The 144,179-nt window shown below is 45.9% G+C and overlaps 3 protein-coding genes and 1 non-coding gene across 8 annotated transcripts in view; 2 read left to right on the top strand and 2 right to left on the bottom strand.

The window, feature by feature from the left end:
- The window catches only part of LOC135906740 (QRFP-like peptide receptor), a 351,749-nt gene extending 348,481 nt beyond the window's left edge, over positions 1–3,268 (top strand). For all 3 annotated transcript variants that reach the window (XM_070522107.1, XM_070522110.1, XM_070522115.1), the window contains exon 7: positions 2,859–3,268. In XM_070522107.1, the coding sequence (XP_070378208.1) occupies positions 2,859–3,058 (200 nt within the window). In that variant the 3' untranslated portion in view covers positions 3,059–3,268. The remainder of the gene's footprint in view (positions 1–2,858) is intronic.
- Positions 3,269–14,637: 11,369 nt separating this feature from the next.
- LOC135906749 (transportin-1-like) lies at positions 14,638–19,689 on the bottom strand. Its single transcript, XM_065438328.1, has 2 exons — positions 17,468–19,689; positions 14,638–14,752 (listed from the first exon to the last, which is right to left on the bottom strand). Exons 1-2 carry the CDS (start codon positions 19,687–19,689, stop codon positions 14,638–14,640), a joined length of 2,337 nt encoding a protein of 778 aa, XP_065294400.1.
- Positions 19,690–40,422: 20,733 nt separating this feature from the next.
- Positions 40,423–94,421, top strand: LOC135906725 (erlin-1-like). Of its 3 annotated transcripts, none has more exons than XM_065438312.1 (14): positions 40,423–40,651; positions 40,716–40,807; positions 40,953–40,975; positions 41,050–41,130; positions 41,345–41,391; positions 41,858–41,919; positions 45,649–45,774; positions 48,201–48,333; positions 50,925–51,016; positions 67,419–67,508; positions 80,067–80,146; positions 88,463–88,642; positions 92,347–92,401; positions 94,323–94,421. In XM_065438312.1, the coding sequence occupies exons 2-14, from the start codon at positions 40,723–40,725 to the stop codon at positions 94,343–94,345; spliced, it is 1,077 nt and encodes a 358-aa protein (XP_065294384.1). In that variant the 5' UTR covers positions 40,423–40,651; positions 40,716–40,722; the 3' UTR covers positions 94,346–94,421. The 3 variants fall into 3 exon arrangements, with proteins under 3 accessions (XP_065294384.1, XP_065294383.1, XP_065294385.1); XM_065438311.1 differs by having other exon boundaries at positions 94,252–94,421; XM_065438313.1 differs by lacking the exon at positions 40,716–40,807 and having other exon boundaries at positions 94,252–94,421.
- A 20,697-nt stretch (positions 94,422–115,118) lies between these two features.
- Positions 115,119–115,193, bottom strand: TRNAF-GAA (transfer RNA phenylalanine (anticodon GAA)). Its single transcript has one exon. It is a non-coding gene; the product is annotated as a tRNA-Phe (tRNA).
- Positions 115,194–144,179: the final 28,986 nt, after the last annotated feature.

Genomic DNA, 144,179 nt, shown 5'->3' with positions numbered 1-144,179 from the left:
AGAAACCCATAAAACTTGATTTCGAACACCCTTATGTCCCAGTAAGGCTTCTGCGAAACAATTGTGAGCATTGGATCAATTTCACGTAGGGCTGGAAACTTATATAGTATCTCAATTTCTTCTTGTGATGGTTTAACTAATGCTGTTTATCGAAGGGCATTATAAGTTTTTGGCGCAGAGTTGCCGATTTGTAAACTTTGTGCGTCCAGTGTTTTTTTCTCTCTCTTTTAAGGGGAAAGCTTTAAGCGGCTCATACCCCCGAAACCAAGCAAAGATTACACGATTGAATGTGAATTAAAAAACGAAAGAAGGAATAAACGAAGGCAAGAAAGAGAGAACGAACGAACCTTTATGGTGCTCGCATGTCTTGTTGAGGAGGTCAAGCTACGGAACCGCACCTTTACTTCACACTGCGGCTCGTTATTTCGTGCAAGAAGTCTGACCCCTCCGATCGTATAACTTAAGGCACTACCACGTGTGTAGCAGGGTTTCGCGTTCACGTGTTACAGCGGAAGTGTAACATGCTGCTCAACATTTTTTTATTTACCTAATTCCCAAATTTTCGCTCAAGCTTTCAAATACTACATCAAAGTTCCGCTTCATATAGTCTGCTGCAATTATAAGAGAAACCTAAATTATGAAAAGGTAATTCAAATCGTTTCATTGCTTCTCTAATGAGAGTATGTCCGCGTTTTACATGTATTTCAATGGGGAATTGTAGTCGGCTCCAAGTTAAAGCTTCCTTCTAATATTACACAATTAACGTATACTCTGTGTTCTGTGATTAAATGCTGATTCACTCTCATGCAAAAGTAGACAGAACTTGAATTGTGTGTGCTTGAATGTTTCATTGACGTGGTTACTTTATAATAACCGTTTCTGCATAACCGTAGTGGTGCAGCGTATTACCAACTTTATATTAGTTCACCATTTGACTTTTCTGGCACATAAGCCGGTGAACTGCATGCCACGTTTCACTTGCAGTTGTGAGACAAGTGCAGCGCGAAGTTCAAGTGCCCTGCGAAGGCATAAAAAGCTGCGTCTACATAAAAATATTCGTCCCGTCATGGGCTCCTCTAAATTATCTTGCCTTTCCCAAACCCACAAACAGGACAATGCGCCGCTCTATGCTGACAAAGAAACAGAGCAGAAAGGAAGAAAAAATACTTTTATTCACTCACACACACACTAGCAACGTGGACGCACTCATGTTGATTCTTTTTCGAATCCTGAAGCGCGGAGGCAGCTGTTGACACATAATGGCTCGCAGATTCCTAAGGCAACATCAATCTCTTTTACTCGCTTGAGTAGAAAATGCTCAAGCCACATTAACGTTTGTCGGACTGACGTGGTCGTATTAGCGCAGAGCCCATCTCAGATGCCATAATTGTCTAACAGTCGCACCCTGAGTGCAGGTGGAAGCTGTTCGGAGAAGTGCTGCCATTTCTTGCTCCCAAACATCTTCTTGTAGCGGTGGAGCAGGTCATGGACTGTTTGCTTCAAGTGTTCCTGGGGAATGACCCAGGAAAGGATGACCTTAAGGAAGAAAATGAAGTCACGAAGGGCTGCATCCGGGTTCACACCCACCATTCTGCAGATTCCACGGAACGCGAAGTCCTTCCCTTCACAGTTCTGAACTTTTCCCAGTGCTGAGCAGCACGGACCTGTGAACTGACGTACCTTTGGTGCCATTTCCTCTGGGCAAGCGTAACCAAGACATCCGATAGCAATAGCAGTGTTCTCCAGCAAGGATTTGGACGTCTTCGACAGCTTCATATTAGTCACCAGTTTAGGAAGGACATTGTGCATGTGCAGTTTGACACCCCTTCTTAACCTGATAGTGATCTGGCTGATTGCCCAGGTCGCATTATTGCACACTGGTATAATCTCTGGGTTCGAGCTCTCACCGAGTATAGGAAAGAACAAGCGCGAAGTGGAAATTTTTAAATTGAATTTTTTAGAGATACCTTTGCCTGCTTTTCTGGCAAGAATCTATGGCCAAAATAATAATCATGTCATCATAGCAAAAATGAGAGACAGAGAGAGAGAACGTTCTTTTATAAAATGCATGGAATTCTGCAGGCGTCTATGTCAGCATCTTCACACTACGTGGCATATGGAAGGGAAGAGGGTAAATAACAACGCTATAAGAAGGACGAGGGCCGCAAAAGAAGCGAAGAAGGCAAGAAAGAGGTATCAATTGCAGAAGCGATTGGATGCCACAATGTTGCTCGAATGTGCACTGGAACTTTGCCCTAGATTCGCCACATGTAGCCCGAGTCTGTCGCCCGAAAATCGCAAGCGCTGCACCGCCGTCTTAATTGTCATCGTCAGGCCAGCTTTTGTTCTTTTTGTGGCCGCTACGGCCATAAAGTGGTGTGCAGTTTACAGGGAAGAAAATCCGAACGGGTACCGCTGCCACCACGAAAAATGCCAGTGTATGGGTGGTTGGTCTTGTCTTGAACATGGCCTGGCCTAAATTATGCGCCGCAAACAGGGATCTCTTTAGAATGGCATTTTCGTACAAACCTTGGTTTCCCTGTGCCAAATCTTGCATTAATGATTACTGACATACTGCGCGTTTTTTCTACTGTCTCAGATTATCAAATATAGGAGACAGAATAGAATTATAGAAATATCATATAAGAGCGACGGAAACTAAAAAAAACTGTACGTATTGCACAAATTTCGAGAAATCAGCTTAAATGCAAGCGATTAATATGTTGCCCGTGACTAATGCGTAAGAGTTCACCCGCGGTCGAGTAGTTTCGCGAGCACCTGCCTCGCTTGTCTTTTTTGTGCGGTCCTTTACTCGTTGTGTCTTTTCAACTGACGCCCTGTCATTGTTCCGGTCGCAGGATGGTCGGTGCGGTCCCGGCTGACGCTGACCACAGGGCCGAACGCAGGCAGCGCCGCTCGTCCTCTGCGCTTGTGCGCCAAGGCTTCCTATTCGGGCACTTCTTCCACCACGATGCTGCTCACCGCGCAGAGGGTGACGCCACCCGTGGCGCGGTGTGCCTGCCGCACAGGCAGGGTGTGCGCGGCCACCGACGTGTAGCGGTTGAAGATCGGCGCTCGTTTCCTGGCACACCGACTCGGATCCGGATTGGTTCCGCGGGCCCGGCGCTCTAAGTGAACGGCACGAAAGGACGCGCACAAACTGTGCATCTATTTGCGTGTCAAGCAAAAAGAGAAAAAAAAGTGCAACATGATTGGAGAGGTGTACGGAAGACGAGTTCAGGCTCGAGAGAGAATGAAATAAAACCACTACTGAGGATCTCCTTAGGAGCGCCTGGTGAAGGGGTGGTCCTGTTGGGCTGCGACACATCCTTTCTGTTGCCGATGCTTGTAGTCAACGAAGGCGCCTTGTATTATACGTGGCTGGCGTGGCGAGGGTTGACATGATCACGAGACGCTATACCAAATGAACGTACGCGCATGTGTGTACCAACACTGCAGCTCTGTTTTTTACATTGACCCTTGTAGCAACCCAGAATAGGTTTATGAGAAATGAAAAAAAAAAATGTTTTGTGGTCGCAACTTCCCTACAAAAAAGCACATCAGTGCATCTATACAAAAATTGGGGGGCTCGCAACATTTCCGGGGGCTACTGCGAAAGCACTAAAGTGAACACCTCGGGGGGACTGCATTCGAAAACTATTAAGATTCCTTTTTTTCCTTAAGTAGATTCCCCAAAGCAGCTCTCCATCTATTCCCCCTAATGTGTTCCCTTTAGTGCTTTCGCAGAAGCGCCCAGAAGGGTTGCGGGCTCCCCAATTTTTTAAGGGAAACACAGACATTTAGAACAATTCCAACCACTTCTTTATTTACTCCATTGCCAAACGACGTGACGGTGTCCTATATGGTAGTGGGTATTCAACGTCAATGATCATTATCGTATAGTCCGTAAAGTACGTAGATGTACACTTTGGAAATGTGATTGCATTACAATTGCATTGCACGCCAAGCAGCGTTGCGCTGGACCCATGCTTCTTCTTCCGAGGCGTACTTTCGCGGTTGACCACGTGGCTTCGCAGGCGCCTTTTTATGTACAAGTGGTAAGCCCTCTTCCGTGATGCCACGAACGACAGGGCGCGACGCGCGAACTAGGCGCTTCCTCGTCTCGCCGATGACTAGGGCTCCATGTTTTCGGATAAGACCGAAAAAAATCCGACAAACACAGGCGGGTAAATTTTTTGACAATTCGGATTTATCCCATAAACTCCGAGTTTAACGGCCAATATTCCGTTCTGTTCCGTTTTTTATCGAAAGCCTTTCGATAAAGCGCATGTTCTGAGCGATATTTGATACATCAGCCAGTTTGGCTGATATAAACTTTACCTCACGTAAAAAGTATGTCGTAGAGCGCACCCATCGCACATTTCACAGCGGGCTTATCGTCCCCGGAAGCGCGAGACGACATCTTGATATACGGTCTCCTAGCGGCACTCGAGCGCCAGGGGACCGAATCGAGCGCGGAAAGCCTGCTGGTGGAATTCTGGGCTTAAGCCTGGTAGGCGATGGCTGGTACGATGAATGGATCTTTGGACGCGCGGAAATCGTCCTAGGCTGTATGTGGAGCTGTTCACAGGCGTGCCAAACATTTACCCCGCGCCTCCAACAGTGCCACGATGCCCTAACAGCAGGAACTGGGAAAGCAGGGCAGTACACTTTGGTTAGTTTGTTGTTGGGGTTGTATCAAAACATGGCTCGTATCCCCACGAGGGATTGCCCACACTGGATTGATATAAAAATGCATCTGTCAAAATACCTAAAGGGGGTAACGGTTATCTCAGTTATCGAGGGCGCAACCGGTAATCATCATGATGATCATGATGATTTATTGGCATTCCCTTTGAAATAAGGTATGCTCTATATATATTCCGTTCTAGCATTTGCACACATCTCCTAAATCTCTTTCTTATCTTCCTGAAAACTTCTATATCTACCTTGTACCGCTACCGATGCCGGTACGTGATCCGGTCGTATCATTTTCTTCCCTACTTTTTTTCACACAATACTATTAATATATCTTGCTTACCTCGACAGCTGACCGGTTGATGCTTCCGCCCACTTGAATTCCAAAAGCTTCTTGAAGCTATACGTTGCGTACTGGTCTCGCTGGGTGAATCCCTTCGCATTACATTAGGATGTGCTAAATGGTCTCAGTTTTTTTTTTTTTTTGGAGCATACACATTCCTTACCTAGTTTCGAATATTTGCTGAGGTATGTTTTTGTCCTTAAGCAGCCAGCTCGAGCCTCAAATATATAGCAAAGCACTTCCCTTCGTATGCAAATTTCTTCCCTTGTGCAAATTTTCCTTTTTCATGTTTGTAACTCTCCATGGCCTTTTTCGTTTCTATCATTTGCATCAAATTCGCTTTCTCGCTTTCTCGCACTTTCTGTCTGGTTTATCCTAGTTGTCTCTCTACACTTTCAGTTACCGTGTACTTGGTTGCCAACTTCCTTGACCTCTTCCTCCATTCTGTGTCCACACACTTTAGATACAGATACTTAAGCACTTTAGCCGCCCATTTCTTTTGATCCATGTTCCTGAGTCTTTCTTCAAACCTAATTTTGTTCCGCGCTTCTCTGACTTCAAACAAGGCCCAACACGTCTCCCCTTGCACTGCTTTATTTGTAGTTTTACCGTGGCTTCCCAAAGCCAACCAGCCCACCCATCTTTGGCTAACTTCCAACCGCGACAATATATCCGATTTCAGGGCAAAATTGTATTTGCGAACGTTAGCGAACTATGCGAACTATGGCTCTTTTCCAAATCCCACGCACCATTTCCTGTTTACTGTGGCCCCAAAGTGACCAATGTTTCATTAGGCTGCATTTCGTTTCATTTTTATTTTCAGGTTAACTTGGTGGGTGTTCTCTTATTCGTTTATGTATACGCCAAGGTATTTATATTAGCGTATGGATGGATGGATGGATGGATGGACGGACGGACGGACGGACGGACGGACGGACGGACGGACGGACGGACGGACGGACGGACGGACGGACGGACGGACGGACGGATGGACGGATGCACGGACGCCATGAGCGTCCTCTTTAGAACGGGGTGGTGGGTTGCGCCACCAAGCTCTTGTTATTGTATTTCCTAATGTCCTACCTACGTTAAAACAGAAAAAAACGGAAAGGAAAAAAAAAAACCCGGTGAAATCTCATAACCAAACTTTCTGAACCCCTATTGGGAACTTTGCTTTTGCACGCCTCCGTTGTTTGTCATTTCCCTGATTTTCTTGCACCAATCTTCCAATCACCGTTTACTAATCTCTATTTCGGACATCTTTACCTTCCCCCTGCTCTCGCTGAACACAGATGCTTCAAAGGCCAGAGATGCCTAAATTAACTGCTTTGCAGATATATTCACACTGTAATAAAACATGCTCCATTGTTTCCCTAGCTTTACCGCATTAAGCACATGGTTCTTCTTCCTTGTTATATCTCGCTTTATAAGTGCTTGTTCTAAGGCCTCCTGATCTCGCTTCGAAAAGAACGAGCTTCCCTTTGGCTTATCATAAATTGTTTTTTCCTGATTTCGTTTTTTTCTTCTTAAGTAGTTACTCATACCAGGTTTCTTTTCCATTCCCGGCACCCATGAGATTATCTAAAGCCTCTCTGACTTTCCGCTAGACGTTCTTTATTGCCATGTTGCTCACCATACAGGTCGCATACTTGCTAAGTTTCCTAGTTCTTTTCCTCCACTGTGAATCAATGTTTTACTTGCACAAATAGCTTAAAACTCTCCCAGCCCATTTACTTTCTTCCATATTCCTCACACTTCGTAACCAATTTTAATACGAGCTTCTCTCACTTCAAATCTACTCCAGCCCATATCCTCCTGCACAGCTTCATTTGTGATCTTCCCGTGAGCGCCCGATGCGAGGCGTCCCAGTGACCTTTGGTTGCCATCGAGTACTGAGTGTACTCCACATTTCAAGCAAATAACCACATTATACCTTTCCACATGCCCCGGAGCACCTGCTAGCTATTGTATCGCCATAGCTCTCCGTGTTTAATTATGGCCGCATTTCTCTTCCCCATTGCTGTTATTTTTTCCTCTGTTTCCATATATCTATCACCTTCGTTTATCCGTATACCAAAGTATTCAGATTCTTTTACCCGAGGTATTTCCTGGCACTGAATTAACACTGTATGTTCGCTGTTTTCATTGAATACCAAAATACCAGATATTTTAAACGCTAGATTTCCGACCTAGATGATCGCCTTCCTGTCCACAGATCCACACACGCGCTCAAATTGCACCAGAAAAAGACCTATGTCCCCTCCTACTGCGTAGGGTGCCATCAAGTCTGTCATTCTGCGTCCACTTTCACGTGCCTCTGTGCTAGGTCTTTCAGTATTTTGAGCTTTCAGGAGCTGAATCTCTAGGCGCTTCATTTCGAGTGCGTCGCGTGCAACATGGTCGCGCTCTTCTTTGGCTTCAGCTGCTGGTGCGCTTGCACCCTTTTTCGTCTAAGCGCTTACGCTCTTCCTTTTCTTCTAGACGCTTACGCTCTTCCTCCTTCTCCGCAATGCTCTCTAGGCATTTCTTCAGTTCATCGTCGTCTGCCCCGATTGCTTCGATCGCCTCAATGATCTGCGGCTTTCTCTTTGATTCGGCAATTTCAGGCCCAACTCTCTGGCCAAGCTAAACAATTCCGTCTTCTTTAGTGCCTTCAGCCTCATGGCTGCCGTTAGTGCTGCTAACTCTTCACTCTATAAGAACCTCGACGTACTCAAAACTTCCGTCAATGCTTAGAGAGAAGAAACTTTATTAATGAATGGCCGGCAATTTCGTTGTGGTGGCCTCAGGTGGCGGCTCCAAGTCCTTGGACTCGGGCGGCATCTTTGGCTTGCCGGACGGCCTAGAGTTGGTCTGCCAACTCTGAACTTTTGAGAGCCGCCTCCCAGCGGCGGCGGCGCCGATGGAGAAGGTCTCCGGCGGGACCCGCAGCTGGGGCGGCGTCGGGGAGAAGCGAGCTCGAGGCTTCCCGTACTGTGGTAACGGCCGCGATTACGGTCGCGTCGCGAACGGATGTGGTCCCATTACCGTGGTTGCCGGTACATTCCCATAGCATATGTCGCAGCGTTGCTCGCTGTCCGCAAGCTTTACAGGCATCTGTGGGATATAAACCTGGGTAGAAGTGATGTAGGACCGCGGGGCTAGGGTAGCTGTGCGTCTGGAGCAAGCGTAAAGTTACGGCCTCATTCCTGTTTAACTTGTCGTGTGGTGGCGGGAATGTGCGTCTTTGGAGTCTGTAGTGTTGGGTGAGATCTCTGAACGTGGTCAGGCGATCACCCCACGCCCATTGTGATTCTTGTTGCTGTGTTTCTGTTGCAGTGTCCCGATCCGGCATATCCGATGCCCCGCTCTCGGGGGCGGAGGCGGCCACATAATCAGCGGCGGCTCGGCGTGTGAGTCCTCGAGCCGTGGCGTGGGCCGCCTCGTTGCCCGCGAGCGGGACATCGGTGTGTGCCGGGGTCCAGAGGAGGAAGACTGTAGAATTTTGGGGTTGCGAGGGCGATGACGAGCCGCCGTCGTCGCAAATTTGGAGTATGCGAACCGCTTCCCGCGAGACGCGACCGCGCGCGAAGCCGCGGATTGCCGCCTGCGAGTCGCTGATCACGATCGCAGCGCTAGGCACCGTGGCCAGTGCTAGGGCTATTGCGGCTTCTTCGGCCGCCTCCGTGTGTCCTGTGGTCACTGTAGCGCTCGCGAGGCACTTACCCATGCGGTCTACAACCGCGATCGCGTGTGCGCTTTTCTCTCCTTCATATCGCGCAGCGTCTACGTACACCGCCTCGTTGTTGTTGCCAAACTTCTTCTGAAGGTCTCTGGCTCGTTTGTTGCGCCTCGCGGCGTGGTGCGTCGGGTGCATGTTTTTGGGAAGCGGCGGGATGATCAGGCGGTCGCGGACCGAGGCCTGAACCGCCATCTTTTCTCCATGCTGAGTGTGGTACGCGATGCCGAGTGTCTCGAGGATGCATCGACCTGTCTTTGAATTAGATAATCGTTCGTACTGCGCAATGTCGTGCGCCTCGATTAACTCGTCAAGTGAGTTGTGAAGCCCGAGCTCCAGAAACTTGTCGGTGCTCGCGTTGACTGGAACGCCGACCGCCCTCTTAAAAGCCTTTCGTATCATGCATTCGACCTTGTTTTTTTCGCACCCTATCCACTTAAGGTAGGGGGCAACATACGTTATGCGGCTTATCGCGTACGCCTGCACGAGACGGATCGCGCAGTCTTCACGCATACCATTGCGTCTATTCGTGATGCGACGCAAGAGTCGGATCGTGTCATCTACCGAACGACGAAGTCTTCGCACCGTCTCTCCGTTATGGCCATTTGCCTGCAGGTGTAACCCCAGGATTCTAATTTTGTCTACGTGCGGTACGGGAGTACCATCTACCAATATAATACGTATTTTGGAGTATTCCCGTTCTTCGTCGCGCAGGGTTTTACGACCTCTCCTTGTGGGTTTGTAGATTAACAGTTCGGACTTGGTAGCCGAGCACTCGAGGCCCGTTCCACGCAAGTAATTCTGGACCGCATCTACCCCTGCCTGTAGCGTTCGCTCGACGTGACCGTCACATCCTCCCCCGGGAACCCAGAGGGTGATGTCATCCGCGTATAGACTATGATGCAATCCTTCAACTTCTGTTAATTTCTCGGGTAGACCGAGTAGAACTAAATTAAAGAGTAATGGTGATATGACGGATCCTTGCGGCGTGCCGGACGCACCCGTCTCAAATTCCGGCGATTCCTCGTCGCCAACGACGATGCATGCACGCCTGCACGCGAGGAAATCTCTAACGTAATTATACGTTCTTTGGCCAAGTTCTAACGTTCTAATTGTTTTTAAGATTGCTTCGTGTTTAACGTTATCGAAGGCCTTTTTAATATCCAGGCCGAGGATTGCCTTAGTGGAGCTGGAAGTGTCGTCAATGCTTAAAGAAAAATCTCTGCTCTGTACTTCCCAAAAAAATACGTAAAGCCAAGTGATATCTTAGTGAAGAAAAGATGTGCGCTCACCATATGTAGTCATGAATCCAGGCACCTGCCTTCCGAACGTTGTCACCAGGACGAAGAGGTCACGATCTCGTAGATGTCGTCCAAAATTGGGGACCCCAGAATAGCGTATCCCAATCGCTGCCAACCAGTTGTTGCGTTCTCCAGGGTAGCGTGCCCCCCTGCTGCCGACCAGTTGATACGACGCCTGTTTTTCGAAGTTCTACCGACGTTACTATTGGGTAGCGTGGCGTTGTCAGCGGGCTGCAGGCGTCTGGTAGACCATGGCGACCAGGTAAGGACGAGACAATTTCTAGTGCGAAACTTGCACGGTTTATTCAATGGTTGGTCAAAGATAAGAAGATAATGAAGTGAAAAAGTACATTGCGGGGCCCTTTAAATAGGCCCACTAAAGTCGTAGGCGGGATCTTGCGCACGTCAACGTCACGTAATATGCGCTGAGTTACACGGTGCTTGGCGGCGGCACCTACTGACCGGGCGACCTTTCACGAGCCCGCCACCGCAAGTGGCAACCAGCAGATCCGGGATCGTAGGCGCTTATTCTTTCTTCTAGGCGACGTTGGTTCGCGGTTCTCCTGTAGAGTCTGACAGTTCGTGGAAAGGTTGTCTGGTTGTGGAGAGGCGGCTGATCCATTGTCCCAGCCTACGTCTTCACTAGCATGCCTCCGCTGGCGGCAGCCCGGGGTCATGTCTGGTTCGCGGAAATGGTTTTCACGCACACACACAAAGGGGCCTGTGAACACTGCGGGGCATCCGCGAGACCGGCATCCACACGAGACAACCATAGCGAATTAGGAATCCATTCTTCGTTGACGAACGGGCCTGTAAGCACTGCGGGGCCCTACCAAACCGGTCATCCACTCGAGACAACCATGGCAAATTAGGAATCCATCCTTCGCTTCGATGAGGCATGATGGTAGAGCATCATTTTTGCCCGGGGTGTTACACGCCAACCGTAACAATGGACAATAACAGCTCCCACCTAACACGTAGAGTTGGCATCCTCGAGTCTAAAATGAAAATCATAGAGTCTAGCAATATCAAGAGCATCACCACTGGCACCATTGCAAAAGTCAAGAAAGTACAGCAGGATCCCGATAACATGAGTTCCCTGCAGGCTATGCTCGTTACATCAAAATCAAAATGGTGCGACAAACCGGAAACATAATTATCTGGCAGTGGTATTGCGCCAGATTCTTAAGGCGCAAGGCTGCTCTATTGTAGCTCATCAAAGCACAAGCGTCAATGCCACACGTCCTGCTCTTGCAAGAAACACTTAGTGAGGAGCTAAATTTATCGGGCTACCGTTCGGTTAGCCAAAAAGGAGAAAATGGCAGAGGTATCGCCCCATTCTTCAGGAAAGGCACCTCTTTTAAGGAGCACGAAGTCGAAATTTGTAACTCGGATAAGAAATCCAGTCTTGAGGCACAGTTAATTAAATCATCCCCCACGGAAAAATCCGACGTAACATTTTCATTCTCAACTTGTACAGCTCTCCTTCGGCTTATAAGCATAATCTCCACTCACTACTAAATAGGGTCGCAACCACCGCCAAATCGCAGCCCTTAATAGTCGCAGGAGATTTCAACGCCCCCCACCCGGCTTGGGGTTATGTAACACGAACAAAGAAAGGGGCCAACCTAGTTGCAGCGAGTACAGACCTAAACCGAACGCTGGTCTCGGACCCACGTTTGCTCACGAAGCTGGGAAACTCGGTCGCCAGAGACACGACGCCTGATCTCAGCTTCACTAGAAATGCGATGGCCAAGTGGTCCAACTTAAAGGAGAACTTGGGGAGCGACCACTACATAACAGATCTCAGTATTTAAATAATATCATGCTCCCTCAAAAAAACCTATAAATACACAGACTGGGACCTTTTAGGAAAAGAAGAGGTGAACATGAGGCTGTATACGACACCTTCAGTAAACTGCATGGACAGATCCAGAAGGATGTCGAGAAGGCCACCAAGGAAACAGTTACAGATTTTGAAGCCCCATGGATGAACGCAAGGTTAGCGCACTTCCTGGAAGCCAAACGCTCTCTGCTCGAGATGGAAAACACAAAGACTCAATCGCAGGCTACGGAAAAAGATCTGGGAGCTTAATAAACACATTGACGAGCAATGCTCTGAACTTAATAAACAGCAATGGAGGGATGCCTGCTCGGGAGCGGATGGAAAAATGCGCAAAGGAGGCAAATGGACCCTCTTCAAACATCTCGTAGATGATGGACAATCTAAATGTGATCAGATACTAGTTATAAACCGAATAATTAATAAGGAAAAAATGGAAGGCACCTCAGAAGCCTCCATATTTCGGAAACTAGCCAACAAATACCTTCCACTTGCTCAAAAACCAGAGCTGGACGCCCCCTTCTCGAAAGCTGAGATCATTGAAGTGATGTACAATTTAAACGGAAGGTCTGCGCCAGGCCCCGATGGAGTTACAAACCAACTCTTCAGAAATTTGGACGACAAAGCCGTTCAAGCCTTAGTGAAGAAGATAAATGAGATATGGGAACAGGGCGTTGTACCGGAGAGCTGGAAGAAGGCCACAGTGGTTCTAATCCCCAAGCCAGGTAAATCACCCAGCTTGGAGAACCTTCCTGCTATCTGCTGTACCTAGAACCTCCGTGCTATCTGCTGTCCCTTACTTCTTGCATTAGCAAAGTAGAGGAAAATGCACTGCATAACAGGATATCGAAACATATCGAGCAGAACGCACTATTCCCGTATAATATGGTTGGTTTCAGGCCCTTGCTTTCAACGCAGGATGCCATGCTCCTGCTCAAAACACAGCCAATCGACTCTCAAAGCAAAGGTGTAAAAAGGGTCCTCGAACTCGATCTATCCAAGGCCTTCGATACAATTACACATGACTATATACTTAAGGAGATATCGGCCTTGAACTTAGGAGTTAAATTCTTCTCCTTCGTTGCATCCTTCCTCGAAAGTAGGACGGTGGCCATAAAGTTGAGGCCATGTCTCGGAATCTTTCACACTCGCAAGAAGGGGTATTCCTGAAGGGCCAGTTATCTCACCATTCTGTTTGATATAGCAATGCGCAAGTTGTCGGAAAGCTTTGCAGCAATTCCTTACGTAGGTCATGCATTATATGCTGACGATATTACAATCTGGTGTCCTGGAGGATAGGAGGAAATGGTCGAACAAGCTCTACAGGAGGCTCTGGATGTTACAGAGTCTTTCTTGGAAGGTACGGACTGGCACTCTCGCCTGGAAAGTCGAAACTCCTGCTGTACAGACGGGCTAGACGAGATGCTAGGGGACTCTATCCACTCGATCACGTGCCCATTAGCATTCGTACTAGAGATGGGTTTACCATCCCGAGAGTAGACTCTATCAAAACCCTAGGGCTTTCAATAGACTCAAGGGGCTACAACGCTGAGACTATAGCCCATCTCACCACGAGAATGCAGATCATTCTTAGATTAATTATGAGAATGTCCAACAAGAAAGGCGGCATAGTCGAGGATATACTTCTTAGGGCTCACCATGCTTTCCTCATGAGCCATGTCCTTTACATAGTCACGGCCCTCAATTGTACCAAAACGGAAATAGATAAATTAGACACGCTCATGCGCAAAAGTGTCAAAAGGGTGATCGGCGTGCCAATCACGGCTAGCACAGAGAAACTCATGACGCTGGGAGTACACAACAAAACTTCGGAGTTAATAAAAGCACAAAAATCAGCACAAATTATTAGATTATCAAACTCCAAAGCAGGCAGAAGACTGCTGAATGCGGCAGGCCTCCGTCATAGCTTCAATCAGGGAGATACCGCGCAACTTGAGATTCAAACAAGGAACTCCTTTATTGTAGCCCCTTTTCCAAGAAATGTCCACTCCCGACACAATAAACGTTGAAGGTCTGTGAGGGCTAGAGCTCCCTTAAAGAACATATCCGGAACGGAGAACTTCGTTGACGCGGCGCGACACGCCACTGCCAACAAGTTTTCCGTAGCAATAGTCAATCACAGGGGAGAACTCCTCTCTGCAGCCTCGCTGAAGACCTCCTCGGTCGACGTGGTGGAACAGGCTGCTATAGCTATCGCATTACTTGACACAAAACGCATTACCGTGTAGACGTACTTCCGAGTAGCCATTAGAGCGTTCGCATTGGGATTGATAGCCAAAGAAGCAGCCAGGATTCTGAACGGCAAACACCCCTCTGGCATTGTTCAGCACATAGTCTGGTTCCCAGCTCACATGGGACCAGACGTATTACCGGGTCACCTGAACCCCAATGAGATCGTCCATGACTGTGCGCGAGATTTCATATGCCGCGACGGGATGGTGTCTCGGGTGAGTTCGGGAGAGCTCGTCCACAGTGATCCTCTAATAACTTTTCATGAAATCACATCCCATTGCAGAGGGAATAGGCAGAGTTTTCCCTTCCCCCATCATAGGCTCAACAGACCGCAAGATAGCACGCTCTGCATGCTCCAGACGGGGTCGTATACCTCTCTAGGGACTTTCTTAACATGCTCCACCCGGACATTGATCCACTTTGTCCAGACTGTGGCACTGAATTTTGCTCATTAAGTCACATGCTCTGGCAATGCCCTGTGTTACAGGATTTTGATCGAGAAGAAGACTGGAGGAAGGCCATCACAGACCTGAAACAAGACGTCCAGCTCCTGGCTGTCCAGAGGGCCCGTGAACGAGCGGAGAGGCATGGCTTCTCTGTTCCGACATGAGACCAGCCAATGGCTGAGAAGGGACCTACCTAGCCGGCCCCCTGCCTAGCTCATTAGGACCCCAATAAAGTCGTTTACTACTACTACCACTTGGTTCATTCGCACTAGTTGACCGACTACAATACGCACCTTTCTTTCGTATCCCAGTTTGATCATTGGTGCAGACTTCGCCGTGCGCTCATCAGAAACAAAATCTTCTCAACATACACGCGACGAAGCTGATGGCGTCAGGGGTTTTCCGTTTATGCTGTCAGTCCAAAGCCGACGCTTGTCTGAAACCGCAGCGCCGGAGTCCCCGGAGTCGCTACGGCTGAAGATGCACGTCACATTCGCTTTCTAAAGGTATTTTTGCAACCGAATACAGCACAGTAGTAGTCCGTTGACCTTGAGCCATGACATCTCACAATGACACCACTGCCGTTCCAAGCCGCCACTGGGAGAAACAGCGATCCCCACATATCAGAAGGAGACGGGGAACGGCACAGCGCGCTAGTTCGAGGCTACGTACCTCCTCACCGATAAAATGGTTTATGGAGCAGCGGAAAGATGGATCGCGAATTTTTCGTCATGGCCTACAATTTCCCTATTGACAATATTGTTCTGTCTATAGTACTGGAAACGTAATAATAACCTATTACGCAATTAGGCGAATAAAATAATAGTCTGACTTGCTCCAAGCGACGGCAAACACTACTTTGGTTCTGTCTAGCTATATGGTACTTGCATATTTTTAAATTTTTGCACAGGTAATGTGGGTCACTCTTGAGAGAGAGAGAGAGAGAGAGATGAATATAGGAAGGCAGGGATGTTAACCAGTCAAAGGTCTGGTTGGCCACCCTACGCTGGGGGAAGGGAGAAGGGGAAGAGAGAGAAGAGAGAGAGAAGGTGTAGATACGTGTACGGACAGTACTTGAGTTAAAGCCGCTCTCGCAAACCAGACGTTCTGAGAAAGCACAAAAGTGTCTCCACTGCCTTCTGAGACGATGATCGGTGGGGCTCTTGTGAGCATTGCAACAACTTCACATAAAGCTGTAAACTTATATAGTATCACATTTTCCGCTTGTGCTGCTTTAACTAATGCTGGTTACCGAAGGGCGTTATCTATTTTCAGTGCCGAGTTGTCGATTTGTAAACTATGTGCCTTAATTCTTTGTTTTAAGGTGAAAGCCTTAAATAGCTCATACCCCCATAAGCAAGCAAAGATGCAATGGCTGAATATGAATGAAGAAACGGAAGAACGAACGACAGAAACAACACAAGAAAGAAAGAAAGACTGAAAAAAAGGAGAACTAAAGAAAGAATGACCGAATATTTAGGTGGTGTATTGGGTGCTCGCATGCGTTGATGAGGAGATAAATCTACAGCGGCATACGTTTACTTCACACTGCGGCTCGTTATGTCTCGCAAGAAGTATGACCCATCCCATCGTATAATTTAATGCACTACCACGTGCGTTGCAGGCTTTCGCGTCCACGTGTTACAGGAGAAATATAACAGGCTGCCGAACGTTTTTTTTTTAATTTGCTTAATTCTGAAATGTTTCCTCAAGCTTTCAAGTACTATATCAGAGTTCCACTACATATAGCTTGTGCATTTATGAGGAAAATCTGAATTATACAAAGGTAATTTAAGTGGTTTCATTGCTTCTCTAATGAAAGCATTTCCGCGTTTTACATGTATTTCAATTGGGAATCGGAGTTGTCCCCAAGTTTCCTTCAAATGTTAGACGATTAACGTAAACTCTTCGTTTTGTGAGTAAATGCTGATTCACTCTGATTTAAAGTAGCCATAACTTCAACTGTGTGTGCGTGAATGTTTTATTGACGTGGTTACTTCAGAACAACCATTTTGGATAACCGTAGTGGTGCAGCATCGCATGTCTTCGCTACTTGAGCGGGTAACCTCTGCTGCGTCTAACAAAAGTAAACGTCCCGTCGCTGGCTCCTCTTAATTATCTTGCCTTTCCTAAACCCACAAACAGGGCAATGCCCCGTTCTTTTCCGACAAGGAAACAGAGCAGAAAAAAAAAATACTTTTATTCACTCACACACACACTGGCAGAGTGGACGCACTCATGTTGATTCTTTTTCGATTCCAGAAGCGCGGAGGCAGGTGTTGACACATAATGGCTTGCAGGTTTCTGAGGCAACATTGATCTCCTTAACTTGCTTGAGTAAAAAATACGCAAGCCACATTAATGTTTTGTTGGATTGCCGTGTTCGTATTAGCGCAGAACCTTTCTCAAATGCCATAATTGTACAACATTCGCCTCCTGAGTAAAGGTGGAAGCTGTTCGGAGATGTGCTGCCATTCCTTGCTCCCAAACATCTTCTTGTATCGGTGGAGTAAGTCGTGGACTGTTTGCTTCACTTCTTCCTCGGGAATGGCCCAGCGAAGGATGGCCTCAAGGAAAAAAATGAAATCACGAAGGGCTCCATCCGGGTTCACACTCATCATTCTGCAGATCCCATAAAGCGCGAAGTCCTTCTCTTCACAGTTCCTACTTTTTCCCAGGGCTGAGCAGCACGGACCGATGAACTGACGTAACTTCGGTGCGATTTCCTCTGGGCAAGCGTAACCAAGACATCCGATAGCAATAGCAGTGTTTTCCAGCAAAGAATTGGACGTGTTCGAAAGTTTCATATTAGTTACCAGTTTAGAAACCACATCATGCATGTGCGATTTGACACTGCTTCTGAACCTGATGGCTATCTGGCTGATTGCCCAGGTCGCATTATTGCACACTGGTATGATCTCTGGGTTCAAGTTCTCACCGAGTATAGGAAAGAACGAGCACGAAGTGTACATCGTATGTTGCACGCAGCTTTTGGTGAGCATTCCAAGAAGGGAAAATGTGGCCTGACGCACTTCAGGCACCGAGTCCTTCCCACACTGGAACATGAGCTCAAGGATGTTGCTATCCGTGACAAGAGGCGCAATGTCGTTTCCCAAACCTTCCGCCAGTCCGCTGAGCGTTTCCAGTGCCGCAACAACAAAGGGTTTTTCCGGGCTATACGAGTACCTCAGATCGATTGCTTTGACGAAGAAGCCTTTCCTCCCCAGTTGCACGAGGCGGAGACACCTGTTTGCCACGGGCACGTAGTAAGGCAAGAATTCAGATTTAACTGCGGTAGCCACACTACACAGACACCGTAGCAGATAAAATTGATTGATCTCAGAGTCTGCCATCTCATCCCACTCCTCGGTCAGTGGTTTCATGAAAAATGAAATGAATTCATGCCTGTTGAGTTCTGGTCCTACGCAGTCTGCCAGCGTTCTTATTGCATTGTACAGCATATAAAAATGTTGACGTCTGTACTTGTTCAAGCTACAGTAGATCGTGTCCAAAATGGAGTTGAGGTATGGCACGAGTTTTGTGTTGGCTTTCTTTGCTAGGTTGTTAAGGGCGGTGCACGCAACTTCTTGGACCATTTCGCTGTCGTCCAGGATCCGCTCCAGTACCTGGTTCACCACTGGCTCGAAGTAGCGATGGTGTGGCTGGTTCAACAGCCACTGGGAGTAACGGCTCAGGGTCCAGCAGGCGGTCGACCGCACAGGGGCCTTGACGTCTCTAAGACAGTAAAGAAAGTAGGTGATCAGGTCCTCTAGATACTGGGTCATGCCTTCCATGCAACCATGAGCGATGACCCCAAGGACGAAAATGGCCGATTCCTTAATCACCCAGTCCTTCTGTAACATCTCCTTAAGGGAAGGCACTAGCAGGTGAAAAACTTGCTCGTTGAACAAGATGGCTATCCCGTTCAACGCATCCGCTGAGCAATTCCTTATATTCCACTTGTAGAAGATGTTTTCATCGCCAAGTTTTTCGCTTGTCACAGAACATCCACCGAACTTGCCGTCTGTTGCTTTTTTCATCAGCCCAAGCGTAGGCCGGATACTTCGTACGTCTTCCTTGAGTGTACTGATGTCAGAGTCTGAGTACTTCATTTTTTGGACTAAAATGGGGACAAGGCGTGAGAAATATGGCGCCAGTGCTTCCTTGCAGACTGTCTTCGCCGTTAGAAAGGCTAATGCCCTGCAAGCTGCCAGAGCAATGCTTCCGTCCACATCTTGCATCTTGACCATGAGGTACTCAACGATGCTGCGCATATGAGGGATGAGACAGTCGATGTGATATTCCAGCACTGCTATTAGAGAACGACACATGGTTTTCTGTACTTCGGAGTCTTCATCATGCATTAACTGCAGTAAACTCGTAACAGCAGAGTCTGAGTGGACCATCACTGCCTCTGTGCGGTTGATGAATAATAGGCTGATGACAGTGATGGCGCAAAACCGGATCCGAGGGTTGTTGTGCCGAAAATAGTGCAGAAACCTGGGCACAAGAACAGTGAGCTGATCTTTCAGTGCCCCTTTAACCAGCTCATCAGCACAGTCCCGACAAATCTTGTGCAGCGCACCGAAAGAACCTTCGCAGACTCTGTCGTCCTTCGAGTCTAGGAGCTCGCCGAGCCGCGGAAGCAATTCAGGCCACCTTGCGAGCTCAACCGTTGTGTCAGTAATGATGAAGAAGCCCAAGGCAGCTACGATGACCGTCAAGGGGTCACCCACACTTTCCAAGCTGGTCTTGGTGGAGTCGCTCACATGCCGGCGAACGATGCCAGAGTCGGCAATCACATCTTTATCCAACATTAATCCGCTTTGTTTTGGCAACCGCTCATTCTCGAACTTCAACGTTGTCAGGATGAATACCAGATAGTTCCTGAAGTCGGGAATTTCGCTCACCTTCTTGATCTCCTGCCGGGCCGTTAGCATCGTCGCTTCATCAGGAGACAGCGAATCCCTCAGCAGCTGCAAGATTTGCTGAAGCCGTTCCTCTTGCGGCTCCCACGGTGAAGACAACGGACCGCTCTTCTTCACAAACGGGAATCGCAAGTAACGGCAGCAGCTCGTTAGGTCCATGTTGGTTTTGTGGACAGAATCGAACAGCGAAAGCTCGAGTCGTGCGCCTTCTTTTTCTTCTCCTAATAGCACTTCCCCATACCGCGCGATGATCCAGCCTAGTACGATGCCGGTTTGCCACTACATAGCCACCTAGATGTACAGTTTTGTAGGTTAATGGCACTCACCCACTCTGTAGTATTTGTTGAAACTGAGGATCTCGAAATAAAATAAGGAATAAACATTGCAAGACAACTGAAACAAACCTTGAGATACATCTATAGGTTAAAATTAAAGCAGATTGAATCTGTAAAACAAAAAAAATAAATGAAAAACACAAATATATAGAACAAATGGAACTAAATTTGGCAGAAATAAAAGGAAACAGTAAGGTCAAAAATAAGAGATTGAATTGCACTTACAAAAAATCTCTAGATGACAGCCAAAACCTTCACGTCGCTACGCCCAAGAGCATGAACAACCGAGAACAAACAAATAACAATAGTCATATATATTCCCAGAAGACGAAGTGCATGGCATTTCTAATGGTCTTTTTTTTTTGTAAGATAAAGGATTATCTAAAAGCAATTCAAAATGTTCTATGCCATCATCTTCTCTACAAAAAACCGCAGTTGTGCCCAGAAGGCGAAGCGCTCACAGAGATAGCATAGAGACAGACATAGAGTAGGGTTCTAATTTTTATAGGTGGTACAGAGGGCGGTATACTTTGGCGTACTAATTAAATTAACAAGCGTGGTGCCACGTGCTCACAGTCAAACATGAACAGATCTCACTGGCTAACTGCGATCACTCGTCGTCGCAACGCTGGCGTGATGAAGAGATCCGGTAGTGGGGAGCGAAAGCTTCGTGCTGCCGCTCGCGTGACCGCGCGTTTCCAAAAATTAGATTTCGCCACATCCAGTGCTATAGGTGCTCGGGATGACCGGACGCATGAAGCTACCAGCCAGCTCAGATCTCCCTATCTTTGCACTCGCCGCAGATCAACTCCACGATGCGGCGCGCAGACAGCCATGCGCAGCCGCGGCCGGGATAGGAGAGGAGACGCCTGCTTACCAACTCCCGGCGGGTGCTTGATTGTGTTACCACTCGCTCACCTTCATCCCCATAGTACGCACTTGATCACCCAAACTGAACTCAAACTGAGTGTTGAACTATAACACTGGGCGTTCAGGAGGACGGTGCGCATCATGCCATCATCCATCTCGGTCCTTCTCGCGCGCTTTTCCTCGCACCTGCTGCATACGGCGTGTGGACCGCTTATGGTAATCGCTCTTTGACTTTATAGGGAACATCACAGCGACGGCGGCTACGACGAGAAAAATTCGCCTTGACTGCCCGTATAATGGATATTGCTATAGAAGAGAAAATCGTTAAGGGCGCCAAACCAGCTCCATGTACAAAATTCTAAATTCTAAACACCAAGACACCCAGTCCCGGAGTTTCTCACAGTTTACTTCTCCATGGACTGAGCAGTCACTAAAAATTTTGGTAGCTTCTTTTATATTAGACGGAACAGAACATTGCCGCATCATTTGTCACCGCAATCTGGGGCGCTATAACGTAAATCTATTATTGACTTTTCTATTCCAATTCTGCAACCAGCCCTCCAAGATTCGTCAAAAAATTTTCAAGTCACCACCCACTGCTCCTCTATGTCCCGCGACGTCACGAAAACAGCAAAAAAGTCCCATCAAATATGGTATGTGCACACGGATTACGCATGATTAGACCCAACGAAAGAAAAATAATAATGTTTGATTCGACGCCTTCTTCGCCACTAGCGAAAAAGGCGTCGTTTTTGGGCGACGCCTAATTTACCTGTTTGTCGCGCGACGTCACAAAACCACGAAAACTCACCGCGTCAAAGTGATGTGTACGCGTTAGAAACGTATTAATATGCCGAACAAAACTGAAAGGCTTTCTGAATAGCCGGAGTGGGCCTCGTTCCAATAGGAATAGAAGATGGCCGCCGCTGATCGCAGTGGCACTGGCTACTCGGAGCTGCCGCCGCGATTTTCTACCAGCCACTGCAAGCTAAGTTAGGGGAAGCGTACCAATCGCAGACGCCGGCACCACCCACCTCATTCGGCTATCTACTTTCACTGCGCTGGCTCTGCCCCATCGAAACTCTCTCCATTTGAGCATGCTCCCCGCCTCTTCCCAGCCAAATAGATAAGAAGAACTGCTCAATGTAGGCAATGCTATTAGTTTTGAAAGCAAAAGAAAATGAGATACCATAATCGAGAAGCGCGTTTGATTGGGATCTTCAAACACTGCGGGTTACTGCCCGATGCTTGCGTCGGTGCTTACGTAAATTTGACGTCAGCGGATTGCAATAAAAACAAATTGAAGTAGCTTTGCGTTATAGGGCCCCTACCCGCTATAATGGAAGGTGATGCAGAAAGAACTTGAATAGCCGGACGATCTAGCGACGCCTTCACCAGAGTATCAGCTCTTTTGTTTAGAAATAAGCCTTTATGTACAAGAACAAAAACCAATCGGATATAAGTTAAGTAGTGAGGTATTAATGGTTGAAACACTTAAAGCCTGCGATTCACCAGAAGTAGTGATCGAAGACTGCAAACAATCAGTGACTACGACTTCAAAATCTAATGATGGTCGAATATACAAAGAGTGGGAACTACTGCCATTGATTCTGCAAGATAGGCACAAAGTGAAATGCGAAGAGAAAATGATCAATCGAAAATAGGCAATAATATATCAATGCCGCATCTTGCTCCCACACTCGCTATAACCACATTTGTCCGTATATTCATAATCTTGTAAAACAGACTTTAACGTTCGATACAAGGCAGTAGCTATACATTACGAAAAAGAAAACGTTGTAAAACTGTACTTGGGACTCACCTGACCAATTCTGATGCTCAACAGATCGAGAAATTTTTCAACAAAGTTTAACTCGTCCACTTCTGCTCTTCTTAACCTGTATCATGCCCATATTTTAAAAGGGATTTTTAGAGATATCTTTGCCTGCCTTTCTGGCAAGCATCTATGACCAAAATAATAATCATGTCATCACAGCAACAATAAGAGACAGGGAGAGAGAGAACGTTCTTTTTTATAAAATGCAGGGAGTTCTACAGGCGTCTATGTCAACACCTTCATGCTACTCGGCATATGGAAGGGCCCTTCCATCCCGGGATAGAGTAAATAAAGACAGTATAACAAGGACGAGGTCAGGAAAAAAAACCAAGAACGCAAGAAAGAGGCATCAATCGAAGAAGCGATTTCATGTCATAATATTGCTGGAGTGTGTACTGGAAGTTTGAAGTAGCTTCGCCACGGGTCGCCTGAGTTTGCCGCCCTAAAATCACAAGCGTTCCACCGTCGTCTTAATTGTCATCCTCAGGAAAGCTTTCGTTCTTTTTGTGGCAGTTAGGGCCACAAAGTTTTTACAGCGAAGCGGCTTATGGCTAGCAGGGCCGTAGCCAAGGGGGAGCGGGGGGGGGGGTGCTTATGGGGTTTAAGCACCCCCCCCCCCCACCGAAATTTTTTCGTGCTGCCATGCAGCGCCGACCAAAACAATCCCCGGCGACGGAAATCATTCTGCATTTTGTCTAGAATGTCCTTTTCACGCTCCAAAAGCCATTTCAGCGCGAACATTGAGAAATCGGGCTGGAATTCGTGGCAACGCCCATGCACGAGGGTCACATCAAGGCTAAACCCCATGAGAGCGATTTTGTGCGCGACGGCGATGAGTGAAGACTTCGAACAACAAAACGGGCCGTCGCTTGAACAGATCGCTCGGTCTTGTCGCTCGATCGCTCGGTTCTGCAAATCTAGAATACGTCGCTCGTCGCGCGGAAGTGCTATGAGCGACTATATCAAGTAGCGCGAAGCCGGAACTGGATGTACATCACTCAAACATTATTCATTGTCGCACGGAACGAGCAAACGATTGAATTTTTATACGTGCAAGAATAAGAACCTACTGAAAGACCCTCATAAATATTTTATGCTGCTTTTTACAGTAAAATACGTCAACTTAAATGAATAAAGCACGCGTCACGCTAGTTTCGACGTGTATACAGCTGCCCTCATACCGGTAACACCGGGGAGACGTCGCTCAAAATGGTCGCTCGCATGGGGTACGACTTGTAGGCGACGAGCGAACGCGTCAGCCACCTCCATCGCATCGCTTGTCGCTGTCGCGCGCAACAACGCTTGCATGGGGTTTATACTTAATGCAAGGAGCTCCATCCAAGCCCAAAGTTTCAAAGGCGTTTTGATGGCCAGCGGGCTCGTCGCGATACCTCCCAGAGGCCGCGGAATCTACGGAGCGCATGGGTTTCAATTCTGAAACTTTATGGGTATAAAGTTCTCAACTTCTGATGCGAAAGGTGTATTGACATTTCCAAATTCGTGCTTTAGATCTTCAATTACGGTACTTTGTGGGTTTAATGTTGTTTAAACATCTAACGCCAAAGGTGCATTGACTTTTTTTAATGTCGTACATCGGACGATACAACTGGACAACCCATATGAACACACTATCATACTAAAGAAATTATGGGGTTTACGTGCCAAAACCACTTTCTGATTATGAGGCACGCCGCAGTGGAGTCCTCCGGAAATTTTGACCACCTGGGGTTCTTAAACGCGCACCTAAATCTAAGTACACGGGTGTTGTCGCATTTCGCCCCCATCGAAACGCGGCCGCCGGGGCCGGGATTCGATCCCGCGACCTCGTGCTCAGCAGCCTAACACCATAGCCACTGAGCAACCACGGCGGGTGCTATCGTACAAGTTGATAAAGCAGGCAGCGAGTTACGATAAGACGAAGCGGTGTGGTGGTTCATTTTTGCCGTCATGTCACAGAAAATAATATCAACATTTTTTTTTTCACTTGTGGCAAAGCATCCATGTCAAGACACTAAAGCCGGCAAAGGTAACTACGTTCTTATTTATTTTTCTTCTTTCACTTTTATTCCCGAGGACACATTTAGCCTCTTCTTTTTGTTGTTGTCGTTGTTATCGCTACCCGCGGGCTGCTGGAGCCAGCCAGAGCGCATGCGTTTTTCTCGTGTTGCCCCTAAAACGTTGTCCCCGACTGTCGCGCGGCGCACTTCGATGCGCATTCGTTTTTTCTTTGGCCGAGTGGATTTGCGCCTGGCAGAGTTTTGGACGCTTTCTGGCTAGCAGACCAGAAAAAGAAACAATGCATATGGTCGCTCGCCGCCATCACTGCGGGGACTCGACGGATTGCAACGCGTTCGCTTGAGCGCAACCTCGCCGGAAAATTTTGTCTCGCCGGTGTAGGATACCGAGCAGTATGCGTACGTTTCTCTGTGGACCAAGCGTCTCACGTTAACTTCGATATTCTTCGGTAGCCACGCTAGGTGCCCAAAATACGCATTCGATTGTGACCAACATGCTTTCCTTCGCGCTTTTTCTTTATTTCCGTGTTCCCGCCCCACAAAAGACAAAAGGACATTGTCGCGGCGCAGCAAATTGTCGCATGGTGAAAGTTCGATTCTGTTACTTCTTATTCTTTTGCGGAAAATAATGGGCCATGGTACGCTTCAGTGGCCGGATACTCTCATATTATTGCGATAGCAATTATATGGATACCCCAGGCGCATTCCTGCCGTCGCCGTCGCCCTCGTGTTCTGTATAAAGTCCAAGGGCGATAACATCGTGACCGCGCGCCGCATGCTGTATGTGCGAGTGAAAGCGTGAGAGAGGGGAGGGGGGGTTGAGCCGACGATGATGGCTCAGTCTTGTGCGCGCAAGGGAGAAAAGCGGGAAGGAAGCGTGCCGCCTCCCGTCGCGCGCGATACATCATGGGGAGTGGAGGGATGGAGGTCTGTGATCTGTGAATCTGTGGTTGCGCAACATGTTTATTTGCATTGTTTGACGCATTATATACAGTGATTTTTTCTTAGATACGTAGCTTTATTGGATTGGATTGGAAAAACTTTATTGAAAGTCCTGCAGGACGCACGTCAACGCGCAGTGGGCGTCTCCCACGCAGGGACCGACAGGGAGTACCTGGCGGCCGCTGCGCGAGCCTGCTGGACGGGCCCGTTGCTGGTCTTGTAGGAGCGAGCTTCGTATGGTCTTGTCCCACTTGTCGGAGGTAGAGTCGGGCGGAGCGTTTCTGCACTCCCAGAGCACGTGTGCGAATATCGCCGTGATCCCGCACGAGGGGCACGCATTGTCTGGGTAGACGTCCGGGTAGATGATGTGTAAAGTGGCGGGGTTTGGATAGGTATCTGTCTGTAATAAGCGTAGCGTTAGCGCCTGCGGCCTGTTTAGTTTGGCGTGCGGGGCTGGAAAGAGACGTCGTCCCAAGTAAAAGTGTTTGGTTATTTCATTGTAGGTTACTGGGGCGTCCCTGTTCGCCTCCAACTCATCGAGACGTGGTTGCCCAGGGGTGACGGCGTGGTCGGTAAGCGCAAAAGCGTGAATTTGCAAAAGCTGGAGAGATTATCAATCCTTTCCGATACTGTGAAACACCGGATCGGCTGCGCGTCGCAGTCAACAACAAACAACGTGGAAAATCGAGGAATGGGATCATCTTGCTCCACGAAAATGCCAGACTCCACGTCGCTGGTGGGGTTAACACAAAACTGGCAAATTCAAGTGGGAAGCGCTGCAACATCCGCCATACAGCCCAGACCTGTCGCCTTGCAATTTTAACATTTTGGAGCGTTTGAAAAAACAGCTCAAGGGAACCAGATTTGTGTCGGTCGATGGTGTGAAATAGTCAGTTACAGACTTTTTGAAGCAGCAACCCAAGGAGTTTTATGAGACGGGAATCACGCGACTCGTTAGTCAGTGGAACAAATGGCTAAATGCTCATTGAGACTACTTTTGAATAAAGTACCCCGTTTGTCATATATTCGCATTGGCTCACTTTCATTTGACTCGCCCTCGTATATTTTGCAGAACTCCTGTTTTTTATATGTGCTCTCTGCTGCCCCTACAATTTCGGTGCAATTACTCATAATACACGACCGGTGACAGCTGCTCCTGCGCAATACATTGTAGCAAAGCACAGCGTCATTGAGAGCTTTTCCTGGCCGTTGCATATGTAGAAAAATGTAAACAGTGTTCCTGAAAGATAAAGTTTCATTAAAATATTTGTCCTTAACCTGCTCATTTCATGGCATTTACACTTTTGATATCAGCGGCATGCACTGCTTTGCCGGTTTCAAGCCGATATAATTCTAAAATTCGTGTGATAACTTCTTTAATTACTAAATAGACAGAAAACATGGAAGCATTGATATCAGTTATCTGGCCTACAATTTTTTTGACTTACGAATATATTCTTTTATAAAAAAAATACCTATTTTACTTGTCTTGACAGTACGTTGCGTTCAAGAATTCGTTTGCAGCATCTTTGGCAATGGCAATGCAGTTATTGTTCATGTATTTGATCCCTCGACAAATTAGATGAGGAGGCCGAGCTGCAACGTGAGCCCCCCCCCCCCCCTCCCCCCCTCCGAACGAAATTTCTGGCTACGCCACTGATGGCTAGGCTCTGGAAAAAATTGTGTGCGTCTATCGAGCCGTGTAGATCGAGAATTTCTCCCCATACTTGGGCCGATTCCGAAGATGGTACAGTACCGGGCCGACCCACGGCGGAGGTGAAGCAGGCTTTAAAGGAGTACTGACAAAATTTTGAAGCGGAGATAGCGCGAGATCGATTTATGTTGGCACACACACATGGTCTGCAATATATAAACGGCGAATATAGCTTACCACATATTTAAAATCACTTTTAAAGTATGTGCGCGCAGCCAACTGGAAAACGCAGCACCCCGCGACATCGACATCAAGGAAGGATTGTAAACAACCGTGAAAAGGCTATGTTGCGATGGTTGACGGGTGGAGGCAACGCCCCTCTCGTAGTGAACGAAACAGTCGTTCCAGCCGAAGAACACCGGGTTTATTCACCGGAAATATAAAGAAAAGATAAGGGGAGAGGGAAGGTGTGACAGAAAGAGTGCGCACATGCGCACTGAAGGAAATAGCTTGCTTGTCATGTTCATGGGTTACCGCAGGCCACGTCACGAATTTTCGTTGGTTGCCATGCTGCTTGCATGTGCCCTTCTCAGTTGCTGGTTGTAGTGGAACGCTCTCCGTTTCGCTGCAATTGCAGAAGTAAGCGGCAGTTTTTGTCGTATCCGCAGATTTTTCGCACTATCACCTTGACTGCGCTGCACTGACCACGCACGAATTGCGACTACAGCACAACGCCACGTTCACTTCTGACGAAAACATTCCCGGTTGGTAATAGCGATGCATCGTTTTGCCCATGATAGCCTTCACTGGCAGAAGCGGACCCAGTTCGTGCGCGCCGGTGGACGCTTTTAACTATAGAGTGGACCCCGCTAAAGAATAGCCAGATTTGCTCCCTTCATTTCGAGCCTGCACGCTATTGGGGGCGAGCTCCACCACATGGAAAAGCTGGCGCCACCGTCGGCGTGACGTGACATGAGGGATCACGTGGACACAGCGACCGCGTCGGCTGCTTCGGAAGTTGGGCTGCTGAGCACGAGGTCGCGGGATCGAATCCCGGCCAAGGCGGCCGCATTTCGATGGGGGCGAAATGCGAAAACACCCGTGTACTTAGATTTAGGTGCACGTTAAAGAACCCCAGGTGGTCCAAATTTCCGGAGTCCTCCACTACGGCATGCCTCATAATCAGAAAGTGGTTTCGGCACGTAAAACCCCATAATTTTTTTGCTTCGGAAGCGCCGAAACGAGCTGAAAACGAAAGTTTAAAGTCTCACCTGCGCTGCCGTTCCGATTAAGTGGTGAGGCTTTCCCGCCTTGGGTGTCTGCTTGACAACATTTGAAATCGCTATATAATAGGTAGTGGCTGCCTTTGGAGGCGTGCAGCATGGTAGGCTACTGCTCGGTGCCGCAGTACCGGACGTACGCAACGGAGCCTGCTGTCAGCCTTATTCACACGTAGCCACAGGACAAGGAACTGCGTGAAGCTTATAATAGCTCGCGAAACTTAGAACCGGCAGAAGCCATCGGCTACAACTCGGATATGCAGCAAGCACAGACGCGAGGAAGATTTCTGCTACGGCGCCGGGACTGCGATGTTCGGTGAGTAGCAGAAAACGCGCACTCAGACGTTCGCCCGCGCCCGCTGCTCGGAATTCGCAGTGGGGCCACTATGGAACTTATCACGAGGCTCACTTCCGTGGTCGCAGGCGCATATCAATGCAAAATTTGCTGAACAGTTGAGATATGTTAGCCACTTTAAGTTGCCAGAGCCTTTGCCTAGGCCATATTCAGTAGTTACATACACCAACACGAGTTATGCTAAACACGTCCCAACTACATTAGGCATTAACAAAATTACTTGAGACTAGTTCAGTGGTCATATATATAGACACAAACAGCTGCTGTATGATCATCCATTTATAGAGCAAATGCGCTATGCATCCATAACAAGTTCTGGTAAAGGTCACCAGAGCAAACATCGGCACTTTCGTGTAGTGACGAGACCATTTCAGTTGAGCTAATAATTTGCAGATGCACCTCGGCCAGTAAAATAACTTTAAAAGCCCTCTGCAAGGGTGGGGGGGGGGGGGTGTACAAAGGAAGTTAGTAGGAGGGCCACTGTGGGCTGGCTCACTTCAACGGTCGCAGGCACGTAAATGCAATATTTGCTGGAAAGTTCACAGGTGTCTTAGTCATGAAGGAAGCTACTCCAGACTTGCTGCAGGCCTCCTTCAGTGGTCGCACACAGTAAAAGTACTAAATTTTTTGTAGACACACTGTGCATTAAAATATTCCTAAAGGATCACTTAAGCAGTCGCAAACACAAACATTACTGGAGAGTTCAGAGATACAAAAGCAGTTACAAGACACTTGCTTTAACACAATACCAAACTGATTTCACAGGTAGTAGAAGTTACAAGGCACTTGCTGTACTTGAGTGGTCACAAACACAAATTCACCATGAGTGTTCATAGGCTTGAAGGCCTCTAAGCAAGTAAACAGAAGCTGAATGCGGTATTTCCGTGGCCACAGCCAAATACTGCTGAAGCTGTCACAGGTACCTTGGCGACTACACAATTAACTAAAAGCTTGTATCATGCTCGCTTCAGCAGTCATAGACAGAAAAATGCATTATATGAGTTCACCCGTACCAAAAACTAACAGAGGATTTGTGTGGGCTTGCTTCAGCGGCAACACACAAACACAAGTTTATCTTAAAAATTCACCGGTACAGACAGCCTCGATGGAAGTTACCAGAGGCAGAGCGTGGCTGTTCTTCCTTGCCAGCAGATACAAATACTTCTGAAAAAATCACAGATACTTTGGCGACTAAACATTTTGCTAAGGCTCACTGCAGGCTGGCTGAGCGGTCGAAGACAACTACATTGCAGTTCACGTTTACTAAGAAATTTAGTGGGGCATTTCTGTGGACTTGCTTGAACAGTCACAGAGATAAAAATTAACCCAAAGTTCATAGGTACAGTCGCGCTCATAAATTTGGAGACCATGCGAGCCCGTGGCCGTGTTTATGCCCGCGCCGTCTGGTGGCTCGGTGCCTGCTGTCGAGAGTGTCGCAGCGCGCATGCGCGTCCATCCTATCTCGCTGGCCTGCTCGTTCGCTCGCTGTGCACCCGCGAGCGCGCCGTTCACAGGAATTTGCGGCCGCCGCCGCCGCCGCCAGTAGTGTTGTTCGCGAAACAGCGGCGCGGCATCTTCGAACCACTTGGTCCGATCTCGGCGCGGTTGTCGATGCGCTCGATCTCGGCGCCGTTTTTGACGATCTCGACGCGCTCTGTTCAGTTGCTGCAACGTCACAAAGTGGCAGTATACAACATTTGTGAGAACGGGTGTGAGAGTGCAGCCAATCAGCAGGCGGTTCACTGAACCATTCGTGGAGCCCTACAGCTAGAATAGAACTGGCAGAACTTTCGAAGTTAATCAACAAGCGTAAGACAGCTGACATAAGGAAGTATAATATGGATAGAATTGAACATGCTCTCAGGAACGGAGGAAGCCTAAAAACAGTGAAGAAGAAACTAGGAATTGGCAAGAATAAGATGTATGCGTTAAGAGACAAAGCCGGCAATATCATTACTAATATGGATGAGATAGTTCAAGTGGCTGAGGAGTTCTATAGAGATTTATACAGTACCAGTGGCACCCACGACGATATTGGAAGAGAAAATAGTCTAGAGGAATTCGAAATACCAAAGGTAACGCCGGAAGAAGTAAAGAAAGCCTTGGGAGATATACAAAGGGGGAAGGCAGCTGGGGAGGATCAGGTAACAGTAGATTTGTTGAAGGATGGTGGACAGATTGTTCTAGAGAAACTGGCCACCCTGTATACGCAATGCCTCATGACCTCGAGCGTACCGGAATCTTGGAAGAACGCTAACATAATCCTAATCCATAAAAAAGGGGACGCCAACGACTTGAAAAATTATAGACCGATCAGCTTACTGTCCGTTGCCTACAAACTAATTACTAAGTTAATCGCAAATAGAATCAGGAACACCCTAGACTTCTGTCAAGCAAAGGACCAGGCAGGATTCCGTAAAGGCTACTCAACAATAGATCATATTCACACTATCAATCAGGTGATAGAGAAATGTGCGGAATATAACCAACCCTTATATATAGCTTTCATTGATTACGAGAAAGCGTTTGATTCTGTCAAAACTTCAACAGTCATGGAGGCATTACGGAATCAGGGTGTAGACGAGCCGTATGTAAAAATACTGAAAGATATCTATAGCGGCTCCACAGCCACCGTAGTCCTCCATAAAGCAAGCAACAAAATCCCAATAAAGAAAGGCGTCAGGCAGGGAGATACAATCTCTCCAATGCTATTCACAGCGTGTTTACAGGAGGTATTCAGAGACCTGGATTGGGAAGAATTGGGGATAAAAGTTAACGGAGAATACCTTAGTAACTTGCGATTCGCTGATGATATTGCCTTGCTTAGTAACTCAGGGGACCAATTGCAATGCATGCTCACTGACCTGGAGAGGCAAAACAGAAGAGTGGGTCTAAAAATTCATCTGCAGAAAACTAAAGTAATGTTTAACAGTCTCGGAAGAGAACAGCAATTTACAATAGGCAGTGAGGCACTGAAAGGCGTAAGGGAATACATCTGCTTAGGGCAGGTAGTGACGGCGGATCCGGATCATGAGACGGAAATAATCAGAAGAATAAGAATGGGCTGGGGTGCGTTTGGCAGGTATTCTCAGATCATGAACAGCAGGTTGCCATTATCCCTCAAGAGAAAAGTATATAATAGCTGTGTCTTAACAGTACTCACCTACGGGGCAGAAACGTGGAGGCTTACGAAAAGGGTTCTACTCAAATTGAGGACGACGCAACGAGCTATGGAAAGAAGAATGATGGCTGTAACGTTAAGGGATAAGAAAAGAGCAGATTGGGTGAGGGAACAAACGCGAGGTAATGACATCTTAGTAGAAATCAAGAAAAAGAAATGGGCATGGGCAGGACATGTAATGAGGAGGGAAGATAACCGATGGTCATTAAGGGTTACGGACTAGATCCCAAGGGAAGGGAAGCGTAGCAGGGGGCGGCACAAAGTTAGGTGGGCGGATGAGATTAAGAAGTTTGCAGGGACGGCATGGCCACAATTTGTACATGACCGAGGTTGTTGGAGAAGTATGGGAGAGGCCTTTGCCCTGCGGTGGGCGTAGCCAGGCTGATGATGATGATGATGATGATGATGATGATGATGATGAACCATTCGTGCCATGCGAAGCCGGTCTCGTAGCGAGCGGATTGCCGCTCGAACTTCACATCTCTAGTCGCGTTCTGCTCCTAACAGACGACGTGCTCGTAATCAAAATGATGGACAATAACCTGTCGTCATTTTGACGTCACCAAGAACAACGACAACCTCCCCGGACGTTTGTTGTCCGGGGAGTCCACTGCTTGCCGATCGGCAGCTCTCTCCCTCCATAGTCAGAAATTTTTCATACTGCCACTTTGTGACGTTGCAGCAGCTGGACAGAACGCGAAACGAACAAAGATCTCCGATCGCGCCCCTGGTGGCAACGAACGCAAATTACGATAATCGGCCCTCTCGTCGGTGCGCAGCGAGCGAGCACGCAGGCCAGCGAGATAGGATGGACGGGCATGCGCAATGCGATACTCTCGACAACAGGCACCGAGTCTCCAGATAGCTCGCGCATGCACGCCACCACGGGCTCGCATGGTATCAAATTTATGAACGCGACTGTACATCGGCCCATAAGGAAGTCGCCAGACGCTGTGTGAAGCCTTTCGTCCATAGTTTCAGATGCAGAACAGAAGAGATCACGGGTACGCTACACTATTTACTAGTCATCCTGAAGGATCGGTTCCAGTGGTCGCAGACACGAAAATACACTGTTGAGATCAGAGGTACTAAGAAAGTTAGCAGATTTCCGTGGGCTTGTTTCCGTGCTGATCATCAAAGAAGAATGATGTCGACCCAAAGTGACACCAGGCTGATGACAGGAATACAGCATGGCTGTAAAGTATGCAATAAAAACGTGTTAGAAATCTGTACGAAAATTGCTATCCATCATGTGCATGTTAACAATCTGCACGTTTAACAGCAATCTGCAGGTTCTGACAGCAACTTTGCTTCCTTGTGGCTTATTACAAATTCGTTGAGCTAACAGTTATCAGAAAACAAATTATAATGATTTCAACTATGTACAAAGAAAAGGAATTCTCCTAATCTCTACGTCGGCATAGCTATGTCAAGCGAGTAAACAGTAAATAATGTCGCAGTTTCGTCCGAAAAGCGAAGCAACGATTGGGACAAAAATTACCAGACGGTTATAATTAAGCAGCTGTGCCTGTTATCGCCACTGTAAATTACAGTAAACCTTCGCTTCCTTGTCAAATTAACAAACGGTGTCGTGCGCAAAGCCAAACGTGAACACATCTCACTGACGGTAAACACGCTGCGTGAAAGCTGGTGGATGAAGCGGGGGCAGCAGTGACAAGCGATCGCTTCTTGCTGCTTCCAACCACAATGCGTTTCCAGAGCCAAGTTTACGCGACCTTCGACACTAAGCTGCGCGGGAACAGCGCCCACGGAGCCACTACGCACCGCGGCGCACGTCCGCGTCAGCGGAATTTCGTCAGGAGTGTCCCTACAATTTCTATCGCAACAATAGAAAAAGATTAGGCGAATGTCGACTCCACTAAATATAGAATGACAATGTGGGAATGCAACAGTCTCGTAGTCTTGTCCAGCGCGTCGCGCACGCATGTCAGCACATACGCTGGCCCAAATGATAGAAAATGCGAGAAGAAAACTGAAACAGCACGGTTGGTCAACCTCCCTGTGTGCGAGGTGCTGCCATTTAAATACAAATGCCTACAACATAGTTCCGTTATTCGGAACTTCGTCGATTGTATTGGTCTTGCAAACGCGGTTAAACAAAGAAAACTCAAACGGTAGACGAAGCTTAAGCGACACGGTAAATCACCTGACAGAAGTTTAATTAACAGCCAAAAGAGACAAACACTCACCATTACTAAAAAATAAATTATTGGGTTTTACGTGCAAAAACCACGACATGATTATAAAGCACGCCATAGTGGGGGACTCCGGAATAATTTGGACCACCTGGGGTTCTTAACGTGCACCTAAATCTAAGTACACGGGTGTTTTCGCATTTCGCCCTCATCAAAATGCGGGCGCCGTGGCCGGGACTCCATTATGAAAAATACGACAACGTGCGAATTCGGAGCAGCAGTCTAATAATAAGCGTAAACGTTTCGATCGTTACAGACATCCGAGACGTAAGCTTGCCCTCACCAACATTCTAGAATACACCTGAGAACGTTAAATAAGCAGCAGTTCACAAGACGTCGCCCACAATTTCGTTATTCCCAGAAACGAACGTGTTCGGCATTGTATGACAGAAGCGCGTGGGAAAACTCAGAAGCGCGGCCGGCGAACCATCAAGTGCAAAAAGTGCTGCGATCGCGATACAAATGCCCACAAATGTTTAATTATTTCAACCGCACGCCGTTTTACGATCGCTCTCGCTGACGCGGTTACACAAAGAAAACTCAAACGGCAGACGAAGCTCAATTGGCGACACGGTTAATCAGTGAGGGCGGGCGCGTGACGCAAATTTAACAGTCAACTAAGATCGACAAACGTTCCCCATTACTAATACGAAACAATACCACGTGCGAACGAGCTATATATAGTCTGAGTAGCGTAAATGTATCGATCGTTACAGGAAGCTGAGACCTGAGCTTTGTCTTATTACCATCATAATAGCATGCATCCGACCACATGCAAATATTCAGCACCCTAACAAGTCACCCAAAAGTTTCTTTATTTCGAAAAATGTGCATGTCACTGTTTGGCACGTATGCATATATATAGGCTGAACTTCACCACCCATGACTTTACAACTGGTATACCAGTCGTAAAGACAAGCCTGGTAAAATTCAGCAGTGCGGCCGGCCAATTAGCCATCACGTACATGCAGCAAGTGCTTTGGTCGTGATACAGATACCTACATCTGTATTCCACGTCCCAAATTGACGTACAAACCTGCACGGTTATTCCTTCATTCTAAGGTCAGCGACAAGCTGTCCCGTCATCCTTCAAAACCACGACTTCCACTTATTGTATAGAATCCCACCCCTCTTTGTAACGCCCTGCATGACATTCAGGGTATTGAAATAAGTAAAGAAAATTCAGTTAATCCATCCTTACATTACGCAGTTCTTACGGTTGCTATCGCGATCGTTAAGCAAACAAAACAGGAATAGCAGACGAAGCTTAAGCGACATGGTTACTCACTACGAGCGTATGATGGAGTCAATTCTCACAAACTCTTATAATAAAAAAATTGCGACCACGTGCGAACGAGCTCATCAGCGCGCACATTTCATCGTTACAGAGCTGAGAAGTGAAGTTGACCTTAACACCATACTAGCATGCATCCGTTCACGTGTTAATAAGCAGAAACTTAACAAGTCACCCAGATGTTTCGGTATATGACAACGCGCACGACACTAAAAGCAATAGCTAAAAGTTAGCTAAAAGCAATACCAGCCGTAAATACACGCGGGGTTAAATTCAGCAGCGCGACCGGCCATCACGGGCACCAAATTCTGAGATCGCGATACAAACGCCAACAAAGTTCTATTATTCCGAAGGTACGCAGTTTTACGAACTTTGGCAATCACTGTTACGCAAAAAAAAAAAAAACGCCAGCAGCACACGTACCGAAGTTTAAGCGACACGGTTATCACTACGAGCACGCGAAAGAATAAGTCAACTGAGAAAAAGTTTCGCTGTTACGTACTAAAAAATACCTCCACGTGCGAACGAGCAACCAAGTAGGCGCAAACGTTTCGTTCGTCACAGACAGCCGAGGAGTAAACTAGTCTTGATGTCACCATTATCCGATCACGTGTAAGTAAGCAGAAGTCTAACAAGTCGTCCTAAAGTTTCGTTATTCCAAGAAAAGTGCATGCACTGTTACTCAGAACAATACAGCAGCCCTAAAGACGGGCGTATTAAAATTCAGCAGCGTTGCCGGCCATAACGTGCAGCAAGTGCCCCAACCGTGATATAAAGGCGTACAAAATTTCAGCTATTTCAACCTTACGTAGTTGTATGATTGATTGCTCTCGCAATCACGGTTACGCAAAGAAAACGCAAACGAAGCTCAAGCAAGGCTACTCTGGACAGCGTGTGTTAGGAAGTTGTTATAATTAATATTCATTTTCTTATTATTCGCCACTGTTCAGGAAAGATACAACGATAACTCTCGCGGACCCAACATGTAGACTATCCATGTTGCGTGCCTTCAAAGGCAGCCACTACCTATTGTAGTGCTTTCAAGCGTTGTAAAGGAGACACTCGAAGCGGGAAAATTTCGCCACTAAATGAGGACGGCAGCGTACGAGGGAATTGAAACTCTCGTTTTCTGATCGCTTCGGCGCTCCCGAAGCAGCCGAGGCGGCCGCTATGTCCACGTGATCCCTCCTAGCATGTCTCGCCGATGGTGGCGCCAGCTTTTCCAGTGGTGGAGCTCGAGGCCAATGTCACAACACCTCACCCCAACTGGCACCTGCATCCGCAGCCCACGTCCGCCCACGTTTCTACGCCAGTGGGGAGAGGCCTTGGTCCTGCACTATGGCGGGTGGTACACGGCGGCAGTGATCCACGAGTCCAAAACGGTGAACGGGCTCACCTTCAAAGCCCGAAGCGTTACTCAAGCAGAGGAAGTCGCCATCGCTTTAGCGGCAACACACTCCGATTCCAAGACAATCATAACCGACTCGCGAGGGGCGTGTCGGAACGTCCAACAGGGCTGGGTCCCGTACCTGGCCTACCGGCTACTGCAAAATAGCTCGTACGTAGGAGGTCCATCCCACCGCTTCATAGTCTGGGCTCCGGCCCACTCGGGGCTAGGAGGAAACGAGGCAGCAGATGCAGCCGCCCGCGCGCTCTCTAACCGGGCAACCTCGTCCCCCGCCACCTCTGAAGAAGCAGCGGAAGCCACGCCGACCTACACTTACAAGGAAATAACACAATTATACAAAGATAGACATAAACTGTACCCCTACCCGTGTAAAGGATTAACGAGAGCGGAGGAACGCCTGTTCCTCCGCCTTGTCACGAACACCATGATGTGCCCGGCCTCGCTAAAGCACTTTGACCCTGCCTTCTCCGGGGAGTGCCCGCACTGTGGGGAGAGGTCCTCGGACCTCTACCACATGGTGTGGGCGTGCCCCTCCAACCCTGCTTTTACTCCACACCCAAACCCCACCCGGGAGGACTGGGAGGCGACCCTACTCGCCTGTTGCGACCTGAAAGCCCAAAAGGCGATGGTCGAACGAGCTATGGCGGCAGCGGAAGCCACTGGGGTCCCGTACTAGGGACTCCACCTAGTGTTTGTGAGGGGAAAGGCACTAAGCCTGACTCCAGAGCACCCTCCATGTAACTCCCTCTTTTCAGAGGAAATAAACGTTTTTACCACCACCACCACTATAGTTTACTATAGTAGGATACAACTTAAAAAAAAAAAAACAGCAGTTGGCAACCAAGGCACATGGACCACACGGGGTTGTTACTCCGCCAGCCAATCACAGACAAAGAGAAAATCATCGTGATGCGACCATGTTAGAATGGCGTCGTACTATACCTCCAGGTGGTCTGCTGTTCTTGAAGTCTTTTCAACGGCGGAAGCGATGAAGTGTGCAACAGATATGGACAAAGTGTATGGACTCTGAGCATTTCACTCTTCAAAAGTCCGCGGTACAGTTCATTTCACTGTCGACCCAGTTTTACCCACGAAACTTCACTGCCAACTGAAGTGAAACTTGACAATAGATTGTTGCAGCAAAGCGTAGCGTTTTATTTCAGTTCAATAAACAATTAGGCTTTCACCGTTCCACTATAATGGTCGAATGAAAGCGTACAAAATTACGCGCTTATAACTTTATCTTTGTCGTTACCGCCTTATTTAGGTAACAGGGAAAACTTGAAGTACGTACTATTTGCAGTCTCGCAGAGGAACAGTGGCTGGCGGTTATGAGGGCGTGGGCGGGGCGTCACTGCACAGCAGAAGCTTGATGTGGGCGAGTTGGTTTTGCATACTTCATGAAAAGAGCGCTACGAAGACGCGGACTCAGCGTTCCCCTTTGCTCTCTCCTTTTATTTTTAATCTTTTTATGATGCCGATGGCGCGAGCATTGCGATCTATTCCTGATCTCAAGTTTTCTCTCTACGCCGACAATATCACTCTTTGGACAACTGGCGGCTCCGATGGAGAGATTCAAGACACTCTACAGGCCGCAGCAGACGCCGTTGTGGCTCATGCAGAACTATAAATCTCACATGCTCCCCTCAAAAATCCGAGCTGCTACTTCTGCCATCCCACCGGGGGCCCGAAAAACACATGTCTAGTATACAGGTCATCCTAAACCATATCCCTGTTACTAGAATAGACAGGCTCCGGGTGGTCGGTTTACACATTCAAAGCAACCGGCTCAACACATATACCTTACATACACTCCAAACCACAGTCGATCACACCCTGCGCCTTCTAGGGCGAGTCTCCAATAAACATGGCGGACTAAAGGAGGCCGAACTTCTACGCTTGGTCCAGGCCTTCGTTATCAGTAAGATTGGATTCGCAACACCATATCTACATTTCCTTAAATCAGAATCAGATAAAATCGACACTCTTTTACGCAAAATATATAAATTCGCTCTGGGAGTCCCCATACGTACATGTACTTCCACTGAAAGGCTAATGCTTACTGGCACCTTCAACACACTTACTGAACTCACAGAAGCCCACCTCACATCCCAATATAGCAGACTTTCTAACACCGCAACAGGTCGACACATTCTACAAACTCTTTCTATCACTCCGGCACCCATCATCAAGATTAAATGCACCATTCCATATCACATAAACGAGAACCTCTGCATCCCCCCACTTCCTAAAAACATGCACCCTGTACACCACAAACAGTGCAGGAGGCAGCGAGCAAAGGCTCCCCAAAAACAATTCTCCACCTCAAAAGACGTGCTCTATGTTGATGCCGCCGAATACGGGAACAGAAATCATTATGCAATATCAGTCATTAACTCTCACGGCCAGGTCAATGCGGCCGCCTCAATTCCTGTCTATTCCTTGGAGGAGGCGGAGGAAGCGGCCGTAGCCCTGGCCCTCACAATCCCAAATTCATCAGTTATCGTTAGCGACCCCAAAGCAGCCATACATAACTTCGGAGCGGGCAGGAGCTCTAAGCAAGCCCTTTCCTTCCTCTTGGCCCATCCTTTCCATCATACTGTGGCATTAATCTGGGCTCCCACGCATGCGGGCCTTGCCGGAAACGAGGCGGCTCGTGCCAGTGCCCGAGGATTTACAGTACAGGCTCGGGCATCACATGTGTTGGAACTCGCCACGGAGGAGGCGCCGTTTACAGCGCGGGATCGACTTATTACTTACCACGACATCTGCACACACTACCGATTAGACCACTTAACCTTCCCGCCACTCATGGGCAAATCCCCGCGTAGGTGTGGAGTTCTGTGGCGACAGCTTCAGACTCGCACCTTTCTCTCCTCTTACCTCCTCCACCGCATTCATCCCACCATTTACCTTTCTCCCTCTTGTAAATTATGCGTCTCTCCCATAGCAGACTTAAACCACATCATGTGGGCATCCCACCATTTACCTTTCTCCCTCTTGTAAATTATGCGTCTCTCCCATAGCAGACTTAAACCACATCATGTGGGGGTGCCCTAATCACCCCCTTCCCCCTTTCCTCAAGCAATTAATATCTAGTGAGGAGCAGTGGGAGGCTGCCTTGCGCAGCTCGTGGCCCGACCTTCAGGAGGCCATCCTGGAGTGGGCTGAGAGGCTAGAGGAGGCCTACTTCAAGTAGTTCCTCCCCCCACCCTCTATTCCGTTGCTCCCTTCCACGTGCTCCCTTCCCTTTGAAAAACAATAAATAAAGTTTTTCATCATCATCATCATCCGAGCGTTTTCCGATGATGAAAATGTTCACATTTCTTTTCTTTCTTTAGGTGCGCGCATGGAGGAGGGGCGTGTTTGCTTTCAATTTTGTGCTGCGAGTTTGAATGCAGCGTATGATTGTAAGTTCTTCTGGTTGTTTCATGGTTGTTCCGCTTCCTCAATTCACGAATTGTTTTAGATCCAAAACGACATCCGTTCGTAGCCGAGTCAGTGACCGAGTCGCAGCCGGCCGAAGGGCCAAGTGTTGGTTGTGGCCGTCAACAGAAGTTCGGCGAGTGCGCGCTCCAGAGTGAATGTTACCGTGTTGTTTTCGTTATGTTTTCGCCTTAGTAGTTTTGCGTTCTGTTTATCCTGAAACCTAGTCTTGCTTCATCAACTGTAATGTGCATTTAACCGTGTTTAGTAGGTAATCAAGCGTAGATTTGCGGTGGCATACTTGCCTGGTAAGTAACGTGTGTGCGTTCTCTCTGAAAAGAAATCAGTACATTTCGTGATATCATTTTGCAGGCGTAAAATGCCAAACTCAGGAGTTGCTGCTCTGACATGTGCATTTGCATTGTTCCTTGTCGTCAATTTTTCTCTGCACAAAATCGACGAAGGTAAGGCGTCGACTCCGGCGTAGACTGCAATGGGTTGTTTGATCTCGCATGTCTTGGAGTGTAATGAACTAGAATAGGTACGTTCATTACGCTACACATGGCCTCACTTTTCGCGCTTAACAGTTTCTTTTCTCACGTGTTCCAGGTCATGTTGGGGTTTATTACCGGGTGAGCCAGTTTTCACTTCTTTGGCTAATCTGTTCTGTCACCTTGTCTAAATTTTTCTTGCATTTCTTTCCAAGGGAGGCGCACTGCTTAAGCAAACTAGCAATCCAGGATTTCATATGATGGTCCCATTCATTACAACTTATCGATCAATTCAGGTGAGTTTGGGAGGTTTCGAATGCTAACTTATTTTGCTATACACGGTGATCGTCTCGGTCTCCCCCCTTTCCATGCTCACACATGCACGCACAAAGGATCCCGCTTAAATTATATATAAACTTAAATCCCCATTGCAGTGATCGCAGAATATTTTAGTCTGTGCAACCACATTGCGAACGGAGCATAAGTTGATGTTTGCTTTGCTTTTCGCAGGTAACTCTTCAAACAGATGAAGTAAAAAATGTGCCCTGTGGGACCAGGTACATTAATAAGCTCGTAATATTATATGTAATTAAAGCAGCAGTGCTCAGAGATGCATTTGTTGATAGACCTGCTGCCACTTTTTGTATTGAAGCACCCATTCGGGAAGTTTTCCTTTGTTCATACCAGGTATCCAATTTTGTGTATGCTAAGCTGAGTCCAAAATACAGATGAGTACTACAAGTCTTTGCCAGGAGAATTACAGGATGAAAAGAAAAAATCCTGAGTGGATCCACTTTCCACTTTCACAACTCACTGCATGCCTTGTGAAACAAATTAAATTTTGGTACAACTTGGGCTTTTAGCTCTGTTTTAAAATTTTATAGTGCAGTGTTTACAATTGGTATAGTTACTCTCCACATGGACATGTTAGCCTCCACTTGGATTGGTGGTATCAGTTTGCTGTAACATGCTGCACCTGAGGTGTTCTACTAAGTGCTTTTGTAATTGAATGTTACATTCCAGTGGTGGTGTCATGATCTACTTCGACAGAATTGAAGTTGTGAATATTCTAAGCCCAGACAGTGGTGAGTGTTTCTTTTACTTCATTTTCACTGACATCTTGGTACACCTTTTAGCAGTAATACTGTGAGCATGGCATGTGCCCTTCATCTCCCTCTCCTCAATGTACCCACCCATCACTGGGCAGTGCTGGAATTGCGAGTGGGATACCCATTCCTCACTCAGTTTTGTAGTGTTTGTAAATAGCTGAATAGGGACAAGCTGCTTGAAAAAAAGTACTAATCATACTAACGATTGCTGTGTTCCAAGTGACCATTTACTGCAGCCACTAGCACCTTCAACATGCGCCTCTTGAATCCATTTCACATTGCAGTGAGCCATGTAAGAATTCAAGTTTATTTATAAAAAAAGTATGTCCACTTATCGAAAAGCAGGAAGAACCTTTAATAAAGAAGCACAATGAACCTCCAGTATGTGAGTGCACAAGGAGAATGTGCTTTCTAACTTCTTTTTTAATTGCTAGAAGCTATATTGGAGAGGTTGACAGATGCAGTGAAATGCAGTAAAAAAGAATAAAGAGTCATTTGGTCTCACTGTTGAATATTGTGCAAGTGTTCACATTTGTTCCACAATACAGGATTTCTGGAGCAACCCAACAACAGACTAAAAAGAGATGTTATTGAAGCACACTTTATACGAGCAGTAGATAACTGTCTGAGCACTGTATCATTAGCATTGCTGGATGACAAAGTTTAGTTCTTGCATTGGTGTCTGTGATGTCTCATGTATTCCAGGTGAGATAGATATAAAATAGGGATGGTTGCGATAAATGGCCAGCTGGAAGTCAGCATTCATGCGCTGTTTCTGCTTCTTTGTTACAAAGTGCTCTGCCTTTGTAGTACTGTTACATACAAAGTGTTTCAGAAAATGCATTCTAAATTCCTCAAATATAGAGAAGGTACAATAATTAAAGAAATTTTTTTTTAGAATGCTTTGCCACACAGACATACTTGTTAAAACAGACTTGTAAATATTAAACAAAAAAATGACAATCAGTTACAATTTCTGTATTTATTCCAATGTAAGGCGAGGCTTTTTCCCCAGAATTCTTTGCCCTGAGGTCACTCCCACCTTATATGCAAGGCTGATAAATTCAGTTATTGTTTTAATGTGGCATCAGTGGTGCCACATTTCCCGCCATCCAGGTTTGAAACGTCAGCGCAAATTGCACTAACTACTTTAGCAGGTGAGGCAGTACCATATTTTTGCACATGTAACCTGCGCCAAGGATTTAAAAATATTAACAGTAAAGGCGGAGCGCGGTTTATGTATCAATTTTGCCTTAAGTGTGGCTTCACAGAAGGAAAATTTTCCCCTTATCGTGTGGCCTCACTGCATTGCGACACGTGCTGCTGTGAAACCGCACCTCAAGAGAACGTTCACGCCCATCTAGCTTTATTATCTCACAGGGATACTCGCCTCTGCGTGTTGAAGCTCCCTTCTCACCTATTTTGTGGCCATCATTTTGTATGTCGGCTGTGTTAGTAATTACTATTTAGGGCAATCCTCACCAAGTTTGAGTAATCCGTTAGCTACTCTATATTGCTTGCATTCTTTTTCTTGGGTCCCTCAGCTGGGGGAGGGGGGGGGGCACAGCCACCTTTTAATCATGACTGCCCTATAATCGAATAAATATGGTACTTCATTAAAAAATGTAATTAACTGTAGTTACCAATTGCTGCCCATGAAAGTGTGTAATTACTAAAGTTTAATTGATTACTTATGCATCAATTTCTCCTACCTTTTGTTAGCATTGCACAAATACAGTAACGAGAACGAACTTGGCTAGACCTTTCAGTGGCTCTTTTTTGGCAGCCCTTCGCACACTGTTTATTTTCACTGAAAATTGCTTTGCAAAATTTTTGTTGGTCATCTTCCCTCGTTTTCTTGTAAGGATGTCAACATATATACTGAAAATTAATTTGATGGGCACCCTGGAGAGAAGGGCAGTGTTGCAGTGTATCAACGCCGGACAGGTGAAATTAGTTGAACATATGTTGGGAACTATTCGATAACAACCGAGGCAGCGGAGTCTAAACTCGCTGAAGGTGAGCATTCTGACGTTGAGGCGCTTGTGCTGCCAAGAAATGCGATACCACCACAAGATGCAGTATGTGGTGCTGAAAATGCGGGCTGCATGACCTACCATTGAAATGCGGAATACTGAGGGCCGGGTTTGCCTGTCTGAACATGCACATCTGCAAGGCTGCTGAGTGGCGTGACTGTAGGCATTCTACTTTATTTTCTTCCAAATTCAACTGCTCAAATCTGCGTAGCCTGTTGCAGCTTGTCTCGTCAATAAAGTAATCGGTTACTGAAACAATGCTCACTTTATTTCACACAATAATTTATTCCCGTGCATGCATGTCCTATCGTAGCAAGTTTATCACTTTAATATTTTTTTCCCTATGACAATCAGGCATGTAGCATATAACTTGTATTAAAACACTGCAATTTGGAATTGTTGTTATAGCAGAGTACAGAATGGCAGCTTCAAAGTTTGTTGCCCTGTGGTACAGTTTAGCAGTTTGTTGTATGTGACAGAAATATAGGGTGTTGCACTAACAAGTGCCAAGCCTTAAAAAAGAAACAATGTGCTCTACATGAACACAACCAATGCAGTATTGTTGACTGTCCTCTTGAACAAGTCAGGGTTTCTTTTACTGTAAGTTTAAATGAGCAATTAACAAAACTAAATAAACAACTTTTAAAGTATTGATTTAAATGCAAAATCAATGAAGTTGCAGAGCCTACTCAGAAACATTGAAGTCTTTTGTTGAAGAGAGCTGTTGTCATGCTATCTTTTGGGGTGCTGCAAAGAAAGCATGCAAAATTTGAAGAAGTTACATGGGGACAATAGTGCCAACAAACATGCTTTGAATAAATGAATAACTGGTGCTATACATGAACAGGATTATGAAAAGGCCATAAGCAAATGATATGGTTCAAACACAAATGTCCTGGCTTCCACTATTGCCAAGGTAATTTGTCTGCTGAAGTGATAGTGCAAATGTAGGCGTAGGATATAGTGATAAATAGTGCATATAAATTCTGGAATCTGGCTTTTTGCTGTTGACACACTGAATGGGCGAGGAAGATATGGCAGCAAATGCACTGCATATATCATTTTTGCTTGTGGCTATGGCCTGTGCATTAGGTTCGGTGTGCAAGCAGGATCAATAACTCGTTCAGAGCAAGTTTGAGGTTACTAAATTCACAGTGCGCAAGTGCTTAGTTACACAGTACCTTTTCAAATTTCACATGCTTTTGTTGGAGTCCTGAAAAATGTAAACCGATACAGCTATCTTCATGGCAGGAATTTAGTTGAATACTTCTAAATGCACTCTACAGCTTTTCGTTTGAAGGTTTCGCATTTATATGAACACTTTAAAATTGGTAAATAAATTGTGCTAGTTATTGAGTTGTGCTCATAAAAAATCCTTTGAGTTGCTAAAGACAACACTCAGGAATACTGAGTTGTTTACATGTGGCATTTTTTAAAGCTGGCACAATTTAGCTGAAACACCCTATATAATGGAAGGCAGTATTCATCACAGCTGATCTACTGTTACAGATTTTCACAGGACCTATTTGTCTTTTATGAACTATTCAAAGAAGTAGAATAACATGCAAATTTTATTTGAGTAGAGGTGCTAGAAGGTAGCGAATAATCCAGGTCCTTGTGTTATTTGTGCCTTCTGAAGCAACCTCACATTGCCAAGTTTCTGTTGCAGTTTATGACATGGTGAAGAACTACACTGCCGACTATGATAAGACACTGATCTTTAATAAGGTGCATCATGAACTGAATCAATTCTGCAGTGTTCACAACCTCCAAGAGGTCTACATAAACTTGTTTGGTAAGTTCACATTTTTGTAGAGACATATGTCGCCTTTTTGTGAGAAAATATCTTCAAATATTATATTTATGTGTGCAAGGCCCACTTGCATTTCTTACTTTTTAAATTTTTAACTGGATTCATTCATTACATGAGGTAGGCTTATGGCTACTCATTGAAGCCTTTGACTGTGCTTTGTCTGTTATGCAGAATAATGTAACCACTAGCAGCCAACTATAAACAAGTTGTATTCAGTTGGTCTCGTCACTTCCGGTGCTCACATTGTTTGATAAGCTGGCCATCTTCTGTGCTTCCCATTACTATTTGAGATTCTCACCTCCTTGACGACTGCTTCAAACTAAACTGCATGTTACATGTTCAAAATCCACGCTTGCACTTCTTGCTGTAATGCCGCCTTAATGTGCCTGAAAGCATCAAGCTAAACAATGCACCCCAGCACAGTCAATACATGTACCATTAAAGCATGCTGAATCTGTCTATGCTGTGTGACCAGGAACCAGGATCTGAAGGGATACGGTGACATTTATGATGCCGTCATCTGCAGGGCACTAGCTAGTGCCATTAGTAGCGACTTGTGAAAATTAACAGGCATGCGAGTACGTGCATGATGCTTAGTAAAACATTTATTCAAAGTTCTTGTGCTCTAAAGTAGAGGTGCGGGCCTTACACAAAGGCAGGCCTTGCTCGAGTAAGTGAGGTAATATGCTACAAACTGGGGGAAGGTCTGCTCTTTCAAGGCATGGAGCTGCTCTACAGGATATGTACAAACTAGAAGGTGCACAGTTTTTTAAGGGACGCTAAAGGTAAATGTTCAATCAGTCCAGATTGTTTAATTGCTTTTTTAGAAACCTCTATCACATGACTTTGTTGCAAAGAAAATTGCACTGGAAATCGCCTCTCAGTTCTGTAATCAAATCGTCCATGATGAGCACCATGTATTATGAGGAAATGCCACGCTAAGCCAGGCATCTTGGAGATTGTGATCAGCCAGGCATCACTGCCTACTTTGAGTTGAAACCACACAGAGATGGAACTGCACTCCTGCAGCTAGCTCTAACGGACCTGTATGAAGACAGAGCATCATTGATTTCTTTCATTGGAAAGCCTAATAAAAGCGACCAATGTGCATTTTCTTTGTTGATGAAATACAGCATAATTAAGTTTGTATTACCTGTAGTTGACTCTAATTTGTCCAATTATGAAACCTGCCATGGTAGCTTAATGGCTATGGTGATGTGCTGCTGATCTAGAGCTTGCGGGTTTGATCCTGGCCGTGGCGGCCTCATTTCAGTGGGGGCGAAATGCAAAAATGCTCATGTACTTCGATCTAGGTGCATGCTTAAGAACCTCCGGTAGTCAAAATTCATCAGGAGTCTCCCACTGCAGCGTGCCTCATAATCATATTGTGGTTGTGGCATGTTAAACCTCAGAATTTCATTTTTACCAGTTATGAACAAGACATTTATACGTCATTGTAGTTGAGACCACATTTTCAAAATCTTGCCCTATGTTTGTTATTTTATCACTTATGAAAGCTCTGTTCTCACTGTAAAAGGAATGCTTGGACTTATCATAGCAATTGTGTTTCACATTAGGTTGGGTTCGCCTTAGGGTCCCATCAATCTGAGACATGTCTTTTTGTGAAGCTAGTATCTGTTGATTTTTGTTGTAGCCTATAGATGCAGATTCACAAATTTGGGGGAGATGTTTGAAGTTCATTGCTACGGTTGTGAGAAGAGTACTGTGGTGTCCTTACCATATGAGCCTTCACGTGCCATTATGAAAAGAAGAAAAAATTGAGTTTCTCTTATAACTCTGCACTATTTGTATTGTGTGGTTGATTTGTTCCAAATTCCATTGCAAGGGAACATGAAAGAAAAATAAGTTGTATTTCATTGCCTAGATCCTTGGAGGATATTATACTCCCAGGTGAAGCCATTATTATTTCATCATGAGCAATCTGATTCCAGCATGTAAGCCTAATTCTTGGCTGCATTTAATGAGGCAGGTTCACTAGGTTCTTTTCTCATAGATGCATTAAAAAACAAGGAAAGCTTTCTTAAAGGATTTTTATTGATGATGTATTAATAACTAGATGCAAGCAGACGCTACCAGGATCTATGTCATCATGGGAAGGTACTCTGGATGTTTCAGGGTAGCGTTTCCGTGGCCAGCTTTTGTTCTTGCATTCTTTCAGACTTACTGCACCATGACTCAGGGTAAGACTGACCTATTTGCAAGCCTGGAAGTGTAATCTACCCATCTGCCAAGTGTGAACTATGTAGCTTTTTTTTAGTGTGCACTTTAGCAAACATGCTGTACAGAGAAAGCTCAGTGAGTTGGCAGCTGAGTTTGTATTAAAACAGAATCTGGTTCTGTTGTATGTACACTGTCATAGACACATTATTTTTCTTGCCTGATTTCAGACCAGATTGATGAGAACTTGAAAACTGCCCTGCAAAGAGACTTGAATGTGATGGCACCTGGTCTGTTTGTGCAAGCAGTGCGAGTGACAAAGCCAAAGATCCCTGAAACAATCAGGCGTAACTATGAAATGATGTAAGTTACACGTGGAAGTTGCTGTTGAGAGAGTGTTCAATATGGGTATCCAATGTTAAATAACCTTTTAGTATTAAATATACCACCTATATGAAAGTTCCTTTGTTTCATTGCTGACTGTGGGTTTAAGCTATGCAATCTGTTCTGGATTGCATAATTAAGGAACTTCACTAAAATTAGTCCACATTGCTTTAAAGAAATTATTACAAGTATAGTCCGCTTTCATGATCATAATACAGAGCCTTTTAAGGCGATCCCATGGGTGCCGCCATGTTTGATCGTATGGTGATGCATCCATTGGTTGCCTCAGCTGCCTCCTTGTTTACAATAGATGTGCGTGACATTGGTGGGGCCCTGTACCCTGCGTATACGGTGAGTGTGTGGATAACATGAAGCATTGGCCACAGCTTCAGAGGACATGTAAGCACTTTCTAAGCTCATTATGCCTTGTCCAAATGGTGTGAGCAGCATTTATGGTGCTTGTATACTAGAAGCGCTGCTAGTGTTGTATTCCTAGCTGTCCAAACCTCATGCTCCTGAATTGAATCGGGATCAGTATCCATTGCTCTTCATTATTTTCCAATCAGTTTGAAGCAGCGCCTTGCCATGTTTCTTACTCAGTAACATTTCTCAGTGTAGTCACTATTTAGTTGTTTATTTTCTACATATTTGCTCGCAAATGTGCTCAGTTGTGGTAAACTTGTTCTTGCTGTGCGCAAGGCTTGGAACGTAGGTGTTCTGTACTTTGTAATAGCTTGTAGCAAAGTCATATTATCGCTAGTCACTCACTTACTGTGTGTAGTCACGAAACGTTCAGCGTAGAACATTCGTGTGCTGTCGGCATAGCCATCGCCCATGCTTTGATGCATTGATTCAAGAATGCACCTTTTAACTTATTAATGATACGTGGGCAATAAGGGAGCATAAGTTTGAGTGTGAGTTGGGGATAGATGTGTGTAGATAACGTGTGATAAACTTTCTGTTGCAGGAAGTGTTGCTACTTAATTTGTGGCCGTGTGATGAGCGGTATATACTCACTCTTACCGTCATTCCAGGGTTGACGTTTTCTCTTTGGCGGCTAGCGATACAATGCTGGTGATTGAATTAACTTTTTTATTCTCGAGGAAAGGCATGCATCATGAAGGGCTGGCAACAAAGGCAGTCCTTGTGCAGCAGTGGTCCATGAACTTGGCCATACACAGTCATCCCATTTCTTAAATGCCAGTCACTGTTTCTGCCGCCAACTACTGCACACGTCTTCCCTCTACTGTTCCATATTTTACACCATGAATGAAGCACAGAATGAAGCGAAAGCCATCACCCACTTGCACTTCTGAGAGCTTATCGCGCTGTAGCAGTGTTGAAGTGGTAACGGTTTCGCTTTCACCTGAGGCAACGTGTGGCGCGCTGCCAAAAGGACGCCATCTCATTCTGCTAGAACAAACTACTCTGTGGAAGGGGCCTTTAAAATGAAAGTGAAGCCGATTTATACTTGCAAGATGATAGGTACTGTACAGCATTCAGAAGATTGCTTAAAGAGTTCACAAGCTCTTTGGCCCTGGGAAGTCCTTTAGTCCTTTAATTACTGTTGAGGCACGTTGATGGATCCCCATGTTGTTGTTGCCCAGTGCATGTACCAAAGGGTACATACAAATGAATGTCTTTTCAGGTGAATGCTCATTCTCAATTCACACTTGGTTCAATACAGAAATGAAACTTAAAATGGTGCACAAGTTTGTGTGGGAGGGGCAGTCTCAAATCCTTAAGTGGGGCTGCTTCTTTGTATCTCTGTATCAATTCAGTTATGATATGCGGCGGCACTTGAAGTTATATCCTTCAGAAAGAAGTTCACCCTTCACTTCACAATGCTTAGCCGCAGGAGAGGCTTTTCTGATATACGGCGTACCCTATTCATGAAGTGCTTCTATTCCTCCTGTAGAATGCTTCTATAGTAAACATTTTTAGAGCGCACTTCTTAGGCACCCTCTCCAGTGTTTCACGTTGATGTCGTACCTCAGCGTAACTGAGCGAACGAGCACAGTGAAGAATGAGAGAGCGAATGTGGATTGCAGCGGGGGATGAAAGACTGTGATAGTGAAGAGGAAAATGGAGGAGGAGGGTGCAATGGAACCATGAGGTGGAAAGTGGAAGAGGAGTGTAAGGTGAAAGTCTGAAAAGAAAATTGTAGTGTCTTGCAAGATGGGCATTGGCCCATCTTGCATGGGCATTAATGCAGTGAAGTGAAATACAGCTACTTGAAGTACAAAGAAAAGAATTTAGATCGTGGTTTCTTCTACTTATTAATAAAGAGCGAGCAATTGAACACCCGTCATCTCTGTCACCCCTGTACCAATAAAATGTATTAATCATCATCTTTGTCAGACTGTTCGCTGTTGGTCATTGCTTTCAGCCATTTGTTCTGATGATGATTGAAGTTTATTGGTGCAAGGACATCTAAGGCCAAAGAGCAGCTATTTGTTCTATGGCATCATTGAATTTGAATAGCTTATTCTTGATTGATGTTGGCATCAAAATATGGAGAAGTGTCACAAGAGTATCTTTATTTATGCACATTCCTGACTGCGATACAGGGAAGCTGAAAAGACCAAGTTGCTCATAGCTGAACAGAGACAAAAGGTTGTGGAGAAAGATGCTGAAACTGACAGGAAGAAAGCCATCATTGGTGAGTCGAAAGCCATGGTATATCTGTTTAGTCGCTTCATTCTTTTTTGATTGGAGAACATCATTGTTTTCATGAAGCGATAAGCATTTAGTTGTGTCAAAGAGAGCACAAATCTTGATTTTGGGCTGATGTTATGCTGTCTTGTCTTTCTGGAGGACAATATGGAACACTCATTCAGTGCCATATTTCTCATGCAGCGTGTTGTTACCTTTGCTGTAATGTACAACTGATACTGTTATGTTTTAATGTGCAGCAGTTCCAAACAGTTGATCGATGCTTGGGCTCATTGGTGTAGCATGATTTACAGGCAGATAGAGCATGAATACTGTTACGGTGAGGAAAGACACAGACAAAAGAGGCTATTTACAGTCTATATACACTGGAGACAGCCAGGTTGACCCTAGCTCACACCAAGGGTACAGACCCACTTCGTCGTTCTCGTGGCGGCTCGTCCCTTGAGCATCTCTCAATGATATTGTAATACTACTCCCCCCCCCCCCCCCCCGGCGCCAAAAGCGCCGTCATGGTGCTGTTAAATATCCAAGGCGCGTGGAGAGTTGTAAGGCTTGAGTCGGGCGACGTGGACAATGTCACTGGTTGTCACAGTGGAGGATGTAGTGGGCGTGGCTAGAACTATTTCATAGGTGACATCAGTCACTTGGCGCAGCATGCAATATGGGCCTCTGTAACAGAAAAGCAGTTTTTCACAAAGGCCGACTTTACGTGATTGTGACCTTAGCAACACGAGGGTGCCGTGCAGAAAATGGACAGCACGGTGATGGAGGTCGTAGCATTGCTTCTGTTTGTCTTGAGACACTTGTAGACAAGCGCATGCAAGTTGGCGAGCATGGTCAGCACGGGCGATTGCATCACAGGCATAAGCGCTAGTTGAAGCTGTGGTGGGCGGAAGCATAGTGTCTAGTGCCAGCGTCGGTTCTCGGCCATACAAGAGGTAAAGTGGAGAAAAGCCAGCAGTTTTGAGATGGGAAGAGTTGTATGCAAATGTAATGTAAGGTAGAGCCAGGTCCCAGTCACGGTGGTTGTCTGAAACGTATTTCGATGGCATGTTTGTAAGGATGCGGTTCAAATGCTCAGTGAGGCCGTTCGTTTGAGGGTGGTAGGAGGTGATAAATTTATGCTGTATTGAGCAGGTACGCACGATGTCGTCAATGACTTTGGCCAAAAACGTACGGCCATGGTCTGTTAGTAATTGACGCGGAGCACTATGCATCAAACTAATATCATGTAAGAGGAAAGCTGCAACATCAGTTGCGCAACTGGTCAGAAGAGCGCGGGTTACGGCGTAGCAGGTCGCATAGTCCGCCGTGACTGCAACCCACTTGTTTCCTGATGTAGATTCTGGAAATGGGCCGAGAAGGTCTAAGCCGACACGATGGAAGGGCTCGGCAGGGATGTCGAGCGGCTGCAGGTAGCCAGAGGGGAGCTGGGAAGGCTTGTTGCGTCGTTGGCAAAGTTCACAAGTGGTGACGTAACGTCGTACGGAACGGGCGAGGCCCGGCCAGAAAAAACGGCAACATACAAGGCCATAGGTTCGAGATACGCTGAGGTGTCCTGCCGTTGGTGTGTCGTGAAGCTCTTCTAAAATGGTTGAGCGGAGGTGTTTAGGTATTACAAGTAGGAACTCAGAGCCGCCCGGATGAAGGTTACAACGGTACAGAGTACCGTAGTGGAGGATGAAGAGGCGTAGAGTAGCATTAGCCAGAGAGTGTTCAAAACAGTCGATGAGTGCTCTGATGTAGGCATCACGACGTTGCTCGCCGGCGAAATGAAGCAGCTGTGATACAGAGAATACGCAAGCAGCACTGGCAATATTGGAGGAGTCAAGAGTCGTCAACAGGGTAACGCGACAAGCTGTCAGCGTCTTGGTGCAGGCGGCCAGACTTGTACACCACGGAATATGAAAATTCTGGTAGCCTCAAAACCCATCGACCAAGCTGGCCTGTAGGATCTTTTAGCGATGAGAGCCAGCAGAGAGCATGATGGTCAGTGACTACGGAAAAAGGGCGTCCGTAAAGGTAAGGGCCCGTACATGGTCGCTCCGCCCGTCCGTTCCGCCCTCGACCGGTCGCGAGCGGAAGCCCGAAAGGCGGAAGGTGTCGCAAAATTCGATGCACGCTCAATCCACACGAGCGGAACGCACGCGCACTCCTATTGGGCGACGCGGCCTGTTGACAGCTGGCAACCGTTCGGCGGAGCAAAGGTGTTCAAGGTTGGCAACGACCTTTGACAGCAGACGACACTGGCATATTTTTGCAGATGTGATTTCAATTTTCCGCGTCCCGGCGAAAATGCGACTCTAGGCTGCCACATTCTGTTCTGCAGCTGTATGTGTTGCATTGGCACCGTCATCCTTCTTCGAAACATTGCACAGTCGTCTTATCTGCGCCACCTTTTACAGATGTATTGCAATCGCATCACGTCGCAGCACGCGACGTATTCTCGGATGATTACTTTCAGTGCACGCTGCCTTGGCTGGTTGAACAAAACCTCTCTAATTATCCAACGTGATGCGTTCTGCGACACGCGAAACTGATATTGTCGCCGGAAGCGCGGTGGCGCGGTTTCTATAGTGTTAGTGACAGCTTGCAAGAATACAGAACACACGCACATCTGTCGCGGAATGCATTTGCGTAGGTCGCCAAGACGCACATTTCTACCACTGAGCACGCGTGTGAGGCCCCGAGTACAGCTTGCTGATACGCTTGCTCGTGCTTTTTTTTTCACTCTGCCAATTTTAAGAGGGTACTTAAAGCAGTTGGATGCATGGAATGCCTTTTCCTTAAATGATATGCTCAGCAATGACTGAAGTTCTCACCGTGTGCAGAAAAAGTTGTGCATGAGTGGTTAACTTCATGCAGCAAGGAATTGAAGGTTAAGCAGTGAGTGTACAATTCATTATGACTGGCTTAAAGCAATGTGTATGTATTGCGGTGACCTTATGCAGATATATGCATACTCATGAGATATGTTTCCAAGGGGAGTACTTATTTGAAAGCATATAATTTACATTGCTGATAAGAAAACTTATTTTGAGTGAAATCAAACAATTGCATTCTTTCTTGCCAGCCTGGCTACCCAATATGTTGCCACCTTACTACTTAACATACCTAATTTAACATTTCAAAAATGCACAAACATTACCAAAGCGCACAAAATTAAGCAGTACCTTGACAGGCATGCTTCCTCTCTCACCCATGGCACCAAACAAGGATGTTCGACGTGAGACTGTTTGATACTGTTGGCATCATACATGCGTGTTCTATTTTGATTGCTCTACATATAAAAAATAAGCTCTAATCAGGTTATACGAGTTAGTTGGGCATGAGCTGCATGTTGTTTATGTATTTATGTAGTAACAACCTTGCTAGCTCATGCACAGCCATATTTTAGGAAAATGAAAAATGCATAGCATAACATAAACAGCTGGCCAGTGCCTGTATTTATTTGAAAGCAAACTGACATTATCAAGTGTAGCTTAGCAGTGAGTTCAGTGACCTCTTGTGGTGTGAAAAGCTTGATGTAGTTAGTAGTTTTGTGTTTGTCTTTTTTACTTAGTTGCTGTTTTAACATGCACATGACAATGAAATGAAGGTGCGTAGGGCAGAAGACAGGGCCTCACAAAAAGCGAGGAAACATTCATTGTCATTTTTTATTTCCATAACAAACCAGCGAATAGTTCCTTAGGTTCAGTTTTGTGAATAATGCACAAGGTGTTCTGCGTAAAACTGAAAGATTGTAGTGCTCTATTACCTATTCACTATTTGGGTAGCCAAATGAATGATACTCCGATTAGCACTGTGAGAGCACAGAAATTTGCAGTCAAGAAGCCATAGTGGCTCAGCCTCTGTGGCAAATGTAAAATTGTTCCAAAAGAAAACATGCATACTGGTGAATTGGGTATGCATTCACATCTACTATTCAAATCCACACATCACAAGTAATCTTTCATTCCTTGGCACATTTCTCACCATTGTACAGACTTGGTTTCAGCGCTCTGTGTGCGCAGTAATGTAACTTGGTAAATCAAAGCTGCGGTTATTCAGTACACTGAAAGAAACTTTGCGTGTGGGTTAGATAATATAATGCTCCTACATATGGGTCAGCTTAGTATTATCAGCTGCTTTGTTTACTAGTTCACTGTTACGCCTGAACTGTACGGTGCCACTGGACAATGCTGTATCCCTGCAGGCACGCTAGAACAGCTTGGATATGCACAAACAACCCTTTACATCGCACTTAAATTAAGGTGGTGTAGATTTGCTGTCACAATGTGCTTGTAAGCATAACTGCCGAGCATTCAAGAAAGTGTTTGAAATGTAAGGGTGGATGCTCAGGTTTGCATTTATACGTTTTACGTTAGACGTTTTACATTTACAGTGCAAGGACACACCGATGAACAGGAAGGATACCACACAAATTCTCGTGTTGTGGAAACTGTTTCCACTTGTAAAAATGTTTGAGTATGTTCTAAATGACATGAGCTAATGTTGTAATGCTATTTTAATTTTTAAAATAGCTGTACACGTTTGTGTACATCAAGTACACCATGAAATAACAGTCATTGGGGTATGCTTAAAAGGCACCTTCAGCATCTGCACTTCAAACCGCAGCCATGTCGTAGCCATTGTAGGTGAAACAGAAGTAGTCAACGCGAAATTGACCGCCACTTTAGCAGTTTGCATGCAAACACACATTCATGTGGTGGCATTGTTTATTTTGGTTACCTGGCCCAGGCAAGTTATGTGAATAAGAGAACAATTATCAAACATTATTAGCTTAGTGAGGCCCAAAATACTAATTCGGGAAACTATTAATAGCAGTAGTCGAGGGCACGCTTGAAAGGCACCATTAGCAGTCTGCACGTCAAAGCGCAGTCGTCGCCACTGTTGGTGAAACGGCAGCACTCAATGCGAAAATGACAGCCACTGTTGGCAGCTTGCATGCAAACACACATTCATGGTGGCATTGTTTATTTTGGTTACCTGGCCCAGGCAAGTAATGCGAATAGGAGAACAATTATCAAACATCATTAGCTTAGTTAGGCCCAAAATACTCAGTCGGGTAACTATTAATAGCAGTAGTCGAGGACACGCTTGAAAGGCACCATTAGCAGTCTGCACGTCAAAGCGCAGTCAAGTCGTCGCCACTGTTGGTGAAACGGCAGCACTCAATGCGAAAATGACAGCCACTGTTGGCAGCTTGCATGCAAACACACATTCATGTGGTGGCATTGTTTATTTTGGTTACCTGGCCAAGGCAAGTAATGCGAACAGGAGAACAATTATCAAACATCATTAGCTTAGTTAGGCCCAAAATACTCAGTCGGGTAACTATTAATAGCAGTAGTCGAGGGCACGCTTGAAAGGCACCATTAGCAGTCTGCACGTCAAAGCGCAGTCAAGTCGTTGCCACTGTTGGTGAAACGGCAGCACTCAATGCGAAAATGACAGCCACTGTCAGCAGCTTGCATGTAAACACACATTCATGTGGTGGCATTGTTTATTTTGGTTATCTGGCCCAGGCAAGTAATGCGAATAGGAGAACAATTATCAAACATCATTAGCTTAGTTAGGCCCAAAATACTCAGTCGGGCAACTATTAATAGCAGTAGTCGAGGGCACGCTTGAAATGCACCATTAGCAGTCTGCACGTCAAATCACAGTCATGTCGCAGCCATTGTTGTATTTGTTTATCTGACGGCAAGTAACACCAATGTAAGCACAATTATTCACCCTGAATAGGTTTGCTAGCATTGTTTGTACTAAAAAATTCAGAGTGAAGTTGAATGTGTTTTATTGAGGCAATTATTTAATTCACAAGCCATCGGCATAGCGATCGACGGCCAGGTTCAAACAATGACATTTGTGAAGCAATAAATGGTGAAAGTTGCAAAAGCTATCAGTGCACTGCTTTGCTGGGCTCCATTTACTGAAAAATGTCTTGGCAACGACGAAAGCATCAGACAGGAAATGACACCCCACTGCACAATGTTATTCGTGTTGAAATTTTTTGCCATCATATGTGATGGGCAGCGAAACCATCCGTTTACTAAGACTGATTGCATGAAAAATGCAACAGCATAGCAAGGTGTAGTTTCACAATATGGCACCCTTTCATGTGCACTTCTAGCGAGCTGCCACATGCACTGATGCATAAAGATGAACAGAGGTAAGAGGCTAAGTTGCTTTGCAACCCCCATGACGCTTTTAAGAAAATCTATCTCTAAACCTTTCTGTTTTCATAGGCGATCAAAATCTGTTTTGAGCAAGTTGGTTAATCACACTGCAGCAACAACACAAGAAGCAAGGACAGAAAACACAGCGAGTAGGCAGATTGAGAAGACGAGGTAGACCAGTGAGAAAGGTTTTAATGAGATGGAAGAGGCCAGCCCTGCCGTGTGCATGAGTTAGTGCTTTGAATGAGATTGGTTAAGGAAAATGTGTAATGACTTTGCGGAAAGTAAACTAGTAAAAGCAAATGCTAATATAATATCAAAGGACAGAAATAATGGTAAGCTCACGCACGCATGGAAGCAGGCACGTATTCACATACAAATGCGAGAACTAAGAAAAACTCCAACGTAAAGAAATGTGGGAAATAGAAAAATAATTGACAAACGCAAGAAAACATACATTTACAAACAGACGCGGGTCGAGGTTTTATAGGAGCGGGTTCACCAGCTGCTGTGCTTACCTTCTCATATGTTTTCTCTTTTTAACCGTTCTCTTCTTCCACTGTCTTGGGAATTTTTAGTTGCATTCATGACATTAGTGCTCTCAGGCGCATCCACATTTCACGACAGCGCTGAATGTCTTGACGTATGCAATTATAATGTTGTTCCCTAATTTCCCCCCACTGATAGAAGCATCTTTAACCGTGCAGTAACAACTTTTGAAACAAACGATAGATGTACGAAGCAGAAAAGGCCGGTGTGATAGGGCTTCTCTATCGGGCTACTACATAAGAAACGCAATCGGCAACACTTATGCTCAGCTCACTTCTGAGCACACGAACATCGCGTAGTACGACCACTTCTACACCCAGTAACGCTGCAACACATCGCACATATATATCACGATTTGTAGCTCGCAAACGCACTTCATAACAGCAAGAGCACAGCTCGAACGTCGCGGTCACCACGGCGCATCGCAGCCGGCAAAACGGCTCGTACACAGTATAGCACACGCAGAATGGCAGCGATAACTAGGCGATAAAAACTTATCGCTACTGATCGTATCGTTACTTCTGAAAGTTGCGAAGGGCTGGCGTTCACCACTCCGCGGCAACGATCCGCATACACAGAGCAGAAACCAAACGTGTACGGTGGGTGCGCCAATCGGACGCTACTTATTTCGCCACGCTTTGAACGTGTGTGCTGCTTAGAATGCACGTGTATGTGATGGAGTTCTCGTCTGCGACGCACACGCGAAGCATGGCACAAGAAATCACGAAGTCGACAGCTTCAAATATTTCTTCCGACGCTCTCGTAAACACAACACACACTTCCTGCGCTCCGTCTGTTTCTGTTGGCGATCGCACGCACTGATGAGGTCTGGAAGCGTACACCGGCTTGCTTCTTCCAATGACTATCTCCGTGGGTGCCACATATCTCTGGTAAAAATCACAAACAGGAGAAAAAAACAGACTGTTTCTGACGCGGCTGTAGCCTAGGCCTTGCGTCCCTGCTTCGCTTCGCTTCGAGCACGCGCCATGTTTGCTGTGACGACAGCCGAACTATCCGCCTCAGACCAGCCAATGAGAGACGAGCAAGCGGCCGGACAGGAAACTTGCGTCCGCTCCTCGCTCACCAGTAGAGAGCCGTACGCACGCGGCCGGACGAGGGCGGAACGGACGTGCGGAGCGACCATGTACGGGCCCTAAGGATGGAACTTCGCAACCGCCCAGACAACAGCAAGGCATTCTTGTTCCGTAATGGAATAGTTACGCTCCGATGGTGCTTGGAGGCGGCTCACATAAGCAATATTGCGATCCTGGCCACGATGACGCTGGGCTAAGACGGCACCTATGCCATGACCGCTGGCATCTGTACGCAAATCTGTAGAGGCATGAGGGTCGAAGTTGGTGAGAATGGGTGGTGAGGTGTGAAGAGTGATGAGACGAGAGAAGACGGTGGCTTCTGAAGTACCCCACTAGAATTGCACGCCTTTCTTCAAAAGATTAGTCGGGGGTCTAGCAACTGCCGCAAAATGTTGAACAAAACGAAAGTACTAGCATAGCCCTACAAAACTCCGAACGTCTGCGGCTGTTTTCGGAACCGGAAAGTCTCGGACAGCGCGAGTTTTGTCGCGATCAGGCTGTACTCCGGAATCATCAACGAGGTGGCCCAGAACAGTAATTTGGCGGCGGCCGAAATGACATTTGGACGAGTTAAGTTGTAGCTTCGCCTTTCGATATACATCAAGTATAGTTGTTAGACACTCAAGGTGGGTGTCGAACGTTGGCGAGCAGACGATGACGTCGTCGAGGTAGCAGAGACATGTGGACCATTTGAAACCTTGGAGCAAGGATTCCATCATACGCTCAAAGGTGGCAAGAGCGTTGCATAATCCAGACGGCATTACATTAAACTGGTATAGGCCATCAAGTGCGATGATCGCAGTTTTTTCATTGTCCATATCGTAACAGCAATCTGCCAGTATCCAGAACAAAGATCAATAGAAGAGAACTAGCTGGAACCGTGGAGGCAGTCAAGGGCGTCGTCTATACGTGGGAGCGGGTAGACATCCTTCTTAGTAATGTTGTTCAGATGACGGTGCCCTACGTAGAAGCGCCACTTGCTGTCCTTCTTCTTAACCAACACCACAGGTGATGCCCAGGGACTCGAAGAAGGCTCAATTATGTTTTTATCTAGCATTTTGTTCACTTCACTTTGAATTACTCGGCATTCCAATGCAGAAACACGATACGGTCGTCGGTGAATAGGTGTAGCATCTCCAGTAAGAATCCGATGCTTGACTGCGAGTGTCTGGCCTAAAGGGCAATCGTCGAAGTCGACAATATCTCGGTAGGACAATAATACTTGGCAAACGTCTTGAGCCTGCGCAGAGGACAGGTCCGTTGCAACCATTTTCTCTATGTTGGAATCGGTGCCCGAGGCTGGCACGAGGGGCCTGCTAAGCTCACAAGAACCATCGGTTGATAAAGCTGCCACGTGATGGTCGCCGAGACAATCAATGTTGGCAAGGCAAATACCTTGTGGTAGAATTTGCTTTAAAAAACAATTATGGGGTTTTACGTGCCAAAACCACTTTCTGATTATGAGGCACGCCGTAGTGGAGGACTCCGGAAATTTTGACCACCTGGGGTTCTTTAACGTGCACCTAAATCTAAGTACACGGGTGTTTTCGCATTTCGCCCCCACCAAAATGCGGAATTTGCTTTGCCAATCCAAAGTTAAAGATAGGCATGCGAGTGCGGTTTGCAGTAATAGTAACTATACTGTGAGACACGCTAAGGTCATACTGCAGTGAAATGTCAGGCAAAGGAGTGACGAGGCACTCACCATCAGGAACTGGTGGGGAAGACAACAGTTCAATATAGGCTATTGACTTTGGCGGCAGGCGAAGAAAGCCGGGGGGGGGGGGGAGGCGTAAATGGCAATGGGGTGCGTCAGAAGGTTCTGCGAGAATCGGCAGTTCAAGGCGAAGGGTACTGGCAGAGCAGTAATAAGAGCAGAATGCACAGAGAAAAAATCGAGGCGGAGAATTAGGTCATGGGGGCAATGAGCAATCATGGTGAAGAGGACAGGAGGGTGGCGGCCGGCGATGCTGACACATGCCATACACATGCCGATGATAGGCACAGTACCGCCATCCGCAACGTGGATGACGCGTGCCGACACTGGGGTTAGGAGCTTTTTACAGTCATCGTCGGAAGGCAGCACTCGTAATAGAAAGGTGTGCTCCTGTATCGATGAGAGCAGTGACAGGACAGCCGTCAACGTGAATGTCAAGAAGGTTTTGGTTCATAGGTAACATGAGCAGAGGATTTGAGGGCAGGGTCGACAACGCAGCTTCACCTCCAGAAGCTGCAGTGCCTAGTTTTCCGGCTGGATCCGGGAGGCGATAGGCGGTGAAGAGAAGTGATGGGGTTGGGGCGAGCGAGACTGATGGCGTCGAGGTGAGGGCGAGCGGCTGTAGCGAAGGTTCGGAGCAGGGGCCATCAGCGGCAGTGGGTTCATGGCGGGTGGCATAGGGAACAGAAGGTCCAAAGGTGCGGGAATAAGTGGCAGCGTATGTCCGAGGAGGTGTTGGTCATCGGTTGCGGCAGTGACGAGCGACGTGGCCAATGCGACAGCAGTGAAAGCAGATCGGCCTGTCATTAGGGGTACGCTATTCGGACAGGTTGCGGCGAGATATGGCAGAAAAGGACTGCCGGGGATGAGGAGGGCCGCTAGATAACTGGGGAACGCTGGGCTGAGACGTTGAACACACGGAGTTCAGACCCATGTTCTCAAATTCCTGTCTGAGGACGACCTGAATCATCGCAGTTGTGGTTGCTGGTGGATCGGGAGGCATCGCGGGGAAAGCTGCCGAACAGGTGGCCTCGAGCTAGCGGTGAACAATCCGGGTTACGTCGTCAAAGGTGTTGGTCTGACAAGGTCGACCCTCACATGTCGACGTAGCAGCAGTATTGGGTAGCCGCGTGATGTGGTGTGTGATATGGCGGCTCTTGGCTTGTTCAAGGCGACTGCATTCTTCTATGATGACGTCGATAGTTGAGACATTGCCAAAAACAAGCAAATTTAAAGCGTCGTTGGCGATGCCTTTTAGCACATGTGCCACTTCATCTGCTTCAGACGTAGTATCGTCAGCTATGCGGCGTAGAGCCAAGACGTATAGAGCCAAGATGTATGAAACGTACGGCTCTGTAGATGTCTGAACACGAGATGCAAGAGCCTTTCTCGCAGCAACCTTGCTCCCAATGGGGTCTCCGAACAGTTTCCATAGCTTTTCTTTGAAACTGTCCCAACTGGTGATCTCGTCATCATGCGTTTGGTGCCACATGCGTGGGGTGCCGCTAAGATAAAAGATGACATTGGCGAGCATAATCATTGGGTCCCACCTGTTATTAGCACTGGCATGTTCATAGAGTTTGATCCATTTGTCAACGTCCTGTCCCTCCAGGCCAGAGAACACACCAGGGTCGCGATATTGGGCAACCGTGACGAATGGAGCAGTCGGACAAGCCGAAGCCGTTGTAGAGGCGGTCTCGTCACCGGGAGGCATGGTGACAAGCTCGATGTACCGACCACTTCGGAGTTCCGTGGCGAGGACGGGGATCGCTAACCTCCACCAGAATGTTACATGAGGAAAGACACAGACGAAAGAGGCTATTTGCAGGCTATTTAGCCTGGAGCCAGACCGCCTGGCCGACCCTCGCTCGTGCCAAGGGCACAGACTCACTTCATCGGTGGTTCGTCCTTTAAGCATCTTTCGATGATATCGGAATAATGCGATGCAAAATGTACACACACAGCGTGACTACCTAATAAGCTAATACCCCTGTCACACGGGCAAACCCAACTAAAGTGTACTTTGAGCAGGTGCACTTCAGGGCACTGAGCATCATTTTGGTGGCGTGCTGCTACATGAAAAAGAAAAGTGTTCTTTCAAATTGGTGGCGATGGTGATCGGGAGTCAGAAGTCAAAGCATATGTTTGTCAATTTTGTTTACTCCGACCACGTTGCTTTTTGATAACTCGTGTCCACGTTGTACAAACAAGTGATTGCGACTTGACCAGTGCCAGTTCAAACGATATGTTCCACCAAACAACTATGCGGCCATTACCCAGCGTGGCCGTGAACAGCCTGAGAGCGGGAGTAGTTCTTGGCTTTTTTTTTTCAGTGTGGTATATGTTATTATTTTGTAACGTTAGCAATTTAAAAATAATGTTACAGTCGAGCCGGTTATAACAAACCTGAGCGTTACGCGGCCTCTGTTCGTTATACCCCAAAGTTTGTAGTAAGTGGATGACAGCTCAAAAAGAAAAAGAAAAGTGGCTACAAAATACAAAATTTATTTTTTTGCAGATAAGTTAGTGATGCTCATCGGTTTCTGCAGTGCAGATCTGATAAGGGCGGTCTCCAGTTTATTTAAAGCAGAAATGTGCTCTTCGCCGAGGCCCTTGGCTGCAGGCACGTTTATGGGTGCTGGCTTCGAAGTTTTATCGTCATCCGATTTCTCCACGGTGCTCTCCGCCTGCACTTCGCAAGTGATGGCCTCGTCCATGCACGGTTCCGCTGTACCAGTGGCCACAAAACAAAACTTCTGAACTTTAACTGGTGCCGTAGTGTGCGTGCCAAGACAGCGAAGGAGTTGCAAGAAAGAGTAAGAGAGGGGGGCGGAGTTGCGAGGATGGGCAGGAGGGCGATTTTGGAAGCCACACGCCGACACTCGTGGGCAGCGCGTGACGGCGGGGAGAGGGTAGAGAGGCACGAAACTAGAGAAACGAAATGGACGGTTCGCCTCTGAGGAAGCTTGGGAAACGGACCGTGCCCGCAACGGGGTCGGAGGTCATCGTTATTTCGCATTACGGCGGCGGGTTTACGCCATTCGTTCACTGTAACCGATCGGTAGGGCTCAAAGACATTCGTTATACGTGCGATTTTATGCCATTGAAATTATCTATATTTTGACGGCCGCACGACTCTCGTTTGTTTTAAGCGAAAGTTCGTCTTAAGTGGGGCTGTTATATGTGGGCTCGACTGTATCAAAATTATTCCGGACTCTGCTTTCAATATTACTTTATAAATTTTTGTACTCATTGATAACGAGGCTGCACACTTCACTGCCGCTAAGCGTGTTCGCTGAACACACTCGCCGATAAGTGCGCTCTGCAATAAGTGTCACTTAGGCGTTCCAGTGTGGCAGCCTACGAATGACACTAGCGGCGAAGTGCACTCGCTCAAAGTGCCCTTAAGTTTGCCCATGTGACAGGGGTATAAGTTTCACTTCTCATTAAGCTAAGCTTGACTATCAGCTCACTGTAGCATGTGTATGTGCTCTGCATTCTTAGCCCTTTGGCGGTCAAATTGTTTAGGAAATGCGTCTCCATAGGGTCTAAATTTTTTATTAAAGACTTCAATTCTTTAAAGCAACTTATTTCGAGGAAAAACAAATAATTTTTCAGGTGGAAATAAAATGTCACATTTCTTTAAAAGACCCCTCACCAGGCCCCATAGCAAATTTTGGTTATATGATGGAAGTTGTTACGTTTCCTCTAGGGGGTGTTTTGCTGCAAAAAATTTTCAAATCGGCTTATTAATAGCTGAGACAGAGATATTTCAGGAGACAAGCTCCACTGCCAAGCGAGACAGGCTCTCCATTTGCCCCACCTAGCCCCTGCAAGCAAAATTCCTTCCCTGCATTTTCCCATACCCGACCTTAAGGATCATGTGACACCTACGTCATGGGCCCCACCTTCATTTTTTTTTTCTCCTTGCTTTCTTGTGGCACGGTGTACTTCCACTGATGGCGTCGCACGCGAGCTGTTCTGATTGTCTTGTTTCGCGCAGTGCATATGTTGCGCTCTGTGCACAAAACACCTGACTAGCAATATAAGTGAGTGCTTCACAAATACTGAGGCAGACACAAGCGGATCACAAAGCATGATCCCACACTTTAACGTGGTAGAAAATGACATACCTAGTTTCGGTGTCTGTGCGTGTGACTGGACGATGTAAATCTCTCTTGCTGCGGTGCGAAGTAAAACAAAAATGCATAGACATTCGGTTTGTGTGTTTTATTATTTTTCTAAGATTTGATTTGTCAATTCAAGCAACATCTTACACAAATAACAGATGTTTCCTTGAATAATTCTCAAAGTCACGTGTCACCACGAGCGACGTCACAGCACAGACACGTGTACGTAGGCGCACTAGCACGTGTACATCATCCTCTGGCTTGGAGCGCAGCGGCTGCGAGAAGGGAGAATGGCGTTCGGTTTAAGGTTTAAGATCTTTCCGCGGCGTGTAGCGATCTAATACTTTGCAGACACGATCGTTATTGTGCATTGTATGCTCTGAGCTTCTCAGCTCGAAATGGCCAGACCTCGTGGGGGGCCCTTTAATGTATGCTGTTTTATACATGGTTTATTGTTGAATACATGGATGTATTATGCATCTCTTCCTCATACCATGATCATCATTCATCAGCCCATTCCCTCCCCGTCCCTTTTCCCCAGTGTAGAGTAGCAGGCTAGAGCAAGTTATAGCTCAGGCCGACCTCTCTGCCTTTCTGTAAATAACTCTCTCTCTCTCTCTGGATCTATCCAAGTGGCTGTGCTTCTCGACACGACTAGGCTCATGGCACACTGCTTATTTTCTACAAGAAACTGGCTTGGCTTTTCATTTGTGAGAGACGAGGAACAAATTTTTCTTTTGCTAACTACTTTTTTGTATTTTTACGTCCTTCTGTAATTAGTGCAAACTGCATGTTTTTTTTTTCTGTTCCTGTATATATGGTCTGTTCATACTTGCTGACTGCATGCCTTGCCTTACTTTCATCTTTGTGGCCTGTCATCTTGCTGTTTTATTCTTCTTCTTCCCTTCTTCAACTTCCTTTTCTGTCTCCTCCTTCCTAATGAGTAGCCAGGCTTTGTGCCCCTCTCGGTAGCAGTTGTCAGACTGCTCCATCCCTATTTTCCTCTCTGCACGTGCATGTGTGTTTTCATGTGAAATAATAGTAATAATAAACTTGCATAATTACTTTATTAGAAATGTAATAAAATTCACACTATACTTACTTTTATGTTTTAAATATTTGTGACACAACTAAGGCCCATGTTTTGAAACATTTCATTTTTCATTTTTATCATGTCATGCTGAGGGTGCAATCGCAGCAAATATGACGTTGTGGTGGCCTTTGAGCCACATCCAAACCAAGGACAAAAAACCAGAAGAATGGAAAAATGAACTGGATTGTTGGAGATACCGCCCCAGGATATGTGGCCATTAGCAAAAGCGAGGCATGTCACATGAGCGCTTGCAAACAAACTAAGGTGTACTTGTCAGAAAAACAAAGCGAGTAAGAAGGTTGCTGTAATCAATTGTTACATTGCCAATCAATATTCTATCAGTTCTCATACATCTCATAAAAAGAAGGATGTAAGCACAGCAGTTTTGCTGGCTTGTGTGTGCCCACCTGTAAACAATGTAATCGCATGCCTATGGGAGAGCCATGCAGACAAGCTTCTCGTGGTACCATTTTGATGGATAAGAAACGAGATAAAAATCACGTTTCCAGATGCCTGTTAACCCTTTAAGGGTCAATTTTTTTCACCATATGCGACCGCCCAGGGTCGATTTTTTTTATTGCAGATTCCAATTCTTCTTAGGGACTTATTTCGAAAAAAATGTACCACAATTTTTCTAGGGTGACCATAAAGTGAGAAAAAAATATTTTGCGTTGGTATATATGTACTCTTCATTCATGAATAACAGCAATAAAAAAGGAAATAAACTTATAAGTAGTAAAAATTTGATGCATTTTTATACACATAGTTCAAGGCCTTGAAAACGGTACACGTGAATATTTCGCAAGACTCAAATGTTTATGCTCTTACACTAATATGTACATCCATAGTGTAATCGAACTGCGTAGGTGCGCAGCGCACACTCAAGAAAACTGTGTGGTTGTGTGCCTGGTAGCAAACAGAAAAACAGTTCAAACTAACGTTTAAAAAAAAATCACGCTTGTGACTTGTTTTTAATTTAGCTCATACCTGTAGGCTTCAATTGGCCATGGTTATTTAGTGGCTACGGTAACCACGGCTCTGCCGCGGCGGCCACATTTTGATGAAGGTAAAATGCGAAAACACCTGTGTACATCGATTTAAGTGCATGTTAAAGAATTATTGGTAGTCAAAATTATTCCCAAGTCCCTCCGCTACGGCATGCCTCATAAACAAATTGTGGTTTTGGCGCATAATACCCCATAATTTTTTTTTTGTATGCTTTGAAAATTCTTGGGTAACACTTTCTTCTCCAGAAGTTTTGCTGAAGAAAACTACATATACAGCTGTCAGGCTTCACCAAAACATGCCATTAAGCACCTTCTTCATTTCTGTTGCTAATTAACGGGCACATTTCCAGCCAACAGTTAGTCTGAGTATGAGCTTAGTCTGCTTCCTAAAAGCACCAGTATGCTTTTTTATAACCGGGTATATCTTGTTAACTGGTACAGAATCGTGATGTGCCTGTTCAGTTTAAGTGCCGTCAGATGTCAGAAGGGCCAAAATGCTAGATGAGCTGCTCATTTGTCCCAATTGTTTTGCTTGCTGCATTTTCAAATCTTTATGTGCTGGGTCACTTGCTATTTTTATCGCACAGCAGAGACTGATTGCCTTCTTTTGTTGCAGACGCTGAGAAAGTGGCTCAGGTGGCTAAGATTCAATACACACAAAAGATCTTGGAGCAAGAATCACTGAAAAAGATGTCTCATATTGAAGGTGAGCTGTAGTGCACTTACGTAGTAGTGCCTCTTGGACTTGGTCAGCACAGATGAGGCATATGTATGCTGCAGCAAAAATCCGGAGACCACTCGGCACATCCTAATGGAATGCGAAAGGATTCACCCAGTGAGATCCGTACATAGCATACACCTTCCAGAAGTGCTTGGATTTAAAGTGGATAGAAGCATCTACCGGTCAGCAGTCGAGATAAGCAAGAGATCTTCAGACTTTTGAGTAGTGTTGGGAAAGAAAAGCAGGGAAGAGATTGATACGACCAGATCTTTTACAGGCATAGGTAGTGGTACAAGGTGGGTGGAGAAGTTTTGATGATGAAAAAAAGGATTAAAGAGATGTATATAAAACTGCTAGAACAAAAAGTATGTATAGCATACTTGAGTAACTCAAGCAGGCTACGTGACTATTTGTCACCGCCCCGTTTCAAAGGGGATGCCATAAATCATCATCATCAGCAGCAGCAGTACTGCTGCCCCAAAGTAAGTCATTTGACCCCCCACTTTTGAAAGTGGGCACTCTCAGCTGCACGCTGGCAAGTCCAACAAAACAACAGCCAAAGCCAAGTCCTTTTATTTTTTCGGACTAGTGCCCTCATAAGTATGCTTTCTCATTACATTAATTGATTAATTAATTTATTTATGCAATAGTGTCAATCCCGTCAGGGATCGTAACAGAAAGAGCATTCAAAAAAGTACACTGACATACAAACATGAGAATGAAAAAACGAAATGCACATTATTACATAGAATAAACTTATACATCAGCAGGAGTAAAAAGTATTCAATAAGGTTCATGCTGCAAGATTTGAGTTTGACAGATAATTGTGCCACAAAATGCAAAACAAAGGTAGTAAACAAAGTGATATTGACAATAAAAAAAATAATTACTGAGATGTAAGTAAATTGTTTTCGACAAGTGTGATAAAGGCAGTTAGTGATGAACTATTAACAGAGCTCACGTTCAAAGTGTTCCAATCGTGTATAGCCTGCGGAAATAATGAATACCTGAAAGCGTCAGTACAGAATGCACACTCATTTAGTGTGTGTGGGGGGTCATGACGTGTTTTCCTCGTTTGAGAGTTTATGTATCGTGGGGTATCCAGATTGAATTGATTGTTTATGAGTTGGTAAATGGTTTAAAGTGCTCTAGTTTTGCTCTGTTTTGAAGGGTTAGCATTCCGGCTTGTTTGAGTAGTTCTGTCGGTGAGTCTGCTAGCCTATGTTTGTTAAAAGTGTATCTGAGCGCCTTTCTCTGAACACCTTCAAGTTTTTTAATCAGCTTGTTAGTGAAAGGAAACCAAACGACATTTGCATACTCTAGTACCAGTCTGAGAAATGTTTTATATGCGTTATATCAGATGGTGCTAGTCTGAGCCATCTATTAATGAAAAATAACGGTTTTAGTGTGATTGCCGTGACTTTGTTAACAAGAGCATCCCATCTGAGGTCGGAGGTTAGTAATATTCCTAAGTATTTGTATTCACAGACTGAAGCAAGAGGAACGCTGTTTAGTGTGTACTGAAAGAGTGATCTATGTTTCTTCCTAGTTACAGATAATAGAACAGATTTGTTTACGTTAATAGTCATCTGCCAATCTTTGCACCACTTGGTTACTGCTGCTATGGCGTTATTTAAAGCTATATGGTCGATGACAGAGTTAATTTCCTGATATAGTACGCGGTCATCAGCAAAATGTCTAATGTTGTTAAAAATGCTAGCAGGAAGGCCGTTTATAAAAATTAGGAATAACACTGGGACTAAGACGCTTCCTTTGTGGTACACCTGATGTGACATCGGCTGTTACAGATTTCTCGTTGTTAATTTTGACAAACTGAATACAGTTAGTGAGGTAATCATTAATCCAGTCTAAAATAGGGCCAGTTCCTAAAGTTAGTTCGAGCTTCCTAATAAGTTTTGGGTGTGACACACGGTCAAATGCTTTCGAAAAGTATAAGAAAATGAGGTCAATTTGTTTCTGGTGATCAATAGACGTGGTTACCTCATGCACGAGTTCAATTAGTTGAGTAATGGTAGAAAGTCCATTTCAGAAGCGATGCTGGAAAGGTGTTAGAATTTTGTTATCTTCTAGATAAGTTGTTATGTGCTTTAAGATGATGTGCTCAAGTAGCTTGCATATTGTGCTGGTTAGTGAGATTGGTCTGAAGTTTGAGGGATCTGATTTGCTTCCGATTTATGTATTGGTGTTATTTTAGCTGTTTTCCATTCTTTAGGAACGGTGCAGGATGACAGGGATTTGTTAAAGAGCATTATTGAAAACTTCGCAATCCACTCGGCATATCTGCGCAGGAATGTGTCAGAAATGTTATCAGGCCCCGGTCCTTTTTTAGTGTCTAAATTTAGTAGTAGGTTTAAGACTCCAGCTTCGGTCACAGTAAGGGGCCCTAGTTGCTTGCCGGTGCAGGGGCTATTGCGAGGTGCATTTCCATCGTCTGTAGTTAAAATGGAACAAAAGTAGTCATTCAGTGTGGTTGCAGTATTTCGGTTTTCCTCCAAGGACGGATGACTTTCATTATGTACTTTAGGATTTAAGTAAAGCCAGAACTTTTGGGGAGAATCTTTTGGGAAATTTGTTAGCATACTTGAAAAATAGAAAGTTTTAGCTGTTTTGATTTTAGATTTTAAATCGTTAATGGCTAATGTTAATTTTTCGGCTGTTCCTTCTGATGGGTGGCGTCATTACGTTCTTTTCAGTCGTCGGACCTTCCGTTTGGCATGAATTACAGTTTGAGTAATCCATGGATTATTCTTTCGTGTTAGTTGAGTCTTGGTAGGAGCAAAGTTAGTAATGCAACATGATGGAATATTTTTAAATCTATGCCATAGAATTTCCATATCGGTATTAGTGTCATCTGAGAGTTGACGGAACAATGACAGCTCTTCAGATAATGTGTCAAGTATGTTAGCGTCATCAGCTCAGCTGTAGTCAGGAAATGTTATTGTTGATTGGGAAGAGGGTGTTGTGTAATGAAACGGGACAGAACACGTTTTTAGTTTGTGGTCAGACAGGCCTTCTAGTATTTCTACGTTCACATCATGATAAGGGAAATGATTGCCCAGGAACAATAAATCTAAAATGTTAGAGCTAGTTCCTTGTACGCGGGTAGGTTCTGTTACGATCTGCGTGAAGTTGAAAGAGAGCAATATGTCGAAAACAACTTCCACGCAAGGCGAATGATGTTGCAGTGTACTCCAGTCGATGTCAGGAAGATTGAAGTCCCCTAGCAGTATTAGTCTGGTGCCCTTAACATGGACGTTGCATGTAAGTACACAATGATAGAAATAGTATGTCTGGATCAGAACAAGGGCTGAGATAAATGCATCCAACAATGATAGCGCTACTAGAAAAACAGAGTTTGCACAAAATCGCTTTCACCCCCTCAACTTCAGGCATTGTAACGAAAGGGACTTGATCTTTTATTAACAAAGCCATGCCTCCGCCACGTGTTGGTCGGTCCTTACAAACTATAGCATAGTTTGGGGGAATTATTTCAAAGTTGCTAATGTCTTTTGTTAGCCAGGTTTCCGTAATGGCTAGGAAGTCCGGCTCGAAACCCACTAGTAATGATTCAAGGTGACCGAGCTTGTTGACAATGCTACGCGCATTTATGTTCATGAAAGTTGTGTGGGATGTTTCTGGTGGCACGGGCGTAGGGTTTGTGCTTCCATGTCCTGGTTTTTTGTTTGGTTTAAAGCACGTGTGACAGGGCACACGTCTTTTTTTACATCGTCCCAAAAATATAGCTCCTCGTTTATCTTTAGTTTGTCATAAACCAGAGAGACTTTATCGCCGGAATCTTTTTTTGGTTTGCCGTATTTCCATAAGTTTCTTCTAATGTCGCGAACGCGGGTGAAACTCTTCACTGATAATAAATGCAGTCCCCTTTAGTTTGTGACAATTTCGCAAAATTTTTGCTTTCTCCCTGAAATCTAGAAGCTTCAGTATTTATTATTGGCCTTGTTTTGTTTTCTTTCGGTCTACCTAATCTGTGGATCCATTCGATCATGACTACGTCCAATTTCAAGGAGTCTTTGACAACCTTTTTATTCACAGAGTGCTCCAGCGACTCATTATTTTCATCTTCTTCTGACATACCATAGACTATGAGATTCGATCTTCTGGAGCGATTCTCGAGGTCATCTAGCCTTAGTTCCAAGGATGACACCACGTGCTGTAAATTAGTGACTGTTCCGTGCACGAGGCAAGCTTGTCTTCAAGGAAAGTTAAGCACTCTAATTTGTTGTCAATTGCTGTTAACCGTTCTTCTTTTATTACTTTTATGTCCTTAGCAATCTGTTGTAGCTGTCGTGAAAGTGCTGCCATATCGGGTCCGGGGTTAGTTTCAACATCGCCGGCAAGCAATAGCAAATTTGTTATGTACACTACGTCAGATACTGTTTCGAGAAGTACCGCAGGGCACGGCAGCATGACAAGACAATGCTCGCTAGAATGAAAGCATTTTCCAAAACGCTTTCTTACCTGTACGAGGAAGACAAGTGGATTACTCATCTGTGCGCAAGCCCAGCTGCCGTGCCCTTTGGGTTGTGATGTCTCGTCGACAGCTTTTATTGTCCAGGTGGCACGCAGTGCCACTACCCACGACTGGAAGACTGCGCTGTTGCTGCCGCTAGGAGTTGATGATACGTCACGGAACCAATCCGAAGATTGCAGTATCGGAGGCACCGAAGAACTGTCATTCTGGCGCAGAAGCACATAGGTGGCTCGGAAGTGCTGACACGGTTGTTGGTTTCCCGCCGGTATCACCAACAGGCTGGCGATGAACTGCACGAGGTAGACAAGCGGATTACTCACCTGTGCGCAAGCCCAGCTGCCGTGCCGTTTGGGTTGTGATGTCTCGTCGACAGCTTTTATAGTCCAGGTGGCACGCAGTGCCACTACCCACGACTGGAAGACTGCGCTGTTGCTGCCGCTAGGAGTTGATGATATGTCACGGAACAAATCTGAAGATTGCAGTATCGGAGGCACTGAAGAACTGTCATTCTGGCGCAGAAGCACATAGGTGGCTCGGGAGTGCTGACACGGTTGTTGGTTTCCCGCCGGTATCACCTACAGGCTGGCGATGAACTGCACAAGGAAGACAAACGGATTATTCAGCTGTGCGCAAGCCCAGCTGCCGTGCTGCGCTTGCGAATGCTAGCTGCTTGGGCAGCTAGGATTTTCTTTCGGCCTCGCCGCCTAGCGCTGTAGTCGACAATGCTCAGATGGCCACACTAAGCAGTTAAGGGCTAACTACCACGAAATTTTAAACTGCTGGATAATCTAGACATAGAGGAGCCTCCGTGCACATTTTGAAGTTTTGAAGTGCACATTTTGAAGCACGAAGTGCAGTGCAAGTGCTGGATACTCTTAATCCAGTTCTTGCAAGTCTTGAGTAAGCCCCATAGTTCACCCCCAGCCTTCTATTCGTGCAATGGCCACTGGCTCTTTAATCATCCGAGATGTCATCAACGCAGATCACCAGCTATGGAACTCCACTTTGTTGTCACGGTGCTTCACTGCACATACAATCATCACTTCCTTCTTCTTTTCTTCCCTTTCCCCCTTTCCCTCACCCACAGTGTAAGGTAGCAAACTGGATGCTCGTCTGGTTGACCTCCCTGCTTTTGCTCTCTTTGCTGTCTCTCTCTCTCTCTCCAACCAGGAAGCAGTCGCATTCGGTGTGCTGCTTTTGATTGCACTCAACGGCGAATTTTGGTATGTCACTACTAGATGGCGAGAGGAGGTGGTCACAGAGGTTTACGCTGGATTTCATACTCGCAGTTGAAAAAAATTAGATTAAATCGTCCAGTCCCATCAAAATCATGACAAAAAAGCGTGGCCCCTACATGAGTTTATGTTAATTACAGCAGCCATATAAATTGTAGTAAACATTAACCTAAATATTAAAATAACAAGCGTAATGTACTGCACGGACTATGTAAACCTGCAAATATCTCGCTGGATGACCATGAGCACTTGCTGTCACAACACTGGTGTTATAAAGAACTCGGGCAGCAGGGGTGAATGGTTTGTACAACTGCGTGATTCATCATGACTTCGAAAATTACCGTATTTACTTGCATAATGAATGCACTTGCGTAATGAACGCAGCCGCCACTTTTCAAATCAGAAAGTATGTTTTTTCTTTTTCTCACATGATGATCGCACCCTGAACTTGCTGCCATGAAGCAGGAAAGAGACAGTACAATTCAGCGTCTAATATGGCGTCCAGCGGGTGCGACTGTGTCCGACGCCGTGTTGGACATCGAATCATACTCTGTCTCCTACTTTTATTGCGATAGTAATTATATGGATGCTCCAGGTGCATGTTTGCCGTCGTCGTTGCTGCGTGCCGCATGGTGTAGGTGTGAGTGCAAGCAAGCGAGGGAAGCCAATGATCGCGGGTCAATCTTGCGTGCCGTTTTTCATCACGCAAAAGGCTCCGTGGGGGAAGGAGAAGTGGCGGCGTTGTACTTTGGCAGCAACTACGTATTGCACAACCATGCCCGAAGGCCGCTGATGATCATGGCTCAATCTCCCACGTACAAGGGAGGAAAGTAAGAAGGAAACACGCCATCTTCATTAGCACGCATGGTGCCAGGCGTTTTACTGCGGCAACAACTGTGCATTGCTATGCATTGCGCGGCTGCGGCGCACCCTAGCTTCAAAGTGATCTGCGTCAGGGGCTGAGTCAATGGCAGCTCATACCTTTGTGCATGCTGCGTTCTCGCCGTTCAGTTTGCGCTGAAGCGGATGTTTGCAAGTTTATCCAGCCGATAAAACTACTATCCTTACTTCATGTAGCTGTCTACACATTTGCTATCGCAATTGACAGTTCGCATTTCCGGCGAAACTTACTTTTTTAGAGGTGGCCGCAAAAAAGAAAATTGTTCGAAATTTTACCTTGCATAATGAATGCACCCCCCAACCTTGCCCATATTTTCCAGGAAAGAAAGTGTGTTTATTATGCGAGTAAATACGGTAGCTTCATCATCATCATCTGCTTATTTATATGTCCTCTACAGGAGGGCCTCTATTAGTGACCTTGACCTTCAATTACCCCTGCCTCTTAACTTAGATGATGCGATCTGCAACACTAGGGTCACGAAAAAACAACGTGTGAAGGAGGACAGTGTGCATGAAGTTAGCAGCCATCCCTGCTCGCCATTTATCATTGCATCCACCGATGATTACTAACAATGAGATTTGGCATGCAAGCCGCGTAAGGGTTAGCCGCGCACAGTCATTCGCAGCTACAGAAGGCCTAGAAGAGAAGACGCATGCTCTCCTTTCAAAGTGCGCATTTGATCACGTGAACGCGTGGGAAATTGTGAATGCCCATCAAGCCGCCATCCTTTTCGACTTACTGTTATGTGCTTTTTCTCACCCCCACAGTGAATGGGCCGCTTATTCATATAGCTTTTGGACTTTATACAGAACATTGCAGCAAAATTTTGCCTTGAGTGTTGATATAATTGCTATTGCAATAAAATTTAAACAATTGAAAATGTCTAGAGCTCTCTTCTACCGGGGCTGCGAATGTCACAATGTGCACTGGCTAAAAACAGCATGAGCACCAAAGACAAAGCCAACAGTGAGCAAGTTGCTTATTGGTAGTTCACCAGAACCAACTGACGCTGAAAAGGAAGCGCATTTTCAACTGTATAAGCACGAGTGACTACATAAACACTAGGCATGCGGGGAGACAGTGCACGCAATATACACTGTTCCTACTTGCTCTCTGGTCCTTTCGCGCTTTTGAGATATCGCTGTGTCTTATTTATGTATTGGTTTATTTGTTAATACAGTCTATATCTTCGCCTGATAATTTATTGCTCTATAATCCTTTATTCTGGTGCCGGGAAATAAAAGGAACCAATGGCATCAGGCATGCGTCAACAAGTTATGGAACTATTGCGTTACGGAGTCACATTGTTTGTTTATGTGACAAATATAGTCATAAGTTGTGTTCAGAAATTGTTATACATTGCATAATTTTTATACATGTTATGTCTTATCATCTCAACTGACCTCATCAGAAAGATATTTCTTGACTGTATCTCTGAGTGTGTGTGTATATATATATATATATATATATATATATATATATATATATATATATATATATATATATATATATCCCTATTGTATTTGACTGAATCCGCTTGTTGCATAGCTTATTCGAGAGTCGCCAGTCTCTTGGTGGTGCGAGGGTACTCAAGCTGTGAAACTGAACGGTCTCCTACAATGGGTTCTTGTAAATATTCATATAAGGCCGTCTGTCACTTCAGTGAACAATTTTTTGAGGTCACACGAAGTTCCTTCAAGTGCAACTGTTATTAAAGGTTGTGTGTGTGTGTGTGTGTGTGTGTGAGTGAGAGTGAGAGTGATGGCTGGGGTTTGGAAAAAGCTGGCCGGGCCCCCGCGCACCCCCAGCAAAATGAGAACTTTCCATTGTTGAGCATTAGTTGAGACAATATCTGGAACAAAATGACTTATTATGTCCGTTTCAGCATGGATTCTGCAGTGGCCTTTCAACTGTATAGCAGTTGATCGAAATGATTCATGATTTCTGTGTTGCTATAGATGCCTGTGTACAAGTCAATGTTATATGCATAGATTTTGCGAAGGCTTTTGACAAAGTTTCACACCGTAAACTGCTCTTCAACCTTCGCAATGTCGGTCTTAGTGCCGATGTTCTCGAATGGATAGGAGCGTATTTAACTGATCGCCAACAAGCAGTCAGAGTGGCAGATACTATTTCAGGAAATCGTGAGGTATATTCGGGCGTGCCGCAGGGTTCCATACTAGGGCCACTACTTTTTCTGCTATACATTGATGAGATCTCAGCGGTTGTTCAATCACCTGTAAAAATTAAGCTTTTCGCAGATGATTGCGCAATTTATTGTCCGGTAGGAAGATCAATTTAAAATCAACCAGTGCCTTCAAAACTTAAGCTCATGGTGTCAAAAATGGGGTTTAGACATTAATTTAAAAAAAAAAACCGCTTACATACACATAACAAAAAGAAAGGAAGTGATCTCGTGCACATATAATATTGCTGATAATATACTGGTAAAAGTATGTAGCTTCAAATATTTGGGTATAACCATAACAGATAAATTGAACTGGCATCCTCATGTTGAAAATATTTGTCAATCACCATACAGGAAGTTGTGCTACTTGCAAAGGAAATTACGCCAGGTGACGAAAGAAATCAAGTTGATTGCATACAAGACATATATCCGTCCGAGCCTAGAATACGCTGGTGCTGTGTGGAGCCCCCATCAAAAGGTTTTAAAACATAAACTAGAACAAATTCAAAGAATGTCAGTTCGCTTTATCTGCTCTAAATATCGACGACGTGACTCGGTAACTGAAATGTTAAAAATATGTAACGTGGAACCACTGGAATCAAGAATGCAGAAGCAGCGATTGAAATGGCTTTTTCAAATACTACACGCAGATGTGAAAATAAACAAGGATGATTATCTGACGCTCTTTCACAAAAGGTTACCACGAACAACACGAAGTACACTCGCTCACAAAATATTGCGGGGCGCGCGAGCGCGTGGCGGAATGATCCTCCTCCCCTGCTAGCTGGAAATCCTGGTGTCGAGACCGACGCCTGAACGCATGCGCGTCCCTCCGAGACGGCAAGCGTGCATGTTTCCACGCTTCTTCCCTGCGCGCCGGCGATATCCGAATGTAGCCGCGAGGTTGCTCTCTTGCGATTGGCGCTGTGGCGGCTTCGACGGGCACAACTACTATGAGAAGCGTGTTTAGAAGCGTGAGCTTGCGCGCGCCGCTGTGGCCGCTTTTTGTCCAGTCATAATCGCTGACGCATAGGTGGTGAACGGAACAAGTCTTTTTTTTTTCTACGCTGCACCTTTTCGTGGCCAATCATCGTTGTTTATTTCTTGTTACGAACGGGGCGTTCTCCTGCAGAAGAGCGTGGCAGGAAAGGCGCTCCATAAAAGGTGACAGGCAACACGAAAATGAGCTCTTGATTTCCGTTGTATAAACGAAGTTTTGCCCGTCGAAGCCGCCACAGCGCCAAACGCAAGAGGGGCACCTGGCGGCTGCATTCGGATATCGCCGGCGCGCAAGGAGGAAGCGCGGAAACATGCGCGCTTGCAGTCTCGGAGGGACGCGCATGCGTGTAGGCGCCGGTCTCGACACCAGGGGTTCCCCGCTAGTAGGGGAGGAGGGTCGTTTCGCCACGCGCTCGCGCGCCCCGCAATATTTTGTGAGCGAGTGTACATTTGTGCAACCAATAATAGCTCGAACAGACTTATTCCGCTTTTCTTTCTTTCCTGACACTATTAAAATGTGGAATGAATTACCGAATTATGTGGTACAAAAAAGTGCTATGAGTGATTTTGAGGTTGGCATTGATAAGTACTTCGCTCACACTGTATAGCTTATATTTGTTCCTTGCATGTAGCTGTGGGTGTGTGTGTGTGTTTTTTTTTTCTTCTACAAATGTTCTATGTATTACAAATGTTCTCCTACAAATGATCTTCAATGTTTGTTCTATGTGCAATTCAATTACTGACCCTCCCTGTAACGACCCTCAAGTGAGGGTTAACAGTATGACTAAATAAATAAATAAAATAAATAAATATCTTGTTTTGTGCTCTCGGCTCAGCTTTCTGATGAAGGGTGGTTTTGGAGAGCCACAGAGGGGCTGGACTTAGTACATGCAGTCGGAAATATGGCTATGGAAGTGCAACAGGGCCAAGAGTTGCCTAATTCATTGGCTGTGTCATGCGCCACTTGACTTTTTTGCCCACAAGCGTGTTGTGTGAATCTGCTTGCAGATAGTTTGAATGTGCAAAGTTGCACAAAATAGCCACAGGTTAAAGCACCAAATGCATAAAATCATGCCTGCTGCCACACATCTTGCAAACATAACGAACTGTGCCAAAATTTGTCATGCTGCTATGTCAGTTAGCTTTGCTTAGGAAGAATGGAAGGTAAGGCTCAAGAATGTGGTTTCATATCCTCCAAATTCATGCCATATAGTTCCACATATTCACGCTATATCAAATACTCGAAGACTATCAATACACCTGAACTTCCTTTTAGTTTCATTTTAATTTATGCCTCATGCCAATATCATGTGTGTGGGATGGCACCGATAACATAACTTCTTGATGTCATATATTTTGCTCTTGTGAATTTGGGAGTATTTTTCTCTAGCGAAAGCCTAACTTATTTCATTTTATCTTTTACTGTACTGCCACGTCAGGCGGGCTGCAATGGAAGTGAATGTCTCAGTCATAGTTGCATTCTCGGCTGCTTAGCTGGGCCGAACGGTGCTAGTAGTCAGGGACGGGATGCGTCAGTTTCCACGGGCACCATCGTTTGGAGCGCATTTTCTATGCTGATCCCAGACAGCAGTCTCCGACTGGTGGTACCGCAGCGGATGACAGCGTTTTCGATGCACGCGGCAGGCTGCACCTTTTTTTCTTATCCAGCGGTCGTGGTGCTGCAGTTACTTTATTTTTAGTAATCAACAACAGACTGACCCCCACTAGCTGTCACCACAATTTTTTGTGGTGTGTGCAGCTGTTTTGAGGGTAGCATTGGTACCTATTTTGCACTTTTGTGTTTCTGAAATGCGCCATGTCAAACCTGTATGCTTGGCAAGGGTGACCAATTTCGCTATATCAAATAAGTTATATTGTAAATGAGATTGGGGTGTTTTCAAGGATTCTTCTCAGCTGATTTTATTTGGGTTTGGCATACCTGGGATCTGGGTATCTTGCAACCATGTCCAGAAAAAAACAAGACCCTTTCATGCCTCCAGAGCATCGTAGTGAGTCACAAGAGGTATCAAAATGCAGATCTCGACAAGACAAGAGGTGGCAATTTGTCACAGAGTAGGCAGAATTAACGGTACTGGCATAATTAGCACCATTACAGTGAAATATTAACCACATTGTACTATGCCCCTGTAAAGAGTGCTCCACTGTAGATATAGAGATGTTGAGGGAAAGCCATCTACGGCACACTTTTGGGAAATGGAGCAAGTAGCAGGGCAGGGCTTGCACCAGGTAAAGATGTCTGGAAGCCTCCTTTGATGGTGCCCAGAAGAAGCAAGAATTGGTCGCAGAATAAGTAAAATCAATGGTATGTAATTAGTGCCGATGTAGTGGAAAATTAACCTTATTGCACCATAGACAGTTATATCTTCCGGTTCAACCCACGTGACCTCTTGGTCAAAAAAGAAAGGGTCAACCAACTGTCGATGCTGAAGAAGACAAGGTGGACATAATTTTGTGTGAGATACAATACGAATAAGATACGAGATGAATGGATAATGAACATGAAAAAACCGACAGAAAGAGATATGATCAACATTAAATAATCAAATCATTCTAAACACCATGTACGTCAATCTTATCTTCTTTAGTGTCACCACTTGGCTTACCCTTTCCTTTTTCTTTTTTAGTGTCCTTTTATCAAGAAAAAAGGAAAGTTTGTCTAACATCCTCCTTTTCTTTTCATTTACAGATGAAATGCATTATTCTCGGGAAAAGATGAAGGCAGATGGAGAGTTCTACTCAAAGGAGAAGCTTGCAGAGGCAAATAAGGTTAGCATCAGCATCTTATTCATATTTTTTTTCCTTTTCTTACGCAGCAGTTGCGGAATCTGAACAATTGTTGTACGTGAACTGCCTGGCAGTGTGCTCTTTGTTGTGGCCAGTCATTAATTTTAAATCCCTATGCACACTATTACAAATTACATTGCACATCTTAATGGATCCTTTTCATTGTGTTAGCTATTGTATGGATACTTAAGGTGAATTTTCGCTGTCACTGTGATAGTTCATATAAAGTGCAAGTGTGAGGAGAATGATTAACCCATGCACCAAACAGGAGAAAAGGGGGTTAACCGAGGTGCCCGATTTTTATTAGTCATATCATAAAAAGCCGACAAACGCTGACACTAAGGAGAACATAGGGGAAACTACTTGTGCTTAATAAACAAAATAAAGAAACGATAAATTAATGGAAATGAAAGTGGATGAAAAAACAACTTGCCACAGCTGGGGAACAATCCCACAACCTTTGCATACACTATATGCTGTGGGTGTGAGGACAAGAATGCGAGGTCGAGCAGAGAAGGATGGTGACTTGATATACACCACCTTCCCCCATGCTCAATCTTGGATGCTGCAGGTCACATGATTGTGCACTTGCCACTTGGCTTTGTCGGCCATTCCAATCAAGAATGAGTATGTATCAGTGAATGCAAAGCGCAGGCATAACGAACACAGCCCTGTTTCCTTACTTTCGGGAAGACCATGTTACAAGCACGATTGCATAGAAGAGTTGAAGGAATACATCTGACAGTGAGTGAAGTGCTATTTCTACAATGTCATATCATACACTAGCTTGTGTTGGGGCTTGGCTGTGTCAGTCCTTGATGAAGGTATAAAAACAAGGATTGTTGTTCCTTCGTATGCTTTTCTATCAGCTTCATCAGCAAGGTCATTGCTGGAGATACCACAATGACTTGACAGTCACTGAAGCACGATGTCGTATCCTTTCGCAATCACATGCTGGTGCATTTCTCGTCTCTCAGACACAAGTTCACAGGAACCATGACAAATAGCCGACAAAAGGCACTGTAGGCCTGTCTTTGAGTCGCAGAATATTGTCCACTGATTAGCCAGTTGGTTGATACTGTATAACAAATTTACCTGATTCTAACGCGCCCTGAAATCTAATACTCAGCCGATCAGCCAATGCTTTAAAGAAAGAAAATAAAAGTGCACCAGAATTTAACGTGCCCACGATTTATAAAAGAAAAGTATTGCGTGCCTCACATTTGCGATCATAAAAAAACGAGACATGCAGAATTTACTTTCACAGAAGGGAAATAAAAAAAATTCTGTTCGTAATGAAAGTGGCGCTTTGTTGTTTCCATTTGCGTGCAGCCGCGAATGCGTCCAAATCATTGGGCTTGTCCAAAAAACTGGGCATCCAAAGAATCGGTTCTCATCGGAGAGCAATCTCCTAACTCATAAATGTTGTGACTTTAGAAATATTATTCATGATGCTGATCGATTGTGATGGGATCTTGTGAATTGCACTGAAATGGTGGCAGGAGGCGTTGAATCTTCGTGCAGAATTTGAGTGACATTCTGTTTTGTATTTTAGGCATTCTCCATGTGCATGCCACACACTCTCAACAATGAATGGGTTTGATGCTGAGTCAGCAAAGAGTGAAATTTGCTTGGGGTTTGATATCTTTTTAGGAAAATTTTTTCTTCAGCATGATATTTTATGCTCTGCTCAGAGTGTGTGTGCTGCATGCTTGTTCATTGCTTTCTGGACAGTGATGCATAAAAAGTAAGGTGATATCTTGTACTTTCAAGGCGTGTCTACATCATTTTTCTTAAATATTTGCTTCTTGTCATCCCCATGCATGTGCTATACTACCTCCTTTACTCTTTAGTTTTAATAGATTTATAAAGAAATTGCCTGTGGCAGATAACAAATGTGGCTCCACAATTCAAGGATATTTCTACAAGAGGCAGAATTTACCTGTATAAGAAATCACTATGTTCAGATAGCTAATTAAGATGCACTAATTAACTAATTAGTGTTGACTTTAGCACATATGTTGTAATAGAAAAATTGAAACTGAGCAGTAGTAGTAATAATTTCTGCTGAGCAGAAATCCTCATACTAGCATCTGTCCCAACTGGAAATCTTTTTCATGTTTTTTTTTCTTTCTTTATGATGCCACTGGTGGTTCAGGCACATGCGGTGCTCTCTCGATGCAAGATGGGTGCTCGGGTGCCTGGAGCTGTGCCACTTACAGAGACCGATCAGTGCATGCAGTTGTCCAATCATCTCGATGAGAGGGCTTGTGGCAGCTGCAGTATCTATGCTACCATATTTTTGCACCTATAACCCACAACAAAAATGCCAAAACCTTAGCAGTAAAGTCGGGGTGTGGGTTATATGCAAATTGTAACCTTGTGGTGTGGCTTCACAGTAGTGTGGTGCACGCTGCTGTCAAGCCACGCATCTAGGCCTGGTTCTCTGCTGTTTAGTTGCGTTATCGCCTAAGGAACTCTACCCTATCCTCACCCTTGCCTGCTGAAGCTCCCCTCTGCTCTCCATGGTCACCGATTCTGCTACTCTTTATGCCATTTTACCTTTCGTAGTTGGCGAATAGTGCATGCAGCACCAGCACTCAGCAGCCATCTTTGCGCAGCAAAAGCTGATGATGAACCTTCCACATGACAGAGCAAATTGTGACTTGAGCTTGTGTATCATGTGGTCATAAGTACGTCACCTATGCCTGCAGTGCTTGCTCAATCTGCATTAAGCACTTCCCCTTATGGCTCAGTCACCATGGCCCATGCAAGGGCTGTGCCATCTGTGCTTTCATCCTTTGTTGTGCAGATATTAGCTTTGAAGTAATAATATTCACATCACATGTCATGTGACTCATTCGTCCATGATCACATCTGTTGTGTGAATCCAGCTTTATCAACATCGCTGGAGTGGCAGGGGGGAGAGGGGGGGGTGGTAGCTGAAGAGCTGCTGACTGGAGATATGATGTGGAGAAGTCATGCATTCACGAATGGAGACTTTTGTAAGGATTTTAGTGTTGTTGTATGCAGTTCTTTCTGCGTGTTATACGTGTGGAAATTTTTTTTTCTTTCCAGGCTGTTGTAATTGAGGTTGCGGATTATACATGGTGGCAGGTTATATGCAGAAAAATAAGATACGCAGCATGCCGATGTAATCACGGAGGTCACACTCAGCGGCCGCACCTAAGCGCAAGTGGTGTGTGCTGACCAAAAGTGCGAGGATTAAATAGTCTTTTGGTATTTTTGAGATCGCAGACATGTATTTTCATTTACTTAACTCAAATTATCAATAATTGTATTACTGAGTATGTTCTCGCCATCATGAAATCAAGCAATGCAGTAGAACCTCGGTAATTCGTACTCGGTTAAATGGGAATCCCGGATACATTGTATTATATGTGAGGTCCCAAATTTCTATCTGTATATTTAAATGTATAATTGGTGCGGCCAGTCCGCTGCTTCCTTGTTAATTTGCATACTTGGCTGTGGCTTCCAAGCTATGCAGTAGGAGTTGCCAATCACGGAAGCTTCAACTAACTTACAATCTACGAATTTTTTTTTAAATAACGGGTCTCAAAGGCCATGGTTTTCCAGCTTTGTGGGCCTTGTTTCGTATTGTCAGTTGGATCTTAGTTGGCGAACGTTGTGCGAGTGCTGCATTTGTATGTGCCTGCGCATTTTTCCTTGTGAATTGTGGAACTGTGGTGTGCTCAGAAGATGCCGAAGTACTGGAGTTGGCCGCTGCAAGAAAAGGTCTGTTTGATGGAAGAGGCCAGCAAGTCAACGGCATCAGAAACTGCGCTCGCCTAAAAGCAGCACGCGCCCTTGTTAACTCTGTGTAACATCGTCAAGAAAAAGCCGAAAATACTTGACGTGTACAGCAAGCCGCACTCGGCAAAGCGTACACGAGTGCACGCTCCTACATATGCTGATGTCAAAGAGAAAGCGAATGTGGCCCGCCTTCCCATCAATGGGACAATTTTGCAGGAAAAAGCTTACCAGCTGGCTCTGCAACTTGGCCATACAGAGTTTAAATGCAGCAATGGGTGGTTCTGTCGCTTCAAGGATCGCAACACTTTAACGTTCGTAACTGTTTGTGGTGACTGTGCCAGTGTGGACCAGAGTGTTGTTGATGGCTGGAAGCAGCACACCTTGACTCCACTACTCGCCAAGTACGACGCAGCAAATGTGTGCAGTCTTGATGAGGCTGCTCTGTTCTACAGAATGCTGCCTACGAAGACGTTCACTGTGAATGAGGCAGACATTAAGTGGCAGGAACAGAACAAAGACAGAATCACTGTTTTGTTTGGTGCGAACATGTGCAGTCTGCACAAACTGCCGCTGCTCGTTGTTGGCAAGACGGAGAAGCCTCGTTTTAAAAATACACGACTGCCACCCATGGACGACCTAATTTACAAGAACAATAAGAAAGCTTAAATGACAGTGTCAATTTTTGAAGAATACGTGCAGCACCTTGACCGCAAGTTTGTGGCCTTGATGCATAATGTTCTGTTCATCGTTGATAATTGCCCTGCGCACGGCAACATTCAGAACCTGCAGGCAATTACTGTATTTACTCGATTCTAACGCACCCTCGATTGTAACGCGCACATGTTTTCCGTGACTAAATAAGAGAGGAAAAAAAGAACACCCTCGATTTTAATGCACACCCGTTTGCCACAACCTAAAGAAAAAGAAAGGTCCTTTACAGTACCACGCACCTCATTCTTTCATACAGGAATATAACTTTTTCTCATTTGGAAAAACAATAATTTACTCCTAACACGCTAAACTTGCGATAAATAAAAAAAGTCGTAGTTTCACCCAAAAGGCGAAGCATCGATCACAATAACAAATTAGTTGACAGCTGTATGAAAAGTAAGGATAGCAGTTTTATTGGCCATATAAACTTTTAAAATTCGCTTACTAACTAAATTAACAAGCACACAAGCAAGCATGAACACGTCTCATGCAGTGACCGCGGAAACTCTTTATCAAAATGCTGGGGTGGGGAAGTGCGGCAGCAGGAGCGAGTGAATTGACCTTTGTGCGGACCCCCGCTTCAACGCGCACTAAGCGACGAGAACACATCGCGGTGTGCCTAGATGCATAGACTCTGGTCTCCATCGCAGATCACTTTCAAAATAGCGGCCGTGCGGCCATGCCATATGTAGCAGCCGCCGGAGTAAAAAGCTTCTCCTGTTAGCACCAGTCCCGCATGCAAGTTTCGGGAACTCCGAACGCCCGTGATGTGGCTCGATTTCCATCCGTCTGCACATGTGATCACTTTCCTTTGAATTGCGGCATTGTGATGAACTCGGTATGTCTTTGCAATCGGCGCTTCCATGCTGATAGAGCAAATATGGAAAACGGCAATACCGGCAAGACGGATGGTGCACTAACCTAAGCACACATACTATAGCTCTTAGAGAAATCTACAGCATCTAGGCTCAAAACGCATGCGAGGCGGCTATTTTTAAGTGCCGATGGCAATATGGTAATGCAGATTTAGGGTCGTACTAGGTTCTAACGTGCAGGCTATTTTTGGACCCGTTTTATCGAAAAAAAAGTGCGCATTAGATTCAAGTAAATACGGTTAGCTGGTATTTCTGCCTGCTAACATGACATCACTATCGCAGCTGATGGATCAAGGCGTTATACTTCACACGAGGAAGATATATCACTGCAATTTGTTGAAGCAAATGCTTCTTTGCTACGATAACGGCAATGAGTATTCCATTGACCTCCTTGGTACAACGTGATTCATTGTTGATGCGTGGAGGCAAGTGGAGGCCACAGTTATTCGACGGTGTTTTGAGCATGCTGGATTTGGGAAGGAAGTTGCCACCACCACCTCCGCTGACTGTGCTGTCACCTGCCCGTTTTATGAGGAAGGGGAGACTTTTTGCACTCTATATGAGGCCTTACACACCGAGGATGGAGAGTGCAGTCCATTTGGCTTTTCCGATTACTCGAATATCGAGAGCACAGTGCTTACATGCTACACTGACCTCGACAGCGAGATTGCTGCAAGAACACCGACTCGGCCACTAACATTGAAGACAGCGAAGACGAGCCCGCCTGAGCGCCTCCTTTGGTGGAAGTGATCGATGTACTGAGTGTTGTGCACAGCTTTGTTGGATACAACGGCGGGAAGGCTGAGATTTGCACCTGGTTGACCAGCTTGAAAACAGCATTTTTAGTGCAGGAAATTGCCAAACGCGTCAGTGTTGCATCAAGGAATTCTTTTCCAAGTATGTGGACATACGACAATAAAGGTGTGCCACCCATGTATCATGTTTTTTGGATGATTTCGTAGCATTCACAATCGGTTAGGATAATTGGGAATGCCACTTAATTGGGAATGCCACTTAATTAGGATATTTCTCTCGGTCCTGAGGCCTTCCAATTAACGAGGTTTTACTGTATTTGTTGGTGGGTTTGTCTGCTTGCGACATAGCTACATGACAACATTGCAGAGAAGAGAGGAAACGTCTTTTCACTGTTTTTGGCACGAGATTGTAAATTCTCCGCTGTATGCAATGCAATAGTACTTGCATGGTTCACAGGAGCCTTGTGTAGAGATCAGCTATGTTTTCTTATTTTGTGTTTAGGAAGGGTTTCAGGGCCTTTTTAAGTATGGCCACGTTTGTGGTATCTTGTATGTGGCCACTCGTGGTGCTGCTACAAATTTTACATGCTAGCATCCTAGGTAGTCGAAATTGATTTGGAGCCCTGCACTGGGGGAGTCTCTCATAGTCTATAGTGCTGCTTTGGGACTTTAGGCACCATCAGACTTTGGTGTCTGTATGGTTTGGTTTGGCATGACCAAGTGACACGGCCTCATGGTGGCCACCCCTGTCATATACTTGTTCCCACAGCAGTTTATCTTGTACAGCCTGTCATGGAGAGGTTGAACAGGGCACCACTTTATATGAAGTCCCACAAATATGCACAAGCAAAATGTAACTTCTGAATCATCATGCACAGCTCATGTCTCTGGCTGTTATGGTGGTACTGCCCGAAGCTTCCTCATTATGTCACATAGCCTCGGTGCATTGTCATCACAAGCCGTACAATATGTGCCTTGCACAAAGAACTTTCTTGGCAGCCTAAGCATTTTTTGTCAACCAGTTCAGCTGCGCACACAGTCCATATGTGAATGCCCCCCCCACCACCCCTTATTTGGCTGTTCATGGCTGCAAGAGCTGTTGTTAGGTTTCGCTAAAAAAGAAAAGCACTTGATTATGCAATTGCATGTGAAATCTTATGCATCTGCGTGGCATGCATTTGGATAGCTAAATTGATTATCTCGGGAACATTAATGGGCAGCATGAGATCAGTGATAAGTGCTAATTTAAAATGTTTTCCATTGTTCATTGTGATTGGGACAGTATGAGTAATATCAGTATAGTGGGAACTATGATATAAATGAATCAGACTAGGATGCAAAGCTGATTAGGTGTTTACATAAGATGTGTATGTTGGAAACAGGTGTTGACTGCATCAGCTTTGTGGATAAAGCAGTTCATGGCCTTGGATCCCCTTCATGCAGTATAACTGTGTTAAAGGGATGCTAAAGGCAAGCGCTACATTGGTTTGGACTGGCAAAGTACTCTTTCAAAGCTGTGTTTGCGTTTCTGTCACAGAAAAAGGTGTAATAGTGGGCATTAATAAAGGCAAAACTTCCATTGTTGAATTTTACACCCTAGCAGCACTGACAATGTCAGTAACGTTATGGGGTTTTCACATTTAATCTTTGCTTACTTTTAATTGCATTTTAACTAGCCTTGGAAGTAGTGACCGGCAGCAATCTCAATATAACAATAATGATCCTATTGCAAGTTGCACTTGCAAGTTGCTGTGAAATGTCCATTTTACTTCTGATATGTGGCAGTCAGCCTAAGTGGTGCTAACATATAAAGCCGTGCCGGTGGTGCATCTTTGGAATGTTTAGACATAACAACCAGGAAGGCAAACATAAAAAATGAGAAGCTAATACACATAACTCAGCGGGATTTAAACAGCACTGGTGTTTCAGTGTCAGAGCTGGGAAAACATTAACATGAACATATCAATAAGGTTCTGCTGTGTGTTTGTTGTGCCTGTTGTGCCTATATAGAGGTGTTTGTTTCTGGGAAGGTTTCTTTTTTTCTTGTGTGTGTGCGCGCGTGCGTGCGTGTGTGTGTGTGTGTGTGTGTGTGTGTGTGTGTGTGTGTGTGTGTGTGTGTGTGTGTGTGTGTGTGTGTGATTACATTGGAACCTTTAACTTGAGTCTTTTTTCCCCCATTTCAGCTGCTGTTAACACGAGAATATTTGGAACTCAAACGCTATGAAGCAATTGCTTCTAACAACAAAGTCTATTTTGGCAAGGACATTCCAAGCATGTTCATCAATCATTGTTCACAGCAACCTGAACTTGATGCTACTATCCTAGATAGCATCAGTGCTTCCCTGGCAGGCAAAGGAGCCAAGGTAAGTGTGCTTTTTTACTTCTGGACTTCTTCATGTCTAGGCTTTTCTCCCTGCATCTTCTAAGAGCTGCCTCACTACATATTTCACAGTTATGAATAAATTGTCATGTTTTGCTAGTCATACTTGAAGACAAATGAATTTAGATTGCGACATACATTTCAATGAGGCCGTGAAGGACCCCTCGGGCTTGGTGAAAAAACATATTCCACGGTTGGCATACACTGCTGCGAACATCTCAGCCAAGTTTTGCAATTGTGTGTGGCACGTGGAGCTCACAAGCGGAGCGCGAAGTCATCTTTCGCTCAGAAACTTTCTTTTCAGCAGAAGCCTGCTCCTCACTCTTTCCTGGACACCTTGTTTTGCGATATAGCAGATTCCCATCCGTGGCTGCTATTGGCCTATATCTGACATCAATCAAGACGTGTGTTTGGATCAGTGTGCACTGTGCATACTTATTGACGCAGTTTAATAAACAGGCTGAAGTAAGCGAAAATGTGCTTTCTAATTTCAGTGATAACTATGTATTTCAGGAAGAAGCTGACTATCGTCTGCTCATGCTCGGCCACAGCTGCCTACGTAGGAAGTAAACTTTGGCCACCCTGCTTATCGGTTTCGTAGCTGTCGAGTCTGAGTAGTTCTGACTAGTTTTGAACACTCGCCCACGTGAAACTAAAGGTCAGACCACACACATGCATTCCTGGCCAGACATCCTGGCAAACCACTTTGTATTCAGCTATTGATAGTGCTTCAATATGTGCAAGTTGAATGTGGCTACTATCCGTCCATCAAGCTAGTGCAGGACAAATCCAGTCCGTACCATGAAGCACAGACAGACTGGAGCATAATAACGCAAGCACGCACTCAAGCCCTGTCATACATAAAGCAAATGCTACGTATATGCACTACAGTTTCATGTAGCTGCAGTCTGCTATGTAGCATAGATACCATGGCCACTGCGAGGTGCCGCAATGAGTCCGCTGGCCGAGCGCATCTTTGCTCACTGAGGACAACTGCCTCTGGCTTACATTTGGCACATTGTAGGTGCCAACATCAGAAATAGTGGCCTTTATGTGAACATGCAAATAAAATTTCAACTGAGTGCCAAGGTGACATTCAATGGGCGGAGTGTTGTGGGCATGCCTCGCTCTGCCATAGCCTTTGCAGTGTAAGGCATTGAAGAAGGAGTGGAAGCACTGCGAAGAACGTGTTTGATTGCCAATAACTCCGCTTCTGCTGAACGCATCGTACTTTGTGCGGCAAAATATTTCTGAAATAGTCTGTTTTAAGTTCAAATGCATTTCTCCACTTCGATAAAAAGTGATTCAGGGCCCCTCTAAGGCTTTAGCAAGCCTTCAAGTCGTCTTACATTGCTATATGAATCGTGCAATCACTGTAGAGTGCCACTAGTGCTTTGGCAAATAGTGCCACTAGTGGCAGGGGGCATAATCCTCACTATATGAAGCAGACAATACTCTGAGGGAGAAATGCAGAGCACGTGGTGTAATCAGTGTGCTTTGCTGAATTTTTTAATGGCTTAAAGTTCTCGATTTACTTTCTAAAATTTTAGACATTGCATATCTACAAGGACAAGGCATGTGAAACGTACACTGAATGCAGTGACAGTGTGCCTTTTGTGCCAATTTTTGTAGCACTAACTTTTACATATGTAGCAATGTTGTTAGAAAGCTGATGCAAATATCGATCTGCCTGTACGTTCATACTGCCTACTGTGGGATTCAGACTTTGTATGGCAAACTGTAACAATTACTCAGCAGACGAGGAAAGAAACACACAAAACAGGTTTACATCCGTTTGCGCGGTTACATGATGCATTCCAATATCAACCACTAACTAGCCCGCCTCTCCCTGCTAAACAATTACTCAGGGCATGAATACAATAAGTATTCCTTTCAATTGGTGCTGGAAACCAGAAGAGAAAAACTATTACAGATAAATCAACCACCTGCTGTGCACGCATTCTGCATGCATTACTCCAATAGACATTAATAGACATGCACTGAGAGAACATAACAGAAAAGTAATAAGTGAGTGAGTGAGTGAATAAACTTTATTTGAGAGACCATATAAAACAGAAAAAGCAGTTCACAGGTTTTCACGCTCCATTGATGGTAATGCAATAGCATTGTGAGATGTTATGATTCGGTGATTATCTGGTGACGTCCATGGGACTTATTATCCTGAGGATATCTCGTAGTCACCTGTGAATTATCACCTTAGATCTACCTGCTATTGTCTTCTGCTGCTGCTATTTTGTGGCATCACAGCTATTACTCTTAAAAATGATGTGTGATCCCCTTATGCTGATTTCTGTATGTTAAAAAAAAAATTAAAAGTTGCTGGACCAATATAGAGTACTTCACATGCAGTTGCACTTGGAGAAGAGAGATCCACTTCAAAAAATTCGCCCAGTGCAAGTCCTTGCTATAAAAAACAGCTAAAATAGAGAACCCACTGAATGATTACAGATTACAAGCTGGTGTCATCGCACACACTGAAACACCTGTGAACTGTTTTTCTCTAACAAACATGGCACATGTTTACAATTTTGGAGCAGAGCTAAAATTGTAAACTCCTCGAGGGGGCCCTGAAATGCTTTTCTAACTAATCATAAAATGCCCTAACTATTAAAGGACGTCATCTCCAGAATCTTATGTCACGAAAATTTTTCGAATCCTTCAAGTATAAGCAGAGTTATTGCACCTATGGGTGGCTTTCTCTCTTTTCGTCTCTGCTAGCACACTGGAAGCTACACAGAGAGAAGCCAAGGGGGCAAAACACCATCCAAAAATTAAGATTCTTTGTGGCAAGAGGGCTCGTTGTGGCACATAGTGGCAGCCACAAGACTATGCTACGGAGCACACCACTGCTATCTTGGAGGCCACGTACAGCAGACGCAGCTATGCACAACTATTCTGTGTAGATCGGCAGTGCCAATATGAAATAGTTAGTTTCTGTCTTTTTGAGATAGCAGACATATATATCTCCATATTTAACTTCAAATGAGCAATTGAAGTATTACTGAGAATGTTCTTGGGATCACAAAATCAGCCAGTAGATGTTATTGGGTCCAGCTGTTGGTGATGATGCTGCATGACGACATTGCAGAAGTAAGGGAGAGCAATTAATTAGTTGCTGTTTTTGACATGAAATTTGAAATTTCTTGCTTCATGCAGTACAATAATATTTGGCTCGCATGTGCACAGGATCCTTGTCGATAGATTGGCAATAATTTCATGCAATGTTCGAAAAGCGTTTCAAGGCCCTTTTAAGGTCTATCTGGGTGAAAGATTTTTTGACATGCTAGCAGCAATGAACATTATGCTACATTAAAAGAAGGGAGCACAAATGTCTTTCGAGATAAACCATTTGAATAAGCTACAAGGTCTCGTAGTACATTTTCAGTAAAACTGGATTTTTTTTCAGTTTGCCAGTTTGCAGAACTGTGAGCCCCAATAAGCCAGCTGAAAGTAGCACTCACCAGAGTTGGGAAAAGAATACTTTTGACTGTATTAGATAATGTTGTGTACTTGTTTTTCATTGTTGTGTTTGTTTTACCTTAATGGTTACACAACTCTGAAAATCCAGAAGGCTGCAACTTATTGATGCTTTCAACAGCGTGGTCAATGTCTCGTAACTACTTCACTGTTTAGAATTCATCATGCATTTTTCTTTTTTCTCTGCAGGGTACTGAACAGGCTACAAATGCAAAATCAATGAAGAAACTAGTGTCTGAGCAAGGTAAAATATAGATACTCCAATTTCTGTTACAAAAGCCTTGCAGCCTGATCAAAATGCATGAATTCAGCCATGAAGACATTAGGCATGTGTAGAGAATATGAAAGTAGAGCCTGAACATGTCAGTGCTACTGCATTGTTCACTTTATGAATTTACATTGTTGCAATCTTTTTCATGAAAAAGAAAAGTTAACCTTACATCATGGTACACTTCCTTAATCACAAGTACCAAGCCCTTCAATTAGCAGAACAGTAAACAAAATATTTCAGATGTGTACACTAGCATCCATATATAAAGCTGATGTTTAGCTAAAGTCTGATTCAGTGTGAATCACTCTGATTGAAAAGGGGGTCTAGATCACAAACTGTGTTGACGGAAAGTAAGGACGTTTGAAGAGGAACCGAGCGTAGATTAGTACAAAACATTTGTTATAGAAAGGGTTAACTTGTCGGTAGTAGTTATTTATATACAGTCAAAACCCGCGATAACAAAATCCCGTGACTACGAAATTCTGGTGACAATGAAATATTTTTGTATTCCGGTGAATGCCCAGAGGATTCAATGCATTTCGTAGCTCTTGGCAACGAAATGTTGCTGTACTACAATCCCGCATCTCCGAAATTCGCCAGAATGTAACCCTCATATTACCTACTCGTGCAAGGCTAGCAGGCTCCAAAATGTGCTCAAATGCTATTGCTTTGTGCCACATTATACCACCACATTACAGTTGCATGGGTGCCGCCATTTGTGTTTACAAAAACAACCAAGTGCCAATAGCGATCACGCCGGTAACGCGTCATGGCCACCATCTTGTTCCTCGATCGCCCATTTGAAGTGGCACACATGTTGCTACCGACGTGTGATGGGAGTTTTTGCACACATAGTGCAGTGCGTAGCGAGAAGAATGCAGCAAAAACAAGGAAATGCACATCCCACCGACGTGGAATTGTTTATGGCAGTTGAGATGGCAGTCACAGCATGGAGTGCGACGCATTGGGCCATGATCGAGTGATGGTCCGGGAATACACATTCCTTGCTTCAAGAATGCTGACTTTGGTGCCACCTGACAGGCATTGCGTGCGGCTTTGGCGCCAAACGTAGATTTGCGCTAAGGGGCCGTAATCTTGATCGACTTCCTTCAGGTATGCGAGATACAATCATTTTCCCGCTCGGCACCGGACGCGTAGGCGCCTACGGGTGTGCATTAAAGAAATGCTGCTGCAGCCATGCAGTGCTGTTGCTCTGCCTCCGATGTTGAGTTACGCAAGATCTCGCAAAAATTATTTGACCTCCGAAAGAAATTGAACGAGAATACTGCTTCACGGCAGTGTTGCCACTGCTGATGTATGCATGAGGCGCACTTTGTACTGTCAGCAATGCGGTTCTGTATCCTCGAGAAACCTTGCCAAAGTAGGCTAACGAAATTTCAACAGTAAAGTTTCATTCTGCGACACATTACCTATCTGTGCTGTCTCATTTTATAGCAACGAAATTCTTGCGAAAGCAAATGTCTCCGCGTTCCCCACCGATTTCGTTATTGGAGGTGCAACTGTATGGTCAGCTAGTTGTGATTTCTGTGCAGATTCTGCTTTTCTTGTACCACTCGTTCTGCACTTCTCAAAGAGTGAGGCACAGTTTAGTAAAAAAACAAAGCATGAATTCTGTGCACGCTCTTGTCCCGTATTTGTAAGAATGGTTAAAGTTTGCTTTGTATACTGGATTGTTGCTTTACCACAGAAATACCGCAGAGAAAAATTCGTTATTCATGCACTACAACATGCTACTGCAGGCTATAATAGTTAGCTGTATGATTCTATTGTGAAAACCTGGCGCTTGCTGCAATTCTTTACAGACAGCACTGCTGCAAAGTTCTACGATCAAGACATGTCAGGCTACTAATTGCCATTGATTTCTGTTTGTCAGTGCTCAAGAGAGGACCATATTGACGGCATTGGGATGCTCCGGTGGACCTGTGTGTTTACATTGTTTCTATCATGTTAATAAATAATTGCTATATTTGCACTTTGGTAGGTTGCAGAATCCCTGCTTCCTTTTGCTGATGCATCCTGCTGCCTTCAGGGGCAAAGCTTGAATTATTTTATTGATGCGAAAGCATCGAATGGCCCATTGAGTGAAAAAGCCGGTGTCAGTCGTCTGGAGCTGCGAAACGGCACCTAAGTTCCCATTGGCTGCAATGCCATGTCATGAGCGCGCCTAGATGGAGTTCCCTATTGGCGGCGACACCACATCATGAGTGTGTCTCGATGGAGCAGAGTGGGCGAAAGGGGACATCTGCTGCTGCGACAGCGTGCCAGGTGTTGCATGAAGGGAGATAGCATCGCTGCAGGGCCATGTCACCCTTGCTCTCGGTCTCAGAAGCCTCTCTGATGTGCATGTTCCTTGTCCTTGCAAGCTCTCGCCTGTGTTCCAACTGCGCCTTGGTAAGGCCAAATCAATATGTGCCAAGCATCTAAACGCACTCGCTTGCCCGCAAGGAGTTGATAACTCAAAGGACCGCTCAGCAGCATTCAGTTGGGCATTAATGCTTTCGCATTGACAACTCATAAGAAGTACTTAGGTGTCCTCATTTTTTTTTCTGACATGGGATTACTAAAAATTGCCGTTTCACCACAGAAAAGATCACAGTTTACTACTCTGCCTTGGATGTATTTTGTGCTCAAACTTCATTGCAAGCTCTCAGTTAGCCTGTGTAGAATTTAAAGATTCTTGAAGATGTGCACAGGTAGGAGAAAGGGACAGTCAAATGCACGTTTTCATTGTGCCATTGTAAGAAAATGTTAGACCTGTTATTTTAAAGTTTATCACAAGGAGCCCACTTTTCTCTGCTTTATTGTGAGTGGCTTGTTGGCCATGTTTTTTTTAATACTACTATCTGCTGTTATCTGGACACTGTTAGGGGACACTGCAGTGACTTCATTTGGCAAATCCTCAGTGCTGTGTCTGCACCTTAGAAAATCTAAGCTATAATGTGCAAGTGCATTATATTTAATCTCTTCCACATTACATGCTGCCACTAGAATTCAGCACAACACAAGTAATGTGGGCCTTTGAGCATCAAGACACAAAATGAAAGCAACTGCTTGTCGGCGTGTGAAGAGATGAGGAGGCAAAAGAAGTGGTTGCTAGAAGGGTGTTCACCCGAGAGCACACCATGTGATAATGATGCCAAGCTTTCATTGGTTGGCCCAGGGCCACGAAGCTCCTTGCGGAGAAATAAAACTGTTTGTTCTAAAGCTCACATGAAAATTGCAGCTGGTGCTGGATGTGCTGCCGAGCTTTCACAAATGCATCTGCTGATTGGTGGTGCACGACCTTACAGCTTGCAGGAGGAGATTAGCCAAAAACACTCTTGTAAAAGATCTCTCTCTTGATCCCCCATGTAAAAACCCTATCTCAAAACCCCTTAAGAATAGGAGCAGTCCGCTGTCGCAAACCCCCTATCTGGCTCAAGGTGGACACTAATTTTATGGCTTCATGGTAGCAATGCATTCTGCATTAGTACTTTTCTCCTAACATACTCTCGCTTCCTCTTTGTATGCAAATGTAAGGTACAGAGTGCATTCGTGTGTGTGCTGCACACACGCACACATGGAGAGCGACAAAGCAATGTTCCAATGTGTCGCATATTGCAGTCCAAAGCTTGGAAAAATGGAACCTCGAAATAGCTAGATATAGCCAGTTTATCACTTGTCTGTCTTCTTTTTTTGCATTATAAATGTATATTTTTTGTATTATAAATGTATATTTGTATTGGTATGTATTGAGTAATGAGCACTCTTGGGCTAACTCGTCATCTCTGATAAACTTTATTAGCAACATTATACCACTATTGAGCTTACTCATTTGTATCAAAATTGTCATGATTCCCCTTCCACTCCCTAACAGGAACATTGTTAAACCATTTAGCTTATAATCATGGCTACACATTATGTGTAGCAACCTTCTGGACCATATTCTACTAGGATGGCCATTTCTAAGCAGCATGTGGGGACGCGTAAATATTTCCTTCAGTTGAAATTGTTGCCATAGCCACGAGATGCTGGAGCGCAAATGCCACTGCTCCTGAAAGGGGCCCTGAACCACCTTTCTAATTAACCAGAATGGCCTCACTATCAAAGCGTGTTGTCTCGTGAATCTTATGCTGCAAAAATTTTTCGAATCCTTCAACATATGGGCACCCGCACACTCCTCCCTTGCCAGAAACGAAATAGCACACAACCTGGCTTGAGAATTCATGGGCCAAGTAGGTGACATGCAAATGCTAGGAAAAGAGAGAGACTGGATGTTTAACGAGGTCACCAAACACTATCAATTGGGAAGGGCCCATTTTCCCCCCATCACACTCCTCGCTAAGTAGATGGCAAGCGACGCCATGGTGCCTCTTACAAACAGATACACATTCGAACCCAGTGGCCTACCACCACAACTACTTGGACCTTTACACAGATAGATGTAGATTCTGTCAAGAAAGGGCGGACCCACAACATATGGTTTGGGCTTGTCCTTGGACACCCACACAGAATAAAATACACAAGACCAGAGAGCAGTGGGAGACCGCGTTGCCCAGCTGTGCACTGGAAGAGCAACTTAAGGCAATCCAGCATGCCGAAGATGCTGCCAGGGCCCAAGGGCTCGAGGCCGTTATCTAGGTAGAGAGGCCTAGGTCTCAAATCTCCGGTACTAAAATAAAGTTTATTCTTCCTTGTCCTCCTTCAACTGTAAATAGAATTATCACATCATTACCTAGCTTTCCCTCGCTTTTCGTCTCTGCTAGCAAGCTGAAAGCTACACAGCGGAGAAGCCAAGAGAGCAAAGCCCTGGCCAAAAGTTGAATGTCGCGGCGCCCCATGGTGACCGCGGTAGGCTACGCTATGCAGCTCGCTGCTGCCATCTCGAAGTCTACACATCGTTGACGCAGCTATGCGCTTTGCAAAGATGAAAGGATTTTTCTGTTTTGACATTGAAGACATATATTTTTCATTTATTTAACTCAATGTTAGCACTGAGAATGCTCTCGCAATCGCAAAATCAGCCATTAGCATTGGTGGGTCAGCTGCTTTTGATGACGCTGCATGACGGCATTACACAAGTGAGAGCAAGTGATTTTTTGCGGCTTTGACACGAGATGGTAAATTCTCATGCGCATGCAGTGCAGTAATATTTGGCTCGCACGTTCACAGCAGCCTATATGACAGATAGGCAGTGTTCTTACTGTGTCCTTACTATGTTGAGAAAGTGTTTCAGAACCCCTTGAAGTCGTGTGGCTATGGTGCGACTTTTTTTGAAGTATACAAGACTCAATCAATAGACTCTCACGTGTTCGCTGTAAAGAGTCTGCGCAGAATGTGGGTATTTATTGATCTTATGTGCAGTCTATTCAATTTACTGCACTTGGAATGTAAGAAGGCTGCAAATTAATTATTCTCACTGTATATATCTCACTTGTTTTTGCAATATTGCATGTGTCAACAGAAAATTAATAGATAATTCACACTATTTTTCTTGGTTATCCTGCCTCCGCATGGGTAAATATGCATAAAGCTGTGCCGTTTTTTGCACAGCAGTGTGAAAAGTGTTTGGTTATATTAAATAGCATTGTTTAATGTCCAGAAGCTGCAATATGCTCTGTGAGATATGGCGTTGTGTAGGGCTTTGGATTAATTTTGGCCACCTGGGGTTCTTAATTGCACGCATAAATCAAAGCAAAGCAGCATTTTTTGCATTTTGCCTGCATCAGGATTCGGCCGCTGTCACCGATAATTGAAGTACCTTGTGCTCAGTAGCACAATGCTATAGCCACAGTGCCACCGCAACTGATGTACCTCGGACCACTTATAACGTATACGCTTATAGTGCAGGACCAGATATAATGCGGTGTTCTTTAACTATCGTTTATATTCCCATAAAAGTCGATTGATATGTACGCACCGCTTATACGGCAGCCGTAAAAAAAAACGGGAAATAAAACTTGGTTACAGTGCGATTGCCGGGAAATCTCCCAGACAAGTGAGGCAGCGAGCGCGCTTCGCAATGAGGTGCGCCGGCCGAGGGGGATAGTGACAAGGAACGGCAGCACGCTGGCATAAGGCGCATTTATAGTCCGACGTTTCCAGCACGCGGGCGAACATCGCTTGCGGCCAGTCAAGCTACGCCGTTTGCGCTGCACCAGCTGAAATGCCAACCCCTCTGTTTAACCTTATCCCGAAACAGTTTCGCGAAGTAGAGAAACATGATACTGCTTTCGGCGGTCCACCTCACGTTGCCTCAGCGAAAGTGCATGAATACAAATCCATTACCTCTTCTGCTCTGCTTCTGCGCGACCAGCTGTCGGAAATGCGACTGGATTTTCGCTAATGCACTGGGCTCCATTCACTCTGCAAAATATGGAGTGGTGGAGTGAAGACGTGTGCAGTAGTTGGCTGCAAAATTTGTGACTGGCATATTAACGAATGGAATGAATCTGTGTGTCCAAGTTCACGGACCGCTGCTACCAGTGGCGTAGCCCGGGGGGGGGGGGGGGGGGGCAAAGTGAGAAAGCGTTTGCCAAGCAGATCTTGATGGGTAAGTAAATGTGCTGTTAAAATGTAGCTTGTGCAGCTTTAACTGCAGTTTACGAGCTCTGTGCGCGTTGGCTGGTCCGCGTCGCACCGGCCTGTTGCGCCGTGGTCCACCCTTTCGCTCTGAAACCTAGAGCAGGAAAGATGTGTTCGACCTTCCTCTACTCAGCGTTGTGTACTGCGCAACCATTGCTCCTGCTTGAGTACGTATTCGAACTCACGAAGGCCATGCAACACATCGGCATTCTTGCAACAGCTCAAATCACGAGCGCCGCAGGGAGAACGCACGCAAAGAGAGACCCCCGTCACCTCGCAAATGAGGAGCAAGTAATGCGCCTTGTTGCCTAGGCGCAACATGGCACAACTGAGAGATCAACAGTTTCGTACCGTTTAATATTCGCCATATCCGTATCGCGCCCGCTTTGCCGCCAGGTGCGTGCATCGTCTGCATAGGCGCTGTTTAACAGCTGCCAATAACAAAATGAGGCGGCTACAAGCCCTGCCAAGATTACTTTGGGAGTATACGCTAGGGGTAGTCAATTTAGCCCAAGTGGAATATTGTTGCAGTTGGCCTTTAAGTTTTTGGTACCGAGTTAGGAATCAAAAGGACAGCATGGCCAGGAGAGAGAGAGGCGAGTACATGTGCGTGTGTGCGCGTCCGCTGCATATTCCTGAAATTTCCTCTCCACAACGAAAAGCCAGACCACTAAGAGGTGCCCTCCCTTGTCTGTGTTTTCTAGTGGGTAGCCGTAATGAGTGGCTGCACCTCACTAGTATTTTGGATCAAGATGCTGGCCCTGTGTATTATATTTCATATTTTGATTGCTAAATTGTAAGGGTAGGTAAATATATTCGCATGCGGATTGAATATTAGGCACTAACTATTCGTATTTGAAAAGGAACTATTCAATAATTTTAAATATTCAGACTAACCAAATACTTTGCAACATCCAACTGTTAAAGTGTGGTTGCTGTTCTTAGATCGTCTGCTAAACAAAGTATCGCAAATTCTCAAGTGGGAAACGAACATTTTTTTGGATGGATGCAGAAACGAAAGGGGTAATGCAAGCTTTGCTTTTGATTTCGCTGTGGAAGCCTGCATGAAAACGTGATTTATGCTTGTAGTCGCGAGAAGAAAGGGGCTTAACCAAGGGGCCTGATTTTTATTATCGTATCATGAGAAGCCAACAAAGACAACATAGGGGAAATTACTTGTATGTACTGATTGAATTAAAGAAATAATTTAACGGCAATGAAATTGGATGAAAAATCTACTTGCTGCTGGTGTTGAACGATCCCACGTCTTTGCATTACATAATCACTAAGTACAAGTAATTTCCCTTATGTTGTCCTTGGTGCCTTTGTTTGTTAGATTCTCGTGATATCATTTATAAAAATCGGGCCCCTTGGTTAACCCCCTTCTCGTTCTTACATAACGAGGGTCTCGAATCCGGCAACATTAATGCCTTCAGGTAGCATATGCGGGGTTATTGACCAGTTGCCTTTACCCAGAAAGATCACATACTCGTGACGCCTGCGGCAGAAACAATGTTCCACATCTGCCGTCAAGGTTTGTGAGTGGTGGCACTGGCTAACACTCCCAAGGTTAGTTCTAGTAGTAACCCATAAATACCCAAGAAATTGGATGGGGAAATGGGGCCGTGGTAGTTCAATTAGTTAGAGCATCGCACACATGCAAAGACGTGGGATTGTTTCCCACCTGCGGCAAGTTGTTTTTTCGTCCATTTTCATTGCCATTAATTTATTTCTTTAATTCAATCAGTAAGTACGAGTAATTTCCCCTATTTTGACCTTGGTGTGTTGTTGGCTTCTCAGGATATGCTTGTAGTGCCGCGGAACCATGAGGCGGAAAGCGAAGGAGGAGGGTATGGCGAAAGCGTCGTGCCGCGCAAGATGGGCTTTACGGAGACAATGGCTACGAGATGGCGCCAGAGTAGCGCGCGTCGTCTGTATGCAAACAAAGCGTTGTGTGAGCGGAGGTTTGTCTGCGGTGGCGGCTGTGAATCGCGCCTACGCGTCACCCACACGCCGCCTCTCGCGATCTCCCGATTAGAGAAGCAGCCGCGGCCACACATCGCTCCGTTTGCAACTTGGCGCACGAGACAGATTGTCCGCGCCAGCCAATATATAGCGAAGTGAAAACACGTATGCAGCTGCGCTCGAATTTCGCTTTAGGGAGTATCGTAATCGTCGGTAAACATTTTACATCTGACTTTTTTTCGGCAGCCATTTAGTTGGTGTTTTTGGAAAGCTAGTCTTACAACGGCCATTCATTCCGGGAAAACTTGTTTGTAACCAGGCTGTAGTGGATTTCGTTTTTTGTTTATGTATTTAAAACTGATATATTGTTTTGGGATAGCTGTCTTTTTTTGCACTTGTCAGACCAGGCGTGATACCGAATGACGCCGAAATAAGTATTTCTGCTGCAAATACACGTTATCATTGGACTATTTGACAGTAGATGCGATATTCAATGCTCTTTGTATTCGATTCATTTTGAAGAAGCTTGTATTCGCCCACCTCTATGCTAATTGTGGCACATTATGACTGCACATCAGAGTTCTGGGATGACTCCTCACATCCAGGCTATCTTGTGATGTACATTGGCGCGTCGTTTAATTGTAAACTCACTCACTCGCTCACTTATTGTTTGTTGCATGAAATATTTATTGCATGAACAATCGTAGTTCAAATACAGGACTGCTCGATACTTCCATCCAGGCTAGCGTATCGAAATGAACGCCGCGATGCGAATTCAAATACCTTTTTTTTTAAATCTAGAACTTATTGAATGACATCATTGGCTTCAGTTACCCAAACGCACTACAGTGATGCAATTTATTTTTATAGGATGCAGGATATTATGTTTCAAAGATGAGTGCTCCGTATGTCGCGTGAATGCATCCAGCAATGTATAGGACAATATCGTGAGGGTGTAGCGTGATAATCTAGACCTAGCCCAGACAGCCACCCGGCTAACTTATGTAAGACGTATACCTTTATTAAGCATAAAACGTGAACTTATTCTAGTCATCCCATCATGAGCCTATTTTCTGTTCACTGCAGGACGAAGGCCTCTCCCTGCGAACTCTAATTAGCCCTGTCCTGACCCAACCGATTCCAACTAGCGCCCGCGAATTTCCTAATTTCATCGCCCCACCTAGTCTTCTGCCGTCCTCCACCGCGCTTCCCTTCTCCTGGCACCCATTCTGTAACCCTAATCGTCCACTGGTTATCATAACCTGCGCATTACATGACTTGCCCAGCTCCCTTTCTTTCTCTTAATGTCGATTAGAATATCGGCTATACCCGTTTGCTTTCTGATTGAAACCGCTTTCTGTCTCTCAACGTTATGCCTAGCATTCTTCGTTCCATCGCTCTTTGCGTGGTCCTTAACTTCTTCTCAAGCTTCTTTGTCAGTCTCCAAGTTTCTGCCCGTATGTCATCACCGGTAAAATGCACTGATTGTACACCCTCCTTTTCAATGATAATGGTAAGCTTCGGATTACGAGAAAGCGTTTGATTCAGTCGGAACCTCAGCAGTCATGGAGGCATTGCGGAATCAGGGTGTAGACGAGCCGTATGTAAAAATACTGAAAGATATCTATAGCAGCTCCACAGCCATCGTAGTCCTCCATAAAGAAAGCAACGAAATCCCAATAAAGAAAGGCGTCGGGCAGGCAGATACGATCTCACCAATGCTTAAATTTCACAGCGTGTTTACAGGAGGTATTCAGAGACCTCGATTGGGAAGAATTGGGGATAAAAGTTAATGGAGAATACCTTAGTAACTTGCGATTCGCTGATGATATTGCCTTGCTTAGTAACTCAGGGTACCAACTGCAATGCATGCTCACTGACCTGGAGAGGCAAAGCCGAAGGGTGGGTCCAAAAATTATACTGCAGAAAACTAAAGTAATGTTTAACAGTCTCGGAAGAGAACAGCAGTTTACGATAGGTAGTGAGGCACTGGAAGTGGTTAGGGAATACATCTACTTAGGACAGGTAGTTACTGCGCATCCGGATCATGAGTCTGAAATAATCAGAAGAATAAGAATAGGCTGGGGTGCGTTTGGCAGGTATTCCCAGATCATGAAGAGCAGGTTGCCAAATTATCCCTCAAGAGAAAAGTTTATAACAGCTATGTCTTAGCAGTGCGCACGTACGGGGCAGAAACCTGGAGGCTTACGAAAAGGGTTCTACTTAAATTGAGGACGACGCAACGGGCTATGCAAAGGGTGTGGCTATGGTGTAACGTTAAGGGATAAGAAAAGAGCAGATTGGGTGAGGGGACAAAGGCGAGTGAATGATATATTAGTTGAAATCAAGAAAAAGAAATGGGCATGGGCAGGACACGTAATGAAGAGGGAAGATAACCGATGGTGATTAAGAGTTACGGAATTGATTCCAAGGGAAGGAAAGCGTAGCAGAGGGCGGCAGAAAGTTAGGTGGGCGGATGAGATCAAGAAGTTTGCAGGGACAACATGGCCACAATTAGTACATGACCGGAGTAGTTGGAGAAGTATGGGAGAGGCCTTTGCCCGGCAGTGGGCGTAACCCGGCTGATGATGATGATGATGGTAGTGGTGGTGGTAAGCTTCCAGTCAGGGGCTGACGCTCTCTGCCGTCTGCAATCCAACCCATCTTTATTCGTCTGTGAATTTCCTTCTCGTGGTCAGGGTTCCCTGTGAATAATTGACCTAGGTAAACGTACTCCTTCACAAACTCTAGAGGCTGACTGGCGATCTTGAACTCTTGTTCCCTTGCCCGGCTATTCATGATTATCTTCGTCTTCTGCACGTTAATCTTCAACCCCACTCTTACACTCTCTCTGTTAAGGTCCTCAATCATGTGTTGTAGCTCGTCTCCAGTGTTGCTAAACAGAGCAATGTCATCTGCAAACCAAAGGTTGCTCAAATATTCGCCTTCGAATCTTACTCCTAAGCCTTGCCAGTTTAACAGCTTGAATACTTCTAAACACGCAGTGAATAGCATTGGAGAGATTGTGTCTCCCTGTCTGACCCCTTTCTTTATAGGTATCTTCCTGCTTTTCTTGTGTAGAATTAAGGTAGCTGTAGAACCTCTCTAGATATTTTCCAAGGTATTTACGTAAGCGTTTTGTACTCCTTGATTACGTAATGCCTGTATGACTGCTGGTATCTCTACTGAATCAAATGCGTTTTCGTCATCTATGATAGCCACATAGAGAGGCTGACTGTACTCTGGGATTTCTTGATTACCTGATTGATGAGACAGATGTGATCCAGTGTAGAGTATCCTTCCTGAAACCTGCCTGTTCCCTTTTCTGACTACCAGTGTGGCCCTTATCCTATTGGAGATTATCTTGGTGAATATTTTATATAATACTGCAAGTAAGCTAATGGGCCTATAATTTTTCAATTCTTCAACGCCTTCCTTTTTGTGGATTAATACAATATTTGCATTGTTCCAGTTTTCTGAGAACCTTGAAGTCGATAGGCGCTTCGCATAAAGAGCCGCCAGTTTTTCAATCATTATGTCTCCTCCACCTTTGATTAAATCGACTGCTATTCAATCTCCTGCCGCTTTTCCCCGTTTCATGTCTTGCGAGACCCTACTTAACTCATCGCTAGTTATAGGTGGAGTCTCTGCAACCTGTTCATTACTGCTTCGAAGGAAGATATCGTGGTTCCTCTGAGTACTATACAGGTCAGTATAGAATTCTTCAGCTGCTTTTTACTGTGCCTTCGAGATTGCTGATGGTAATACCCTGCTTATCTTTCAGTGCATACATCTTGGTTTGGGCTATGCCATGTTTCCTTCTCACTGATTTCAGGCTGTGTCCATTTTTTTACGGCTTCCTCAATCTTTCTGACGTTGCAATTTCGAATATCCCTTATTTTCGCCTTGTTCATCAGTTTTGACAGTTCCGTGAATTCTATCTTATCTCTTGAGTTGGACAGTTTCATTCTTCGTCGCTTCTTTATTAGGTCCTTTATTATTTGGGAAAGCTTGCCTTCTGGGTGCCTTGGTGCCTTGCCTCCCAGTTTGCGAGCCTAGTTACGGTTTCATTCGTTACCTCTATGTCATCTTCATCTCTGTGTTCTAAGGCTGCATATTTGTTTGCAAGTACCAGCCTGAATTTGTCTGCTTGTATCCTTACTGCATACAGGTTGGCCTGTTTCTTCTCGACCAATTTTGCTCTCTCTTCAAATTGAGGTGAATCCTGGCCCGCACTAACTTATGATCGCTGCACTTTACCCTACCCAATACTTCTACATCCTGCACTGTGGTGGGATAGGCAGAAAGTATAAAATCAATTTCATTTCTTGTTTCACCATTAGAGCTCTTCCAGGTCCACTTTCTGTTGCTATGTTTAGTGAAGAAGCTGAAATTCGCAGCTTATTTCTTTCGCCGAATTCTACTAGCCTCTCTCCTCTCGCGTTCCTAGAATCGATGCCGTAGTTGCCATTTGCTTGTTCTCCAGCCTGCTTTGCCCCCACTTTGGCATTGAAGTCGTACATTGCTACAGTGTACTGAGTTTGCACTTTTCTCATTCCTAATTCAACATCTTCATAAAACTGATCTATTTCATCATGCTCGTGAGTGGATGTTGGTAGGCTGGTACTACCTTTAACCTACACCTCTTATAAGTTTGACTACGACTACTGCTATCCTGTGACTAATGCTGTTGAAATTGTCAAGGTTGCCCGCTATGTCCTTGTGGATTAGGAATCCTACCCCATATTGCTTCTTATCTGGGAAATATTTATAGCAGAGGAGATGGCCGTTAGTCATCACTGTGTAAGCCTCTCCAGTTCTTCTAATCTCACAAAGGCCGATGATATCCCAATTAATGTCTGATAGTTCCTCAATGAGTCCTGCTAAGCTAGCCTCACTCGACAGAGTTCAGGTGTTGAAGGTTGACAGGGTCAGTTTCCATGCATGATTTGCCAGAAATCACAGTTTCGCCGACAGTAAACAAGAAAAGGACAAGTCCCATATTAGTTGCCCCTTCTGCTGGTCCGCGTACATCCGCTGCTGCTCTTGTGCCCCTGGCGAGCAATGTGCCGCTTTCTGAATGGACCATGACAATTTTCTAACCACTTCGTTGCACGTAGACAACTAGGTAGCTTTGGTGGCTCGCTTTCAATAATTTCATGCATGAAGAAAGCACCGAGAATGAAAATAAGAACACAAGTGTAAGCGAACCTTCTTTTTTACTCGAGCGGAACCTCATGTATGGGCTCATCGACGGGATCGTCTCGCAGCAGGGCTCGTTCCCCGAGTCCCGTGTAGTCGTCACTGTCCCCAATGAGCCAGTCTCGCGGATCGGGATTGGCCGGTTTCGGACATGGGGAATGTCCTGTGTCTGGCTTGCTGATGAGGCGAAATTTCCCAGGGGTCTCGACTTGCCCTTGGTAGGCTTCCTTCTGCTCCAAGGGGCGATCCGCGTTCTTGTCCGAGTGCTCAGGGTTCAGCGGCCCCAAACCAGACACAGTGGAGCTTGACTCGCAATGGTGTTGATCTTGCAACGGCGGGCCATTCTCCCTTGTTTTCGGCGGTAAGTTGGTGATGTTCGCCAAGGGCTTAACTCTCGCTGAGCTGGCCTCTGCGGAGTCTTCCATCTCAGGCTTTTGTAGGACTGCTTGCTAGCCGATGTTTGCGAGAAATTTGCAATGATGATGGCTTCACAACAGGGGCACGTGCAGGGGTGTATCGGCAATATTCGGTCCGCGCGTGCCTTGTCGTTCTACCGCTCGCTTCCTGGCCAATACCTCGTTCTGGGTATGCGTCAGTGTTTGGTATCATCATTTAGGCAAATTGAATAGCTTACATTTTTAGAACGTCCTCACAGTGTCCAAACGACCTCGTCCTTGTACAGGAAACCTAAATACGTCCTGGGTACATCAAAGCTAAGACATCCACACGTGGAGATCCTCAAATAATTTTGTAAGTGTGCTTGGGAAACGATCTACAAACATGAAATTGCTAATCAATACTCATGCATACTGTCACAGTACTGCGTGCTCGAGGTTAGACTTTGTGAGGAAGAAGAAGACGCATGGTTTTTGATGAAACTTCTTTTTCTCTTTAGTCCCCAACTGTTCATTGTATCAGACCACTCAATTACGCTCCATTCTTTTGTTTCTAATTTTTCCTTTCACGGCTGTTCGCTTCATTCTTGTAGTATATATTTATCCATTTGTTTGCTACAACTACCCAATTCTTTGTCAATCACCTTTTGTGATAACTACAATAGTGTTTAGAGCTCATCATCATCAAAGTGTATCGACTTGTTCACTTTACAGTTTGTTACAATTTAGGATATAGAAAAATCGGGAGGTAAGTTTCATTAGAGCCGGCCGGCCCGACAGACACAGACAGACAGACAGACAGACAGACAGACAGACAGACAGACAGACAGACAGACAGACAGACAGACAGACAGACAGACAGACAGAGACAGACAGACAGACAGACAGACAGACAGACAGACAGACAGACAGAGAGAGAGAGAGAGAGAGAGAGAGAGAGAGAGGTTACAATTACAAGGTCCTGAGAAGCTTTGCCAAAAAGCTATACCAAAATATCATACTCGTTACACAGGCAAGAAAAAGAAAGTGAGAAGCAAGAAGAAAATATATTCACTAAGGAACGTTTCACAAGCGCACAAACAGCGTCTTTGCGGGCACTATCGCAGAAGGCACAGTCGCTTCACGTAAAACGCCACAATTTAGGTTTTTTTAAAGCACAGTTTAGTACCCAGGACGGTCACTCAAACGCTTGAGGGAAATTGAAGTAAAAAAATTGACCGCCCCTTCAAGTCCGTGAAGATGGTCGAACAGCGAAGCTGTGTTGTATATATGGAGTGGTATACACCATGCAAGTCGAACTTCGCAAGTATTCTATATAGTAATTCTTTTTGTTTAAGCATTCTTTCAGCTCATTTTCGCCTTTGCGTGCTCCGCGTGGTGAGCATGTTTCAGGAGTGGCATGGCATGACAAGAACTTTATTTTAGTCCAGAGAAACTAGGGTCCGAGGGCACAAGCCCCCGGGCTATGTCGGTGGCTCCGCCCACGTAGGCACCGGTAGGTCAAAGGCTTTCCCGATGTCGTGAGCTCTCCGGACGGCCAGGAGTTGATCTTGGAGGACATCGCTGGATATGTGCCGACTCCAGTCCTCCTCACTGTTGAGATCCGAAGCCCTTTGGTTGGGGCACAGCCAGAACATATGATCAAATAGACGCGGAGTGTGTCCACAACTTTTACATTCCGCGGGAAAGTCCCGGTCAATTTTGTTAAGCACAAAAGGTGTGGGATAAGATTTAGTTTGAATCATTCTTAATGTGACTGCCTGAGCTCGGTTGAGCTTCTGATGGGTGGGAGGGAAAAATCTCCTGCCGTCCCTATAGTGTGAGGTGATCTCGTGAAAAGTAGTAAGTGGGTCTTTGTAGGAGCCGCAGTCATCCTGGAGCAGTTCCTGATCTGATGCGCGGCATGTGAGATCTCGCACAGCAGAGTGAGCTTGCTCGTTAGGATTGCAGCCACTGGGGCTGACCGAGTGGCCCTGATGAGCCGGAAACCAGACTAGGTGTGAGCTATCCAGTTGGTCGTAATTATGAGTATTAATACTGTGTTTAAGTAACTTGTGTGCTTCCGCTGAGACGAAGCCGGCTGAGTAATTCCTAATAGCTGTACGGGAATCGGAGAAAATTGTGGAGCCTCTCCTCATTGTAATTGCAAGTGCTATGCTTGCTTCTTCGGCGGCATGAATGGAGCTCGTTCTTAGTGACGCCGCACTTATTAATTTACCGCTCTCATCGACCACGGCAATAGCGTAGCGATTGCTCGATCCATAACGAGTTGCATCGACAAAAAGAGCTGAGCTGTGTTGTTGGTGCAGTTTACCCAGAATGCATTTGGCCCTGGCGTCCCTTCTGCCTTTGTTGTACACAGGATGAATATTTCTAGGTATGGGGTCCACAACCAATTGTGTCTCCACCTCCTTGGGTATTTTGAGCTTAGAGACGTCTCCTCCTCGAGGCAGTATTCCGACTTCATCTAGAATTTTACACCCTGACTTAGTGTTGGAGAGTCTTGCAATTTGTGACATCGAATGTGCCTCAATGAGCTCATCTATAGTGTTATGTAGTCCTAACTTATTGAGGAGTTCGGTACTCGTTCCGTGTGGGAGTCCCAGAGCCCTTTTGAGTCCGGAGCGTATAAGTGCGTTTAGCTTAGCCTTCTCTCCTTTCCCCCAGTTCAGGTATGATGCAATGTACGTCACATGACTGATGAAAAATGCATGATATGCTCTGATGGGATTGTCCTCCTTGAGGCCTGCATTTCGGTTTGAAACCCTGCCCAGGAGCTTTAAAGTACTGTTGGCCTGACCTGTGAGACGGTTCAGGGCTGTAGCGTTACAGCTCCTTGCGTCAATGAGAAGACCCAGAATTTTTATTTGCTCTACTCTGGGTATGACCCGTCCTGTGTTGTCTGTGATTTTTATTGGCAGAGTTTCTAAAGGCACAAGGTTTCTAACACCTTGTCTCCCCTGTCTAAAAAGCAGCAGCTCAGATTTACTAGGTGATAGCCTGAGTCCGGTGCCCTTAAGGAAGGATTCTGTGGTGTCTACCGCTGCCTGTAGTGTCTGCTCTAGTGCTGCGAGTGACCCCCTTGGGACCCACAATGTGATATCGTCAGCGTATATGACGCGCCCCAAGCTCGGAATTTTGGACAATTCCTCCGAGAGCCTGTGCATGGCAATGTTAAAGAGGAGTGGGGACAATACTGAACCTTGTGGTGTGCCGTTGTTGCCTAAATTGTATGGACCGCCTGTGACTATCCCGAGTTTGACCCGAGCTGTCCGATTAGCTAGAAAGGACCTCACATAATTGTAAAAATTGCTTCCCAGGTGCAAGGCTGAGATTTCATGTAGGATATGTTTATGTGCAACCGTATCAAATGCTTTGTTAAGATCCAGACCCAGGATGCCCTTTACGTCCCTGCTAGGGTCGTCAATAATAGCCCGCTTGATCATGAGCATGGCGTCATGCGTGGATAATGCCTTCCGAAAGCCTATGAGATTGTGCCTGAAAAGCTCCTGGTTTTCTATGTGTTCTATTATCCTGTTATGAATAGCATGTTCGGCTACTTTGCCAATACAGGATGTAAGTGATATGGGCCTGAGGCTCTCCTTTGTTAGTGGTTTCCCGGGTTTCGGTATAAACGTCACCTTGGCCTCCCTCCATTCCGGTGGGACAGTGCCGGAGTGCCTTTTTTTTTTCGGTTCTCCCAGTGTCTATTTGTTTTTTGTTTTTTGCGCGTGAGGTTTCTGTCTTTGTTTTTCCGAGCTTTTTTTTTTTCGCGTACAAGTTGCTTCTCCCACCCTTTTTCTTTGTGCTGGCGCTCGCGGTAGGCAGCTTCTTCCTCAGGTGTAAGCACTACTCGTGCTCTTCCCATAGATGTAGCTGGGATGGAATGTGCGTAATCGCTAATCCAAAGCTAATAGCAGCGTGGGTATGTTGCTACACGTTTCCCGTATACGTTTTGCGCTGTTAACACCAACACTGATCGAAAGCACCGTGTATTGGGCGCAAAGCCCACCACTGGAGATGTGGGCGCTGCAATCGTTTTCACGGTTGGTGGGATTGGTTTGACGATTGATGGGGCTGCAGGCACTTCTTGCACCGGTGGCGGCTGTGAATCGCGCCTACTCGTCACCCACACGCCGCCTCTCGCGATCTACCGATTAGAGAAGCAGCCGCGCCACACATCGCTCCGTTTGCAACTTGACGCACGAGACAGATTGTCCGCGCCAGCCAATATATAGCGAAATGAAAACACGTATGCAGCTGCGCTCGAATTTCGCTTTAGGGAGTATCGTAATCGTCGGTAAACATTTTACATCTGACTTTTTTCGGCAGCCATTTAGTTAGTGTTTTTGGAAAGCTAGTCTTACAACGGCCATTCATTCCGGGAAAACTTGTTTGTAACCAGGCTGTAGTAGATTTTGTTTTTTGTTTATGTAATTAAAACATATTTTGTTTTGGAATAGCTGTCTTTTTTGTACTTGTCAGTCCATGCGTGATACCGAATGACACCGAAATAAATAATTCTGCTGCAAATACACGTTATCATTGGACTATTTGACAGTAGATGCGATATTCAATGCTCTTTGTATTCGATTCATTTTGAAGACGCTTGTATTCGCCCACCTCTATGCCAATTGTGGCACATTATGACTGCACATCAGAGTTCTGAGATGACTCTTCACATCCAGGCTATCTTGTGATGTACATCGGCGCGTCGTTTGTAAACTCATTCACTCGCTCGCTTATTGTTTGTTGCATCAAATATTTATTGCATGAACAATCGTAGTTCAAATACAGGATTGCTCGATACTTCCATCCAGGCTAGCGTATCGAAATGAACACCGCGCTGCGAATTGAAATACTTTTTTTTGAAATCTAGAGCGTATTGTATGACATCATTGGCTTCAGTTTCCCAAGCGCACTACAGTGATGCAATTTTTTTTATAGGATGCATAATTTATGTTTCAAAGATGAGTGCTCCGTATGTCGTGTGAATGCATCCAGCAATGTATAGGACAATATCGTGAGGGTGTAGCGTGATAATCTAGAGCTAGCCCAGACAGCCACCCGGCTAACTTATGTAAGACGTGTACCTTTATTAAGCATAAAACGTGAACTTATTCTAGTCATCCCATCATGAGCCTATTTTCTGTTCACTGCAGGACGAAGTCCTCTCCCTGCGAACTCAAATTACCCCTGGCCTGAGCCAACCGATTCTAACTAGCGCCCCCGAATTTCCTAATTTCATCGCCCCAGCTAGTCTTCTGCCGTCCTCCACCGAGCTTCCCTTCTCCTGGCACTCATTCTGTAACCCTAATCGTCCACTGGTTATCATAACCTGCGCATTACGTGACTTGCCCAGCTCCCCTTTTCTCTCTTAATGTCGATTAGAATATCGGCTATACCCGTTTGCTCTCTGATTGAAACCGCTTTCTGTCTCTTAACGTTATGCCTAGCATTCTTCGTTCCATCGCTCTTTGCGTGGTCCTTAACTTCTTCTCAAGCTTCTTTGTCAGTCTCCAAGTTTCTGCCCGTATGTCATCACCGGTAAAATGCCCTGATTGCAACACCCTCCTTATCAATGATAATGGTAAGCTTCGGATTACGAGAAAGCGTTTGATTCAGTCGAGACTTCAGCAGTCATGGAGGCATTGCGGAATCAGGGTGTAGACGAGCCGTATGTAAAGATACTGAAAGATATCTATAGCGGCTCCACTGCCACCGTAGTCCTCCATAAAGAAAGCAACAAAATCCCAATAAAGAAAGGCGTCAGGCAGGAAGATACGATCTCACCAATGCTTTTCACAGCGTGTTTACAGGAGGTATTCAGAGACATCGATTGGGAAGAATTGGGGATAAGAGTTAATGGAGAATACCTTAGTAACTTGCGATTCTCTGATAATATTGCCTTAGTAACTCAGGGGACCAACTGCAATGCATGCTCACTGACCTGGAGAGGCAAAGCCGAAGGGTGGGTCCAAAAATTAATCTGCAGAAAACTAAAGTAACAGTCTCGGAAGAGAACATCAGTTTACGATAGGTAGTGAGGCACTGGAAGTGGTAAGGGAATACATCTACTTAGGACAGGTAGTGGCTGCGGATCCGGATTATGAGACTGAAATCATCAGAAGGATAAGAATGTGCTGGAGTGCGTTTGGCAGGCATTCTCGGATCATGAACAGCAAGTTGCTGTTATCCCTCAAGAGAAAAGTTTATAACAGCTGTGTCTTACCAGTACTCACGTACGGGGCAGAAACCTGGAGGCTTACGAAAAGGGTTCTACTTAAATTGAGGACGACGCAACGGGCTATGGAAAGAATGATAGGTGTAACGTTAAGGGATAAGAAAAGAGCAGATTGTGTGAGGGGACAAACGCGAGTGAATGATATCTTAGTTGAAATAAAGAAAAAGAAATGGGTATGGGCAGGACACGTAATGAGGAGGGAAGATAACCGATGGTCATTAAGCGTTACGGAATAGATTCCAAGGGAAGGGAAGCGTAGCAGAGGGCGGCAGAAAGTGAGGTGGGCGGATGAGATCAAGAAGTTTGCAGGGACAACATGGCCACAATTAGTACATGACCGTGGTAGTTGGAGAAGTATGGGAGAGGCCTTTGCCCGGCAGTGGGCGTAACCAGGCTGATGATGATGATGATGATGATGATGGTAAGCTTCCAGTCAGGGGCTGACGATCTCTGCCGTATGCAATCCAACCCATCTTTATTCTTCTGTGAATTTCCTTCTCGTGGTCAGGATTCCCTGTGATTAATTGACCTAGGTAAACGTACTCCTTCACAAACACTATTGGCTGACTGGCGATCCTGAACTCCTGTTCCCTTGCCCGGCTATTCATGATTATCTTCGTCTTCTGCACGTTAATCTTCAACCTCACTCTTACACTCTCTCTGTTAAGGTCCTCAATCATGTGTTGTAGCTCGTCTCCAGTGTTGCTAAACAGAGCAATGTCATCTGCAAACCAAAGGTTGCTCAAATTTTCGCCTTCGAATCTTACTCCTAAGCCTTGCCAGTTTAACAGCTTGAATACTTCTAAACACGCAGTGAATAGCATTGGAGAGATTGTGTCTCCCTGTCTGACCCCTTTCTTTATAGGTATCTTCCTGCTTTTCTTGTGTAGACACTCTAGAGGCTGACTGATGATCCTGAACTCTTGTTCCTATGCCTGGTTATTGATCATTATCTTTATCTTCTGCATATTAATCTGCAACTCCATTCTTATACTCTATCTGTGAAGGTCCTCAATAATTTGTTATAACTCATCCCACATGTTGCTGAACAGGACAATGCCATCTGCGAATTCAACGTTGCTGAGATATTCACCATTGATCCTTAATGCTAAGCCTTTCCAGTTTAATAGCTTGAACACTTCTTCCAAGTACGCATTGAATAGCAATGGAGAGATTGTGTCTTTTTGTCTGACCCCTTTCTTTATAGGTATCTTGCTACTTTTCTTGTGCAGAATTAAGGTAGCTATGGAGTCACTGTAGGTACTTGTCAATATATTTACGTAAGCGTCCTCTACTCCTTGATTGCGTAATACCTATATTACTGCTGGTATCTCTACTGAATCAAATGCGTTTTCGTAATCTATGATAGTCACATAGAGAGGCTGATTGTACTCTGGGATTTCTTGATTACCTGATTGATGAGATAGATGTGATCCAGTGTAGAGTATCCCTTCCTGAAACCGGCCTGTTCCCTTTTCTGACTAAAGTCCAGTATGGCCCTTATCCTATTGGAGATTATCTTGGTGAATATTTTATATAATACTGCAAGTAAGCTAATGGGCCTATAATTTTTCAATTCTTCAACGCCTTCCTTTTTGTGGATTAGTACAATATTTGCATTGTTCCAGTTTTCTGGGAACCTTGAAGTCGATAGGCGCTTCGCATAAAGAGCGGCCAGTTTTTCAATCATTATGTCTCCTCCACCTTTGGTTAAATCGACTGCTATTCCATCTCCTGCCGCTTTTCCCCGTTTCATGTCTTGCGAGACCCTTCTTAACTCAGCGCTAGTTATAGGTGGAGTCTCTGCAAACTGTTCATTACTGCTTCGGAGGAAGGTATCGTGGTTCCTCTGTGTACTATACAGGTCAGTATAGAATTCTTCAGCTTCTTTTACTATGCCTTCGAGGTTGCTGATGGTATTACCCTGCTTATGTTTCAGTACATACATCTTGGTTTGTGCTATGCCAAGTTTCCTTCTCACTGATTTCAGGCTGTGTCTATTTTTTACGGCTTCCTCAATCTTTCTGGCGTTGCAATTTCGAATATCCCTTATTTTCGCCTTGTTGATCAGTTTTGACAGTTCCGTGAATTCTATCTTATCTCTTGAGTTGGACAGTTTCATCCTTCGTCGCTTCTTTATTAGGTCCTTTGTTTGACGTAGTACTTCTGCGGAAACCCGCAAGGCGGAGAGGAGTAATGAATGAAAGGAAAAACAGACGTCCACCCGTTCGCAGCAATTGCTACAAAAGAAACCCATATGGGCTCCTCGAAAGAAAAGCCTCATAGTTGAAGAAAAATTCGTCCTGGTCCGGGACTCGAACCCGGGACCACCGCCTTTTCGGGGCAGCCGCTCTACCATCTGAGCTAACCAGGCGGCTAGCAGATAGCAGGGCGAAGTCGAATTTGTCGACAACGCGAAGCAACGGCAAGAGTTTGACGTTGCCTTCTGGGTGCCTTGGTGCCTTGCCTCCCAGTGTGCGAGCATAGTTACAGTTTCATTCGTTACCTCTATGTCATCTTCATCTCTGTGTTCTAAGGCTGCATATCTGTTTGCAAGTACCAGCCTGAATTTGTCTGCTTGTATCCTTACTGCATACAGGTTGGCCTGTTTCTTCTCGACCAATTTTACTCTTTCTCTCTTCAAATTGTGGTGAATCCTGGCCCGCACTAACCTATGATCAGTGCACTTTACGCTAACTAATACTTCTACATCCTGCACTGTGCTGGTATAGGCAGAAAATATAAAATCAATATAATTTCTTGTTTCACCATTAGAGCTCTTCCAGGTCCACTTTCTGTTGCTATGTTTAGTGAAGAAGCTGCTGGTTATTCGCAGCTTATTTCTTTCGCGGAATTCTACTAGCATCTCTCCTCTCGCGTTCCTAGAATCGATGCCGTAGTTGCCATTTGCTTGTTCTCCAGCCTGCTTTGCCCCAACTTTGGCATTGAAGTCGTACATTGCTACAGTGTACTGAGTTTGCACTTTTCTCATTCCTAATTCAACATCTTCATAAAACTGATGTATTTCATCATGCTCGTGAGTGGATGTTGGTAGGCTGGTACTACCTTTAACCTACACCTCTTATAAGTTTGACTACGACTACTGCTATCCTGTGACTAATGCTGTTGAAATTGTCAAGGTTGCCCGCTATGTCCTTGTGGATTAGGAATCCTACCCCATATTGCTTCTTATCTGGGAAATATTTATAGCAGAGGAGATGGCCGTTAGTCATCACTGTGTAAGCCTCTCCAGTTCTTCTAATCTCACAAAGGCCGATGATATCCCAATTAATGTCTGATAGTTCCTCAATGAGTCCTGCTAAGCTAGCCTCACTCGACAGAGTTCAGGTGTTGAAGGTTGACAGGGTCAGTTTCCATGCATGATTTGCCAGAAATCACAGTTGCGCCGACAGTAAACAAGAAAAGGACAAGTCCCATATTAGTTGCCCCTTCTGCTGGTCCGCGTACATCCGCTGCTGCTCTTGTGCCCCTGGCGAGCAATGTGCCGCTTTCTGAATGGACCATGACAATTTTCTAACCACTTCGTTGCACGTAGACAACTAGGTAGCTTTGGTGGCTCGCTTTCGATAATTTCATGCATGAAGAAAGCACCGAGAATGAAAATAAGAACACAAGTGTAAGCGAACCTTCTTTTTTACTCGAGCGGAACCTCATGTATGGGCTCATCGACGGGATCGTCTTGCAGCAGGGCTCGTTCCCCGAGTCCCGTGTAGTCGTCACTGTCCCCAATGAGCCAGTCTCGCGGATCGGGATTGGCCGGTTTCGGACATGGGGAATGTCCTGTGTCTGGCTTGCTGATGAGGCGAAATTTCCCAGGGGTCTCGACTTGCCCTTGGTAGGCTTCCTTCTGCTCCAAGGGGCGATCCGCGTTCTTGTCCGAGTGCTCAGGGTTCAGCGGCCCCAAACCAGACACAGTGGAGCTTGACTCGCAATGGTGCTGATCTTGCAACGGCGGGCCATTCTCCCTTGTTTTCGGCGGTAAGTTGGTGATGTTCGCCAATGGCTTAACTCTCGCTGAGCTGGCCTCTGCGGAGTCTTCCATCTCAGGCTTTTGTAGGACTGCTTGCTAGCCGATGTTTGCGAGAAATTTGCAATGATGATGGCTTCACAACAGGGGCACGTGCAGGGGTGTATCGGCAATATTCGGTCCGCGCGTACCTTGTCGTTCTACCGCTCGCTTCCTGGCCAATACCTCGTTCTGGGTATGCGTCAGTGTTTGGTATCGTCATTTAGGCAAATTGAATAGCTTACATTTTTAGAACGTCCTCACAGTGTCCAAACGACCTCGTCCTTGTACAGGAAACCTAAATACGTCCTGGGTACATCAAAGCTAAGACATCCACACGTGGAGATCCTCAAATAATTTTGTAAGTGTGCTTGGGAAACGATCTACAAACATTAAATTGCTAATCAGTACTCATGCATACTGTCACAGTACTGCGTGCTCGAGGTTAGACTTTGTGAGGAAGAAGAAGACGCATGGTTTTTGATGAAACTTCTTTTTCTCTTTAGTCCCCAACTGTTCATTGTATCAGACCACTCAATTACGCTCCATTCTTTTGTTTCTAATTTTTCCTTTCACGGCTGTTCGCTTCATTCTTGTAGTATATATTTATCCATTTGTTTGCTACAACTACCCAATTCTTTGTCAATCACCTTTTGTGATAACTACAATAGTGTTTAGAGCTCATTATCATCAAAGTGTATCGACTTGTTCACTTTACAGTTTGTTACAATTTAGGATATAGAAAAATCGGGAGGTAAGTTTCATTAGAGCCGGCCGGCCCGACAGACAGACAGACAGACAGACAGACAGACAGACAGACAGACAGACAGACAGACAGACAGACAGACAGACAGACAGACAGACAGACAGACAGACAGACAGACAGACAGACAGACAGACAGACAGACAGAGACAGACAGACAGAGACAGACAGACAGACAGACGGACGGACGGACGGACGGACGGACGGACGGACGGACGGACGGACAGACAGACAGACAGACAGACAGACAGACAGACAGACAGACAGACAGACAGACAGACAGAGAGAGAGAGAGAGAGAGAGAGAGAGAGAGTTAATTACAAGGTCCTGAGAAGCTTTGCCAAAAAGCTATACCAAAATATCATACTCGTTACTCAGGCAAGAAAAAGAAAGTGAGAAGCAAGAAAATATATTCACTCTCGAACTTTTCTCAAGCACACAAACAGCGTCTTTGCGGGCACCAGCGCAGAAGGCACAGTCGCTTCGCGTAAAACGCCAGAATTTAGGTTATTTTAAAGCACAGTTTAGTAGCTAGGACGGTCATTCAAACGCTTGAGGGCAATTGAAGTAAAAAAATTGACCGCCCCTTCGAGTCCGTGAAGATGGTCGAACAGCTAAGCTGTGTTGTATATATGGAGTGGTATACACCATGCAAGTCGAACTTCGCAAGTATTCTATATAGTAATTCTTTTTGTTTAACCATTCTTTCAGCTCATTTTCGCCTTTGCGTGCTCCGCGTGGTGAGCATGTTTGAGGAGTGCCTTTTTTTTTCGGTTCTCCCAGTGTCTATTTGTTTTTTGTTTTTTGCGCGTGAGGTTTCTGTCTTAGTTTTTCCGACCTTTTTTTTTTTTCGCGTACAAGTTGCTTCTCCCACCCTTTTTCTTTGTGCTGGCGCTCGCGGTAGGCAGCTTCTTGCTCAGGTGTAAGCACTACTCGTGCTCTTCCCATAGATGTAGCTGGGATGGAATGTGCGTAATCGCTAATCCAAAGCTAATAGCAGCGTGGGTATGTTGCTAGACGTTTCCCGTGTACGTTTTGCGCTGTTAACACCAACACTGATCCAAAGCACCGTGTATTGGGCGCAAGGCCCACCACTGGAGATGTGGGCGCTGCAATGGTTTTGACGGTTGGTGGGATTGGTTTGACGATTGACGAGGCTGCCGGCACTTCTTGCTGGTGCAAGAAGTGCCGGCAGCTGCGCGCTCCTAGAATCGCGTTTCAATCGCTGGGCACTGATCGTTGGCCGCTAAACGCCAGCATAACATTTGTTTCTTTCGCCGCAGGGTGGAATCAACCGTCGATGGATTCGATGCCGATCTGGCTCGATCACCGAAAATACACCGTGTGACAACACTATAAGACTCGCTTATAAGATAGCGTTCTCACAAAGAAAAAGGGGTCAGTCCAACGCCTTTCCACCTGTTGAGCTGTTCCTTTCCTCTCCCGGTAGGTCACGTGGCCCCTTCTTAACGAAGTCCGACAGCGAAGGCACAGGGTAAGCATAAACAGTTTCGCTGTAAAAAAAAAAAAAAATGGGGTTTTGCGTAGCGAAGTCACGAAATTGCTACGGGACGGTTGCAGGCGAGATCAAAGCTTAGCGAAGACGACAATGAGTGGGATTCGAAAACGGTATTTCTTCGGCTAGGTACGCGCAAGCAACAGTCGTTCCACTAGGGGCAGTGCTGTCTCCAGTTTTATTTGATATTCTAATGAGCTCCATCCATGTTATGTCAATGTACATGCTTAAGTGTAGACTTATGACTTAGCGTGTTTCTCATCGGCAAATGACATCGGAAATCTATATCAAATATTACAGACATTTAAAGAAACTTCAAACTTCAAAGATGGCTTGACGCGATGCATCGCTCAACGTCAACAAATGCTCTGTGCACGCATTTGCCTTAAAGCGCCCCATATATATTTCTCTTATCTCCTAAATATCATCCCACAAGGACAAATTGTCAAGTATCGCGTGATATATGACGTTTTTCTGTCTTGGCATGCATACATTTACTGTATTGCTGCAAAGGGTATTCGTGCGGTTGGTTCACTGCGTAGGTTGAGCGAAAGCCGGTGAGGAAAGCGAAGAAACTCGCTGTTATCAGTGTACCGCATATATGTTCGCCCTGTAATAGAATTTGATGTCTGTTGTACTCTGGAGCTCCGGCATATTTGCTTCGCTCTCCATGTTCTTCTGGAGAGGCAGGCCTTGCGACTATGTGTAGTGCTATACCTAAATTTGTAGCAAATTAAGTTTTACATCTGGAAGCTAAGTCCTCTTCTCTTGTTACGCGTTTTCACGTGTTAACTGTACAATCAGTTTTAAGGCTATATGAATCCCTTACAAGGCGTCACGAACAGCTTTTAACTCCCAGCTAAAGCTACTATCCCACCGCATGTTCCGGCTCTATATCTTAAATGATTTCTTTTTGCATATACTGATCAAGACAGCTATTGCGGCTGACGCTTCACAAAGCGAAGAAAAGTGCGGAAACAGAATATTTTCTCCTATTCTCGATTGGTCGTTTTTTCTTCGCCTCCCAGACATCGTACGTATCTTTCTAGCGAAATTAATCCGCGTGGCCGTGGTTGCTTAGTGGCTATGGTGTTAGGCTGCTGAGCACGAGGTCGCGGGATCGAATCCCGGCCACGGCGGCCGCATTTCGATGGGGGCGAAATGCGAAAACACCCGTGTACTTAGATTTAGGTGCACGTTAAAGAACCCCAGGTGGTCGAAATTTCCGGAGTCCTCCACTACGGCCAAGGCAGCCCTACAGAGTGTACTCTCAGCACTGCGCCATGGATCACATGAACAGCTCGTTGCAGAGATCAGACAAGTACACCATCGTATAATTGACGAAGGACACGATATCTTATATCAGTGGTTGCCTAGTCACTGTGGCATACATGGCAATGATCGAGCAGACGCAGCTGCCCGATCTGCCCCTGACGGCGTCAACTGCGTTGCCATTCCTCTTTCGAGAGCCGACGCAGCGAAAAAACTTGCCGTACTTGCACATGACCAGACATTAGCTCAGTGAAATTCATCCAATTTCACAAGTGCACGCCTTCATACCGTGAACCCTAATTTACAGCTCCGTATTCCGCCCGAGCTTCCACGACGCGACGGCACCCTTCTAGTTCATCTATGGCTTGGAGTAGGATTTTCAAATGCGTACTCTTTTCTTATCGGAATGTCCAACAGCCCACTTTGTGACTTCTGCGGGTGTAATGAAACATTTGTGCACCTTCTTTATGAGTGCTCTCGTTTCAACCTGCAAAGAGCAGTCCTCTCAGCCACCCTTGACAAACTGGACAAGCGCCCAATCACAGAAAACAAGATCCTTGGAAGCTGGCCTACGCGAACATCAGCGCGATCGGCTATGAAGGCGCTGCTGCGGTATTTAAAAGACACTGGACTTTCTGACAGATTGTGACTTCACTGTGTGACGCAGGATTGTGCGGTGACACTGCATAACACTAGGAACGCCTTCACGGGCTGCGTGACAGTGCCCACTGAATCAGTTCGTGTGTACGTGCATGTGTGTGTAGTTTCCTTACCTTATTTCTTTTTTTAGTCCTTCTCTCTCTCACCTATCGCATCCCCTTGCCCCTCCCCCAGTACAGGGTAGCCAACCGGAGGTAATCTCTGGTTAACCTCCCTGTCTTTCCTTTGTCTTTCCGTCTCTCGCTCTCTCTCCACTACTGCGTGCCTCATAATCAGAAAGTGGTTTTGGCACGTAAAACCCCATAATTTAATTTTCTTTAAAGGGCATATTTCTCGTCGTGAGGGCAGTTGCCACCCTTACGAAGAGAATTTCCTTTGTAGAAACGTTGACTGCAGCCGATATTGCTTGTTCGAACAACCTTTATAACTTCTAGCCTCTAGCTTCTAGCAGCCGACCCTCGTTTTCGCCGATCTGGCACGTCCCAAGGCCGGTGCCAATATAGAAGCTGCTGAGGCACCTCGTAGCGACCCGCACCCACATCAAGCTAGGGACGCGGACGTCATTCGCTTACGCAAAGAGAACGACGACCTCAAGAGCATGATCAAGAGGCTAGTTAACGAAATAGCAGAGATCAGGAAACTCGTGTCGAATGTGTCGGATACGGTGCGCCAGGCAGGGCCACAGAGACTCCAATCCCAGCTCCACTAGATGGTATTGCGACGTCCTCCAAACGCAGAGCAGTAGTAAAACAAACAGGTGAATCGGGAGCGTTGTCCGCAGGAGTCAGCGAGATTAAGCAAACTCTCATTGGGCTGGCAAATTGAGGTTGCACTCGGAGACCCCAACAGGGGCCTCGGAGCTCTCGTTGATCGCATCGACGCCATTGAGGCGCGAATGGCTTCATCCGCCTACGTTGTACAATCGCTCACCCTTCCCGCCATTCTACTGGAAGCTAGACTTCAGTATCCCACCAGGGCGGGGACAGGAGGTGCCAATCTTTGCGCAGCCCTAACTGCCCCGTTAGGTGGTAGTCCATCTGGTCCGCCATAGTGGATAGGTCCAAAAAGAGTTTTCGCATTTGGCAATGGAACTGCAGAGGGTATTCTAAGAAAAAAGCCCCTCCGCGGCAGTTTTTCAGGTCTTACGCTGTCAAACCTCAAGTCATTGCTCTCCAGGAAACATTAGTCTCCGCCGCCTCGCTCCAGGGCTACAGGGCCGTGTCGGGCCTGCCCGGGGGGCGAGGGATTTGCACCTTGATTGATTAAAGGCTCACTCATCTCACCCACGACCTCAAGCTGGCGATTGGTAGAATTGAATATGTCATGGTTGAGATCCTGCTCGACGTACCGCAGCGGAATCAGCGCAGAAACAGCGTGTTCGTCCTCAATATCTACAGCAAACCCAGGGACTCGCGCCAGCAGTTCAAGACCATCCTCAAGAAAGCGACCGACTTGTCCGGCCCTCGACCCTTGGTCGTCGTCGGTGACTTCAACGCACCGTACGGCATCTGGGGTTACGTCCATGACACTACCAAGGGGCACAACCTATGGCAAGACGCCAACGAGATGGACCTCACTCTGGTCACTGACAAGGATTTCCCTACGCGCATTGGCAACTCCGTCACCCGGGACTCGACACCCGACCTCGCATTCGTCAGGAACGTTGAGGACGTGGGCACATGGAGTTCGGCAGCGACCACTACATTCTCGAGACCAACTTCAAGGTGTCTCGGAGTAGGATCAAGGAATTCGCGTTCATTGATTGGGACCACTTTCGCAAGATTCGCGAAAAACCCGGCAGAGCCAGGGCACCCACCACTCTCGAAGAATGGTGCGAAGACGTCCGGAACGAAGCTTCCGCGGCTACCAAGAAAGTGGAAACCGATCTCGACGTCGAGCGGATGGATAACAGACTTGCCCGCCTGATCTAGGCCAAAACCCACTGCTCCGTCGATGGAAAGTTCAAAGGCTCAATCGCAGACTCCGAAGAAAGATCTCGGAGCTCAACAAGGTCATTGATGACCACTGCAAGGCGATATGCCAGCAGCAGTGGGACGAGCTCTGCGAATCCATCGACGGACAGATGCGCAACGGCAAATCCTGGGGTATGCTGAAGCACCTTCTCAACGAAGGCGGCTCGAAGTCAAATCAGAGGCATACGTTGGCGCGGGCCCTTCACGAAGCCACCAGGTCTCACACGGTCGATGAGCTCGTCTCAAAACTCGTACAGAAGTACTTGCCCGTCCGTCGCGACGAAGATCCGGCGACCCAACTCCCGGACTACCGAGGCCATCCACGCCCCGAGCTCGACGAAGACTTCTCCGTTGCCGAGGTCAGACAGGCCATCTTCGCGCTCAACCGCAAGTTAGCGCCGGGTCCAGACGGAGTCACCAACAGAATGTTCAGAAACCTCGAGGACACGTCGATCGTTTTTCTCACCGAAAAAATCAGTAAGTCCTGGAATAGCGGCGTTGTTCCTGCAGAATGGAAGATGGCCTGCACGGGGCTCATTCCCAAGCCCGGCAAGGCCCCGAACATCGAGAACCTCAGGCCGATTTCTCTAACCTCCTGCGTCGCCAAGGTCATGGAGCGCGTCGTCCTCAACAGGGTCAACGGGTACCTCGAAGACAACGAGGTTTACACGTACAACTTGATCGGCTTCCGCGCTGAACTCTCGACGAAGGATGCGATGAAGCTAATAAAGCATCAGATTGTGGATGGCCGTTCCAGAGACGTCAAGGCTTTGCTCTGCCTGAACCTCGAGAAAGCTTTCGACAACGTGCTCCACAGCTTCATCGTAAGGACCATTTCAGACCTGTGTATCGGTTCCAGATTCCATAGCTACGTCAGCTCTTTCCTAACGGACAGGAAGGCCAAGCTTCGCATTGGGGACTTCCACTCCGACGATGTGCCCCTCGGAAGGCGGGGCACTCCTCAGGGCGCCGTCATCTCACCTACACTGTTTAAGATCTGTATGATTGGTCTTTCCGAGAGGTTGGCACGCGTAGAGGGCGTCAAGCACACCAAATACGCTGACGACATCACCTTATGGTGCTCCGGCGACTGCAAGGGCAGAGTCGAAGAATCCATGCAGGAGGCGATCGACGTGATCGAGGAGTATCTCCGCCCCACCGGACTTCGATGCTCCCCCGCCAAGTCGGAGCTTCTGCTTTACAGAAAAGAGAAGGGCGGCAGGCCCAAAGATTGGAAGCCAGTCTCGGAAAGCAGCATCAGTCTTCGCACTTGTGACTAGGGGGGGGGGGGGGTGATACCCAGGGTTGACGTTATTCGGGTCCAGCGCATGTTTGTCGAACTCAGCGGCGGGAACTCCGCAAGATCTCCGCAGGATCATCGCAAAGACGGACAACGCTTTCCGCCTCGATCGCAGAATAGCAAGCCGACACCGAGGAATGAAGGAAAACAATCTCCTCAGGCTTATCAATGCCTTCGTACTATGTCACTTTACGTACACAATGTCTATGCACAACTGGCTCAGAGCGGAGCGAGACAAGCTCAACGCTCTCATCCGCAAAGTGGTCAAGAGGGCTCTCGGGCCACCCATTAGGACCCATACCGAGGATCTCCTCAAGCTGGGGATGCATAACACTGCCGAGGAGATTGCCGAAGCCCAAGAACGTGCGCAATTCACTCGCCTGAGCACCACAGCGGCAGGTAATCACATCCTCGAAGAGCAGGAAGAAGAAGAAGTGATTCTATTGCTGAGTGCTTGTTCTCCGTCACTAGTAATTTGTGGTAATTCTCGCTTTCTTCCGGGCATCACTGTTCCCTGCCCGACGGGAATGGAAGTGGAGCCACCCGCACTCCCACCTGATGTAGCGGCGCCCGCGTCGGCAGCCTCAAGGAAGCGGAACAGCCTCTCGAGCGACAGCGAGGCTACCCTGATAGACTCGACCGAGAGCGACGACAGCTCCGACGACGACTACGTGACTGTCCTGAGCCAGAAAGCAAAGCGGCGGATGCTTAGGGCCTCTGTGGACACATCTACTATGAGGACTCCGCAGAGTTCGCCGAAGTACACCATCCTTTTCTTACCTGTGCTGCCCTCCGACAACATGAGGTTCCTCAACAGGCAAGTTGCATCGGTTGAACTCGAGAGACTGTTGCCGAATAGCATTGAGGACGTACGAGTCAACCCTCGGAAGAATATTGTCGCGGTAGACGTCGCCCAAGCGTCGGCGTTAGATTCTCTGCGAGCCGTCACTGTTCTCGGTGGCATGAACGTCCGTACCATCATCCCGATGGGAAAAGAAACTACTACAGGCGTCATATATGACATTGATGCGGCCATCTCAGGCGAGGATTTACCCCTTTTGATAAAGCCTGCCAATCATGGGATCCAGATACTACAGGTGGCCCGTCTCGGAACTTCCACATGCGTGAAAATTGTCTTTAAAGGTGACTGCCTTCCATCGCATGTGAAGGTAGGTCATTTTCGACATGCTGTCCGGCCCTTTATTCCGAAGCCGCTTCAGTGTAGAAACTGTCAGAAATTCGGTCACGTGAGCGCCGTATGTGGAAAGTCTGCTGTATGTTCCCGCTGTGCAGCGCAACACTCTGCAGGCGACTGCCAGGCAAAAACTTTTAAGTGTCCGAACTGTCAAGGGCCCCACGATGCCTCATCAAAGGAATGTCCTAGAGTTAAGCGAGAACTCTCCATCTTGAAGAAAATGGTGAGGGACCGGTCGACTCATCGTGAAGCAGCTGCTGACGTCAGGCGACGTCGTTCTCGTCGCAGACGCTCATCAAGGAATTCTGCTCTCCGCACACAGAATACGCGTGCCGCACAGCCTCTTGCTGTTAAATCTGCTCCAACCTCAGTGCAGAATGTTTCCAAACCATGTATAGATAACGGAGCATCTCAAAAGAATGCCGTGGATGAGGAATGGCCACCACTGCCAAGGATAAGCCCTGTGGAAAAACCCCAACAAGGAAAGGCACCACAATGCTCCACCCCTCACCCAGATGAGCTGACAGAGCATGACCGCCGAATTGTTACAATGCTCAAGTCTTTGATAGATGCGATTCGCACGCTTGTGGGCAACTCGAATACGCCAACAGCTCGAAGCGCAGTGCAAGTGTTGGATGCCCTGAGCCCAGTGCTTGCAAATCTTGCATAAGCACAATGGCTCTTCCACTGCCTTCATTCCGTGATGAAGTGCGTAGCGCGACGATTTTCCAGTGGAATGCCAGAGGACTTAAATCACGGATTTCATGTTTCCGCCAATACGTTTTCACGCACCAATTTCCTGTAGTGGTAATATGTGAACCTAACGTGTCCAAAGCGCTAAGACTCTCTGGATACGAAGCCTTTATGGCGTCGACGTGCGGGCAATCCAGCAAAGTAATTGTTTACATCCGTACAGAACTGACTTACATTCCCCACTCCGTGCAGCCTCATGATGGAAACCAATACGTGTGTCTCCGCATTACAAAGAATAAAGTGGCCTTCACCCTTATCGGCGCCTACATATCCCCATATAGTCGGTTCGACGGCGACCGATTGCGAGACATCCTGACGGCGACTACTGGACCCTGGATTATCACGGGAGACTTCAATGCTCATCACTTGGCTTGGGGAAGCTCCAGAATAGATTCGAGGGGCCGGAAACTTGTGGAATTTGCTTCCGACCATGAACTTAGCATTATGAACGATGGCAGTCCTACGTACTTGCGTGGTTCGAACTACAGCAGTTGCTTAGACTTGACCTTGGTGTCACGGCAACTTGATCAAAATGTTCGATGGTTCTCTGACATCGAGACTCATGGTAGTGACCATATTCCCACCTACTTAAGTATCACTGGATTCGGAAGCTTCTCCTCTTGTACTTCCCGACAAGTATATATAAGGTGGTCAACGTATAAGACAAAGGTGGAAGAGGCATGCAAAGAAGGATTTACCGGCACCATTGAGAATCTTATTACAAGTGTACTGGAATCGTCTAAGTACACATTTACATCCGCTAAAAAACGTACGGATTTTGACATGGAGCTTGAGCGACTTCGAACCATTCGCAGAAGAGCCGAGAGGCGATACAGGCGCACGAAGTCAATTCATGACCTTAGAGTCGCTCGACGTATACAGAAGAAAATCCAACGTCGTATGGACAGGCTGGAGGAACAACGGTGGAAGACGTTCTGCGAATCACTTGACCCCCGCAAGCCACTGTCTATCATATGGAGGACGGTGCGTGGCCTTGGCTCGTCTCCACAGCAACGACACCCATTCTCATCCCTAGCCCTCTATCAAGGCCGCTCACAGGTCGATATAGCCGAAGACTTCTGTGTGAAGACTGCGGGCAGTGTGGTCACCATCAGTGACGAAATTCTGGGTGAGGTTCCTGCGACACGCTTCCCGGAATTGAATGTGTCCTTCTCACTTGAGGAATTGGACGCTGCTCTGGCCTCATGCAGGCGCTCATCGTCGCCAGGACCAGACGGCATCACCTACGCTGCTTTATGCCACCTAGGTGAAGATGGCCGAAGCAGACTTCTGGAATGTTATAACCAGTCATGGACTGATGGCGTCGTTCCTGAGCGGTGGAAGTCCAGCCGCTTGATACCACTCCTGAAGCCTGGAAAGTCGCCAGTTGACCTAGCGTCCTACCGACCCATTGCGCTGTCCAGCTGTGTTGGGAAGGTCATGGAAAGAATGATTCTCACCCGCCTAGAATGGTATCTTGAGCGCCACAACGTATACCCCGATGCCATGGCTGGTTTTAGAAGAGGCCGTTCGTCTATTGACAACGTCATCGATCTAGTCACGTCTGTACAACAAGAAAAACACCACAAGCGTATACCGGTTGCACTATTCCTCGACGTGAAAAGCGCCTACGACAATGTAACGCATGAAGCCATCCTTGATGCCCTGGAAAATAATGGAATTGGTGGACGCATGTTTCGGTGGATTCGGAGCTATCTATTCAAAAGATCCTTCTTTGTGCACAGTGCAGATGGCCGAACTACTGACCATTACACTTATCGTGGCGTCCCTCAGGGTGGGGTTCTTAGCCCCACTTTGTTCAACCTTGCAATCCTTGGCCTTGCCGACGTCCTACCGCATACAGTAAACCTCTCAATGTATGCTGACGACGTATGCATATGGGCCTCGGCAGTTACACGTCTCCAGGTGCGTGCACGGCTCCAAAAAGCAGTGACTCTAACATCATCGTACCTGCGTGCGCAAGGCCTAAGCATTTCGACCGAGAAGTGCGCCTTAGTCGCCTTTACCCACAAGCCCATGACCTGGTACCCCATTTCTATTGACCACCAACCAATTTCGTACGCAAAAACTCACCGATTCCTAGGCGTTATTATAGACAGAGACCTTTCATGGAGCCCCCACATCTCATACTTGAAGAAGAGGCTTACTTCTATCTCCCATATACTAAGGTTTCTTGCCGGTAAAACGTGGGGCACATCCGTGGCATCTATGCTTCAACTATACAGGACGCTCTTCCTAGGATACTTGCGATACAGCACACCAGTGCTGTCCAATGCTAACAAAACTAGCATCCATGTCCTACAGAGCATTCAAGGCCAAGCCCTTCGAACATGTCTGGGGCTACCTCGAAATGCTTCAACCGTTGCAACAATTGCCCTCGCGAGAGACAACCTAATAAGGACCTATATAGATATCGACACACTCCGGGCGCATGTTCGCCATATATCCAGAGTCCCTGACCACCATCTCGCTCACTTGCCTGAGAAAAGACCCAAGGCAGCGTTCTCCAGATCGATTGCGGCTAACCGGCACTCTTTGTCTTTGAGGCACTCACCCGCAACAAGAACGCCATCCCCTATGTGGTGCTTGAAGAAGCCTCCTGTGTACCTTGCTGTTCCAGGAATAGTGAAGAAAGCTAGCCTGCCCACCGCGGCTCTCAAGCAGACCACATTGGAACTTCTACATTTTTCATATGCTAACCGAATTCATGTTTACACGGATGGTTCCGTGTCCGAAAATTCTACGGGCGCCGTTGTTCTACCATCTCAATCGGTCGTCATCAAGTTCAAAACTTCTCACGTAACGACATCTACAGGTTCTGAACTGGCCGCTCTTCGCGCTGCTGTCGAATACATTGAAAAAGAACCGCCCAACAAATGGGCAATATTTTGTGACTCGAAAGCAGCCCTCCAGAGCTTGCGAAGCTTACGACGTGGCAATTATGAACAGCTGGTGTCACAAATCAACGAAACCTGCCATTGCGCATCTGAACGAGGACATGACATCATATTTCAGTGGCTGCCGGGACACTGTGGCATCGTTGGTAATCACCTCGCCGATGACGCTGCCCGACGTGCCCAGGCTGGCTCACCGACAGTCCTTATACCTTTATCCAGAGTCGACGCTGCAAGAGAGCTTCGCAGTCTTGCTCGTGCAATCACGTTAGGTTGCTGGCATACACCACAGAACTCTAAGTGTCGTTTACACAGTCTCGACCCATCACTAAAACTTACATTACCAGCGAACCTTCCACGACGTGACGCAACACTGCTGTGTCGGCTGTGGGTAGGAGTAGCATTCACCAACTCCTACAGCTACCGCATTGGAATGGCGGATTCACCAATGTGCGCTAAGTGCAAGTGTGAAGAGACCATCAGCCACCTTCTGTGCCACTGTTCTCGCTTCGATAATCAACGTGAGACTCTCCAGTGTGCATTAAATAGACTGGATGACAGGCCATTCACGGAAGCGAAGATCTTGGGAGCCTGGCCTCACAGCTCATTGGCCCAAAAAGCAGTTAGAGCGCTTTTTCGCTACCTGAAGGCGACGGACTTGAGTGCGCGACTATAGACAACCTACACTTAAGTTCTCTCTCTTTCTCTTTCACTCCCCATTCCCCTCCCCACGCGTAGGGTAGCAAACTGGACTCAGTCTAGTTAACCTCCCTGCCTTTCCGTCTTCCCTTCTCTCTCTCTCTCTCTCTGGGTTACCACCCTGCGGTATTCCCGATCGTCAGTACCCCGATCCCTAGGTGCATTCAAGACAAGTTCGAAGTGGCCTCTGTGCCCCGAAACGTCCATCCCGTCCATAACGAGGGCAGACGCACGGCCAATGCAGCAGCCATCCTCAAACAGATCAAGCGACGAGACATTATAGCAAGTTTCGTCGACGCCGCGGAGTACAGCGATGGGAAGACCTTTGCCATCGTTGTAGTCGACTCCAACGGCAAGATTTCCAGTAGCGCCTCCATTCGCACTTCAGACCCCGGAGTCGCCGACCAAGCCGTCATCGCCGTCGCCCTGCTAGACGGTCGTGGGTCCGAGATATATAGCGATTCCAAAGCGGCAGCTAGGGCTTTTAATAAGGGTCATAAGCAAGCTGCTCGTCTTCTTAGCAGCTCGAGTCGATATGCTCTCACGCATCATTCAATCCACTGGTTTCCCGCTCACGTAGGGTCGGTCGAGGGTGCTCCCCAGAACCTCAATGAGTGCTCACGAGGCTGCGCGTGACCTCACCGATCGCGCTTCCTCTGCAAGAAGCACCGACCCCCCTCCTCCCTACGGCCACGGGGACGCTCCCGCTACTCACAACGGGATTATTAAATTCTTCTACATGTCTAGAAGGGTCTTTCCACCCCATCACCCCAAGTTGAATAGGGCGCAAGCCGTTTCGCTTAGGCTTCTGCAGACCAGCACGTATCCGTGTCTGTCCGTTCTCGACGAGGCTTATCCGGACGTGTACAGCGACAACGCCTGCCCCTCCTGCGGGCAGACCTCCACTCTAGCGCACATGCTCTGGGAGTTCGGGTCGACATAACCTAAGTTCATCAAGGAGGAGTGGGACTCGCTTCTGTGTAACCCCGCTCTAGAAAAGCAAATCCTGTCTATCCGGCGTGCCCGCGACCGGGCCAGTGGGCTAGACCTGCCGGTCCCGACGCGGGACTAGCCGAGTGCGCGACGAGTTCGCGCCCTCGCCGGACCTGCAATAAAGTTTCTTCACTCACTCACTCATTGCCATGTGACTTCTCTCATGTTAGGGTTTTCTATCGCGCGTCACATAATCATAATGAAGTAACAAATATCGTGTGGATATGCAGCTGGTCTCAATATGAAAATTAGGCTGTGTGGTCAAAGCTGCGAATATTCAACTGCAGCGCAAAAAGACAAAGGTCACGCGTAGCGCTCGTGTGTTTATCTGTTTTTACTGTACTGCAGGTATGTTAAATATGGCCAACACCTTTTCTATCAGTGGCTGTAAGGAATAATTTGTAATTTAGGACAGTGTGAAAGAAAATGAATTTTGTTTTATTTTACATCAAAACATCAATGGACAGATAAATATGAAAACAGGTATATTAATAGACATGTTTATGACCACTAGGGCTTGTCCTCGTTTTTCTGGCGTCCCTTTTCCCTGCTTCACGCTGTACCACACAATCTAAAATGGAAAACCAACTAGCCCAAACCATCACCCTTCTTGTTACAGTGCAAGAGAACCAGCTTATATATCAAACCATAATGGTGCTGAAAAAAAAAAAAACTCAAAGTGGCCTCGGCATAACGTTGATGAAGGCGTTTGCTTTAAAACTCAATCGGGAAGACTCCTGATTAGGGAGACAACTTTTGGTGCAAGGCCGTGGTGCTGGACCTTGGTTCCTCTCTCAGCGTGTCATGCTGCGACTGACCTGAAAATAACAGCGGCGCTTTATTATACGTACGGCAGTAGCATGATTGCACAGAGCTCAGTGAAGCACTTTAGCACATGACATTTTTTTGGGAAGAGTGGTCAACAAAGTCCTACAGTGTGTGCGTATGTCAGTACCGTGTGGGCGGCCACTTGGAAATAATGTTTATATCAGCCGGATCACTACACACATTGAAACAACCAGCACTCACTATAGGACAAAATGTACACGCCTTCCCCTCCCCCCCCCCCACAACACACGTACAAAACGCGTACAAAAACACACACACGCACACATCACGTACGCAACACATGCATACACTCCCAGACAACACACGCGCACACACACAACGCACACATAACTCCGAGTTGGTGGTCGCTGTTCGTTTAAAAAAATGTAGAAGCCTATACAGCAACTTCACTGACGAACTTCATTTTATTATTGCCAATATTCACTGAGCTAGAGGATGTGTGATGCTCAGGTTAATTAAGTCGTCTGTGGTTTTATTTTTTTAAATCAGTTAAGCATGCAAAACGCGACACATGAAGGACTATTGCTGCATTTTAAAGGAACAACAGTCAGTGAAGACAAAAAAAAAAGATCTCTGGTTGGTGTCTACTGGTTCAGCTACAAGTTTAGCTACCACCCTCCAACTATCTTGGTCGTTTTGGCGGTTGTTTCTGTGTGTCACCTAGTCATGACAATGCTAGCATACTGTTTGTACAAGTATGGTCGGAACGTTTTTTAAACCATGCAGCCAGTTAGAACGTGATATCAAAAACGAATATGCAGATTCTCTCATGACTTCCTCTTATTTAACTCTTATAATCTTACTATTCACTTGAGGGCACATGCTGAAACGGCGGATATGAAGCCTATCAGTGGAGAAGTGATGCACCGACTACATTACTTGTTGGCCTCAATTTCGGAATTTGTACATATATTTAAAATAGAATATTTATGAAGTTATTCAGTGAATCGTTTTAATTGGCAACCTGAACATTGCCATTTGTCGCTCAAGTCCACTTCTTCATGTAATCCATATGAATACGCCGGATTGTGCTATATGCTCCATGCGCTTTTTTGAATTTTTAGAACTAAAAAAATATTGTCGTGGTTTCGCCCGGAAGGCGAATCATCGGTTGCGATAGCAAATTTGTAGACAGCTATACGAAGTAAGGATGCTAGTTTTATGGGCAGTATAAAGTTGAAAACAATCGCTTACTAACCGAATTAGTAAGCATGGTGTCAGCGCGCACAAGCAAACATGAACACATCACACTCGATGAGCGCGGACACTCGCTGTCAAAATACTGGTGTGAGGAAGCGCAGCAGCAGCAGCGAGCGACGTAGAACCTTCGTGCGATCTATCGGTTCAACGCAAGAGCGGCGATAACACAGCGCGCAGAAAGGCACGAGCCGTCTGTAGATTACTTTCAAGGTGCGACGCGTGGTCGCGCGCGCAAAGTGTGCACTTGTTGGCGGAGTCGTAGCTGCCCCCCCCCCCCCCTTCCTCCCGCACGGCCTCCGTCGGTTAGCCTTGCGCCCGGTCGCGAAATCCGCAGTCGCAAACAAATGACACGTCAGCTATTTTCGTAACAATGTCTAGCAGAATGACAGAAGGTAGAAAATAGTCCGGATAATTTAAAGCGGTGGACACATTTTGTTAACTGTATAGTATTAGTTACGTGAAACATACGTGCTGGCTCTTTAGTTTTTTGCTAGATGTTTTGCTGCAGTTGAATTTATGCAGATTTTGACAATTTCTTTCTTATTTTCGCAGTCCCGCATTCATAAACGTAGTTATTCTTAAAAACGGCGTATATGAAAAAAAGCTCTAAAATTTTATTATATAATTTCGTTATGCTGTTACAATAATTTAGAATGGTTATATTTTAATTTTGACTCTTTTATAGGTTGAAGATCAAAAAGAACAGAAAATTTCAGGTTTTTCTGCTAACAGGTTTCTGTCCGAGCATTCACAGAAAATTTCTTATGTGGCACAGAAAATTTCTGTAAATTTTCTTTACGTTAAGAGCTTTTTTTATAGCGCATATTATACCAACGCGTACTTATCCAGAGAGCATGTTTCTGTGGTTACTTCATTATTACGCTCCCAGGATTTTTTAATACCACGCTAGTTTTGTTTCATTGAACAGATAAATGTCTCTCCTATGTGACTACCAAAAAAGGTTTTATGGCCAGCTAAATTTAAGTGTATGAGTGCTGGCGTGGGACCCATAGTTCTGAGTTTCTTAAATAAAGAATATTAAATTTTAAAACATATTATATAACACTTCAATTCGTCTGAAAAAAAAATTCCCTTTTGAACATAGACTAATATCTGCATACTTACTCTTCTTAAATTTTTGTTTTCAAACTTTGAGTCATTTTTTCAGAGCGTGAAAACGAAATCACTCAGGGCTGGCAGGAAAAACGTCCATCAAGATACAGTGATCCAAGTTATCGCAAAGCACCGCTTTTTTATTTTAAGTTTTTTGGGGAGATATTCAATTATTTGGCTACAGAAAGACAGAAAGGGGGGAATAAATGAAAGGCAGGGAGGTTAACCAGTGATGATCCCGGTGGGCTACCCTGCATTGGGGCAAGGAGGAGAAGAGTATTAAGCGGAGGAAAAGTCCAGTATTGAGGCCGCCTATTTAGTGATTAACGCGACAGCGTTAAGGGCCTCGTCGTGCAGAAAATCCGGCGTCGGCGTCCCACGTCCGCGTCTGTCCATAGAATAAAGAACCAACATTGGAGAAGGGAAACTGTACCTTCCACAGTGGTTCGAAAATAAGCAGCGGCAGCGCATGGCACTTACTTAGGTGGACGCCAGATGGCGGTGCTCAACCCTGAACCCTGGCTACCAAGACATGCACTGCAGCGTACCTATAGATGACATGGCAAATAAGCTCAGTAGTACGATTTCGACTTGGCAAGAGAGAGCACAGAAGCGCCTCTTTGTGGTATATGGGATACCTGAAGCGTCGGGCGAAGAGGTCTTGCATGAGAAGTGTAAACAGTGGAATAATGAGGTGAAACGAGAGTGCACAGAACTGTGTCCACGTGTGGAATTTGTCAGGGCACCCTACATGGCTCAAGTCCGTGACCAGAGCCTGTTGTACAACCAGACCATAGCGGAGGAAATGGGACAGCGTCTGGGCCGTAGACTGTGCGCTTTTTTAGGCCTGCGTCCTATCCCCGCTGCAGAGCACCAACCGTGGATGAACATGTCCGAAGTAGCTCCATTTATGGCGGCCCTTGGACAGGTAATTCTCCAAATGGCAAGGCCAATGTTGCAGATCAAACAAGTACGGCACCGCCACTACGCCAAGTAGTGGCCAGTACTAGACGCCATGGCCGGTATCACCGCAAAACGAGCTTCAGGGTCGGTTTCCTGAACATGAATGGTGCGCGCCGGGAACAGAAGTGGATAGAGCTATATAATGCGCTAAATGCAGAAGATATATCTCTCTATGCAGTTACAGAAACGCACCTCCGCGATCTGGAGCACCCCCCTGTGCATCTTGGATGGTATTGGGCAGGCAAGAATCGAATTGGAGATGACCGGAATGGTGGTGGCGTTGGGCTACTATGGCATCAGGATATGCAGTGGCAAAGTGTAGATGATGATGGTGTGGATCATCTATGGGCCCTGGGGGAGGTTCTGGGCAGGCCTACCGCTGTGTTTGTGGTGTATCTGTCAGTCGGAAGCAAACAATACACGGCCAGCGTTCAGCTGGTGGAGCGCGTCCTCAGGGACGCAAGAAAGTTGGCGGCAGATAGACAGATCATCATTGTGGGTGACTTTAATCGGCACATAAATGAACTGGATGGGTTCGCAGATGGGAACGGACACCTCTTGCTTCGAATGACCGAAGAAATGGAACTAGTTGTGGCGAATCTGGGCCCACACTGTCGTGGCCAGGTAACCTGGTGTGCCCGCGGCAGCTCCACATCCATGGATTATGGATGTGGAGCTGCCGCAGATGTCATTAACAACCTTCTTAGGCAGATGGACATTGACGAGGAGGGTTTATACAACCTGGGCAGCGACCACAATAGACCGCTATTTGAGCTGCTCGAGTAACTTGGTGCCTCATGCCCAGTGTCCAAAGAAACGGGACAAGTACTTGCCCAGCCTAGCTGCTCCAGATGTCGTGGAGGAGTTTGAGATGAGTGCACTGAGAACTAGGGCTGAGACCTACGATGATTTTGTGGCAGCCTTGCACTCAGTCATGCAAGGGTATATGGTGTGGAAAAAACGCGGTACACGTGTAGTGCGCAAACCTTGGTGGGATGTTTTTTTTTTTTCGTCGGTCTCACGTCACACCGCGATGCGGTGCCTATATGCAACGTCACCGACGGCGCTCCTCATCACGCCAGCGTTCTGAGGGGTGGTAGTCTCGAACGAACACTTTCGTGAGATTTCGCGGGCCTATAGGGTCGAATGCATCTGCGTCTAGTCAGTCGAAATCTCGCGAAATAGAGTATTTCCTGAAGGGATCGTCCGAGAATACCGCAACTGCTGGTTAGCGGCCCGGGCGCCGTTCCTTCGGGCCGGCAGCAGATGCCTGCCGTGTCGCGCCAAACTGCCGACCCCGCGTATCGTTAGAGCGCTGTTCAAGGAGTTCAAGCGCAACGATAAGCCTTACTGTAGCCATTCAACAAGGGCGGACACTCCCATAGAGCCCAGCGGCCGAATTGACTGTAGCGCACCGAGCCGCCGGCATTAATACCTGACCCATAATTCCGGTTTCTTTTTTGGACGCGCGCGTTTTGAACGCTAGCTGGAACGCGAATCGCCGGCTGCACGTTTTTTTTTTCTACTGATCAGCCGAGCGCGGTCTTCGTGCGGAATAGTTTCATTATTTAGAAAAAATAATTGCGTACGATATTTACAAGCCTCTGTCGAATATGTGCCACGGGCAATTTCTTAAAGTAGACGCAAGACGCCTTGTAAAAAGCGGAATTTTTTATTTTGCTCTATATAAATGCTTATTCCGGGCTTTCTGCGCATTCATCCAGCGTTGTGGCACCGGGTAAGCAGCACTAGTTCCCGTACAAAGCTCCACCGGACAGTATCAGCGGAAAAAATAAATTACTAGAAAGTGTCATTTAGGTATTTAGACCTTATAGGAATACTGCGTATACAGGTGAAACGTGCGATAGTGGTGAATGGGCGACATTACAAACAAAAACAATTCGCTTTTACGTACATGGCGTACAAAAATATCCTACTCATCCCAAACAATACCATAAAATATGAAGAAAACATCTGATTGCCAAGCATTCCGCGGTACCCGGGCATCATTTCCTGCACTTTAAGAGCACCAATACATGGGCAACTCCGCGCTTCCAAAACATCTTGGCCACAGCTGAAGCGATGGTGAGCTACGTACACAGAGCTGGCCACAACATAGGCTCTCAGCCAGACCATTCTAGGCGCTCTCAGAATGCATTCTACTCGCGCTCAAGACAAATGCGTAGGTGCAAAGCCTGTTTTCAGTCGTTCAGAAGACCGAATTCTTGAGTTACAAGTTCCTGGTTTTTGAGCTCCTCGACGTTATGTTTTGGGCGTTCTGCCGGCGCAAGCAACACACTTATCAATCCTGACAATCGCTCGTTGCGTTTTCGACAAGCGTGAATACCGAAAAAAAAAGGTATATGTTGTTGCGGGGTCACAAAAAGCGTCACAAACTTGACCCACCGAGATTCAGTACGTGCCACACTTGCTTTGTCACCACAGCCGAGCTCCTTTTCGCTAACTGCATCACAACGCCAGGCGCAGTGAGCGTGCCTCAAAAGTATCGAAAAATGTAACAAAATTAGAATAATGTTGCGGGTCAGAGAAGGCTTCACGAACTTGGTCCTGTAAGATTCAGTACACTCGAAACTGCCTCACACGGCCAAGAGCTGCTTTTCGCTAACTTCGTCACAAAGCCGGGTGCGGCGAGAATGCCCAAAAACTACCGAAATAAGTTACAATAATGTTAGAGCCCATTAGAAGCGTCGCAAACATTCCACAGTATAACTCAAATTAACTGCGCAAGGTCGGCCGAGCTGTTGTTCGCTGTCACAAGTCTCGGTTTTGTGCTCTCAGCCAAACTTTGCTTGAAATGCGTCGCAGACTGTCAAAAATTTTCACCTTGCCGTAGTCCAGTGGTGCAGTGGTGCCATGTCGAAGTGCAGAAGGAATGCAAGAATACGCCGGGAGGCCAACAAACCAGGCTAAATACCACCCAAAATTTTCAAAAATTAAAGAGACGGGTCGCCGAAGAGGTGAACTTCGCATGCGCAGCCGACCTCGCTCGCATCGGTGGCGTGTCTGGCGTATGACGCATGCATCTGGCGCGTAAGTCGTGCCGTTAGTTTTTTGCTAGGTGTCTAAAGAAAATTAAGTCGCGAAGCATAAGTTTGCTTATGCGCAAACAGACAGACAGACAAAGAACTTTATTTACAGCGTCCTGAGAAGCTTTGCCCTAGGGCAGAACTGCGGGCGCTCCCACGTGGGGACTGGTTGGTCGAGCCTAACCGCCGCATCGTGGGCTCTCTGCACAGTCCAAGTTTGACGTGAAAGTTCTGAGCTCTGGATGGCAGAGCTCAATTCTTCTTCCGTGATGCGATTGGGTCCCTGTAACGAGGGGCGTCGCCAGAGCATGTGTGCGAGATCTCTAACAGCCCCGCAGTCGGGGCAAGTAGAGCTAAAAGCCTCTGGAGTGATCGCATGGAAAAGGGCCAGGTTTGGATAGCACTTAGTCTGAAGAATGCGTAAATTGCAAAGCTTTTTAGTTTTAGTGGGATAAAATTTAAAAAAATAAGTAAAACAGGGTCTGTTGACTTCATGTCACATTCTTCTTTTCCGATACTAGCGGCAGCTAACGGACGGTATTAATACTAGAGTGACGTATTTCCTGTTGACAGTTTTCGCCGAGTGTGCCATCTTGCAGAATTTCTTTCTCTATGGTATAGCTGTCAATGCTGCGCCCTTTGGATGACAGTGGCAGTTTTTACTTTTTTTTCTTTTTTTTTTCTTTTTGTGTGCGCATGCAGATGCTTCTTCAACAATGTTCAGGTAAGAGTTTATTTGGCTGGCGCTTAGATTAAAATTAGCTGTGTTTCAATTAAGCATTTTGTACTAAAAATAAATTAGCTATGCGTGACATAAAGTTAAGATGAAATATGGTGATACACAGACGCAAGTTTCCTGGAGTTCTCCGAGTGTCTCCAATTGCTGGTTGCGTAATCTGAACCCTTGGCTATTCAACTACATCAAGTGCCATCTACCACCTCCTGCTGGGAAGCAACATCATACTGCAACGCTAATATGGCTGGGAGTGGCGTTTACGAATTCTTGCTCCTGCCTACCGTATTGGTATCGCCGATAGCCCGACGTGCGACTCCTGTATGCGCCAGTAAACCATTGGCTGCCTGTTGTGTACCTGTCTTAGGTATGACGTCGAACACCCCTCTCTGCGGAGAAGACTCGAGGGCATATTTCGAATCAAAGATATTCAGACCATTGCTACATTCTTCGCAGGCGCGAAGAATGTACTGTGCTGTTTAAGTGCACTGGCCTGAGTGACCGTTTCTAGTCTTCTTGGGCACCCTCCCGCGTGCACGCAGGGCTGACTCTATCCCCCTTTTCCTCTTTCTATTCCCCAGTTCTCTTACCTGTAGTGTAGGGTAACAAACGGGACGCTCGTCTGGTTGACCTCCCTGCTTCTCCCCCTCTCCTTGCTTTCTTTCTCGTTCCCTAACTAATTAAATCAAGCGATGCCAACAGTGGAACCACGAGAAGGAGCTGTGCCATATTTGGCCTTTTCGTCGTGCTTCAACCACAGGGACGCTCGCATGCCATTTGTAGCGTTCTACCATTTGTAATGCAAAATGTATCTAGTGTTGTTTTCACGCAATATTGCAACTTACGAATTGAAAACAGTGGTTCCACAAAGCACTTGGAACAAATTTTGAAGTTAACACCAGCGTAGCCATCAGCTTTCTCACACTTGCGGTAAGAAAAATATCTATTGTTCTGCCTAATTTTTAATATATAATGCCTTTTTTATGCATTGAAGGTTAAAAATAAGTGGAACACGCATTTCGGCACACTCTGCAAACGAATATCTTAAGACCTGTGTCTTCCTCAGATTTCATTCTCGGTGGATACTACTTGCGAATTCAAGGACTAAACTTCGTAATTTGCCAAACGTACCGTAAAATAATCAGTTCAAAAGGTAACAAAAAAATTAGTCGATTAGTATTTTTCATTTCTCGTGCACATAATGGCCACCTTTTATAGTAATCCAGCTCAAGAAGTAAAATTGTGCTAAAAATCATTCAGAACGCATCCTTTGGGCATGATTATCTACGTTAATGCGATTAGCATTCAATTGGTGGGGCATATGTAATTTGGTGATGATAAATTAATTATTGGTAGAGATAGTAATGTTTATGTTATGAAATTATGGAATGTAAACTGTCTGTCCGGGCACATACTCTGTCGCACATACACAATATCCGAAGTTGTCTACTATCTGTCAAGCAGCGGCCAGCAGTAAGTTGACATAACGAGTAGCTATAGATAGATAGATAGATAGATAGATAGATAGATAGATAGATAGATAGATAGATAGATAGATAGATAGATAGATAGATAGATAGATAGATAGATAGATAGATAGATAGATAGATAAAAAGTTGCTGAAGTATAGGGTAAGAATGCTAATCGCATTAAGAACTACCGTATACGTATATGTGTACTATACGAATAAATTGTTAAAAGGAAGCTTTTATTTTCTGCTACAGAATTCGCGAATATTTAGTCTTGGCGGCTCTTGAAAGACAAAGGCCGAGTGAAACCGACGGAACGCTGCCCCTCAGGGCGACCGACCGCGGGAGTAACACGCGCTAGAGTTGAGTTGAGACCACCCGCTGAGAATACGTCAGGGCCTGCGTCGCGGCGCCATTTAGTCATGCTGTCGTTCTGCAGGCGACTAAATAAAGTTGTTTCTTTCTCTCTCTCTCTTTCTAACACCTTAGTCAGGCTTTATTAGTTGCGCAACAGGGGCCACGTCATTCTGAACGCAATACAAACTCTCTTGCGCTTATTTCTTCGATAAAGCCCGAATTTGTAGGCACTAGAAATGTGGGTTTTTGGCCGTCTAATGCCGGCATCAAAAGTCTCATGATAAGGGCCAAAGTAGGCACTATGAATTGTTCGGAAACTACGACATGTTTTACCTTTTGAATCTGGGTAGCATATTCTTATGGTAAGAAACACGTGGAGTTCACTTATGAGGTTTTGAAAGGCCGTAACCGCAATGTTCAAGCCATCGCTTCACAAGGTTTTGTTTGGCATGCGAGACGCCGCTCGTATGGTGATCCGTATACTGCAGCCAACACACCTAATAGATTGGTTCTCAAACTATCAGCAGGTTGTGCATATTTAAGAGCGAAGCTTTCGTGCTTACAATGGCGCATCAGACAGAAGAAACCCCTAAATGCACAAAATAGGCCATTAAATCTGCTAAACAATAGAAAATATTTAAATAGTGCCTACTGAATACACGTTAACGAATGTTCCAGTAAGAAAGAAGTGTTCAATGGTGTAGCTTTACAAATATTCGCTAATGTACAGTACGTAACACACTACTATCTCCAGTTTTGGGGGTTCAAGATTTTAGCTTTTCTTACTCGGAAACAAGTAAAGCAGAAACCATCCTTGAGGATTTTCTATGTCATGCGAAGCATTTTCCGAAAGCTATAGACGACGCGAATGTGTGGGTAAACTTTTTATTTCCTAAGGGCTTTCTTTGATGCTTCTTCAGCCGAATAGATACCCTATCCTATATATTAGTGACCTCTGTGTACTGAAGTACGAGACGTGCTTACACATGGTTAATAATAATAATAATAATAATAATAATAATAATAATAATAATAATAATAATAATAATAATAATAATAATAATAATAATAATAATAATAATAATAATCAGCCTGGTTACGCCCACTGCAGGGCAAAGGCCTCTCCTATACTTCTCCAACAACCCCGGTCACGTACTAATTGTGGCCATGTCATCCCTGCAAACTTTTTAATCTCATCCGCCCACCTAACTTTCTGCCGCCCCCTGCTACGCTTCCCTTCCCTTGGAATCAAGTCCGTAACCCTTAATGACCATCGATTATCTTCCCTCCTCATTACATGTCCTGCCCATGCCCATTTCTTTTTCTTCATTTCAACTAAGATGTCATTAACTCACGTTTGTTCCCTCACCCAATCTGCTCTTTTCTTATCCCTTAACGTTACACCCATCATTCTTCTTTCCATAGGTCGTTGCGTCGTCCTCAATTTGAGTAGAGCCCTTTTCGTAAGCCTCCAGGTTTCTGCCCTGTAGGTGAGTACTGGTAAGACACAGCTATTATACACTTTTCTCTTGAGGGATAATGGCAACCTGCTGTTCATGATCTGAGAATGCCTGCCAAACGCACCCCAGACCATTCTTATTTTTCTGATTATTTCCGTCTCATGATCCGGATCTGCCGTTACTACCTGCCCTAAGTAGATGTATTCCCTTACCACTTCAAGTGCATCGCTACCTATTGTAAATTGCTGTTCTCTTCCGAGACAGTTAAACATTACTTTGGTTTTCTGCAGATGCATATTTAGACCCACTCTTCTGCTTTGCCTCTCCAGGTCAGTGAGCATGCATTGCATTTGGTCCCCTGAGTTACTAAGCAAGGCAATATCATCAGCGAATCGCAAGTTACTAAGGTATTCTCCATTAACTTTTATCCCCAATTCTTCCCAATTCAGGTCTCTGAATAGTTCCTGTAAACACGCTGTGGATAGCATTGGAGAGATCGTATCTCCCTGCCTGAAGCCTTTCTTTATTGGGATTTTGTTGCTTTCTTTATGGAGGACTATGGTGGCTGTGGAGCCGCTATAGATATCTTTCAGTATATTTACATCAGGGCTCGTCTACACCCTGATTCCGTAGTGCCTCCATGACTGCTGAGGTTTCGACAGAATCAAGCGCTTTTTCGTAATCAATGAAAGCTATATATAAGGGTTGGTTATATTCCGGACATTTCTCTATCACCTGATTGATAGTGTGAATATGGTCTTTTGTTGAGTAGCCTTTACGGAATCCTGCCTTGTCCTTTGCTTGACAGAAGTCTAAGGTGTTCCTGATTCTATTTGCGATTACCTTAGTAAATAGTTTGTAGGCAACTGACAGTAAGCTGATGGGTCTATAATTTTTCAAGTCTTTGGCGTCCCCTTTCTTGTGGATTAGGATTATGTTAGCGTTCTTCCAAGATTCCGCTACGCTCGACGTCATGAGGCATTGCGTATACAGGGTGGCCAGTTTCTCTAGAACAGTCTGCCCACCATCCTTCAACAAATCTGCTGTTACCTGATCCTCCCCAGCTGCCTTCCCCCTTTGCATATCTCCCAAGGCTTTCTTTACTTCTTCCGGCGTTACCTGTGGGATTTCGAATTCCTCTAGACTATTTTCTCTTCCATTATCGTCGTGGGTGCCACTGGTACTGTATAAATCTCTATAGAACTCCTCAGCCACTTGAACTATCTCATCCATATTAGTAATGATATTGCTGGCTTTGTCTCTTAACGCATACATCTGATTCTTGCCAATTCCTAGTTTATTCTTCACTACTTTTAGGCTTCCTCCGTTCCTGAGAGCATGTTCAATTCTATCCATATTATACTTCCTTATGTCAGCTGTCTTACCTTTGTTGATTAACTTCGAAAGTTCTGCCAGTTCTATTCTAGCTGTAGGGTTAGAGGCTTTCATACATTGGCGTTTCTTGATCAGATCTTTCGTCTCCTGCAATGCACATGGTTAGATGAACTCACCTGGTGAGCACGGGGTCGATGACACCGCCACTTCGCGTAGCGGGTCCTCGGTTCGTAGTGTTTAAGGTGACGCCAACCACTTCCTCCTCCATGTAACGGGGCAGCCACTGTTTACTGTTTGGCCAGTTTCGAACTCTTGCCGCTTCGTTCGAAAGAGCGCGGCCGTGTGCAGTTCCATCGCGTGCGGCCGCATAGAGCGCTCAAGAACGAGGAAGTATTCTCGTGACGACCATGGAATGACGACTCTGCCAGAGCGGCGACGATCGTATGACGACGAATAGCGTGGAAATGACTGAGTGATGACCATGAGATGGTGACACTAGAGTGACGGTGCTGGAGTGACGACGCTGGTATGACGACGATGGTGCGATGACGACGCCGTGACGACAACGGGATGCCGATCTGGATTAATGTCGATGCATGGTATGAAGACGACGGCATGATGAAGGTGGTGTAACGAAGGGAATGACGGAGCTGGTGTGACGACGGTGGCGTGTCGACAATGGCATGGAGACGACTGATGACAACGACGGCGTGTCGGCAATGTCATGACGACAATGGGTTTGCGACAGTGCGATCGCTGCGACAAAAC

Source organism: Dermacentor albipictus, chromosome 1 (assembly GCF_038994185.2).
Source record: "Dermacentor albipictus isolate Rhodes 1998 colony chromosome 1, USDA_Dalb.pri_finalv2, whole genome shotgun sequence".
Classification (NCBI taxonomy): Eukaryota; Metazoa; Arthropoda; class Arachnida; order Ixodida; family Ixodidae; genus Dermacentor; species Dermacentor albipictus.
This window is presented reverse-complemented; position numbering and strand designations above follow the sequence as displayed.

Coding starts and splice junctions, on each gene's coding strand:
- LOC135906749 (XM_065438328.1), bottom strand. CDS start 19,689: ATGGACCTAACGAGCTGCTGCCGTTACTTGCGATTCCCGTTTGTGAAG. Junction 14,753..17,467: donor ATCAGCCAGATAGCCATCAG/GTTCAGAAGCAG, acceptor ATGTCGGAACAG/AGAAGCCATGCCTCTCCGCT.
- LOC135906725 (XM_065438311.1), top strand. CDS start 40,723: ATGCCAAACTCAGGAGTTGCTGCTCTGACATGTGCATTTGCATTGTTC. Junction 40,976..41,049: donor ATGTTGGGGTTTATTACCGG/GTGAGCCAGTTT, acceptor TTTCTTTCCAAG/GGAGGCGCACTGCTTAAGCA. Junction 48,334..50,924: donor AGGCGTAACTATGAAATGAT/GTAAGTTACACG, acceptor ACTGCGATACAG/GGAAGCTGAAAAGACCAAGT.